General features: G+C 42.7%; 2 protein-coding genes across 4 annotated transcripts in view; both read right to left on the bottom strand.

The window, feature by feature from the left end:
* Positions 1 to 20,647: 20,647 nt before the first annotated feature.
* Positions 20,648 to 101,114, bottom strand: GUCY1B3 (guanylate cyclase 1 soluble subunit beta). 3 transcript variants are annotated; one of them, XM_019534513.1, is made up of 14 exons: positions 101,033 to 101,114; positions 100,761 to 100,834; positions 69,015 to 69,115; positions 67,890 to 68,008; positions 56,143 to 56,340; positions 41,764 to 41,994; positions 40,453 to 40,569; positions 39,356 to 39,489; positions 37,404 to 37,601; positions 32,268 to 32,505; positions 30,376 to 30,516; positions 27,001 to 27,155; positions 26,592 to 26,718; positions 20,648 to 21,666 (listed from the first exon to the last, which is right to left on the bottom strand). In XM_019534513.1, the coding sequence occupies exons 1-14, from the start codon at positions 101,033 to 101,035 to the stop codon at positions 21,643 to 21,645; spliced, it is 1,860 nt and encodes a 619-aa protein (XP_019390058.1). In that variant the 5' UTR covers positions 101,036 to 101,114; the 3' UTR covers positions 20,648 to 21,642. The 3 variants fall into 3 exon arrangements, with proteins under 3 accessions (XP_019390058.1, XP_019390056.1, XP_019390057.1); XM_019534511.1 differs by lacking the exon at positions 20,648 to 21,666 and adding an exon at positions 25,182 to 25,493; XM_019534512.1 differs by lacking the exons at positions 20,648 to 21,666; positions 101,033 to 101,114 and adding exons at positions 25,182 to 25,493; positions 82,545 to 82,585.
* A 13,653-nt stretch (positions 101,115 to 114,767) lies between these two features.
* The window catches only part of GUCY1A3 (guanylate cyclase 1 soluble subunit alpha), a 23,578-nt gene continuing 10,860 nt past the window's right edge, over positions 114,768 to 127,485 (bottom strand). The window contains exons 5-8 of the mRNA XM_019534510.1: positions 126,029 to 126,514; positions 125,155 to 125,298; positions 117,575 to 117,729; positions 114,768 to 115,817 (exon numbers count right to left, since the gene is read on the bottom strand). Of these exons, the coding sequence (XP_019390055.1) occupies positions 115,616 to 115,817; positions 117,575 to 117,729; positions 125,155 to 125,298; positions 126,029 to 126,514 (987 nt within the window). The 3' untranslated portion in view covers positions 114,768 to 115,615. The remainder of the gene's footprint in view (positions 115,818 to 117,574; positions 117,730 to 125,154; positions 125,299 to 126,028; positions 126,515 to 127,485) is intronic.

The following is a 127,485-nucleotide window of genomic DNA, read 5'->3' as shown; positions in this document are numbered from 1 at the left end:
GTTATCCCAATGACATCATATTTCTTTGCACTGAGCAGGAGGACGAGCTCGTCCTGCTTGTTGCCCAGGAGTACAACTCCTGACAGTATTGCTGTTAGGGTTATTGGTCCATGCAAGCCTCTTCCTACCCCCAACCCCCTCCTATCAAGGTGGCAGTTCATGGAGAGGTCTGGTTTGGCATGCTTATGGGAGATGGGGGTTCAAGCCCTTTGAGACAGAGGACATTAACTTCCACATGCTGAACAAGAGCTATAACCATCACCAGCAGTTTAACAACTGTAGCTCTTAATTTCTCTTCCACATTTTAGGAACATCTGTAAACATGAAGTGTTAAATCTTGGGTTAAATGAAACATTAATTTAGAAAAAAGAGTTTTGATTAAAATAGCTTTGTTTGTGGGGTAAGGGGTTGAGTGGGCAGGTAAACAAGTGAGCAAGCAAGCATTCATACGACCTTAGTTAAGACATAGCTTGCAAGTCTTGTGTGAGCTCATTATCCAAGTAGCTTCTGGATTTAGGTTCTGCAATATCGCACTCATTCGATTGTCATTCAACATTCATAATAAATGCCACTATAATAGATGTGTGGATCTTAATCTGTTTGCTGACTCTTGAGTAGCAGTGTCATCACCATAACTTCCATTATATATTTTCAAATAGAAAAGATTTAAGTTATTTCAGTCTTAGAACCGGTTAGCATTCCAAAGGAAAGGGGAGCTCAGAGAACAAAGAATCAGTATACCAAACAGTATAAAATATACCAGTAGAAATCACAAAGTACATCTATTAAAGTATTGCATAGCAAGAGGGAGTTGGAAAAAGGAATAAAATCATATCAAATAAAATTAAGAGGCAGCCATTCTGCTGCTCTTCCTCAGTTGCCTGACTAGTGGCTAGCTTGTGTTAGATGGTTTTATGCCATCATTACTAAACATAAGTTTCTCCCTTATGGGATAGAAAGGTACATGCCTGGAGTATATCCTATTGACGTAAGCAACAGTTTTACCTGAAAAGGGAGTTTCAGAGACACTGAATCACTTCTCAAGAGTCTTACTCAGAGCTAGGCCCTGCCCCTGCTCCACAAGCAGAGTTCCTATGCTCCAGACAAAAAAAAGAGAGAGCAGGGGGCAGTTACCACTGTGTGCCATACTTCTCCCAGATGCTGCGTGTATTCCCATTACTGGTCCTATAGAAACTAGCAAATAGAAGCAGCACATCCCAAGACTGCAGGAGTTTCCATAAGAAAGGTCCTAACTGCTGTGGAGCTAGCTTCCTTAAAGAGGGAATCAGCTACCTATTTACATATTTGATTTCTGTGCTGTCCTTCACAAAAAAGACTCAGAGCAGTTTCCAGTAAAAGACAAAAATAGACACAGGAATTTGATTTTAAATTTAGAAAGTACAAGAACTGCCCCCCCAAAACCCAAAACCACCCCATCTCCTCTACTCCCCCAAGTGAGAATGTCCCCTTCCCAACATCCAGAACTTGTTTTCCAATTTTGCTTCATTCCCTTTGTAAAAGGGGATGCAAATTCCAACCCTGTGCTACTTCACATTCCCTCCCATCCCTACCGAGCTCCCACCCTCCTGCTTCACACACAAAGAAGTTCTCCCAACTCTCTTAATGTCCTCCCAAGCCATGCCTCCCTCGCCCTGAAGAAGGCTGTGGCTCTTCCCAAGACCTACTCATCATCCACTTCTCCACAAGGAAAGGGATTGTTCAATTTAAAAAACAGCATTTTTCCTATCTCTATCCCCTGAAACAACCACAAAGCAGCCCACAGTGCCTTTTAAACCTCACAGGCCCTTTTATTTTTCATTTGCTAGGTTTCTTTTTAAACCTCACAGGTCCTTTTAAACCTCACAGGCCCACAGTAGGCCCTTTTATTTTTACCTTGACTGGCTATATGGTACGTCTAGCCTCCCAGCTCTTCCTCCACTTTGTGTTCTGCCCTAGTAGGAGGGAGGGGGTACAGGAATACTGATAGCAGCCCATGCAGTGACTTCAGCCCCAGGCACACTTTGACAACAGAACAACACAGTTACTGTATTGCTGAGCCTACAACTGGTGCAGAACCAGGGAATACCTGAACAGATGCCCCAAGCAGTGTTACCAAGTCTCATGAGAAAAAGAAAAAGCGGCGCTGCCTTTAAAAACAATCCCAACCCATTTCAAAGAGAGGGGAGTGAGGGTACTTATCAACCCATGACTCTCAAAAAATTAAAGCAACTTAAAAAAACCAAAACACTCAATTCTACTTATTGTAAGTGGACTTGGCAACACTGGCCCCAAGGCTGAGGGAGAAAACTGTAAGCTGATGAGCTACACCTCTCATGGAGATTGAGTCCCTTCAGTTGCATCCACATTTGGGTTTTTTTTATTCCCCCTCCTCCTTTTCTCAGTCAACTGAGTCCTAAGTCTTTATCTTAAACTTTTCAATGTAACTGTGTTACTGAGGGCAGCAAATATCAGCAAAACAATGCATGCTGGAAAGAGCACCTGTGCATAGTTAAGAGGAATGCAATCCCCACTGTCAATACATCCGTAAGTCAGTCAGAAGAACAAAGTAAAACCATAAAAAATAAGCAGGTATATAATGTTGTAAAACAACTCAGCACCAAAATCCCTGAATCACTCAGCTCTCGTCTTTCAGAGGAAGCTTTCTCCTGACAATACATAAAAAAATAGCAAATATTAAATCTTAAGAGAGAAAAAAAAATTCTCCAATGCAGACTTCCTTACCCAAACCTAAATTCAGAGAACACTTTTTCCTCGGCTAGTTGTTCTCCTTTTTTTTTCCTGGAAGAGCTGCTTCTAATTCCACTGTGTGACACACCTGAGTGCGCCGACTCACTCTGTGTGCTAGGAACAGGCTCAACACACTTTTGTTAAAAGCACCAGCCAGGAAAAAAAAAAAAGGCTCCTTTCTGATAAAACAGATAACATTCTACAAACATAATGATAGGTTTTGGTTTAGTCAGTCACAACTGGAGCAAATTCTTCAGCCAAACATTTGCTAGCTTTAATCATAATGTTGTTTTGACCCATGCTTTTCCCCCTCACTCACTGACACTTCTGGGTAGGCATCTATTAAGTGCCTTGGGTGATATCTTTAGAACAACCCAAAAACTATAATGTAATACAAGTTATGGATAGTAGAACAGTGGAATATCAATTCCACCATTATTTTGACATTTGCTTTATTCTCAATCAGGATGGAAAATTGAAACATCAACATTTGCACAGAATGGAAAGTTCAGAGAAAAAAAAACCTATCGAGAAATACAAAATATTTTGTTCTGGCTTAGTTCAACACTGAACTGCATCTGCCTGAACTGGCATAGTACCTTATGGGAACTGTAGTTCAGAGCCTAACCTGAACATACTTGTGAACTGGTACCTATTGCACTGCAAAAGGAAAACAACCTATTTATACCTTACTCCTTAAAAAAAATACAAAATAAAATAACATTAAGCTCCAAAGATGGGAAGTTAACTTGACATACGTAGTTTAATATGATCCAGAAAAAGAGTACAAATGGCACTAGAGGCAAAGAAATCCCTCCCTTTGTAAGCATAAGATCCATCTTCCTCATTATGCCCCTGTCCATTTGTTGGGCTCTCTTCTTCCAGGTCCCATGCTCTTTCAATCGCTCTCTATTCTTCAAGGTTTCTTTCATTCTCATTTTAAGATGTTTTTCTTCCCTTTTATCCACCTCCTTTTGTATGTTAAATCCTTACATACCGCATCATTTTTCTAAACAATCCATTCAGTCTTTCTTGCTACAAGTCTATCCTAGAATGTCTATTGTCAGCTTCGACAGGTCTTTTGATATTATTCTAAATGCTGTCTTAAACCCACATTTTTTCAGTCAGGTGATCATATGAAAAACTCAGCTTTCAATTAAGGAAAAAAGAGTAATATTCTAGTTGTGGTTACAGAGAAAAGCCTGTTAACATGAAATAAGTGCATCCCAAAGGCTCAGAAAACAAATAGCAAAGAATATTATTTTAAAAAGTAGTAAGGTTGAAAAAATCTTATGGTTTTGAACCAATGTCATGGGCCTTGGCTGGGGGGTGAGCATCTTCATTATACTAGGATTCACAGCAGGGGAAATACCTAAAATTCTTCTCATAGGCACTAGTCATTGGCCTAACACCAGCCTCCTTCGCCTCTTCCCTCTCATCAAAGTCATTTTTATCATAAATGAATTATTTGGTGTGAAAGATGCCACAAAGCTATAAGAAAAACCTAACAAAAAAAGGGCAAAAATTAACTAGCTCCTGACTAGGTTCTGATTGGAACCTCACCAATCACTATTCCTATCTTTAGAAAATTAAGTCTTCTTTTATCATGGAAGATAATATACACAGTGAAGAAACACAAGCCTACTATTTGCTCCTTTTACATCAGCAAAACTTCATAGTTATATGCATAGAGGCTGAGCTACTCAGATGTCTGTCCTGTTTATGTTTCCACGATAATGCTGTGGCAATTCAGTAGATGGCACTCTTTCCTCTGGCTCAGTGTGGAACCAATATCACACTGCAGTACTAGAAATATTATGAGACTGGACAGTCAGACTTTTGGAGAAAATGATAAAACACTGCACTTCCTAAGACAGTAAACTTATTAAAACATCCAGTTTCCTGGCTAATCTTCCTATCCTGTCTAATAAGCAAACCTAGTCCCCCTGCAAATTTTATTTGGAAAGGTATGCTTCACTTACTGTCCTAAATGGGTACAGGCTTACTAGGACACATTTCATTCCAGATGTGGTTGGATTTTCCTCATATACAAAAAAAACCCATGACATTCTTTCTGAGCGGGATTTTTTTTTCATTGCAGGGTCTTGATTATCCTCTCTCTCTTTTATGTCAAAGGGCTTTTTTTTGCATCAGGAAATACATTCCCAATCTCAGGATTTTGAGAAATACTGAAAAGTATTAAAAATATACAGTTATATGTCTCACCTGAGTCTGACCTCACACTGTTCCAGAGGTTTCAAAGTTGTTACTACATAAGTAAGTAGGATCAAAATCAAACTTTATGCTGAGAGGCACAGGCAAAAGCATAACAAGCAGAGCAATAACTATAGCTCTTGGCTAGCAAGAGGGACTTGGAGCCAACAAACCTAGCATGACAATCTAGTATGATACTGATTTTGTTTTTCTTCTATGACTGTCATGCTGTTTTGCATAGATTGCCTGGTATTATAGCAATGGGGGGGGGCGGGGGGAAATTGGCACATTGATGTATTTAATGAGAAAACATTAAATCATCAAACACTGAATGCGCTCTTCCATTAGTCTGAAAGTTGCATAATATTTCTAGATCTGTAAGCTGTGCCAGTGAGGAACTGGTCAGGCAGATTTTTTGGTTCACCATTGCCTGATCTCAAGGGCTAGGAATAGAAAATTACACATAAATGAATTGGTATAAGTGATTGGAAACCAGCTCAAATCTATGACATGACACAGAAGTTCAGTGCACATAAACCACTTTGAAAATGGCTGAAACTAATTTAAGATAAACCTGGATGGATGCAGTTGGGAAGCAGAAGCAGAGGGAGCAGGGTGCACATGTGCCACACATGTACCCACCTTACCTCGGCAGCAAAGGCAGCAGCTGCAGAGGAGACAGCAGCGGGGGCAACAACAGCTGATCTCCCCCTAAGGTAAGTGGGGCAGAGGGTACAGCACAGCTGAGGTGGATCCAGAGGGGAAGCCCTTCAGAGCCCTTTTAGCTCGCCCAACAGGGAGCCGCGCACAAACAGGCGCGCTCTGTAAGGGGGCGCCAGCGTTTGCGTAAGATGGATGCGAGGTAGCTGCCCAGAGCGGCACCTCCAGTGAGCAAAAGCAGCAGGTGGAGCTCTATAGACATGGTGCAGACATGGGGAACAGGTTCGATGCCCTGGCAGCTGTGATGGATAAAAGACAGTGAAATTGCCTCCTGCAGGGATGACACTACTCCCCACATGGTAAAGAATGGGCAGAGAGCAAACACCAGCAGGAAGAAACACTAGGTACTCATCATCGGAGATTCCATCCTACGAGGACTGGAAAGTCCCATCTGTCAGCCTGGCCCCATGACGCAAGAGGTCTGCTTCATGCCTGGGGTTTAGGTCGGAGACATCATGGAGAGGATCCCAGCCTACATCTGACCTGCAGACCAGTACCCCATGGATGTCATCCACGTGGGGACACATGATGCGGCCAGGGGCAACTCTGACCGCATTATGAAGGATTTCAAGGTTCTGGGGGACAAGCTTAAGGAGACAGGCGTGTAGGTAGTATTCTCCTCTCTTCTTCCTGTAAGTAGGCGGGGACAGTGACACGAGGTCTGCATCGGCGAGGTCAACCAGCGCTTACGCAGTTGGTGCCACCAGGCAGGCCTTGGGGTCCTAGATAATGACCCATGCTTTCAGGCGGGGAACTTGCTGGGGTGAGATGGGCTTCACCTCTCTCCTAAAGGCAAGCATGTCTTCTCTTCCAGGTTGGCTGATCTCATATGGTGAGCTTTAAACTAGCCTCGCCGGGGGAGGGGGCCACAGGAAGACGAGGAGATACCACCTGAGCAAGACAGGTAACAAATGCAAGGAGTGCCCGGGTAAGAAACAGGGGTCCGAACAGTTTCCCAAATCAGGGGGTGGCACAAGCAGCTAGGCTAGGCCTTAAATGCCTATATACCTATGCTCGTAGTATGGGGAATAAGCAGGAGGAACTCGCCCTCAGAATAGCCAGTTCAGACCCAGACATAATAGGGTTTACAGAAACTTGGTGGGATTCATCCCACGACTGGGCAGTTAGCATTAGGGGCTATAGACTTTACAGGCGGGATAGAGAAGGAAGGAAAGGCGGGGGTGTGGCGCTCTATGTCAAGGAGCAATACACACCCTCTGCCAGCAAAATGGGGTCAGAGGGGCAAGCAGAATTGCTCTGGGTCAAGATACAAGGGAGCCATGGGGAGAGGGATCTAACGGTGGGGGTCTACTACAGACCCCCCAACCAAGTGGAAGAGCTGGACCGGGAATTTTCAGGCCAGCTTGCAGAGGCACTTAAGGCAAGTGATGTAGTTGTCATGGGCGATTTAAATTACCTGGACATCTGCTGGGAGGAACAGTCAGCCAGGTTGGACCATTCCTGGAGGTTCCTGGCCGAGATACAGGACCTCCACTTAATTCAGGAGGTGCACAGTCCCACCAGAGGAAATGCCCTAGGAAAGGCCTCCAGGTCCTTGACCACCTGGGTGATATTAATCATCGCTTGCTAGAATTCACCATCCAGCACAGGGTGTCAAGGGCCTGCAGCAAGGCGGTAGCCCTAGATTTCAAGAGGGCCAACTTTAACGAGTTGAGATTAGTGGGAGAGGCGCTGGGGTTCTCAAGAGCAGGGGATCTCAGTGCCCAAGATGAGTGGTTGTTCCTTAAGGAGACGATACTCCAGGCCCAAGGGGTGACCATCCCAACAAGAAGCAAGGGGGGCAGGAGTTCCTGAAAGCCCCCCGGCTCACCAAGGGCATCCGGGAATGCCTGATTGCCAAAAAGGCAGAGTACAACCAGTGGAAGAGGGGTGCTATCTCCTCTGCTCGGGCCTATAGGGGGGCTGTCAGGAAAGCTAAGGTGGGCAGAGCTAGGACTTGCGTCCGAAATCAAAGATAACAAAAAGTCCTTTTTCAAATATAAGGAGGATGAAGAAAGCACTGGGAAATGTGGGGCCCCTGCAAGATCCTCTGGGCAATCTGGTGGTTGCACCAGAGGAGAAAGCACACCTCTTTAACCAACTCTTCACCTCTGTTTTCTTGGGCAGAGATTGGGACTTCCTCACCGTGATGCAAGACGGACTTGAGGGGAACATCTCCAGACCTCAGGTTGGGAAGGACCAGGTTAGAGAGCTTCTGAAGGGGCTGGATGTGTTCAAATCAGTAGGTCCAGATGCTCTCCACCCCAGGAGGTTGGGGGAGCTAGCTGGGGTTATTGCAGGGCCCTTGGCACAGCTTTACGAGTGCTCATGGTGCTTGGCCCAGGTGCCAGATGATTGGAAGATAGCTAACGTGGTCCCCATCTTTAAAAAAGGGAGGAAGGAGGACCCAGGCAACTATAGGCCTGTCAGTCTTACCTCAATCCTAGGGAAACTCTTTGACAAGATCATCATGGAACACATCTGCAATGGGCCAGCCTCAGGGATGATGCTCAAGGGCAACCAGCACAGTTTCATTAGGGGCAGGTCATGTCAGACCAACCTGATTGCCTTTTATGATCGGGTCACAAAAGCATTGGATGCAAGTGTTGCCATGGATGTAGTCTTTCTGGACTTCAGCAAGGCCTTTGACATCGTCTCCCACCCCATCCTCATTAAAAACTTGGGCTACTGCGGCATTGATGCCTACAGTCAGATGGACTGCAGATTGGCTGAAGGGTTGCTTTCAGCAGGTGGTGGTGGATGGGCCATATTTGACCTGGGGAGAAGTGGGCAGCAGAGTCCCCCAGGGCTCGGTCCTTGAGCCTGCGCTGTTCAATTTCTTTATCAGCAATTTGGACGACAGGGTGAAAAGCACCCTGTTTAAATTCTGATGATACCCAAATTTGGGGTGAGGTAAGCACGCTAGTAGGGAGGGAAAAACTGCAGCAAGACTTGGATAGGTTACAGGGGTGGGCTAACAAAAACAGGATGCGTTTCAATAATGACAAGTGCAGGGTGCTGCAGTTGGGGAGTAGTAATCAGCAGCACACTTATAAGATGGGAAACTCCCTTCTTGAGAGCACAGAGGCAGAAAGGGATCTTGGAGTCATTACTAACTCCAAGATGAACATGAGCCGACAATGCGAGGTCACGGTTGGCAGAACTAACCGGACCTTGTCGTGCATCCACAGGTGCATCTCTAGCAGGGACAAGGAAGTGATCCTCCCCCTCTATGCAACACCGGTCAGGCCACAGCTGGAGTATTGTGTCCAGTTCTGTGTGCCTCACTTCAGGAGGGATGTGGACAACATTGACAGAGTCCAGAGGAGGGCCACCCACATGATCCAGGGACAACAGGGCAGACCCTACAATGAGAGACTGCAGGACCTGAACCTGTTCAGCCTTCACAAGGGAAGGCTGTTTCCACCAATTGTGTCCCCTGGCATAACAAGGAATAACGGCCACAAGTTGTTGGAGAATAGGTTTAGATTAGACATCCGTAAGAACTACTTCACAGTTAGGGCGGCTAGGATCTGGAACCAACTTGCAAGGAAAGTGGTGCTGGCTCCTACCCTGAGGGTCTTTAAGAGGAGGCTTGATGCCTACCTAGCTGGGATCATTTGAGCCCAGTTTTTATTCCTGCCCAGGCAGGGGGTCGGACTTGAAGATCTACAAGGTCCCTTCCAACCCTACTTCTTTGATTCTATGATTTTGGTTAAATTGTTGTATTGAATTCTTTCCCAGATCCTCTCAAGATTCAAGTTAACTCACAGTCCAGAAGCATCTCAGGGTGCTTTTCACCTTTCCCACAATCATCACCCCCACTTGCAGCGTGGGTAGGCTAGCCTTGGCCCAAGCTATCTGCCCCAGCTGAGCAGGGATGCATACTCTAGCACCCCGCTCCCCAGCTTCTGGCCTGATCCACTGCAGGCAAGTGGCTGCATTTCCAGAATCAAAAATGAATGTCTGTTCACTTGCTCATCGGTTTAATCTATGCAGCTTAGACTAACCTGCAAAGATTGAATAAATAAAGCCTCAGGCTTTTTGACTGTCTGCACTTAGCCAATGTGACAATGATTCTTCATTGAGCAGCTTCATTTAAGAAAATTTACTGGAGTACTTTGTTGGGGCAACTGAGAGATATTAGAAATGAACAAAAAATGCACAGCTTTTTAAAATGTCAGGTTCAATTGTGGCTCAGTCTTATTTAAAGGCACTTGTACTCAGGGAAAGCAAACTGCAGTTCCCTCTGCTCTGAATATGCCAATTAAGCATGATTTACTGCAGTGACAGATGGCCAAAACAGCACTAAGAATTACAGCGAAGATGTTATATAAACAGAACTTCAAGAGACTAAGTAGATGCCACAATGTCACATTTTCCAAATGAAAATCCAAAAAGATTTTTCGAGAAGTCACCCATAAAAAGTCAGAGTTTATCTGGAGCTACCACACTGTGGGTGCATCTACACATGCTATTAAGGCAATTGAATAAACAATTGAATTGAATAAACGGAGGAACATTTTGTGCCAGTTTATTGCTCTCAGGCACTGCTTTTACACATGCCCCCAGAACCACAGCATGTTGAAAGCCAAGTTGGAGTGGCCCCAGCTGGCAGGTGGTCTGGAGGTTCAGCCTGCCAGCTAGGGCTGCTCTAACCCAGCTCAATGTACTGCAGAGGGGCTGACTGAGGCATGGGGATGCTCCAGTGCAGGACTAGCCAACAGGCAGCCCCATCAGCATCTACACGTTGCAGCACACTAAATAGCACTGCCACAGGATAGCACTTGTATTTACAATTGCTGTGGAATTTATTAGTTTGCTGTGGCCTAATAGGGTCAGATGTATAGACGCTGAGACTTTACTGGGCACGTCTATATGTACAATGCTCCAGGGTGGGTTTAGTCTACAATAAACCCCCCCAGGGCAAGCATCTACATGTGCGAAGAAGCAGAAGCAGATTTGCTGCTCATGGCAGCAGTCTGCTCCCTCCCCCACCAGCCCTACACATGCCTCCTGCACCAGCCAGGGGGAACCTACAGCATGGGAGCATAGGGCCAGAAGACAGTGGTCTCCTGGCAGGGACTGGGAGATTGCTCCCTGATCCCCCTGGGGCTGCCTGCTGCTGGGGAGGGCTCCACTACTGGAGCCCAGGCAAGGACAATGTCCCCCTGCCCTGGCACCAGGGAGCTCCTGGCCCTGGCTCCCTGACTGGGGGGCAGAGACCTTGAAAAGAGTTGGAGGACAGATCCCAGTGGAGAAGCTAGCAGCAAGCCCCCCGCTGTATGGGAAATCTTGTCGCTAGCTGCCCCACCAGCCAGATCCAGGCAGGGGGCTGGAAGCTGCCTCTCCCCACTGCAGCTCTTTTTAGGCCCTGTGGCTGGATTACCTGATCATCAGGGATCCTAGTTTTCCCTCAGATCCGTACGGGGGGGCAGGCTGTGGGCTTGAGCTCCCTCCCTGCTTCCCTCCCGCATGGCCACTGTAGCCCCACAGGGAAGACCTGGCACAGCTGGGAACTGCAGGGCTGCACCAGGATCTCCTTGCCCCCCCATGCCTCCCACACCTGCCACTACTTTGAGTGGCGGAGCCCCATGCCGCTTCCCTCAGTCCAACCCCATGTACAGGAGGTGCATTGCTGGGCAGTGTGGAGCAAGCAGCAGCTAAGAAATCCCCTCACAGCTCCTGTCCCCAGCTGCATCAGGTCGCAGGGTGACAGATCCCCCTGCGGAAGGGGAGCATTATCAGAAAAAACACAGATTTTCTCTTCTAGCAGAGAAACCCACGGATATCCCCCTTTTCCAAAGAGCTCTGCAGGCTGGCTGAGTGCCAGCTTGCAAGAGCTGTTTGCAAAAAGGGAGGGAAAGCCCCAACCCTGCCTGGAGGGGCAGAGGGAGAGGGAGGCAGAGGAGGAAGGGCAGAGCCTGCAGCTTTTAGTCAATCACAAGGCCTAGGTCAGGCTCACTTCTCCTAAATCCTGTGAACTGGCAAGTGGGGAAATCCATTGTTTTCTCTGTTTTTCCATGGAAACGGAAAACCCAGATCCCTGCTGATCAGGGCATAGGACTCTGACCAAGACAGTTCCCAGCCTCTACTCTGCCATCACAAGGTGGGGGCTCTCTGTGATTGTGGAGCTGCAGCTGGGAACAATCTCCCCAACCTCCACTCCATGATCATACACAATCTCCCAGGAAGAGGGTCCTGGGAGCTCCCTGCTGCCAGGGCACAGAAACATTGTCCTCTCTGGGGTCTTGTGACCCAGCAGCAGGCAGCTCCCACAGGCAGGAGCAATCTCCCACCCCCTGCTGCCTGTCTGACCAGGAGAAAGTGTGCTCCCAGTTGGATGTCTACAAGTGCTGTACACTTCAGTAAGTAATCACAAGTAAATTTGCTACCTGTATTTACAGGTAGCAAATTTACTCACAATAAGAGCCAATTACTGCACAGTAAGCATCTGCACATGTAGATGGTGATGCTTACTGCACAATATGTAGCTCTAACCTCAAGTAAAGCGTTTTATGTAAATACGCATACTGACAAGCTAATTACGTTGCTCCACAGTAATATCTGTAGATGAGACCTGTGGTATCTTAAGTACTGCAGTAATTCCCAACACTCAAACTCAGAATGAAAAATAACATTGTCATTAGTAATGCCACATCTGTGGGTAAATGCTGTCTTAATTCTAAGCTAAAATACTCATGCTGAGATATAAAATTGAACCGCACAAAATATTTACATCAAACCTTACAGATGCTCAAAATGAGGCTTAAGATAGACTACTTCCTTCTTCATTTCCCACTATCATTTTTGCCCTTTGAATTCAATAAATTCTACCACTTTTCCCACAAAGACAGCTGTGCTAGAAAGGGCCATGGAGTTTTCAGGGGATGTGTAGGCAGCTATTGTGGCATTAGGATAAAGAAAAGTTCTCAGTTGAGTTAAAAAATAATATAAATTTAGAGATAAGGCTACATGCAGTGAGAGTAAGTCAGGCAGCCATTAGATCTGTTACTGTCATTCTAGTATTTGGTTTCTGCACAAGTAAAAGAGACTTTGCCACTGACATTAATGAGGTCAGTTAAGAACATCTTGAAAGTGTTGCAGGGTTGTGGCTCACTAACTTTAAAGAAATGGGCTTGTAAGAGGTATGTGCTCGGTGAAAGTTCAAGGGCTGGATATGAGACAGAAATTTTATGCAATGAGCTAACTAAGGCTGAGTTAAGAAGCGGTTGCATTTAACTATTACCCATTTAATGTAAACCATAAGACTGTGGCGATCAACTTTTTTTCAGAGACAGGGCACCCCTCCACAACATTTTTGAATGGTTGACAACCACAGTTGTTCTCAACTGATCTTGGTGCTTCTCAACCAGGTGCTGCTGCCAGGTAGAACTGCTCAGTACACCTGCTACATAGCCAGACTGGGAAGAGCTGTGGCATGTACTCAGGGCCCTTCTACATTAGGGTTCTATGATAACCCTGAAGCAGGAAGGAGTCACCTCATGCTCCAGCTCTTCCTAGTCTGACCCTTTATAGCTTCTCCTGGAAAGAGAGGCACATAGGATAGATAACCTGCATGGCTGTTTCTGGGAGGAGCATGGGGGCACCAGTCCCAGAAGAGCTGCAGCCCAAGCAAGCTCTCCTGCTTGTGTAAGGGTCATCAGAGATGCCTAATGAAGGGGCATGTGTGCCACAGCCCTGTATGCAAGACAGGTTTACTTAGCTTCCATTTTGGTGGCACCTGCATCAGAGCACCCTGAGAGGGGCTTATGGTACAACCCAGTTGAAAACTAGGCCTGTGCAAAGTGGCTAGTATTTGTGTTGGATTCAGATTCGGCCAATTTGGGGGACAGTGATTCCATTTGGTGAGTTGAATCACTGTCTCAAACCAATTCGGCAGAATCTGATTCAAAGATTTGGCCTATCCCCCACTCACTCTCCCAGCCCCACCCCACAATGGCTGCTCCACTCGGCCCCAGCTCCTGGCTCTTTAAAAAATATAAAAGAAAAAAAAGCATAAAGCCATGCATTCACTTGTTCCTGCCAGGCAGGGTTGCCATCCCCGCCATCCCACACTGCATGGGGTGGGGGGGGGGCTCTTCTACAAGCCCCTAGAAGTCCCAATGGCTGCTGCAGCACCTGGTGAGTGCATGGTTTTTCTTCTTTTTTTTTTTAAAAGAACCAGGAGCTAGGGCCAGGCGGGGCAGCTATTGACAGGGCTGGGAAAGCAGACAGGGGATGGGGGCTTGTGGCAGAGCCCCCCATGCAGCATGGGGCAGTGGAGGGCAGCATGTTTCACCCCCTCACCTGACAGGAGCTGGTGAATGTGGGGTTTTCGGGTTTTTTTAAGAGCTGGGATGCTGGGGCCAGGCGGGGCAGCCACTGACAGGGCTGGGAGAGTGGGCAGGGGTGAGGGGGTGATCAGGGGGGTTGGGGAAGCAGGCAGGGGATGAAGCCTGGTGGGGATCCCCTCCATGGTCCCCTCCCTTACCGGCATGGAGTCCAAGTCCAGCTCCCTGCAGCCATGAGTGGGGACTGCCCAAATCTTGAAAGCTCTCCGAATCTTTTCCGAATTGATTTGGAGAGCCTTGAATTGATTTGGACCTTTTTACAGATCTCCTGATTCAATTTGGATTCAGAGATTCGGCTGCTGAATTGGGCCAAATCTCCTCCAAATCAAATCAGCACCCGAAGCTTCACAAAGCCCTATTGAAAACCACTGCGATAAAGCAGGCTAGGCTTTTGAAGGGTTATCTACTGAAGTATAATTCAGAGAGCTCAAACATTAATACAAAAGGGGATAATTTGAACTTTTATTCAATATATCATTTTTAATGGCATTTAAGTGCTAGCTAGAGGATGGATTGGATGCTTCTAAGTGCTATTAATAATGCTAATGTATGCTAACTGCATGTTTTCCAAAAGGAACATGAAAAATATATTTAAAAAAAAAAATCAACTTTCTTTGTAAAATACTGAAATTTATAGGTAAGAAATGGAAAGTATTATTATGATTGCCCCCATGGAATTTACATAGAAAAATGGATCCCCAAAGACAAGGAGCGGGCAATTATTTTGGCTGGAGGGCTACTTAACAAGTTTTGGTAAGCTGTTGAGGGCCATAAAGGTAGCCACACCCCTTGATGTGCCCTGTCCCCTGGTCACCATGCTGGGACCAGAAGTTCCACTCCTAACCCCTGGCCTATACCACCAGAAGTCCCTCCCCTTGCCTTGGAAGTACTCTTTTTGGGAGGGGGAGATCATCATCTTGAAAAAACCCAAATCATATACTTAAAAACAACCCCCCCACACAAATGTCTACAATAACTTATTTTAATCTTATTTTTAAAAAATTTTGTCATGTTTTATGAGCGTTTGCATAATGTACTTAGAGGCAATTGAATAATAGCTAAAAATAGTATTACTTTTGTATATTGCATAGGGGTAAGGCGGTATGTGGGGGAAATGTGGTTGGGGAGTGGGGGGGCATGAGGTGTGAGGGTATATAAAAAGTGTGGGTATGATGGGTGGGGGAGAGTGGGAGGTGAGGTGGAATGGTGTGCGTGTGGGGTATGTGGTTGGAGTGGAGGGGTGTGGTGTGGGAAGGTGTGTGTGTGGGGACTGTGGGTGTGTTTGAAGGGTATGGTGGGGGGATGTCTGGGAGGGTGGAGGTGTGTGGGGGGATGGATTAATCCTTAGACTCTGGAGTGTGCAAGCCCCTGGAGCTGCATGTGGTGGCAACAAGTGGTGCCAGCCCTGCTCTGCCCCATAGCATGCAACTCTCCATGCCTGCATCCCTAGATGCAGGTGGCAGCAGCGTGTGGGACCAGCCCCACCTGGACCAACAGCACTCTCACCCAAGTCCCCAACCATGGGTGGTGGCAGGATGCAGGGCCAGCTGCACCCAGCCCCATAGTGCACATCTCCTGCACTCCTGAGTTCCCAGCTGCACATGGTGGGAGCATATGGGACCAGTGCCATCTGGCCCCATAGTGTGCGGCTCTCACACTCCCACCCCAATTCCCCGGCTGCACATAGTAGCAGCATGCAGGGCCACCTCTGCCCAGCCCCATAACGTGCAGCTCCTTCCAGAGTCCCTGGCTGCACATGGCAGCACTGTTTGCGCCAGCCTGACCCAGCCCCATAGCGTGCAGCTCCTGTAGTGTGAAGCCAGCCCAGCCCAGCCCCATAGCAAGTGGCTCCCCACACTCCCGTCCCTTTGTCCCAGCAGGAGTCCCTGGCCCTGGCCTGATGAGGCCCTTACTTGCATTTCCAGTCTCACAAGCAGGGAGGCTGGGAACAGCCACAGGGCAGCCAGGCACAAGCTTTGCCAGTCAGAGGCTTGACTACCTCTTACCTTTTGTCTACACTAAAGTCATTCCTGTGATTTCAATCACAGCTCCGTTGTTTAAGCATTAGAGAGGATATGACATTAATCAAAATGCAAAATCAATTTTGGAAGGCTAGAATGACCCCGGTGATCTGAAACAAAGAAAATGCTAGCATTGTGCCAAAGGTGTGTAGTACAGGAACATAGCAAAATAAAGGTATGATTGCAAGATGTGTGATTATGGCTGAGTCCCTTTCACATTAATCTAAAAAATTACTTGTCAATTGATTACAGGGATGCCATTAGCTAAATTTTTACTAGTAGCTTAACAGATACGGTAACACCTATAATCATCTCTGAGTAAGAGACTATAAAAAACATTGTCAACAGAAGAATGCTTTACATGGTAATCACTGCAGGGGGTATAATCTATTCATGGGACAAAACCTATATAAGAAAAAAATGTTTATACCAAGTGCATACAAAACTGCTTTACAACATACCACATTTTCTCACATACAACATATACCTTTTCTCCAAAAACCAGCTACTGGAAACTGGAATGTGCATTGTATATGAGAAACATTTTAAGAGCAGTTTCTACTGTTTAATTAGGCAAAAGTAAAATCTGAGCTGGGTGGGGCTCGGGGGGACCTGAGCGCGCTCCCCGGAAGAGGAACAGAAGTACTTCTGTACACTCCTGTGGCATGCTCCATCCGCCCCAGCACCGCAGCATTCACAAGCTGCACTGGTACCTCGAGGTATGCAGAAAAAGCATTTAAAGCTGTGGCTTTGCTCGAATCACTCATTCGCCAAATCAGCATCAAATCTTCAGCTTTGGATTCGGCCAAATTGAATCAGGGACAGCGATTTGAATCAACAAATTGAATCACTATCCCTGATTTGGGTTGAATCTGAATCCAGTAGGGCCCACTTTGCACACCCCTAATACTCACCTACAAATTCCAAATTCAGCCTTTAATGGGATTGTACATGGTGAAGCTCAATAAAAAGCCCTAAAGTTTATTAACAATGGGCCCCATAATTAGACTGGGACAGCAAATTTTGGAAGCCTTCATATGATAATTTGTAAGCTCTGACAGTAAATCTCTTTCACAATCCATTAAAAGCAGTAAGAATCTTACATTTCTTTGGCAATAGACCCCGTATAATAAAGTCTACACTATATAAGAAACATCACATATATATTAAGCATTTTGTTAACATATAGTTAACATAGTTATGAATAAAGAATAAGTGCTTTATTCATTGTTTGTGTTCATATTATCACAGCAAATATTTTTGCTTTTCTTCCTCACAAATAGAAACCAAACAATATTAACATCAACTTTTCCCACAGAACCTAATGATTTTTGGGGGCCCTGGTTTCAAATAGCAAATATCAGACGCTTAAGGCTGTAAGAGGGGGCACAGCTATGGAAACAAACCCTGCCAGTTATTCTTACTATGCACATGCTACTTTTCTGGTATGCAAAAGTGTGTCCAGTGCTGCTGTCAAGCTGCAGAGTACTCATTACAGTAGAGCTGGCTTTACACAGACCTGCTGTAATCATAATGAAGACACATTTTTTCAGCATGTGGTGCGTTTGGAACATGAACAAGTGGGTAGAGCTCCCTATTAGTCTGAGATGGCACAGACATGCCTCTAGGATTTAACTTGTAGTGGTTCTGAAGACCAGCTGCTCTCAATGTATATATAAATATAGTTTACACATAATGACTTTTTTTGTCAAATATCCAGCTGGAGCAGTATCAAAAAAGCATCAGTTTTGGAATAAAAATACTGGAGAACATGTTTAATTTTAACTCCTCCACTCTATTTCTGCAACATGCTGCCTGTTTCAGGATACAGCAAAGCAAAGCTGGGAAAGACATCAAAAGAAATATAAAAGCACATGGATCACAATAAGTTTAACAGTAGCCAAAGTAATCAGGTTCCCACAGTGCAAGCCAGAGACAGTGCCAACTGGAAGACAGTAGACCATATCCTTTATAAAAGCAGCCTCATTTGAGAAAAATTACACAGGGCCAAATTCATTTCCATGTGTTTTTCTTCAATAAGAGTTGTGACATTTGACCTACAGAATTTAAAAAACAACTAAGCATACAAGCATTGAAGGCATGCCATTGAAGGCATGCCCACTTTCAAATGACAACTTAAGAGAAAGACAGTACATTACATGCTGAAGGGAATGCAATGTAACCATTTTAGTGTGGCATGTGGCTCTGGGTGCCTGCCAAAAATATGCCCGAGACAACATTTATTTCAGTGTCACTCACCTAAGGCAGCTGAGCGACATGTTTTTAGTATGTAACACAGGTGCAGCAGGTGCTTTACTGTAGCATTCTCTAGCATGATCCTTGACAAGATATATACTGTTCGGATCCTTTTCTACAGCAGACTTTTTTCTTCCTTTTTCTCCTCCTACTTTTATTTTATTTTTGAATTCTAAAATAGATGATAATGTTCTTGAAACAGCCATGGCTACTTTTGCTGCTGCTTCAATGTCTTTTCAGGTGAGGGGACTTAATTCACTTTAAATTGAAAATTCTTCTATTAAAGAGGCTATTGAATACAGGGAAAGGAATCAATACCCACATAGGTTTACAATCAGATTTAACTAAAGTATTTAACTTAAGTATAGTTTTAGTAATTGAGAGAAACATTTAAGGTCTATTTTAGTAACTCAAGTAGTTTGGTGCCTAAATTTAAAAGATTCCCTTGGGATAAAAAAACCCCCTATATATACATACTATTAGCATGATGCACACAGAGTTTAGATGAGTTGCACAGTTTAATTTAACAGGACCCCTTTAATCCTTTGAAATGGGTAAACAACAAAATCCTAAACTTTGAGCACTAACTGCTCAGTATCCCAACTTCATCCAACTTGCACTCTAATGAAAACACTTCGATAACATTATTTTCTTTTAGATTATACTGATATATCTGTGCATCTGACACAAACAGCAGCCTTTCAGAAGACATTTCACCTTAATATTGTTGAGGTTACGATTAAGGTTTGTGGCTTGAGTGCAATTCTAATGAAGCTGGGGTGCATACTGCATTTGGATGTCTGCTGGGGATGCAAACAATGGCACTGGTATGTGTTACTGACAGTGTTAACAGTGTTACAGACCAGCAACGTCCAAATCATGACCTCATGGACTGGATGAGTGATGTGGGACTGGTCTGCATCCTGGATCCAGCATGTTAAGCTCTGACATCTGGCCTGCTGGCTTCGAATTTGGCATTGTCAGTGTTAATTCCTGCTGCTGCATCCCCAAATTTGGGGCCCAGAAGGCCAGATATGACTCCACACTTCAGACATGGTTCACAGGCTTCCTCACAGGTCTGAAAATTTGGCAGCAGGATGGAGTAGTAGCAATATTAACTGGCCCTCGAACTGCAATAATTAACCCTGTCACTGCTCACCACTCCAAATTTCCAGACCTGTGGGGAGGCCCAGGGCCCTTGATAACATTGTTCCATGGCCTGTTTCTCTGTAACGCAAATTGTATCCAATTTGAAGTTGGAAAGCAATGCATCTCCACCTACTTAACTTCATCATTTGCATCATTTTAGGTGGATGGGTTTTGATTCATAACGAAATTAACTGCCCCTAAATGTAGTTTTTGTTCGCTATTTTTTGTTTCAATGTGTCAAAAGCAATACTGTGCATGAAATTTTGTATCTTCATCTACTTTTTGTTACCATGTTGAGTAAAAATACAGCATATCCATTTTGAGGCCTATATTACCCTAAGGCCCTGATCTTGTAACTAGTTGCACATGGGCAAATTTCTGAACATACAACTGAAGGAAGGCAACTTGTGCAGCACTATCTTTGGAAAGGGCCCCCAAAATAGCTGCTGCCAGTGTCAGCAAAGCAACTGGTGCTGCCCAGTGAGCTGCTGCTACCTAGAGCACAGAGATGCTGTTACACCTCTGCCTGCACTCACGAAAATCACAGGGTGACTATACACATGTTCAGGAGTAGGGAGGGGTCATTTTAATTAGAATAGTTCCCTGAGAGCTGCTGTAATTAAAACAGCTCACTGTCACATGTATTAAGCCACCCATGTTTTAAAATGGATGTGGGAGCACTTTAACTAACTCTCATTCAACAAGCTTTAGTTAAAGCACCCCTGCAGCCATTTTAAAATGTGGGGGTGCTTAATACACATGATAAGGTGATACTGGAGCATTCTAATTAGAACGTGTTCTAATTAAAACACAAATCATCATGTCTATAGGTAGCCACAGTCTTGAGGATCAGAACCACAGTTCAAAAAATAAATTTAAGCATCTATTCAGTATGAGAGAATTAAGAGTCCTCCTATTATGCTAGTTGCAATATCCAGATATATTTTTATTGAAAAAGCAAATTTTCTAAAGACTGGTGGAAAAAATAATTTATTGAAATTCTTCTACATGTTAACATGAAACATTTATACATATATATTTTGTGCTGGTAAGACAGATATACTAGATATAGACAAACTTCTTTATACACAAAAGTAATTGCACTGTACTATCTTAGTTTTATACAGCTAATATTCAGAAAATGTTGGTGGGCTCAAAATGGATGTATACAGGAATTCAATGTATTTTGAAGATGATTTAATAATTCTTCACAGGTTGTCCAGAACATTAAAATATTCAGTAAAGAATAATACATCATTTCTGAAAATTAACAAGACCATACCAAAAGGCTTTGCCCAACAGCTATGTCTCAGCAAGAAGCCTTTCATTTTCAGAGGGGTTCTACTGAAAAAGAACCAAAACAATACAGATGGCACAAAACTGTCCAGTAATCTATTTGCACAAGTTAGCTGCATGTAATTAATATGGAAAAATAAGAAATACATTGCAAGTGAACAGCATTTGAGTAAGAGTACCTTTACACATAATTCAAATTGCAATGTTAGACAAAGACCTCTTATTTTCAATATACAAAATGTAAATGTATTATCTACAGAAGGAAACTGTATAACAACATCAAAGGAGACACTGTTTTTTGATGAGCAACTGGCACAGTGCAACAAGTATTATTCCCAGAAGCAACTGGAATGCACTATGAGGGCAGACTGAAAAAATAATGGACATTAACAGAATATTTCTCATAAATTAGTGACCTGGATTCATCATTCGTTCTATTAAATGAAACTTTTGCCTTTCCAGATATGGTGTGTATTCACACAAATAGTCAAAATATAGAAAACTACCACTACACTGCAGAGATGAAGATGAAGACAGCAGGTGAGGCAGATTAATATGGTTAGCTAGAGCACAAACAATGCTAAATGCCATTAAGTATTATTCAATATTTGGAATATGAGAAGGGTCACATGATCCACCAAAAAAAAAAAAAAAAAAAAAAGAGGCTTGACATGCACTCACAGCAGAAAGACAACAATAACAAAAGCAGAAGCAAAAAAACTGAATGAGAATTTGAAGGAAAGTGAATATGATTCTGGGTTTGGATAGATGGCCAAATGAGAAATGCAAAGTGAAGTAATACCTACAAACCATCATTACTGCCAGACCAGCTGGTTGGAAACAGTATTGCACCCTATTCAGTGTCTTCTTCTTCTTCCCCCAGTTCAGTAAGCATCTTGCTTTATTTCCTTGAGTGCATGTAAGGAAAGTTTAAGAAGTGAGGAATTTTCTTTGAAGCAATAAGACTGCAAAGCAATGTCGTAACAAAATAGGTTTGATATTTGTTGCTGTAACTTTGGTATTGAAAATGAAAAGACAGCTTGGTATCAGCCCCTTTGTATGCAGAAGATAATCCTTTATTAAAAGATGTCCCAATGCTCCCCTGATCGCTATCCAGCTCTGGCTCCAACTAGAACCTGACTATGGGAGGCTCCTCTTAAGCCTGGGTCAGCCACAAAATAAACAAAGCGCAAACCAATCCCAGAATGCCCCTTTATGCAGAACAGTCAGGAACGTATCATCTGACAACCTTAAACCAATGATGGTGGATGCCAGAGAGGGTATGGACAGGGGACAGATCACTTTAGATATATATACACACCCTGTTGATCTATTCTCCCTCTAAATCATCTCTTACTGCCTCTGTTGGAAACAGCAAAAAAGGACTAGATCAGTGGTGCTCAACCTTTCTGGCTGGCAAACCAGATGAACAGTGCCCAAGCTGTCTGTGGGCTCAATCCAACTGGCGGTCTCAATCTGCCATGGGGAGGTCACAACAGGGCCCAATCCAGCTGTGCAGAGTGGGGCAGGGGCAGCTTGGCTCCAACATAGCCCTGCAGGGGAAACAAGCATGGCCCAGCCCAAATCTGGCCCCACAGGGTGAAGGGTGTGGCCAAGACTAAGCCAGCCCTGCAGGTGGGGAGAGGACATGGCCCAGACCACTCCAACCCAGTAGGAAGGCCCTGGCCTGGCCCCATCCAGCTGTAGTAGAGGAGGGGAGGTGGTGTGACCTGGTCCCAACCTACTACCTGGTTTGGGGTTTGTGAATTTGGCAGCAGGGGTGGTTAGCTATATTTACTGCTACCACTCCCGCCACTGCCACATTTCCTGATTTATGGGGAGCCCCACAGGCTGGATACCTATGACCCCCGCAAGCCACATTTGGTCCACGGGCTAGAGGCTGACTATACCTGGACTAGATGGACCACTGGTCTAATTCAGTATGGCATTTTTTTACGTTACGTCCTTATGGAAACATCTGTAGTCAGAGAAAATGCTAAAGCAAGGGGGAGTCCATATTACTACCATGCACGTGAGTAAGTTATGCTCTTGCTGGGTGGGTACATGGCCCCATATGTGCATACATGGGAGAGTATAGGTCCTGAAATTGTAGCTGGGTAAAACCCCATAGCTAGTTGGTCTGAGAAGGAAGGAGGAGGGCCCTGCAGTGTTTTAGCTTAATAGCCTCCTGGTCAGAGTACGCATGCAGGAAGTGGGACACAGGTCCTAGGCTCCTCTCAGCCAGAGCTTCACCAGTGAGCAATCAGTATTCAGGGCAGAGCAGTGGGGTAATTTCTACCCCACTGGGAGCAAGGGTCCAGACTAGAACCGAAGAGCGTCTCCCTTCCAGGGATGCAACTCTCACTGAGCCATACACACTCTATCTTGCTGTCTTTTTCTTGGTCCCTCATATATCCATCTTTCAGCTGCCTAGGGGGCCAGCTTCAAGAGGAGGACTGGAGTGGGCTTAATGCCCAACTTGAAGCCTGGTTGGGGCACTGTGCTGGGAAGTCAGAAACATGTAGATTCAGACCCTCTGTGAGTGAAAGGGGGTTAAAACCCTGAGGCAAGTGCCAGTAGACATGAGAGAGGCTCTGGTCATACGTTTTTGTTGGGTACAATTTCCTGATTTAAACTGGCCCAGGGCAGACACTTACACTTAGCACTTCTATTCCATGTGGACTTGCAAGTGCCAAAAACAGCAGTTATGTAGGAGTTATACTGTCCATAGGCTCTAAATCTTCTCTCTGACTCTCCCTCTAGCTCTAAGTAACTTGACATATTGTCAAAGGCAGCCTTTAATTTTTGGTGCCTTAATGTTTGGGAACCAGGCCTGAAACATTTTAGATATCACATTCAGAATATTTTCAGAGCAGATATAACTTTGGATAAGTATATTTTATTAGGCTGAGTATATTTTTTGCCCTCTGGAAAACAGGATTAGAATATACTGATGTTTGTAAAATACCTTGTAAATTATAATAGTTATATAAATGCTAAATATTATTAATATTAATCAGAAGACTTGTTCTGTGAACCTTTTAAAAATTTAAAAAGCTTTTAAATACATGCGTAGGCTACAAGTACAGTACCAATCTAACTATGCACTGCGCTCTAACATTACAATTAAAAATAGCATGTGCCCTTTTAAAAAGAGGTGTTCTATTGTTTATGCTGTAATAATACATTTTTACCATTTCCTAAGGCACCTTTAAAATCTGACTATGGCTCTCAAAGTGAAAGCAAGCTATGTAAAAATATACAATGACTTTGTATTTCGTTAAAAATATAATTAGAAAATTATTATCCAAAGATGGCGCACACAATATTCATGAAGTAACAATATCTGTTACAGAATATACATATAAATATTTCTGAGATAAAACATAACATCCCCTGATTTTAATATACTAGGCTAAGAAATAGCCACATGTAGTAGCTACCATCAAAAAGTCAATATTCACTTATTCATATACCTGCAATAATAGTTGTGGTTAAAATTTTCTAAACTGCCTGAATTGGGCTCTCAGGAGTTTGTATGCCTGTACACTTACACAAGTTACTGAGAGGCAAACTAGGATGTGAACTTAAAGCGTTTCAATTGTTCATAGTAACACCACATGTGCATGTTTTTACTCCCACAATAAGAGTAAGTTAGCTTACCCCATTCGCACTGAGTGCTAACCTATCTCGCACTTTCAATGGCATACATAAGAACATACACACAGGCAGTTATCTTGTAGTTGCTGACATACGTACATTGACACCCAAGCTTACCTCATAGTAACTTGTTTGTGTATCCATACACTTCAGACTCCTGAGAGCCTGACTCACTTGGGGGGGGGGAAAAAAAAAAAAAAAAAAAAGTTTATGTTGCTAAGCCCCATACACATTTTAGAAAAATTTAAACCACAATTATAGCTGCAGGTATGTGAATAAGTGAGTCTGGATTTTTTTTTTTTTTTTATAGTTATTTGGGCCACAAAAAAGCTTTTGCTGTATATGTATATCTGGCACCCATGGGGAATGGTGGGTGCTGAATAACAAAACATGCCAGTTAATCGAGAGGCCCGAACAAGTGTCTCACTGTTTGGGCCACTGCTTCTCCCGCCGCATCGTTGACCCTCCCACAGGCCCCAAGGGACAGGAAGGTGGGCCCCACGCAGCTGGGCCATAGGGGCTCAGCAGTGCAGGCTGCTTTGCCCCAGACTGTGGGGGTTGGCAAAACTGGAAGTGCCACAGTGGGCACTTCCAGTTTCGCTTTTACCTTACAAGCCAGCATGCCAGTTAATAGAGCATGCCAGCTTGTAAGGTGCTGGTTAAGGCAGCTTTTACTGTATTCACTTTCTCTTGGGAGACTTGCTGCTCCCTGTGAAAAAACATGAGTGTACAGATGTTCAGGATTTTTCTCCCAGAGCAAAAATGGCTGCTCTGGAAGAAAAATGACCTGGGAACACCCAGGAAGAGTTTCTCCTGGAACAGCAAATGTCTATATACATTCTCTTCTGAGAGAATCAACACCACAGTCCACCAGCATCTCAGGGTGCTTTGCTTTCCCCCTCTTCCACCATGCACTGTTGCCATTCCATCTCCAGGCAGACTGAGAGAGCAGGCAGAGCACGTTGTGATGTGTACACAGGCCGCCCTCCTGGCTGTGCAGAGTCAGCACTGCAAGCTCTTTGCTCCTCAGGGGCATAGCATTCAATGTCTCTTCAAGAGCTTCTGGTAAGCTTTTCTATCAGGAAAAAAAACTGGAAGAATTCTCTCAGATCATCTGAACATGTGTATGCAGCCTTATTGGTATACTCAGACTCTTAGAACCATAGGCACAGAATGAGCCTTTGGCTGCAAAGAGCCTAAGTCACTTTTGAAAACTAAAATTAAGCTGAGATCCTAAATTATTTCCTTTGAAAGTTTTACCCCATCATTTTTTAAAATGGGACTCAGGTTCCCAAGTCATATAAGACATGTCTTCATTGCCTCTGTACTGAACCCAGGACTGTCATGACAAAGCAGAGTACACATGCTCACTCTTGCTCCACTTGTTCCAGATTCCAGAAATCACACTATGTAGCCAATATAGAGCTGCCCCAAGAGTATGCCAATAAGCTTCTTTGAGACAGAGATCTTAGCATTGGACATGCACTTGGGGACCTTGTAAGCAGCTACATTGCCTCATTTTTGGGAGCTGGCCTATATGGATTGGAAGTAAGCTCTCCTGGGCAATGAATGGAGAGAAGTATAGATGGTTCGTTAGGTTCTTTTACATAATTTGACCCTGTATTTCCCTTAGCTAAGGCATCTATCATGAAACAGCCTCCATGACAGCAGATCCCTGTGCTAGCACAGAGTCCCACTCACATCAGCAGGGAGCCTCTGCAGAGGCATAGGCATAACTGGTGACTAAGAACTGGAAGACTGCAATATTTTACTCACTGCAGGGAAACAAATAGTAAGTTTTCAAATGGCACTAACTTTCCACATCAGTTAAACAGAGATGTACTGTGTATTACAAAGTCTAATATAGCAGAAAAATTTGTAGACAGAGAAATAAATATTTAAACACTTGGCAAGCCCCTCAAGAACTTTTTATAATACAAAAGTATTTTTTTTTTTTTAGGAAAGGCATAAACCCTGAAGACCAATAATCAAGCCCTTTAATCTGCTGTCAAGATAGTAAATACATTAATGTAATAAAAGTTTTACAAAAGGGTTTATTTCTTGTAGGGAAGATTCAGTTTTGCAAAACCAAATAGTCCTTTGTGGTTTAGATTGAAAACTTGTTTTATTTATGCCTTGGTTTAAAAAAGAGTTACACTTTGGTTAGTCATACCTCTGTCTCTGTACTCTTTCTGGACAGAAACCAAACCTGCATTGGTTCTTTCTTCCCCTTCATGGAAACTGGACCTCTGTGTTCCAGGTGAAATTGAGGATCTGAATTTTCTGGTGTCATAAGACACCTAGAATTAAAAACAAAAATATTATACACTGAAGACACTGATAGCTTGCATCTCAAGGCTATTATCATGTCTCCATGCAAATTCCTGAGCTTGCATTTCATTCTTTCCTATGGAAATAGTGACTTATGATACAGTCTATCACAACAATTCTCAAAAATCATGTGACATAACGTGCTGACAGGGGCCTGACATTATCACCTATATTTTTTTTCTTAAAGTATATTGAAAATATTTTTCCTTTGAAATTTTTTAATCATCCATAAGGATTTCTCAACATCTCACCTGTAGGTATACTCAGAGACATTGATCTTTCCCTTTTCTCCAGTGGTTTCTGTTCTGCTCGTCAGATTAACAGTGTTTCCAAAGAGACAGTAACGTGGCATCCTTTGGCCAATGACACCAGTAACCACCTCCCCAGTATGAATGCCTATTGTTATCTTTAAAAAGAAAGAGACAATATTTTGTTAGTTCTTTATCAATTTATTATCTTGAAGATTCAGACACAGTAGATGTAACACCCATTTTATACTACAATTTTGAGATATCAGCCTCGATTGTTCAATACCCTGTACCATGTGTTATTTACACCTATGCTCAGTAATTGCAAAGTACTATCGATTCTGAACAGCTGAATTGGTCAATTCACAATTCTAATATTATAAAAGCCTCACTCTGTCTGTCTGTCATTCCATAATCCTTTATTCACTCTCTGATTGGCTGACGGAAGCAGCCAATGTCCTATCTGTTTTTACAACAAGTTATCTCTGAGATCGTTTTACTTCAATCTTATTTAGAACTACCTCTGTCTTTAGTAACTATGGGTATGATGTAGGGGTGTGCAAAATAGGCCTTATTCAATTTGGATTCGGCCCGAATAAGGAATAGTGATTCGATTAATTGATTCAGATCACTGCGCGATTCGGTTCAGCCAAATCTGAATCTGAAGATCCAATGCTGATTCAGAGAATCAGCGATTCGGCCACACACAGAGCTTTAAATATTTTTTGTATATATGTCAAGGTACCAGGTGCAGCCTGTGAACATTGAGATGGTAGGGTGGATGGAGTGTCCCAAAGGAGAGAGGGGGCATCTCTGGATGCTTGGCAGCAGACCTGGAAGTGGAACGAAAGTGCTCCTGGTCCACTTCCAGGTCTGCTGCCGAGCACGTTGGAGACAGGGCGCTCTATCTGCCCCACCATCGCGGCATTCACAAGCAGCCTGGTACCCTGAAGTATGTAGAAAAAACATTTAAAGCTGTGTCTATGTCTAAATCATTGAATCTCTCTGAATCGACTCAGAGGGTTCCAATTTGATTTGGAGAGATTAAAGGGTCTCCAGATTTGATTTGGATTCAGCCACCGAATTGGGCCAAATCTCCACCAAAGCAAATCAGCAACCAAAGTTTTGCACAGCCCTAGTGTGATGCTGTTTATGGATTGACAGGTGTAAGTCATTAGCAGCTTTAGTAAAGTCAACGGAAACCTGGGCAAACAGTCACTTTCTATAACCGATGGCTGAATTATTCACCAATTCCTTCTTAAAGTAATCCAAATTAATCACACTAGATAATATAACTAGTTCCTACTTTGATCAAATTAAGGTATTATTAAATTAAGCAGAACACATTATGTCAAATTTTTCACTACAGTACACTGTATTACAGAAAAAATGAACATGTGATTTTGATTAAAATGCCATAAAATAAATAAGAGGGGGGTTTTTTTCATTCCACTTTCAAATTGTTTATTGTACCTCAACTAGCTCAAACTGCACATTTACACAATTTGAAAATGAGCCAGCAGGAGTTCCTGTTTATGGAACATCTGAACCTTTAATTTTACTATATGGTGCAAAATATAATGATTTCCTTCAGTACTAGGAAAGGCTGAAAGTGATCTGAGTTATACACACTTGAAAGCCTACCAGCATTGTTTTTCCTTTTAAGGCTCAGCTCCTACACAGATGTCTTTATAAACAAAGATGCCTCTCACTAGTGCTATGAAGAAAGGTGTACAATGAGGCTTAGGTATTATGCCTAGGTACAGACATTCAAAGAACCTGAGGCAGATGCAATCTAAATTATGTGGTTTTCTGTAAGTGATGTACTGTAGTTTATATCAACAGTGAACAAAACACATATTCAGCATTTGATTTGGGGGGGGGGGGCAACAAATCTTAACTCAGGTCTTGCTATTTTTAAACTAGTCCATGTATGTCAAACATCTGTTCCGTTATGGGTACAGATCAGTTTTATGTGTTGAACCTCTGTCCTGCTACAGATATAAAGACCAGTTTCCAATTACTTACACCAGTAAAAGTGTTATATCTGTATCTGACCTAAGAAGCTGAGTGTTACAACACCTAACTTCTAAGTGCCAGTGGAATCTACAGCTTTTCATATAGGAAGAGTTGGATACCTTGGAACAGAATTCATAGACAATCAGAAAGGCACCTCAGGAAACCAACTGGGAGTGCTGATGAAAAGTTGCATTTAGAATCCCATTTTTGCCTGGGGCTCAGATGCAGGTGGTAGGGTGGTGTCTATGTCATACTGGGAATCTGATATAGGCCAGATGATTTTCTGATCTGAACTGTGGGTGGCACGATGGTACCCATGTCAGACAGGGAATCACAATTACGAATCTTTTCTTAAAGATAAGCATAAAAGTCATCCCTTTCAAAAATGGAACAGGAGTGACTCTTCTTTCAAAAACAATAGCATAAGTGATACATTTTCTCTGGCTGTGGCATTTAACTGAAGTCACTATGGCTGCAGTATTTTATGGATGAAGTAGTTTGACCACCCGAACCTGACTGAGTCTCTCATAGGACTTTGGCAGAGAAATATTTGGTCTGCGGTTTCCTGGTGGATTTTATAATGTAGACAAGCTCATCAGCCCAGCCAGATGTAAGAAGTAAGGCATTCAGGGAACTTTTTCTACAGAAAATGTAAGCACATAACGACTTAGGCTGGGGTTTTGAGGATCTCTCTCTTGGATTTAAATACGTAAATTCAGCGAAAGTCTTTTTTATAGTTTATACGAGTCAATTACTGAACAGCATCAAATCAGACATCCTCCAATTCTGTGCCCCAAAGTACAGTGAAACACAAAGGTAAGGCCAAAAACAAAGCTGTTCACTTATCAGGTGGTTATTTTGTCCTCAAAGTTTTTTTGCTCTCCAATTCTGTAAAAATATACTAAACAACATCATGCAGGTAACTAACTTCTAGTACTGCAGAAAGTTGTCATTATCCATTTCCAAAAATGACTACAGAAATACATGTTCCCCTAGAACGAAATAATTTCCCATAATGCTTAACAGATATGATTCACAATCAAATTGATTTATTCAATCCACTGCAACACAGGATGATGCAAAATTGGCATTCAGATGGGCGGGGGGGCATGCACTAAAATCAATGGCAAACACAAATTTAAGGACCTGACATTAATATCAGGAATTATAATTTGCCTTGGGAGTTGGGGAGCTACACACCCTCTCTCATATGGCCATGGCTCTTCATTGCACTTCTCAAAATGTCCATGGCTCTTTACAGCACTGCAAAGATGTGCAAAGAACAATAAAAACTTGCCGAGGCTGAGTTTTGAATATTGCAGCAGCAGGTTCTTTATTCAAACGAAGACAATTACTAACCTGTACTGGCTCTCCATCTACCTGAACCTGGCCTGCTATTTCCATCATATCCAGTGCCAGGTGGCAAATAGATCGTGCATGGTGAATGCACGGCTCTGGTAGACCACTCACTGTCATGTATTTGTCTCCAACAGTCTCCACCTATCAAAACAAATATTTCTAAATTATTTTATTGTCTTGCGTTTCAGAAAGCAAGCCCTGATGAGCTTCTTTCTAGCTTGAATATTTTCTTCCTCAATTTGCATTTATTTTATTTGCCTTGTTCCACTGTTTGCGATTAAAAAATAGAGTATATGCTGAAAAGGAGGTACATGAAAACCTTATTATGGTTATGCGCACATGAACCACGTTTTCTGGGTTTTCAATAAAAATGCAGCTTTGTGTGTACAATGTTGATTCTTTTTTTTACTTGAGGACATAAAAATATCTTCCGGTTATTGCTCAGAAAAAAATGATACATCTTTCACTTGACTGGTCCAGAACCAGTACTTGTAGAATTTTTCTAACTCAGAAAATATTTGGATTGGTTCATCAAAGTACTTCTAGACTTGATAAAGGTGGGAGATGGTGTTAGACACTGGGTGTATCTACACATCACCATATAGCACACTACAGCAACATGGTGATCACATGGGTCTACACGTGATCACCAGCTACATCGCTGCAGTGGTGTGCTCCTCCCCGTATAGCATGCCTCTGTGGCAATGTGGCTGGGAAATTTACCCATGCATAGCATGCAGGGCACAGTACCAGCCCATACTGTGCCATGCTTTAGTACTTCCAAAAGGAAGTAGTAAAGGACAGAGCTGTAGCAATGTCGTCATTCAGCAACATGTAGACGTGCCCATTATAACTGTATTCTGTCTCCAAACTTACTGATATTTTTTCACTTGGCATATACTTTGAATATTCCAATAGATGATTACTTGCCTATATGCCTTCTTACAAGAGGAGGCTATGCAGAGTCCTAGCTACAAATTCACCAGACCTCAGTGCTCACTCACAAATTCAGAAATTAAAAATTATGCTTCTTTAAATATATAACACCAAGTAATTTAACTTTTCAGTAATAACCTTTTTGACAGACGAGTGCTATATACCAGGAAAATGTAAATAAAGGTTTTCTGACTGGTTTCTCTCTTCAGGATTGCACACAGATGCAAAAACAGTGGGGATTTATGAATAGAGTCCGTAATGCATGGTTATGACAATGAACCCAACCTATATACCCCATTCTATAGTAAACATGTAAGTTCTCACTCTCATATCCTCACTGAGGCTAAAGCATCTCATTTCACAAGCAGTGCCATTTTAAGACCTTAATTAGTCAGAGAAAGGGTATCAGAGTGTGATCTATAATGGTTTTAGGGAGAGGCTGGGGAAGAATTGTGTCTCCTGCAGTTAAAATCCTTCACTGGGTATTCTCTGGACTGGTACAAGAAAACTCCAAATCCAATCCAGGCATGTGCTGTAAGGGCCATAAACTTAGCCCTCTGGTTTCTCCATGTTTCTTAAACAACCCTGACAATATATATAGACCATCTTTAAATCAGGTGGTATACCAATTACAGAACAGATGCTTCTTCTACCTTATCTCTCTAACTCTACAGTGGTTTAAGACAAACAACAGAAGACAGATTGTATCATGTGGACACAGTCATTTCAATGTGCAGGAATATAAATAAACCTCTGCAGCCCTGTATGTTGCTAAAACAAGTCTGTGTTCTTTCCCTCCCCAAGAACAAACTCCAAATCACGTTTCCAAAACTATCCAAAACACAAAGGATGACAGAGAAATTATGTTAATTTATGGCATTAAATCACCACAACATAATAGCAAAGACCAAATTCCATACTAAGGTAATAAAAAAAAACAAAAAACTCATGTTTACCTTATAAACAAATGGATTCCTTCGTGAATCAGTCAGAATATCAAATCTGGTATACAGATCATTTAAAAGATTAACAATTTTCATGGCTCCTTCTCCAGAGGCATGTTTACTGCAGAATGCATTAAATCCAACAATGCCACTAAACAGAATGGTCACATTATCATACCGCTTAGCAGGGACAGGGCGCTTGTGTCTCAGCTCATTTGCCACAGATGGTGGAAGGACAGAATACAACAAGCTAGATATGTAAAAAAAAAAAAAGATATACAAAAAATAAGTATATCATTAAAATATTATCTTATCTCCATGCACAATTATATCTTAGTGACTTTTAACAGCAAGTCAGCAAGTGACATAAGCAACTTATACAGAAGTACCTACTCCTTTAAGAATTGGAGCTGGTCTACCCCAGTGTGGTTAAAGCAATTACATTAACAAGAATATGCAGTGGCAGCATACAGGAGTTAAGCACTATGAAATGTGTTATTAATCTTTAGATGTAATCTATTAAAGTTGTACAAGGCTACTTTTCCTTATGCTGGAAATGTTTTGGCCACTTAATGTAAATTTATACCTATAAATTGATTTTGTTCTACTGATTTCCATGGTTCTAAACCCATTTACACAAGATGTGCATCTGGGCCTTAAGGTTTACTACATTATTTTCAACAAACAGAATGATCCATATCATGAAAACTAAAAAGCTCATATTGTAAATCACCATGCAAATTGTCATCTAATTCCCTTAGTTTTTCCATCTATCATTGTATAGAACTCTAATTCGAACTTTAGTGACCAAAGTCTGTGGTGATAAATAGTATGTGCTTGGCAAACCCACCCCCACCAAAACCAGGATGTGCCCACTGTCTGCTGTCCACCTGACTGTGACCATTTACACATGACCATACAGCACCTTTGGTGCTACATAGTCATCTAGTACTTCCTTTTGGAAGTACTAGAAGACAGCACGGTAACAGCCCATACTGCACCATGCTGGCCACACATGGTTATTTTTGGCCATTACATCACCGTAGCAACACACTATAATGAGGGAGTACGCTGCTACAGCAATGTAGAGGTGACATCATGGTTTTTGCCAACAGATGCTATGGTGCCATATCATCTTGTGTAGACGCACCCAGTATTTTGCAGATTAACATAATGAATTTTAGAGTCCCGATTGATCTCATCAGTTATAACATTTCAAATAAATAGTACAGCCTAAAACTGAAACATGAAAACTAAGGAGAAAAACACAAGGCAAAAACATGAGATGGATGAGAATAATGGATAGATGCTCTTCCCCTAAATACATGGAATTTCCTAAAGTTTTTCATTTTAAACACATAAATGCTCAGCATCAAGCACTGGAATTACTCGTGATGGTTTTAATCACATCCTCGATTTCCCTATACCAGTGGTTAGCAACCTCTTAAGGCTGCAGACCCACTTCATTTTGGGCCACAGGTAGACTGGCACTAGGACCCAATTGCTGCTGCTTTTTAGAACACCTACTACTGCCACTTTTTCTTGTTACTGGCACAGAGAAAGTGCCAACCACCGCCACTTTTCCCCATTCCCACCACCATCATTTCTCCTTGCCCCAGTACAGAGAAAGCACCTGTCACCAGCACAGGAAAGGCATACACCACTAGCACAGGTAAGGCACCTGCTGCTGACATGGGGAAAGTGTCTGCTGCCACTGCTTTTCCCTTTGATGGCACAAGGAAAGCAACTGCTGCTGAATCCCCTCACCACCCACTGCTTCTGAAGCCCAGGTCCACAGGTTAAATCAAAAGGATCCACTGGCCAGGTGTATGATCCCTGTCCTAAAAAATTCTAAACTGCTTCCTAGTCTCAAGATAATACTGGGGCCAGTCCTGCACAGGTGCACAACTATGGAAAGACCCTGCAGGGACTGCCTCCTCAGTTACGCATCTTGGATTCTGCCATCTCTGAAGACAGGAAATAATAGTGATGATGTCAAAGAATCATAGAAAATTAAGGTTGGGAGGGACCTCAGGAGGTCACTTAGTCCAACCTCTGCTCAAAGCAGGTTCATCCCCAACTATATGTCAATGATAGCAAACCCAGAAGAATGTGTCTACTTGTAAGAGCAAATCTACTTGCCTGAGGACAAGGCTACATGACTGGGTCTGTTTAACTTCATTCATATTTTTTTGAAAGCTGTGGTTGGAACTCATTTGCTGTCTATGATACTGACATCAATGGAATTTAAAATCAGGCAACCATGGACTAACCATGTAAGCAAAAATAGACAAATTGGATCCATAGTCCTTAGTAAAGAATATATGCTCTGCTAGGTTTTATAAGCTTATAAACAAAAGTTAAAAACAACTGAAAAGTCCTGTTTGAGTATAATACAGTCTTTGTTTGACATAACCATAGATTTTCTTTCTTCAATCATCCAGGCACAGAAGCTAAAGTTTTCACACAGCTCTGCTGAGACAGATCCCAACCTTGCAGCAGCTTTGTGCACATTACCACCTTCTTTTCTATGAAATCTCATTAATTATTCTGAGACTGTCAGAATTGGGGATTACCAATGCAGATCAGTACACAAAACATGAAACTGTTATTGATGGTCAAAGTAAATTTTAAAAGCCAAATAAAACTTGCTAAACAGAAAAAAAAAATATTAAGGCTTCCTATGACTGAGTTCCTTAACCTATGATTTTTCCCCTAGTCATATTTAGAAAAACTGTCACTCCTCCACAGGCTAAGCAATATGATAAACTATACTATGATATTTAGGATATGCCAAAGGTCCTTTAATACAGTAAAACCCATTAAAAACTTTTACTACTACACAGTTGGTATGATTTTTTCCAATATGACAGTTTGCTATTAATCACATGTTGCTTATCACATAACTAGTTACTTATAATCAAATATAAGATGGCCCTGAATATAAGATGCTCCTGTAAAAATTAGATTCTATATATAGAAAACTTGTAAATTTGTTATAATGTTGTATGTATCTAATTATTGAAGGTTTCCCTTGAATTGGTCCCCTTTCCCACTGCTACAACAGGGAAAATAAATCTGGTGGGTCAGGTAGTCCCCTTTGTCCCCCAACTTCATTCCTTACAGTCAGACCCTGAGCACACAGAAGTCACAAGCAAATTTGAAAACAGTAACCTTGAAATTAAACATGGCTGTAGCAAGTTCCATGTACGACCCATATACTTAGTTCATCCAGGATTAATACGTTACCTTTTTTGAAACTGCTGCAAGTTTTAGCACAGGTACTCTATAAACACTTTAAGCAGCACTTTGCACCTACTTATATGTAGTACAAACTGTGCATTAGTTCAAAGCCAAAGGCTTGTGAATTACCAACGATTAGGTTCATCTTGGGGTCTACCTACCAGAGTCAATAGCATGTCAAGCCATGGTGACCGCACAGTTCAGCACTGCTCAGGTATAGGTGTGTGCTCCAGATACCACCCCCAAAAAGGATTCATGTGCTAATTAGCTCCCACTCACAACTGGAACTAGGTGTTCTTGTCATGAATCCTGGGATCCTCCAAAAGCGTATATGTGTATGAGATGCAGAGCAACCTGGTCCAGCTCTACCTCAAGGAGGGCAAAACCATACTAATCATATGTGACAGGGTTTCAGAAGGATTCTGAGTGAACTGTTTGGGGCCCCATTTTGTGATGTTTGCCAGACATTTACGGCTGGTGAAGAAACAAGGATCACTGGAAATGGAAAGAAAGGAAGAGGAAGTTGAAACGTATGCAATGTAGTAGCTCAACATGATGTGAAAAAGTGCTGAGGAGGACTGGTACTCAAAGGCCACTAGCATATATCTTATTCCAATGGGCTGAACAAACCTATCCTTGTGGTAGATTCCTGGCAGGGGAAGCAGCGTGACCACGTAGGCGAGCTCCCCAGGGTATGACCACGTAGGCGAGCTCCCCAGGGTAATTGTCTCTGATATGTCCTCCATAGGAGGTCTATATTGAGCAGATTCTTTTTGGTATTGGGTGGTGGAACCGGAGCGTGCTCCATCCACTCCATGCATTGACCTGGTATTGCAGAGATGCTTCCAGGACCGGTGCAAAAAAATGGGAAAAAAAAAAAAAAAGGTTCCTATCAGCATGTTTGCCTAATATGGCCATGTGTTTTATAGTTATGCTCAGTTTTGGCTGCATTTAAATCAGCTTCATAGGTGGTTTCTTTTACTGAAGACATGCTACTTTTGGCAGCAGTTTAATGACATACAATGTATAAGCTTTCCTTGTATACAAATGAAAGACAAGGGGCTTTTTTACTTGTGCCAGTTGAGGGGGGTACTTCATCTTGTATTCAAGTAAATATGGTAATGTATCTGTTACTAGCTTTTGTTCTCAGACTTCTTCAGACACCTTTATGTAATACTAAAATTAACATACACAAATTATTATATACTAGATCACCTCTCACAAGGCCCATAATATCTAGATTAATAGCATTCTCTAAGAAGCCTTCCTTCTATATATCATCTTTGTTAGGGGTTGCATGTAGGAGAGGGTGTTGTCTGACAATCTTCAGTGAAGGAAATCAGATTTCTTGTAGTCTGATTATGCTTCCTGTCATACTGAAATGCAAGTTTTTCATAATTAAATACTATTCACAGTAGAGAAAGACTTCCTTAATAGTTTATTTTCCTCTATATAATTTCAAACTGTCTGTTCCCCAAGAATCATCTTCTTTATCAACAGGGCACATACTAAATTATAGCATGATTTCTGCAGCATTGGCACTTTGTCAGTGGCTCAAACTAGCACAGCTTCAGCAAGATGTTTTCCTGGAACATTATTTCTTCCAGCCATTTCTAAAGCAAAGAGGACTGTTGGTTCACTTTAGTTCCTAAATATGTTCAGCAAGGAAGAGAAGCCCTCCATTAATTTGTGTTTAAACATATGCATTGCAGATGAGGTTTGAAAATTATTAGAATATACAAAACTGTAAAGGGTAGCAAAATTGTCCTTTTTTGGCTCCACGCATCCTAGCCTTGAGGCCCTGCCTCTCTCTTCATCTATTACTTCTAGATTTATTTTATAGTAAATTGAGTATAAATAATTAGCCAAATTTATTCCACTTTAACACTGGGAGTTAATTCTTACGTGTCTGTCTTTTTCTTCTCATCTTCCAATGCTCTTAAGGTGTGCTGAAGTCTATCTGTAAGGATCTCCAGTTCCTGAGTCAACTTATATTCCTCTCTGAACTGTTCTCCCAAAAGGACTAGATCACGGGTAGCATCATGTAATGGAATATCACTCAGATATAAACCTCTTCTGGTTAAGTCATCTAAGTTCATCACACTATAATGTGGAGAAAGATAGTACAATTTATATAAGATAGTACAGTATATGTAGCATATATAATATATGTAATACTTACTAAACTTGTTTAAGCAATATTTAAACTATGAGGCACAGTTTGGGGTCTCACTAGCAAAATGATCAAGTAATACACACAATGCATTTTGGGGTACCCTTTACAACATAATGCATTTACTTGAATCCAAGATGAGTTTCTCCCCCTCCCCCACCCTGGGGATGAAGGCAATTGCAGTAACAGGTGGGAGTCAGAAAGGGCAGGTACCAGGGAGGCAAGCAGCTGGGGTGGCAGGCACCAGGGGGAGGCAAATGGCAAGGGAGCATACGGCAGGCAGGGAGGGCAAGGGGCAGGCTGCCTGCCTCGTACCCCGCCCAACCACTGCTTTACCCCCACAGCAGTGGATAATTTTCCATATATAGATTATAATTATTGAGGAGTCATCTTAAATTCAAAGTCATCTTGGATTCAGGTAAATATGGTATATCTTACATCAACTGTCTGAATAGATATCTTTTTAAAAATTCATGGAATAATAATCAAATAGCAGCATTGCTGAAACCTGCTGTACAGCTGGTGTTACTTGTCTCCAGACCCTGTGTCTCTTCAATTACAATATAAAAATATTAGAGGTGACAGCTGTGAAGCCTATTCCTTTACCTCAAATTAAGTTCTATGCTTTTTGGATAGATCAAAGAAAAGTAAGGCTGGAAGGGGCCTCTTGTCTAACCCAACTCAAGGCAAAATCTTCCCCTACTAAACCACCGGTGTCAAATGTCTACCTAAACTGCTCTTGAAAATTTCTTCTTAATCTACATCATGAACTTCCTCTGCTGTAGTTTGAGGCCATTCCTCCTAGAACAGTCTTCTACACACATAGAGAAAAGTCTATCTTCAGCCTCTTTACTAATCACCCTTAAGGTATCTGAAGACAGTTATGACATCCCCTTCAAGGCTTTTCTTTAATGGAATAAACAACCCTAGTTATTTCAGCCTCTCGTAAGTCTGTTTCCCAGGTCTCCAACAATTTGTCACTGTCTGCTGGACTCCTTCCAATCTGTCTGCATCTTTCTTGAAGCATGAGGCCCAAAACTGAAAATGATACTCCCAGTGTGGCTTCACCAGTGCTGAAGGAAGAGGGGAAAAAATCACTTCCCTTGATTTTGCAAATGATGCTCCTATTAACACAGTCCAGTATATATGCCTTTATCAAGAACACACTGTTGGCTCATATTCAGCAGTCCATGTAATCCCCAGGTTCATCTCTGCAGTACTGCAGCTTAGCCAATCATTCCCCAAGTTGTATCTATGCATGCAATTATTCCATCCCAAGTACAGGACTTTTCACTTGCCCTTGTTGTATTTCATATGATTAATTTTGGACCTATTCATCAGTTTATCCATGTCATTGTGGATCCTACCCTTACTGTCTGGGCTATGGGCAGCCTCACTTCAGTCTTGTGTAACAGTGTGATGATCACTACCTGGATTATGTGAGAATATATTTTCCAGAACTATTTTTCTTGTTGATACTGAAAAATCAGTGCGTCTTGTCCAAGCACATGGAATCAGCTGAAAACCTGTTTTACAGTTCTTTTTAGTGTTATTTCACCACTATAGCAGAGATCAGCATTTGGTCCAGTAAGCTTCCCTAGTCATACTTTCAAAGGCAACTCGCCAGTGGTTAAGCACGGTCAGAAAGAAACCAGTATTACAGACCTCTTACTGCTTAAAGTACCTTGGAGAACAAAGAAAAAGAATACTATCCGCTTCAGGTAAGTAGATCATTTGACCTTTGAGACGTAAACAGCTGATTTCTCTGCCAGTTAGTTCATCTTCACACTCCAACTTCTCTACATCCAGCAACCCTTCCTTGTAATGAAAAAGGCATAGTTATTACACAACAACATTGATATCGGTGTTACTCTACTAGAAACAGGAGCACTCACATGCATGCATGCACTCCTCCCCCCCCTCTACTCCCCTTCAGTAGGGGATTGCTGCTTATAGAATGAATTACAATCAGAACTATATGAACTGGTCACATGAATATGTCAAAATACCTTATGTTTAGCTCTTCTATGGTAGCCTGTGTTCCTTTGGTATCCTTCTTTACTTACATGACTACTGCTTTCCATTTTCTTCTAATTTCTTCACAAAGACTTGGCATGTACACTGCTCTTTCCTTTTTTTCCCCCCCCACCATGCTTGTTGTTAGCAGTATGATGCTGATGCTTTGAGTTTGTGGCCACACATTTTGTTGGCTCTGGCCTCCTCATTTGTGAGTTGTTACCTCCTGCATACAGAATCTCCTTGCCCCCTCCTTACCCAGATGCAATGTCCAGTGAATTAATCAGGCTACCTTATATAACTGTTGATATTTCACATGCTGCATCTGGTTTACACAGAACTAGCATTACTGCTATACTACCCTGTCTACAGAGTAGGAAGTAGGGCCAAGCTGTGGTTGAGGAGGACACATCTAATGGCAAAAGCAGCAGCATATCACATCTGGTTTGCAAATTATTATGCAGCAATTCTTTGTCCTTTCACTAATACTCTTGAAGGAAGGCTGTCGCTGAGCAAGATCTTAGCACAGGAAATCATTGTATAAGTAAGGCACCTCCCCGTGCCTGCAGAATGTTCCACTGTTATGAGTATGTATATATTCATGAATTCATTTTCTTAATCCAAGATTCAAAATGAATTTGGGGCTTACTATTGTGTAAAGGATTTTTCCTGCATTTTCCCACAGGGCCCCAAGGTTTTCAGGCCCTTAGATGTATGCTCTACAGAGATAATGCTATAAAAGCCAAACAAAAATGAATTGGTTACCTTGGTTCTCAGTACAAAGACAGTGTTGATATGCGAAAGGATTCCGTGGAAGCTAATATCAATGTGAGGCCGAACCAAGGAGAAAACTGACAACAGATTGCAATTTCCAGGTTGAAGCTAGGACATAAATAAGACACAGATTTTTCTACAACCAGAAGGTATTCATACAGTGATTATAGCTCTTCCCCGTTTATATACAATACAAAATGGAAGCGATTTATAGGAATTTATCTGGAGACTATGTGGGCACATGCCTCATGTAAAGTATCTGACTCATTTAACGTTTTCATATCATGAATGCAGTGCCCGTATAGAATCCTACCTCAGTAAGTGACTTGAAAAAACAGCACTGCAGGTGCATATTTGCTGGCCCTCAAAATTACTTTACAAATATAAAAAGACTGTTTTTTTCTAATCATCATCTCTGCAAGCTCACCATGGAATCATAACATCAGGCTGCGCTCTTTCATGTCACATCTCCAGCAACAAACACTTTGTGGGCTAAACCCCACTATTCCTTAGCTACACGTGTTCAATGAAAGCCACTGGGAAAAATCTGTAAAACCTCTGATCTGTTCTCAAATCCTTCTGAAAGTCCGTCCCAGTTTTAAGGTATCACCAAAGCACAATGATTATTTTGTAACATCAGCAAAGTATGCTCATGTATTCTTAGCCAACATAATATCATTAATACTATTCTTATTCTCCCTCTCCTTTCCCATATATAATTAACTGCATTTATTAGTTGTATTTGGTCTAATGTTTCATATTGCTGTATGTATACATACACAATACATAGTACAATAGGGCTGTAACCTTAACTGCAGCTTGTGGGTACTACTGTAATATAAAAAACAACAGGAAAGAACAATTGTGTTGAATCAGGTATATAGACATACATCGAACTTAAGAGTCTGGTTCTCTAATCAGAACGTAGTAAGAATCAGTGCTGATTTACAAGTCAAAGGAATATTCAATTGGCAGCTATGTTGGCTTTGTAGGCCTTAAATTAGGGAAATAGTTCTTCTTTTGAAAATAATAACCCCTGAATACGTAGAGAGAACGATGTGTCAGGGAACAAGGTGTAATTTGTGTACCGTTTCAGAGTAGAACAGCGCTGTTAGATGAAGATTAAACACTCTGAAGGACAAAAACAAACCCAGGTGTTATTTAAAATGTCTTCAGAATTAGTCTGCAGAATCTATTATCATACTGTAATATATAAGCATATATGAAACCAAACCAGCGTTTGTATTGTTTAAAAAATATAATATTCATTTTTAAACTGCTCATTAAAGATAATGGCCTGACCTGAGGAAGGACTCTGTATATAGCATTGCCACACTGTGTGACCACCAGATCTCTGTCAAATATTATGTGGAAAGGAAAAGCCTTGCAGAAAGTATATGGACTGATACGAGATTCCTGGGTACCATTCTCTTCAAATCTGTCAAGGTCTTCATAAAAATCCTCTTCCTTAGATTCTTTCTCTTCAATCAAAAACTGAATGTGGTCACATTCTTCACTTCTCTGCTGAATTACCTGGACAAAAAAGAAGAAACATTGCAGGTGGCAAAAGTCTTTTCCCCATATTTATAAAAGGAATCTTATTTCAAGGACAAAAAACACATTTAGACATTATATAAATAAACGTCAAAGGATGACTTCTGCTCTTCCAAAAACAAGGTACTCTAGTTGCATCCCTAGTTATAAAAAAAACTTCTGTAATTTGAGGGGAATGATCATTTCTTTGTTTAAGCATCTGCTCTTAGTATTAAACAAATAATTAAAATTAAATTGATTAAATTGGATAATTACATTATTTAAATAAATTATATTTAATGAATAGCTCTATACTAACTCCAGGTCTTCTAAGTAGGGGATTCAGTCTTAGGTAAGATTGGTTTCTGTTGGCATAGGATCTGTTGTGAGGGAAACCCAGTCCAGAAGGCTTTGTGTTGCTCAAGTCACCTGCATCTGCATCTCTACCTACGTATGGAACCTATACTTGGTCAATGGAGCTAAAAAAAAAAAAAATAAGCAATGCTGACTGCAGAGAGGGCATGGTATGGGCAGGCTGTTCTGCCCATTTCTGGACTCATCTCTGCAAGCTCACCATGGAATCAACTGCAGTACAAAGCTGCCCTACTCTCATGAACTTCCAAGGGTAAGCAGTCATTTGTCCTCTTTGTGAGCAAAAGACTGCTTCCTCATTGGAGTAGCTTCTACTTATTCTAGAAGCAATTTGCACCACCCTATACCCATGAACCTGAATCAAACCTAAAATGCATGTGAAACAGGAAACATCTTCTGTATGGCCTAGGAACAAAGAAATGATCCCAAAGCCCACACTTGTAGAAATAAACTGAAGACGAGCGAGTGGTTTTTCCCATTCTCTGCAGCTTTAGTATAAATAGATGGTCGCATTTTAAATAAACCAGATGTTTTCTTCTTGAAAAAAAATTATTCCACTCATGTTAATGTGTCTGCTTTCACACAGCTGGGTTGATAAACTGATTATTAGGAGTGGTCCTTACTAATATCACAAGCTTTATGGATAGGGACTTACCTAAATTGCAGCAAGCTTGAAGTATTTCATGGGCCACTTGTGGCAGGCAGAGCCGATTTCACAGTGTCCCCCCACTCACTGCTGATTGGACAAGAAGCCAATCACTCATCTTCAGACTGCAGTGTCGCTACAGCAGTGTATCAGGTTTCTTGCTGAAAGTGCCCCCCCACCCGTGCCCCGCCACCTCGATCCCGGATTGAGGCCGAGCGGGAGTTCCAGGAGGCCGGCCACTATTCCGGCTTCGCCCCAGTGACCCGTGCTTTTTGCTTCCTTGAGACTGGTGCCTACATCACTAGCTCAGCCTCTCACCAATTCTCTCTCAAACCACATGGTCTATGGCTGCAGGGATTGCCATGCTTTCTTTGTATTCCGGTAAGCTTTTATTTAGGGGGAAGGGGAAGGGTGGGTCCATGCAAAAAAAAAAAAAAAAAAATTAATCACAGGAAACACTGTTTTTTGTGATCACTCCTGTTTTTCATGGTTTCTGTGAAAATTGAGAAACTGCAATTTATGTAGGTCCCTAATTATGGATCATAGGAAAAGAAAATGAACAAAGTCTTCTGCCTAGTGTAGTAGGGAGGGCTGTGTGGAAATGAGGGGTCTGAATCTGTAATCCTTATTCAGAAAGGCAGTAATGGCTGCATTATCTGGCCCCATAATTACAACTAATAAAATAAAAAAGTTTTTGCCAAATCATATTTGCTAGTGTTTCATATTAAAAACATAATTTTACATGTTATATTAACTAACTTGCAGTGTAATTTCTTGAGCTCAGGATACCAGTTCAACAATGTTGCTCAAAATTCATTAGAATAATGAAATGAATAGGGATAATTTTGTTTCCATGAAGAGTCATATATCATGATAAAATTAAAACAGATGCCTAACAGAATATCATAATTTATGTAGTGAGGCCAAATTCACCTCCTTTCCAAACCTAATTAAATGTAATAGATGGAATAATTCTATTTGTGCAGTACTGTTTAGCAGCAATTTATTGTAACATATCAGTACTGGTTCTGTTCTCAATTAAGGCCTGATCTAAAGCTCAGTGAAATCAATGAGATGCTTTCTATAGATGTTAGAGAATTTTATATCAGGCCTTCACATAGTGAGCAAATCTACAGGCTTCAACAAGGTGTAAAGTAGGCCTGATACAGCAAAATCCCTATTCAAGTGTTTAATAAATCCTGTTGATGATATAAAGCATGGATTCAAGAATGACTTAAATGTTTTTTTGTTTTGGTTTGTTTTTTTAATCCCAGACCAAAATGTTAAAATCACCAGACAGGATCAAAAAGAAGGGGAACAAAGGCCTGTATGAGCCCTAAAATGGCAAATCTCTTAGGCTTAATCTACTTTTGACAGTTTCAAAATGAAAACATAAGTACACATGGCTTCAAACACTGAAATGTAATCACTAATATTTGCAGCATATTACAGGGTCTTTCCCTTTCTATGCCTGGTTGTAACTGCTGTTTGGTAATATCAGTTACATACACACAGACAGAGGCATTACCAAAAATCCTTTCATCTGTGCAAGGTAAAACTATGTTGTGCTTTTACAGCACCAGGAGGTTTAACTATCCAAACGACTTTGTAGGCATCAAAGGATTAGGACCTAAAATGTAATAATGATACTAGTGTTTACAAATATTTCTATGTTATACAGAAGAACGCTGTGTGGCACAGCGGCAAAGAGAGCAGTTCTACAACAGAGCAGAAGCCAGGACTTGTGACTTGCAATCACGTGTTAAATAACAGGAACAGCTCTTCCACTTGCATGTCTTTTGTCCTGCTCCTCATTTCTATTGGGCTGAGGCTGTTTTTATTTGCACTAGCCAAGTGGGACTACATTAAGCACAAAAATACAGCTGAGATACAAACCGCAGAATCCCATTTCGCTTTATGTGCCCAAATGGCAATTACCTAGCCATGCAACTGCCATTTTTGGTCCTTATGCACAGTTTGCAATCTTCCTACATGCACAGCATGGTACACATCCACACAGCTACTGACCACACACATTAGGCTACACCCTGGTCAGGCAAATACATAACTGCATATACATCTGACCTAGGGAATGGCAAGACAAACTATGCTGGCAAAATACCATGACCTAGCAGATGGAGGAGGAGGTCTTTCCCATGTCTGAACCCAGTATTCCCTAGCTTCATAAATGAATGCATGAAAGCAAAGGATGTTACTTAAACAAATCATTCATATGTTATTTTCAAAACTCCTGTCAGACAAGGCAAGGAATGAATGCTACTAAAAATAAATAGATTAATCTGAAAATGTCTAGCAAGGCTTGAGATTTGATCCTACAAAGATACATTAAGCTTCCTCAATTGATAAGGCCAGCCACCTATTGTGTATGAGTGCTGGCAAGTTTCCCTATCTTTACAGAATGCAAAATGTGTCACAATCGCATAAGGCTGCCATCAGAATGCATAATCCTGGCTTTGAAGTGAGCACTCAAACAAACAGCACTGTAAAGGGCAATTGTGACGATAGAAAAAGTGACACACAAACAAACATTCCTGTACTCAATAAGACAACAATGCCACTAAACGTGTGGAAAACAGAGAAGTGGTTAGCCTGAAATCAGGCAGAAAGTTAGATGGGGGCCACCTTAGAGACTAACTAGTTCAAAGAGGCATGATTTTTTTTTTTTTTTTTTTTTTTTTGGGTGACAGACTATTTTATCATCATCTACAAACCCCCCCCACAAAAACCGCATGTCTCTCTGAACCAGTCTCTAAGGGTACCTATGCACAAGTGCAGAGGCTCCTCTGACGTGGTATAATTACAGCACATCAAAGCAGACTCCATTAATTGAGTCTGCTGGAGCATGACAATTACCACAATCCAGCTAGCCTCCATGTCTCGCATATCATCATCCCCACAAACAAGCTTTAGTTTAAGTGCCCTCGCAGCCATTTTGAAGAGCAGGGATGTGAAACATGAGTTGCTGTGGAGCTTTAATTAAAGTGGCTCTTGGAGCCGCTCTAATTAAAGCGCTTCCCCCCACTCCCTGGAACATGTGTAAAAAAGTGCCCTTAAGGTACCACCCTGGCCTGCCTTCTGCCTGTGTAGAAAAAGAAGCAAAGAAAGCAACTAAAGGCCTGAGCCAAAGCCATCAATGAGAACCTTTGCATTAATTTGAATGGAATTTGGACCAAACCCTAGAGGAAAGCAAATTCATCTGCACCTGTTAAAAGCAGTAACCAAGTTAAATTATTATGGACTCTCTGTATATAATGTACCTATAAATTGGATTCCTGCAGTTGATTTTCTAAAAACTACCCTGTAACAAGGGGCCTGCTCCAGGCCAATCTCACTGTAGTCCACCCACCTGTTTCTGGGCTAACCAGCCGTTTTCTCACGTGCCACACCTTGTTGTTAATTAGTTCATTGATGCAATTATGTCGGAGGCTGCCCATTTTCTGCCCCGATGCCAGGGGGTGCTATCTGCAGCTCCATTCCTCCTCTACACTGCAGCCAAGCCTTGCTGATGGCATCTAGATGTTATCATCATCACTGGCCCCCCACACTGGGCCCCAGAATACTCCTAATTGAACCCTGCCTGGATTCGTCTCTTCAGGCAGTCTCATCTGCCTTCATACTAGGCAGCATAGCTCCCTGAGCCACTTCCCCTTCAGGTGTGGTCCCCCGGGACCTTTGGCTACTAGCCCCGACCCACCTCCAGGCCAGTTGGGACCCCAAGCATGCAGCTCTTGGGCATTCCTTGCAGTGGGCCCCCAGCCCTTTGACCCTTCCAGTCCTGGCCCTAGCATGGACCAGTCAGGGGAAGTTCAGACAGGCATGAGTCTATGGCCTTTTCTCTCTCTCTCTAGGGGTCCACCCTCCAGGCCCTCCAAACAAGAGGTAAACCACCTGGTTGTAGGAGCTAGGGGTTAAGGCACCCCAACCCACCTTTCACCAGGGTGGTAACTGGCCTGGCATTTCCTGGGGGCTCCCATGCCACTGAGAGCCCCACCAGGCCACCCACTCCCAGCAGGGAGCAGTTTTAGGTCATGCCCAGGACCAGGAGCCTCCTGACCATCCCCTACAGCTCCTCCCTTACCTCTAGATGATACCAGCAGCCCCCCAGCCAGGCAGTGTTGTTGCCTGGCCTCCAGCAGCAGAACTGCCCTGTTTACATGAGCAGCCCTAGGTTCAAAATGGCTGCCCCCATCAGGCACCTGGCAGCTGACAGCTCCAGGCCCTTAAAGTGGCAGGCATAAACAGTGCCCTGCCATATACCCTAAAAGACTGAATATAGAAAATCATAGAAAATTAGGGTTGGAAGGGACCTCAGGCGGTCATCTAATCCAACCCCCTTCTCAAAGCAGGACCATCCCCACCTAGATCATCCCAGCCAAAGCTTGGTCTAGCCAGGTCTTAAAAACCTCTAAGGATGGAGATTTTACCACCCTCTGGGTAACTTGTTCCAGTGCTTTACTACCCTCCTAGTGAGAACAGAATGTTACGTTTCCACTACAGTTTCCCTAATCTGCAACATTATTAAGTAACACGACTGGGAACTATCTGGCATTTACTGATCCAGTATAGGCTATCCTTCCTATAGTTATCTGTTCTGTTTGGTGCAGGGCTGCCATCAACCTTCCATCCTATCAACCTGGTTCCAAGCCCAATGCCAAAATTCACACACCTCCCTCATACGACAGTGAAGGGGTCGAAGAAGAAATTGTCTCTCGGTTGCAACACCTATTAAGAGACTCATTCCCATTCCACATCATTAGGAGATGCCTTCCAATCTGCCTCACTCTGAACAAATATCTGCAGTCAGCATCTGTCTTCCAGAGGTACCAACACCCCTCTCTTTCCTCCTTGCCAAACTGTTCTTTCCCTGATAGTGGCCATAATCATATCAATTCCCAGAGAAAGAGTTTTAGCACATCTTCTGTGAATAACTCAGATAATGGATACACAATTTATGATAGGTAATCTTGAGCCGTTCGTTCAGCTAACATTATTTACTTCTCTCATAATTTTCACCACTTATAAAGTCTGGCAGGTCTTCTACCAAACTCTCTACTAAAGAATCTCAAAACAGGTTAAAATTGTCCCTGAAGAAAAAATCCAACACTACCTAATAGGGATCAAAAAGATTTTAAAAAATGCATCTTTTCTCTTGACTTTTTCAAAGCATTTATATTAAAGAATTTAATAGAATATAAATGTTATGCAGAATGTTTTAGAATGATTCAAAATGCACAGCAAGGATCACATTATGCACAATATTTTTGTAGATGTTTATAAAAATATCTATACAATCCTACCGGTTTCATACCAAGTACATTCTATTCCCTTTTTCCTGCAGTACCTTAATCCTTTACTTGCACGTCTATTTAAATAAGGACTTCCAAGTATTTAAAAATCTGGCTAAATTCTGCACTCAGTTTCATTTGTGTAAATTCAAATGAAACCTACAGAGCTATTTTTCATTTGGTGTAAACTGAAATTGAGGATGTGGCCCAAAGTGATTCTGACCAAGTAACAATAGGGTATATCTTGAATAGATGAGAGCAAAACTTAGCCTACCGTATTATAAATGAAAATCACAGAATTCCAACGATATGCAAATAGCACTGGAGAACATGCTGTCAAATGCTTGATAAATGACAGAGCAACATCAACAGTGACAAAGCCAAGAATCAAGTTTAATTCTTCTGCTTCCTCCAGTGGTTCTAGCTGGTTAGTGACGTCAACCTACAACGTCTAGGAGCTCAATCACCATGGCAACTGCAGTTAAAATCAAGACAAATCACCGTTCAGGTTTCAAAGAGAATATACAGCATCTACCCAGTTCCCTCTCCTGTGCTTCACAACAAAATATATCTTCAGTATCTTCAGTTCCTGCTCAGATAAATGTAAAGTTACATCAATACTAAAGACGCAGACCATTTTGAAAAACCCCTTGTTCTGGTACAAACAATAGTAAATATCTCCCAAGACACTTGAGAGCACACCTGTTTTAGGCACAACATGAAGCATTTTGAAATTACTGGCATATTCTAAGAATCTCACAGAAAAAGATGAGTTTCACCTTTTAAAAAAGCAAATAGCATTGCAACTTATTTACATATTGTACACAGCGGCATTCTATGCTAAATATATATCAGAGTTGTTCAACTGATGGCCCAAGGGTTGCAAGGGAACTGTAACAGGCTCAACTGCAGTCCTTGTGCTCCCACCTGGTTACTGCTCCCCCCACTCCCATCACTTCGGCTGCAACAACAGAAGGGATGTCCAGGCTCTGTCTCCCTCTGGCTTCCATTCCCCAGCCCCAGCGGGTGGGCCAGTGCATTATAGCACACTACAATCTGCAGTACCAGAGAAGCCCATGGATCAGGGTGCCTGAGGAGTGCAGCGCAGCAGGGAAGGCAGTGGCCAAGAAGCTTAGAGTGTGATGGGGTGCCCAGGAGCATGGTGCAGCAGATGGGACACCAGAGCACGTGGGGAAGATAGGGCAACATGGGTCCCATGGTACCTTCTTGTGCAGCTTCTGGATACTGAGAAGTTGCATATTATCCACTAAACTTCATACGATGCAACGTACTTGAAGAGAAATGAAGGCCAGGATAAAATAGATTTATCAATATATTCAATCTTCATCTTATTGATTTCACTTTCATTTATTTCTCAGAAGGAAGAAGTATCACTGCACAAGGATCCTGTTTTTCAGTGTATTATTTCTATATAGTCAGACTTCAGCTATCCATGATTTAATACAGGATGGGATCCTTGGCTTTGTATTAGCAATCCTCGTTGAATGACGCTACTTGACAAGTTCTGATTTAGCTATTTCCAAGTGGCTGTTACTTGGGGAGTAATAGCAAGTATTTGGTGCATCATAATACAAAGCAAATGTTAAGAAAATGCTATGGTCAAACAGTTTCAAACCCCAGAGTTAGAACTAGGAGAATACCTTTATCTGGCAATGAACTGCAGTTCCCACTGAACTGCAAATTCTCTGTATGAGCCTGGGAAGTTCTTGACTTACAGTGTCAGCAATCACCCAGTCTGATCATCCTTACACAACTAATTGGATCATCGGCTCAGTTCTGTGGCATCAAAATTCTATTACAATCAGTAGCAAGATGATCTTGAACAACATTATGGATTTACAAATCCTAGGAAATCTGTGAAGCAACAATTCTATTTGGCTGGTCATCCTCATGATATAATGGTCTCAGATGAATAAAAACAAAACAATGTACTCGTCTCAATATTTCTTTTTCCCCTCATGTGGTCGGGAAGTTTCTGTGCAGCCTGGAGGGTTAAAATCTTAACCCCTTTTGGAAAAATATTAAAACTCAGATTTTGCATCAGGAGCCAGTGACAGACTCTTACAAATTCCATTGTGGTGTGGAAAGCCTCTAGGGCAAGAAGAGGAACAGGAATAGGCAAGTAACACTCGCACCAATTAATTTGGGGTGGGGAAAAAATTATAATGCTACTGAAGGCACCTAACAGACAAAAACTCATCAACATTAATGTCCAATCTTCCTCTTTCAGCAGAAGATCACAAAGAAATGCAAGTAAAAGAAAACACATGCAATTTTATCTCTGATTCATGAAACTCCACTCAGGAGAAGTGGGAACATGAATGTTTTATAGAGCCAAATATCAGCTGAGATATGAATGCCACTGATCACACATGGCAAGGCTGGGAATTCACCAGCGGCAGACCCTGGCACATTAGAGAGGTCTCTTACCACATACAATGCTGTGAAAGTCAGCCTGCTCTGCTCTGAAAATGGTCTCAGTCAATACAAGTGGGGTGGCCGGCAGCCTTATTTTGTAAAAATTGGACTTAAAATACCTGTTTCAGAGCATAATATTCATCCTGTATGGAGGCCTGGCTGCAATGACGTCACAGTCAAAATTTTAGGTAGGGCTGTCTAAACTCCCTCTCAAACATTTGTCTTTTTTATTAAATTCACTTGTGATTATACTGCTCTACCCCTAAAATCCACCAGATGCTAAGGAGTATTTAATGAAATATGTGCTTTGAAGTACCAGGAATTGCAGCATAGTTCCTAGGCCAGGCTTCAATATGGGGATTGTGCTACTTAGGTCTTTTGGTGATGGAAAAACAGACATCCATGTTGACATCATTAGATCTATCAGTTGCATGCAGTTCCACTGACCAGGAGGTTTTGATGACACTCCAGTAAACAGACGTTACTTTTGAGTAGTTCTGGTTTTTTCTTTTGAGAAAGTACAGAGCAGTAGTGGGCAATTGCTCATCTTCCGTCCGAGCTCTCAGGCAGGATTCAGACTCTCCAGTTCCATCTATAACAAGTCTGTGAGCAGTCACACTGTAGTGGACTCAGGTTATGGTGGAGTCCTACTCTACACTTTCATTTCATATGACCAGGACAGTGTAACTAACTTATGCAACACATGGCAGAGCCTGGGGTTTTTCAGAGGCAGTGCCCGAGTTTCATTTTAGATAATACTGGATGTGTCTGTACATCCAATACTTGTGCATGCAATTCAGTACAACTATTCATGTATTGTTCTTATTATAAAGTTGACCCTGCATATAATTCAACCCCACATTTTGATGTTCAATTTAAGGAAAAAACTGTTCACCCCCCCACTATAAGTTGATAAACAGATAGAGACCTTGGAATGCTAGTGTCCTTACAAAAATCAGAGAATCAAATAAATAAGGAAATGACCCAAAGGGTTAAACACACTGAAAATACTAAAATGAGAACTGCGCTGAAATTCAGACCTAGTATTTTTATAACAGGCATAAATATGCTGCAAGTACGAAAGTCAGGAGTGTAGAGGAACCAATTACAGGTCAACCCTGCATGTAAGTCAAGTGCTATGTTGTGGTTCTTCTGGAGGAAAACGTGCTAGACTTACAATCTGACCAATACAGCATTTATTACCTCAAAATCGAATCACTATAATACACTTAATCTACACTACACCTGGAAGCCTCAGCTATTGCATAATCCAAACACTTATTTGGTTTTGCAGTGCTTCTAAAATGGCCACATTACATTTGTTCATAAAACGTATACCAATTCCTATTTGTTTCAAGGTATCATTTTTAACCTAAAAGCCCTAAACACTGTGGCTCCTTCCTATTTTAGGTCCAACAGATCCAAATTGCATTGACCCTCAGGGCAAAGTGAATTCTCAAAGCTTTTGAAAATGGAGCCGGTTGAAGAATATGTGGAGAGGGGAAAAGGTATGTTGGAGTAGGGACTGTTGGGTGGGTGAAGAAGAGTGGATGATGGCCTTTAGTGTTTTTCCTATTTCGATTTGTTTCTAGAGCACAGATTTTTAACTAGGGTGCCATGACATCCCTTTATGGATGTTGTATCTCTGTTTCTGGGAGATACTGTGTGATGCAGTACCAAGAAGCATCTGCAGCAGGAAGGGGGTGCCCCACTACGGCCCAGCTTGACAAGAGAAGCTGCCATGGGGCTGTTGCTGCTAGCCTGCCTGAGAGCCCACTCCAGCAATGCCACCACCATGGACAAGATATAATAAGTGCTAATCCAGGCAGTGCACTTCTTGGGGGCGATGGGTATCCTCAAGCTTTGTACAGAGGCAAAGGTGCACAGAATATATCTTCCCCGCACATGAAAAATGAGGGGCACCCTCTGCCCACAATCCAGACGGTGCTGCTAAATTCAGAAGTGTTATAGCAGATGGCTTGGGTCTAGAAGGGTTGAGAACCAGTAATGTGGAGCATGGAGCATATTATGAATTTCTTAAAAATGTTACTCGAAAATCTGGAAGATGGAAACACTAAAATGCTAAATAACCCAGAATACAAGGTTCACAGAATTAGAATGAAAGAAAATCATCTCTTAACATTTTTTCAGATCCTGCTTTTCTGAGTATTTTACATACCCCAATATCAGACCAGCCACTTTGTCTAGCTTTAAACTGCTCATTCTGAGAACAGTTTGTATTAATGTCTGACCTCAGCATGAAGAGAAAATTACTGGTTTTTTGCATTAATAAAACTGTGACTGTAATGCTAATGGGCAGATTTTAACCCTATACACAGACTAAGTAGTATCTTATTCCATGAAAAATGCCACTGAAGTCATTGAGAGCATTTGGGAAACAGTGATATTTAAAGCAATTAAGGGTCACAGAGCATAGCCCTTCTTAGCTAACAGTGGTAGAGAAATGTTTATTTCAGGATAAATTGCACATCCCAACCTTTGAGTGGGACTTAATATTTGTGGTAATTAGGGATGATGTTCCATTAGCAAAACATCACACAGAAATGTAATTAATGTAACTTGTAAAACATAATGTAAGCAATGGGTACTATACAGAGCACAGCAGTACAGATGTGCCAGTTACATTTAAGGGGATGCTATGCCTCTGGCTCATAAACCACATCTGTGTTAAATTAAATTCTGCTCAGTTACAGTAGCTTAGATTGATGTTAAGTTTCTCTTTAAATGGCAATATAGTAATGAAAAACTCTAGAAAAGCCCATGGAGATGACACAGAAGTGAAAAGTATATTGATAATCAATATTTAATTATCCTTAATGCATTTAATGTGCATAAAAAGTACTAGACTGATTTCAGCAGAATCTAAACAGCAACCCTACCCTTGCCAATCTACAGGGCTGGAGGAACTGTCAAGAGAGTTATTTTGACACTCATTCAGTCTGTGCCTATAAGCAGAGTCATGACTACTGTATTGTAGGGCTGTGCAAAATTTCACCGGCTGTTTCAACCTCGAAACAGCAAAATCAAAACGAAATGAAGGGCTTTCAAACAGCCTTGAAATGAAACAAGGGCAGTCAAAATGTTCCGAGTTTTGATGCTCAAGCTGGGGTTGCCTGCAGGGAACCAGAAAGTAAGGAGAAGGAGGTGGAAAGAGGGTGGAAGGACTGCTCTCATATTGACTGTGTAGCTGGTCAGCAACCGTGATCCTTCCCCAAGGTCCACTCCAATCCCAGTGCTCTGGGGGAAGGACAGAAAACATACACACACACAAACACACATCACGAGTTCTGCTCTGACCAATTTGAAGTGTAGTTTCCAAGAAACCTCTGCACCTATCTCCTTGAAAGCTAGCAGGCTTCATGGCCTCAGCAGGGGCCACCATGCCTGCACATTTCATCCAAATCAGACAAGAAATGACAAAGTTACAGGCAGTTTTGTGCTTCCCCATTCTATCCTGTGGGTGAAACATAAAAACAGTGGAACAGTCTCGACAAAACAAAATGGAACAGTGCTTTCAAAACTAAACGAAACTTGAAACAAAACACTGTCCCGTAGAAGCAAAAGTTGAAACGAAATGGTGCTGTTTTGCACAGCCCTACTGTGTTGGTGGTTTTGCAGTATGAACACCAAACAGGTAGAATCTAAACATACTGAGGCATCACCAACTTTCAGGCACAAATTTGACCTGGATTCTAAGAAGAAACCTGAAAATAAAAAAAGTTAAGTGTCTCATTACCAAACTCTTAGTCATCCAGTCTCCCAAAATACATCACTTAAGCCGTGTAATTGTTTTGTTGTACAATCCCTAAATATGAGATGATTAACTAAGTAAACAAACACACAAATGTGTTTTTGAAGTAGTGTTTACATTCATAGTTAAATGTTACACTGCAAGTACAGTATACTTCAGATCTCCCTTGCTTTCAAGCTTTAACTAGGTTGGGGTAGGCAATTATTTGGTCACTTAGGAAGTTAGTGAGAGTTGTTGCAGGCTGGGGGTGGCAGGGTGCTAACCCAGGCTGGCCTGGCTTAGTGGGAGCAGGGAGGGGTAAAAGAAGGGCAACTAATCCTATTCAGCCCCAGGCCTGTTTGCCCCACACCTACCACTGGGGGCACCAAATGGAGCAGGCAGATGGTGCGCTCAGCCAGGTGGATGGAATGGGGCCACGGGTAGGCGGGAAGCAGCATCCAGGATCATGGAGCAGCGACAGTACAGAGCCAGGGTGCATAGCAGAGCCACAATCCACTTTCTACAAGTCCCTGTCTGTGGAACTGGCAGCTGTCACAGGGATCTGTGGGGAGCAGATTGCAGTGCTGCCCTGGGCTCTGGCCCCATGCTGTCACTGCCCTGAGATCCCAGACCTACCCACCTGTCCCACACCCTGACTGCCCACAGCCCCATCCCATCTGACCAGCCAAGCACACCCTGCCCACAAGGTTCCTGGGCTGGTCTTCACAGAAACTCCGCCTACCCATCTACATGGTGCCCCAGCAGTGGGTTCAGGGTGGACTGGCAGCAGCAGCTGGGCAGAGCAAGCTGCTGCTTGGGGAGCTGCTGAGAAGCCAAGTCATGTGTCTGGGGGTGGTGGGATCGGCCACACGTGCCATGGCCCAGGCTGCCCCCTGTGCCTGAGCCAGGTAGGGCAATGCAGGCTGGACAGAATCCATTGGTGAGCCACATGCAGCCCACAGGCCATATTTTTCACACTCCTGAGTTAGATTCAAAGTAGAACAAAGTATTATTTTTTAGTTTAAAGCAATATACATTTCTTTCATTAGTACTAGACCGGTAATCCATAGTAATCAGAAAGAGGAACTGTGCTCTTATAGTTGCAATCTATCAGATAAGCAAGAAAAGTAAATAAATGTTCCTAATCACTTAATTTAATTAAAGATTTCATGACACCCTATAGAAAAAGATGCATTTCCCCATATATCTTGACTAAATTACACTGTGAGGAATTTAAAATCTACTATCCAGTTTCAATGGGACATGGTAATGTTGTTCACTTCTTGGCCCAGACCTGTGGTGCATTATGGCCATTTTGTAGTGGCATAAAGCAGCCTGAAAGTTGTCCCATACAGCTATCCTACTAGTGTAAGAAGATGTGAGCTTTTATGTCCTTTCCTTTTTGTGCAGCCATCATAGATGTATGACCAAGGAAAAGCTGGTGATTACAGCACAAGGCCTTTGGATTAATGGAGAGATAGGTGGACCTGGAGAGCTTTTTGAGAACACTGACAGAATAAGTTTTGCGGAGAGGATGACAGAATAACGAAATACTGTCTTGTAGTATATCTTACAGCTCTTTCAATAATACGAAAGACGCTAACTTTCAATCTACATAAGCCATTAAGTTTTACCTTCATATCTATTTCTGTACCATGGATCTGCTGAGCTACTGTTTTGATGATCCCAATGACAATATCCTGGAGTCCTTCTCTCTCCGAATAATAATGCAGAATAAGTCCTTTCCCTTTTTCTGCATCAGTGCACCTGAAGGAAGGGGCTCGCATACCTGGGTAAATAGTGGCAAGATGGTCATGCAGAGCATCCAAGTTCTATAAAGAGAATTAAAAAAAACAAACACACACATGAGAAAAGGGTTCTTGCACATGGCAAACTGTCAAGGTGAGAATACAAGTCATTCAAATAATAGTTTATAGCATACTGATTCCTGGCTGGTCTAGTTCTATCATTTCTCAAACCAGCTGAAGTCACCTGTGAGGTTTCATCAGCCATTTCCAAGACTTCCCACAGCAGGGCTTTCAGGTGCTTGTATGCTGACTCTCAACACTAGCTAGTGTTACCATTACTAACCACCATGGAGAATGACTCTATTAATGGCATCAAAAGCAATACCAGTAAAAAATGCTCGCAAAAGGGAGTTCCTGGTCCATGCTGTTAGCACAAATTACAATAATATTTGAATTTTTCATCCACAGTGGATTGGAAATGCGTATGGTATCCCTTTGCCTGGTTTACCACCATCTTTCTCCTTCTGTTTTCCTCACCAAAATGAGGAGGCCAGCAGCCTCTTCCTTAGAGAGAAGCTGACCAAGGTAGTTAGCTGTGTTGGTCTGAAGTCAGGCAAAAAGAAGGGCAGGATGCCACCCTGTCCTGCCTCGTTAGAGAAAAGGTATAACTACCAAGTCAACTGCTTGTATATGGATTTAGGGACCTAACTTTACATGTTTATATCTGAGAAACAGATTGACCTTACTGGTTTCAAAAAAAGGCTGACATTTTGAAAACTAAGAAAAATGACTAAAAAAATTTTCCTGGATCTGACAAAATGTTTGTAATTTCAAGTGGCATAGTAAGTCTTCCAAGTTAACTGAGCAAACTTCTCAAAAGCTGCTAAGAATACATGCAGTCATTGAGAACAATTGCATAAATCCAATGCACGGTGTCTTAAAAAGGACATGGTTAATATAAGACATAAGTTAGACATTTCCAAAAAACAAAAAGCCTCATTTTTTCCAACTTGCCATATGTTCCAGATATCTTGTCTAATTAAAACTTTGGCAAAAAAGCAACCCTTCTCTGGATAGAAACCTTAATTGAGAAATTGGAACACAGATTTATGAGGAGGTTAAAAGGGGACAGTGAGATTAAAAGCAGATTTTAGAATAAAATGCTAGGTACAGCCTTAATTATAGAGTCATTACCATGGCTCCATTTTTTCCCATTTGCCATGTAATGGCTTAGATGAAAGGGGCAATCTGGTTGGCCAAATAAATTGTCCAACCTACATAATAGTATACCTATCTTTTAAAGATTATGCAGATTCTTCACTTAGCAGGCCTTCAACATTGAGACACATCTCTAAATATTTTTTTCCTTTAGACTTTTCAACATCAATTTTTATTTAGTGTTTTTTGCCAGGTCCAGGAAAGGTAAAATGAAGATGTTTTAAACATGTAGGTTGGATCACCACCATGTCTTTACTTAACATCTGTAGATCCTCAAAGTTGTGGAGATGGACTGAACCTGCTTTTTCATGGGTTATGAAAGGTTCCAACAGCTGTCTTTTCTCCTGGGAAGCCTCCGGAGGAAATGAGTTTCTCACAAATGAATTCTGTAGGATGTACTCAGCCATGAACTTCCTCCTTCACTTTCTTAGTTTGCCTCAAATTTATGTTTATACTAAGTTGCTATATCACGGTCGCCAAAATTAAAACTTCAGAGGTTAAACCTGCGATAGCACAGCCCAGCTCTTAGTGAGTATGCTAGGGAAAAGAGCACACATGCAGTCAGCACCTTGCTGATCTTTGCAGAGGCTAGGTATGATCATTCTGATACATGGAGCCCATGTCTACAGTGGCCACAAAGGTGTGAGAGTTAAAAAAAAAAAAAAAAACTATGGGAGCTGGCCACCTCCACAGGCAAGTGAACCATGAATGCTTTAAAACAGTTCAGAGCTACTGGCCCAACATGTGTTCCCCAGAAGCTTGATATGCAGCCTTCTTGGAAGAAGTCTTTTAAGGAGATATGCAAAATAGGATAGGTCTCAAAAGGAGCTGGTATTCAATACAATGGAAACAGACTCTGTATGCCAAATACTGCTTTTCTATTAAATGAATGTATAGATTAGTAATTAAGGCCACATTCCAATACAATTACTTCAAATGAACTTTATCCATCATGATAATAAAGACAATGATCCAGGTCCCGTTTTGCCATTGACAACCCCAGCTTAGATCAAGCAAAGGCTAAGTTCATGCAACTGGGCTCACGTTGGTGATCCTATCTTGCCCGTGGAAGCTCTCAACAAAGACTCTTAGCACAAGCTTGAGTGTAAAGTAAATGCTTCCTTCAATGATCTAGTGCTTAAATAACTTGTATAGCACATGAGATGGCTAGATTCTAGGTACCCCTCAACTCAGGGGAAGACCACATCTTTTATATTCCAGCAGAATGCCCTGACCACAAAGCTACTGCCAAGGCTAGGCAATAAGGAAAGAAGGAAAGACTTCAGAACAACAGTAAACATGTGAGAGCCTAACTCTATGGTCAAACAACTTGGGCACTGCTCTTGGAGGGGACCCTGGGTTCTGATACCTACCTCTACTTCCAATCTTTATATATGTTTTAGCCAATAATTCTGTACTGCCATTTGCTAAAGTTACAAATAGGAATATGTAGCAAATGTGGGCCATGGCTATGACACTCTCTGGGTATCCCTCTCTTCCCTTTCGACTGCCACATCTTGATGTAATTACTTAAACTGGAAAAAAGGAGCTCATCCCAGGCTCCCACAATGAGCTCTCACTTGCTGCCAATCTGTGCATTAGAGCACTAATTGGCTTACGGTCCAATTTCGTGGCCTCCATCCCCCCCTACGGCCACACCCATCTTCATTGGTGTTATGGTTTTATCACTTTCCCCGGTTGGGGCCTCAGCCTGCATGGCCACCTCCCTTTTCCTTCTCACTGAGTCTTCTTAGCCTAAGCCCATTGTACCAGACCTGGCTTTCAGGTTCCATCTCTCATCTTATCCTTCACAAACTTGGGCCCTGGTCCTAGTCTCACCCCTCAGGCTCTGGTCCCACTCAAGGCTACAGGCCTCCAGACCACAGTTCCAACCCCTAGTGCTCTGATTTTGACCCTCACGAGATGAGGGCCCCAGGCCCCCGCCTGCACCCTGCTCAGACATGGGGCTCTCTGGCTCCATCTCCACCCTGCTTGGGCACTAAGCTTTAGCTCTCCTGGCTTCAGGCCATCACCAGTACTCAGTTTTGGCTGTCTTGGCCACCGCCTACCTGCAGTTTGAGCCCAACCCTTGGCAGGGGCTCAACCACTGCTGGGTGCCGCTCCGGCATAAGTGGGACCTCTGACCTTCCCTGACAGGACAACCGAAACCACGGGCATAAACTGTAATAAAAAACGTAAGGCCTCAGGCTAAAACTAACTAGAACCAGAAGCACACTGGATGCATAACTTTGGCTCTTAGTAAGGCCCTCAGTTCCTTACTTTTAGTCTGCATTGTAGCAGGGTCTCCAGCAGTCTCAGCCAGGGTCACCACAGGGCAAAGTTCCTTCTCTGGCCATTTGCAGGGCCAGACTGATCGCAGAGCTCAAGACCTAAGCTTATATGCTGCATAAGTCCCACCCCTCCTGGTCATGTGGCTCTGCAGAATCACAGAGGTGTTCCCCTTCTGTGCCTGATGATGACCTTCGTACTCTCCCTGTTAAGGCTCAGCCCAGCTGTCCAGAGCCCTTTACTCAGAAGCTGCCTCCCTGTCTGCCTTGGCACAGTTTGCTGCTCTGTCTCCACTCCCTGGGTGAGTTACCCTCCTGGAGTTGACCTCCACCTGTATCTAGCAGTCTGTCTGCTTGCTGGCAGCTCATTAGCAGCTAGCTTGCTTCTTAGCTGGCAGCCCTCCTTGATCCAGAACAGTCTGCTACTGTCTCCTCTTAAAGTAACAGGAATTTTCTGGCTCCCTGTTACAGGCTATCAGGACAAAGCTTTCCAATACTACAATATGGGTATGTATTACAGGCCTTTTAGAAGGCCTCAAACAAGTAAAGTACCAGATGAAGAACCCTATTCTTTGCTCCCAATGCTATTTATGCAGTTTTTCCAAAGGTTATTTAATGCATAATTCATAAAGAGCTTTGGAAACAAGGACCTTTACACTTCCAGGGCAGTATCTACCTCCCAGGACCAGTCAGGCTTTTCTTTTGCGTTCTCCTTCTGGAACCAGGAATCTCTCTCTCCTGGCTGATGGGCTGTTTGCCTTGTGCATTCCTAACACAAGTACAAGTTTCAGAAACTGGCCCAATATAGTATTATAACAGTTATATTAAGTTTTAAGTTAAGCTTTGCAGTTCTTTTGGAAAATATTTAGTATAGGTTTTGTGTGTTCTCTTTCATCAAAATTCCATGTGCTAATTTATGATTTGCACGGTCAGTTAATTACTCTGGGTGAGACAGCTGGTAGTCTGCAATTATTGCTTATTGTATTAAATACGATGACTTCGCTTTTATCATCTTCTCTTCCACTGCCAGACCTGTTGGTTGGTCAAATGGTGTTTACTCAACATAAACAAAGTCTTTAAGACACAAAATATTTGCATGTTTACATGTGTGTGTACTGTGCATAGCACAAAAGATGTCTTGATCATTGGCTAGGAACCCCAAGAGTTTCACAAAGAAAAATAATAGTAGATTAGACTCTCCACCCCAGTCACTGGCTCTGGCTGCTCTAGTTTATGCGAAGTCTTGCACAAGGAGAACTCATAACTTCAAATACTGTCCCCAGTTCCTTGGTGAGCCTTTCACCCCCATTTTTTTTGATAAACAAATCCTACAAGAGAGCACAGTCATAAAATTAAACATGCTAAAAAGCTATCTGAGGTGACTGATCTTAAAACTCAGAGCTGTTCTGTTCAGGTATTCAGGTGTTATTATCCTTTATTTGGATACGTTTGGAAACAAAAGGGGTGGGGAGGATTTACTGTGCAGGACTGGTTTTCTAATTAATTAAATAGACAAGTAAATGATTCCCTGCAGGATCTGGTATTAACCACTACTTATGGTGTTTGATTGATTTTCTTTTGACCGTTTTAGCATAACACACACTTGGGATTTCTCAGGTTGCAGTGCCTTTATATTGCCTCTCTTCGGCACACTGTCTTTCAGCTACGACTACCAGTGATTTTTTTCAGGCTTGTGTCTTTCCATGAGAGAAAGAATACTCTCTCAAAAGCCTAAATAATAAATATAATTGTATTGCCTCTTTGCAGTTGCATTAACTGAGTGCTGCTGTATGTTTAAATTATACATGACTTCCCTATCAACAAAGAAACTTCTTGAAGGGTATTCCAAAGAATATAAAGAGGATTACTTCCACAGTCTGGAAAAAAAAACAAAGGCTCTCATTTATTTGTTGCATCATGGGCTTGCAGTATCTGATTTTAGATATAGATATTGTGTCTGGCTTTTATCATTCATGATATAGATTCACACAGAGCCCAGAACAAGTCCTGATCTGCACTGGAGCTTATGAAGACTTTTGTAACATGCATAATGACTCACTATCATCCACTACTGTGACATTAGGAAGAATAAACCATAGCTGTGCCTCATAACTGCAATTTTCAAAAACAAATCAACCTCATTCTGTCAGTGAAAAAACTTAGAAATAACCCGTTTGCATTTACAGTAGTGCATAATGACCAATGTCATCTGTTCAAACTGAGGCTGAAACAAAGCTAATCTAAAGTTTTGTAGTAAGAATATCAGTCACTATTTTAGGAGACTTTCCTGTAATACAACTTACTTTCAATTTCCTTATCTAGGAATCAAATAAAAGTGGAGTGGAGGAGAGTATACTCCGTTCCCAAATTGAGAACGAGTCAACTATGAATTTTAGTTTGGTCTGAGCAGTCAATTAATGCAGAATAGCAGTATATCATATTATACAGCAGGCTGCACACAGGAAAATGAACAGCAAAATATGCCCACCACTTTTTTCACTGCCATCTTTTACATAGATAACAACTGGAGGATACTGGAAGTCTCCCCAGCTATGTTAAAAAGCCAGTTTTAAGCATAATAGAGTACATTATTAAATACAGGCTCGCTAGCTTAGTGAGGAGGGCTTTAAACTAGCTTCACCAAGGGATAGAGACCACCAAAGCCCTGAAGTAACTGGAGAAGTGTGTGACCTGGAGGAAGCAAAAGCAGGAGGAGGCAACAGGGGAGGCCTTCTCATTCTTCCTGAGAAAGTAGGGAAAGATCAGCTAGCAACCTCACAAATGCAGATCCTGGGAAACAAGCAGAAAAAAGTCCTCACACTAGTCAAGGAACTATGATGCAACTGGAATAACAAAAATGTAGTGGGATAGCTTGTCTGACTGAAACACTGCCATGGATAGGTATAAACTGCTCAGGAAGGACAGGCAAGGGAGAAGGGGAAGAGGAGTTACGCTGTATGTAAAAGACCTACATGATTGCTCAGAGCTCCAGTATGAAACTGGAGACAGGACTCTTGAAAGTCTCTGGATTAGGGTCGGGGAAGAGCAACAAGGATGATGTTGTGGTGGGAGTCTGCTATAGACCACCAGACCAGGAGGATGAGACTTTCCTCAAACAGCTAGAATAAGTTTCCCAATCACAGACCCTGGTTCACCCTGACATCTACTGAGAGGGCAATACAGCAGTGTGCAGGCAATCCAGGAGTTTTTTGGAGAGCGTTGGGGACAACTTCCTGGTGCAAATGCTGGAGAGGCCAATTAGGGACTGTGCTTTTCTTGACCTGCTGCTCACAAACAGGGAAGAATTGGTGGGGAATGTAGTAGTGGATGGCAACTTGGACAGCAGTGACCACAAGATAACTGAGTTCAAGATCCTGAGGAAAGGAAGGAAGGAGAGCATCAGAGTAAGGACCCTGGACTTCAGAAAACCAGATGGCAACTCACTTAGGGAACTGATGGGAAGGATCCTCTGGGAGGCCAGTCTGATGGGGGAGAGGAGTCCAGGAGAGCTGGTTGTATTTTAAAGAAACTGAGGGTTCAGGAATGAACCATCCCAATGTGCGGGAAGACTATCAAGTATGGCAGAAGACCAGCTTGGCTTACCAGGGAGCTCTTCAGTGAGGTAAAATACAAAGACAAAGTTTACAAGAAGTGGAAGATTAGACAAACAACTACAGAGGAGTATAAGAGTACTGCTCAGGTAAGCAGGGATGACATCAGGAAGACCAAAGGAAAAGTGGATTTGCAGGTAGCAAGGGATGTGAAGTATGTCAGCAACAAAAGGAAGGTCAGGCAGAGTGGTGGGTCCCTTACTGAATGGAGGAGGCAACCTAGTGACAGATAACACAGAAAAGGCTGAAGTAACTCAATGTCTTTTTTACCTCAGTCAGCTCCCAGACTACTGCACCTGGCACAACTGTTTGGGAAGGACGTGAGCAGCCATCAGTGGCAAAAGAACAGGTTAGGGACCATTTGAAAAGCTGGATGTGTACAAGTCCATGGGTACGAAAGTGATGCACCCAAGGGTGCTGAAGGAGTTGGCCAATGTGACTACAGAACCACTGGCCATTATCTTTGAAAACTCATGGCGATTAGGAAAGGTTCCAGATGACTGGAAAAGGGCAAATATAGTGCCCATAATTAAGAAAGGGAAAAAGGAGGATCCAGGGAACTACAGACCAGTCAGTCTTACCTCAGATCCTGGAAAAAACAAACAAACAAACCAAAGCAAGGAGCAGATTGTCAAGGAATCCATCTCTAAGCACTTGGAGGAGAAGAAGGTGATTAGGAACAGTCAGCATGGATGACCGACCCGATTGCCTTCTACAATGAGATGACCGGTTCTGCGGATGTGGAAAGAGCAGCAGGCATGATATACCTTGACTTTAGCAAGGCTTTTGATACGACCTCCAACAACATTCTTGCAGGCAAGCAAAGGAAGTACTGGTTGGATGGACTGTAAGGTAGACAGAAAACTGGCCAAATCATCAGGCTCAGAGAGTAGTAATCAATGGCTCAATATCTAGTTGAAAGCCAGGATCAAAGTTGAGTGTCCCAGGGGTCAGCCCTAGGGCCAGTTTTATTCAATCTTTTCATCAACCACCTAAAAGATGGCATGGAGTGCATCCTCAGCAAGTTAGCAGATGACATCAAACTGGGGAGTAGCTGATATGCTGGAGGGTAGGGCTAGGATTCAGAGAAACCTCAACAAATTGAAGGACTGGACCAAAAGAAATCTCATGAAGGAAGTCCTGCACTTAGGATGGAATAATCCCATGCACTGAGGTGTACAAGCTTGGAATCAACTGGCTAACCAGCAACTACTTCACAGTCAGGTCGGCTAGGATCTGGAACCAACTTCCAAGGGAAGTGGTCCTTGCTCCTACCCCAGGGGTCTTTAAAAGGAGGCTAAATAGACACCTAGCTGGGGTCATTTGACCTCAGCATTCTTTCCTGTCCATGGCAGGGAGTCAGACTTGATGATCTGCTCAGGTCCCTTCTGACCCTACCAACTATGAAACTATGAAAAGGACATGGGGGTTACAGTGGACAATAAAAGCTGAAGGGAGCCAGCAGTGTGCCCTTGTTGTGAAGAAAGCTGACGACATACAGGGCTTCATTAGTAGGAGCGCTGCCAGCAGATTGAGGGAAGTGATTCTTCCCCTCTATTCAGCACTGGTGAGGCTATATCTGGAGTACTGTGTCCAGTTTTGGTCCCCCACTACAGAAAGGATGTGGATAAATTGGAGACAGCCCAGCCAAGGGCAGCAAAAATGGTTATGAGGGATAGAGCACGTGACTTCTGAGGAGAGGCTGAGGGAACTGAGCTTATTCAGTCTGGAGGAGAAGAGGCTGAGAGGGGATTTAATAGCAGCTTTTAACTACTTAACTACCAGAAGGATGGTTAAGTTAAGAAAAGAGGATGAAGCTAGACTGTTCTCAGGGGTAACAGAACAAGAAGTAAGGGTCTCAAGTTGCAACAAGGGAAGTTTGTTAGATATCAGGAAAAACTTGCACGAAGAGGGTGTTAAAACATTGGAACAGGCTACCCAGAGAGTTGTAGAATCTGCATCCTTAGAGGTTTTTAAGACCAAGCTGGACACAGCTTTGGCTGGGAAGATCTAATTGGGAATGATGCTTTGAGCAGGGGGTTGGACTAGAGGTGAACTCCTGAGATTCCTTTCAACCCTAATTTTCTATGATTCCATGATACATGTTTCTCATTATGTTCTCTGTACATTCAAACCCCAGGTATAGACACTACTAGGGATAATTTTCATGGCAAGGTTGTGGCATGAAGAGCCAATTCCATGGGCATTTCCTGGTGGGCCCACCCTTCACCCTGATTACTGAAGCAGCAGGATGGGGAAGAAGGGGAAGGAGGGATAAGGGGGATGGCTGCTACCTTGGCGGCCCTTCATGCAGACCTGTCAGCCACTGCCTTCTCCTCCCAGGCAGGCTACAAGGTAATGAGGGCCACCGGCTCCCACTGGGGAGTCAGCATTTTATTTTAATCAAGCTTTTTTTTTAAAGTTGATTTTGCAGACAATTGTGGATTTGGCAGTTGTTTCCACAAAATCTGCAAAATCGCAAGTTCCTAGACAATTCACTTTTACCAGTATAAGTGACTGGAAACTGGTTATACCCTTAACAAAACAGAAGTTCAGCACCCAAAACCCATCTATGCCCAAAACAGAACAAAAGTCAGACACACAAACTGGTTTAAAAATGGTGAAACAGTCTAAGATTTGCCTCACCACCAACAGGCAAACACGTTTCTTTGCTACTGATCTAAACTACACCATTTACATAAAACTGCGTAACTTAAATTGATTCCACCTTGGGCTTTTTGAATGTCCGTACCTAGCCAAAATCTGACATTTTAAATCCAAACCATTTTCAGACGTAATTTTCTGGTGACAAAAAAAAATTCATTACGCTTTCCACACACAAGTCAATTCTGACAGAAATGGATAGATTCCCTTTACATTAATGTTTCATTATTTCGTATTTCAACAAGAATAGCAGCAAAATCGACACTATCCTAAAGGCCAGGGAAGCACCAAAGTGGTGGAAAATCATCTTTTATGCATTTGTCCCTCTCTGCACATGCACAAAAACCGAATGCCTTAATTTGAAGATGTTACTAGGGAAAAGTATAAGAGTATCACATGGGCATAGAGAAAAAAAAAAAAATCAGAAGAAAATCAGGAAGGTCAAGAAAAATAAGGAAGCATGATCTGAGGTGCAGCTAACAATAAAAAAGGATTCTATTAGTACATCCGACATAAGAGACAGAGCAAAGAAAATGTAAGTTCCTTACTGAATGCAAAAGGCAATCTAGTAATGGATGATACAGAAAAGGCTGAAGTATGCGATGCTTTTTATTCAGTCTTGATGAATCAAGTCAGCTACCCAATGACAAGTGTAGCTGTCAGCAAGGACAGGCAACCTAAAGTAGTGGAAACACAGGTTGGGTACCCCTTCAAGAACCTATATAGCTTCAAAACAGGAGGTGGAGATGGGATACACTGGATTACTAAAGGAACTGGCTGAGGTAATTTCAGAGCTACTGGCTGTCATCTTTGGGATGGCATAGAGGTAAGATACAGGCTGTCCAGGGAGCTTGTGAAATCTCCATGCTTAGAATTTTTAAAAGCAGGTTAGACAAACACTTGATTGGGATGGTTTAGACGGGAATGATTTTGCCTTCAACTGGAGGTTGGAGGTGCCCTCTTGAGATTGCTTGCCACCCTACTTTTCTATGATTCTCATATCTTACAATAGAGAAATAACAGCTATGTATTATTCACATAGAAATAAAAAGTACCTATGGTATTTGATTAAAGAGAGCTCTGGAGAAAAAAAACATACCAAGAGTTTTTTCTAGTATAAATTACTAAGCTGCATTCATTAACACCAACAAAAAAATGTAGGTGAGCCTGATAGTTCCTTTCCCAACAGACATGAAATGTGGTTTCTGATTACCAGTACAATCTTAATTTTGCCCTTTAAGGTTGTCTACAACACCTCTGTGCCAAGCACAGGAGCATCACCACAAAGCATGCCGGACCCACTTGTTTCACATGCACCATATCTGGAAATAAGGCTGTGTAATGCCTTAGATTATCTGTAAGCACGTGACAGTAAGTGTACCCAAGACAGTATCTAGGAGCAGAACTGAGCAAACACACATTCAAGAATGCTCTCACATACAGGTACACTGGCTCATTTCCAAAAACTGGCATGGCAGGGAGAATGGGAGCAGGCAGGCAGGCAGGCTTATTGATGGCACTCCCTGTTCATGAATTCTCCATGAACAAAGTTTCTCTGTCCTATGCAATGAAAGATGTGGTTACATGCTATTTTCTCCACATAATTAAAGACTTTATCAGAATGTATATGAAACAGAGTCATATAGCCAACGTCTTTTTGAGTAACGAAATCCTACAGAAAGGAGATAGCAAGGAAGCTGGTTTGCCTACAGACATAAAATGGGTCACCTGCATGGCCCAGAACAGAAACCAAGTTTCCTAAAGTCCAGTTCTGAACCCTATTTAGAAGAGGAGGCAGATGTAGGCAGATTTCTAGAACCATGTTTTAAATTATTTTGCATAAAATTCTTACCTGCAAAAATTCTCTGACATTTGAGCCCAAGACGCGAAGAATTGTGTCATAACCAGATTCCTGACAGAACACGAAAAACATCTTTCCAAACATCTGAAGGATTTCCCCGGCATTTAGGTCTTTTTGAAATAAAAGAAAAATGGACCCATGTCAATTGCTTGTTCTCTGCAAACCACTTTATCTTTAATTCACATATAGGACAGTATGTAAACTCTGTCTAGACTAAGGAAGCCAAGAAAACATGGGGCATAAGGTAGGACTCAACAATCAGGTGAATGCCTGGCATTGAGTCTTCATCAGGCCACTCTAAGTCACATTTTCCACTTTGTATTTACATAAATGACCGTTTTGTGCAGATACAAGTCACTACACAAAAGGTGAAAGAAACTACAGACCCAGATTTATTTACCTCAATGAAGTTACTCCTCATTTACCACACTGTAAGTGAAGCTAAAGTTATGCACTCTGCAGCAACCCAACTTCTGCAAAAGTCATCGGCTTACATGAGACTGCTGGGTGAAAATAATGTCAAGTAAAATAAAATACATGCAGTAGGAATAATTCTCCTTTTCCAATTCCAGTTCAGAGCTTTAATAAATAAAGTCAATGGACTCCACGTGAAATGAGGTGAGGCGTCACAAAAATCAATGCCACATCTAAGCACCCCATTTACTAGTCTCAGCAGGGAGATCAATGACTGCATGATTCTAAAGACTGAGCTACCCTGAGAAGTGGGCAGGGTGGGAAGATGGTGGGAAATGGTAGTGTATGTAACAGTGTTCATGTTCTGAAGATAAAATAGATGATTTCAATTTAAAGAGCTGGTAATCTGAAATGTTTAAGGAATACAAAATTTGCTCTCAAGAAATAAAAGGCATAAACTGATTTTAAATAAACACAAAATACAAACTTCTTCTCTGAGCAAGTCTTTTTTTCTCTCACCATAGCCATCCTTATACTTCCTCTCCAGAATCTCATCATTTTATTTCACAATTTGGTGTTTTTATTAATCTCATATACATAATCTATACTTAATGCATTAAAAAGGATGAATAAATTAGTAACCATGCTACAAAGACATCAGCCTTTGAAAGTAGGTATAATTTCAAAATATATGTTACTCACTAAGGACCTTGCTTGCTGCTGCAACCAGATCATATGTTTTGGAATCATCATAAATTATTCTGACTAGAAACTGTCCTTCTTCATCCAGCTGAGCCTCCTTCCTATAAAGAAACAGAACAGAAATATTTGCATCAAGAGATAATTACGTTGTATGCATTGGATATACAAATCAGTAACTTATATTTTAAAATAACATGTTTGTAATACAATATGTTGTTAGATAAAATACGTTTTTGAGCTCCGTGTTTAAGAAGCTAATTAATGTTCAAATAAACTAGAAAAAAATCTCTTCCATATTTCACTGTAATTAAGGCTCAGTACAAAACATTTACTCTTACTCTTATTGTGAAAGCTATAAAAAAGAAATCCCTTTCAACAATGCAAAAATCCCACAGGACTCACTCAAATAATACAGGCAAAGTCTGACATTTTAGAATATATTATTATTATTAGCCAATAACTACAAAAGTTTAAGAAATAAAAAGAACCAAAAAAAACCAGACAATACATTTCTTCAGAAGATGTTTTTAATTTTATTTCATAGTTCCCAATCTCCTATTACAGTTTATTTGTAGGTGATATGGAGATTTTTACAGGGCAACATTTTCCAAGATAGATAGCTAAAAGGTATGCTTCGTAAACTTGATTTTCATAAATTTATCAAAAAGTGTTGACTGAAAAAGGTAATTAAGACTTTTTGCACTACACATCTTCAGAATAGGGATAACACTTTGCTGTATTTCGTGAGTACTGTGCCTAACATAATGGGGTCATGGCCTCTGCTTTAACAAAAATAATAAAGGAATGACAATAACTGGAAAAACAAAGCTGTGCTGCTGTTTTATTCTGAGAGCACTCCCTGGATAATACAGCAAAATTTAAATTAACACTGCAAATGTTATTCATTTCTATATACGAGGCATTTATATGAAAACTTGGGGTCAGTGGTTCTCAACTTTTTTTAGATGCAAGGCATTGTTTGTTAGACTCAAGGCTCCCCTGGGAAAATGCCAGCTCTTAGTTTTCACTTGTTTTTTGATTAGAGAAAAATAATACAGTAATTCTTCTATGGCAAAGAACTCAAAAAACTGCAATAGGTCAGAATGTTTTTCACACTATAGATTCCTTTTTTCAATCTCTGTGTTTCTCTTGTGAACCATGTTTGCACATATAATAATGCCAACATTGCACAGCACACCACAGCACCCTTGAAAGAATCTCAAGGCACCGCAGGGTGCCATGTTATGCTGGTTGAGGATCACTACTCCAGGTACACTGGACTCGCATTACATAACCCAAAAATTAACCTGGTCAATAACCCTTTCCACACATTATCAGAAACCGTCAATAAATAATAAACATAGCCATCACTGCACCCATGCAACAAAAAAATCAGGACACCTTACACTACAAAAGAAAAGGAAATATTGCCTCCATCAAGCCTCTACCTTGCTACCAGCATGGTCACACTAGCAAAAGTATGTGTCAAGTAATATGGCAATTAACATTCAGTATAATCTTTTGATAACAAAGAAAGTTTTCCCTTCCACAGGGTTTGGCAGGTCATGCTACATACTAGGAGAGTGGTGGTGGTGTCCTACTATGTAGCATGAGTATGAGTGGTGGTGAACAGGTCATTTTCGACCTGGAGGAATATAAGCAATGGAGTCCCCCAGGGCTCAGTCCTGGGGCCTGTACTGTTCAACATCTTTATCAGCTATCTGGATGTGGATGTGGAATGCACGCTGTCCAAATCTGCTGACGATACCAAGTTGTGGGGCGAGGTGGGCATGCTGGAGGGGAGGGACAGAATCCAACTAGAACTAGGCAGGTTACAGAGGTGGGTGGATGAGAATAGGATAGAAGTCAATGCAGACAAGTGCAGGGTACTGCATCAAGGGAGAAGGAACCAGCAACATACCTATAGGCTGGGGAACACCCTTCCTGGCAACATGGTGGCAGAATGGGATCTTGGAGTCATTGTCGACTCCAAGATGGACACGAGTCGCCAATGTGAGGAAGCAGTCAGTAAGGCTAACTGCACCTTGTCATGCATCTACAGATGCATCACAAGCAGGTCCAGGGAGGTGATCCTTCCCCTCTACGAGGCATTGGTCAGGCCATAGTTGGAATACTGTGTCCAGGTCTGGGTGCCGCACTTCAAGAGGGATATGGCTAGCATTGAGATGGTCCACAGGAGGGCCACTTGCGTGGTCAAGGGGCAGCAGGGTAGGCCCTACTAAGAGAGGCTAAAGGGCCTGAACCTATTCAGCCTCCACAAGAGAAGGCTGAGAGGGGATTTGGTGGCCATTTACAAACTCACCAAGGGGGATCAGTGGGAACTGGGGGAGGCTCTGTTGCCCCAGGCACCACCCCGGTGGTTATTCCTACTAGGAATAACAGCCACAAATTATCAGAGAGAAGGTTCAGGCTGGACATCAGGAGACATTACTTTACAGTTAGGGCTGCCAGGCTCTGGAATGGGCTCCTAAGAGAGGTGGTGCCCCCTCCTACCTTGGGGGTCTTCAAGAGAAGGCTGGACAGATATTTGGCTGAGGCGATGTGATCCCGACACCCATTCCTGCCTGGGGTAGGGGGTCAGACCTGATGATTTGTTTAGGTCCCTTCCGACCCTAAGTACGATGATACTATGACAGTCTATGGTTTGCTTCAACTGGTTAACATGCGGGAAAACTACAAAGCACTGGCAACACATAGGGGGTTCACGCGCACTCCCTGAGCTTGGCAGTACACCCCCTGTAAAAAGGTGCTTCCAACACTGCTGACACCACCTGTGGGCAGTTGCTGCTCACCACCCACCATGACCGTCCCCAGTCGCTGCTGCTGCCAGCGGCATCTGCAGGTGACTGCTGGTTGGCCTTCACCTTCCCCTCTCCCCGCTGCTGACAGTGCCATGGCTGCCTATGGGAGCTCACCACTCGCTGCCGCCACACACCCACCACCAACAGCACCACTGCTGCCTGCGGGAGCTCACCGTGCCCCCCGGCCTCTGGGGGCACATAGCATTCATGCTACAAAGGGCCCTGTCCTCCCTAGGATTTAAGCCTTAGTCACCACATTAGCCAACACCAAGAACCTACAGATTTTCATAGTGAAAACAGGATCTTTTTCAAAGCAAGGCTCTTGTCAATGCATATACCACACAGTCAGCTATCCAGGTTGTAGCTGTATTGGTCTAGAGGCAAAAGGAATCAGAACTCATGGTAGAAGTGATATCTTTCATTAGACCAACTAGATTTTTGCAAACCCCCCCCCAAAAACCCCAAAAATCTTTATTTGCACATTATGATTTTTTTTTTGCAAAAATCTAGTTGGTCTAATACCTCTACCATAAATTTTGATTCCTATATCACATAAAAAAAACCAAAAAAAACCCTCCTTATTGATACCAACATGGGAAAACATGGAAAGGGAAATAGACAAGAAAGGAGACTTCCACTTCAGCCCGGGGCTGCTGTGACCCAGCTCAATGTGCTGCAAGGGATCTCCAGTGCAGGGCTAGCCAGCAGGCAGCCCCCACGCTGAAGCACTCTCATAACCAAAGCCAGCCGGGTCAGTGTCTACATGCGTGTTCCTGCCACAAAAAGCTCCACAGCAGTATACTACTTGTATTTACAAATACTAACCTGCTGTGGAGTTTATTAGTTTCCCGAGGCCTAGTAGATCTGCTTTGCAGCTAATTAGCCTACTCCTCAATGAACATCTCATTTAGTCATGCTCACTGTGTGGGTTCAACTGTGTTTTTAAAGCACAGGCTGTTTGAACAACGGGAGTCATGGGAGGCTGACAGGTTCTTCGCTCCCTGAGCGCCTCCTGTTTGCTTCAATTGTGCATAAGGCCACATCCCCTCAGGCTAGTGCAGATGAGTACGACAGGATCATGCTCCTATTGCATGGCAACAAATACCAACCTGAGAGTACAGAAGGGGCAGACACAGACTAAGGCCCTGCCATGGATATGCAAAGTTAGGAAAGATTTCTTGCACACTCCCTCCATACGTACATGGAAGAGCCAGTCAAAACTTGGCCCATGTTAGATCCCCATTCCTGGGCACTGCTTCTTTGCATATCCACCTCTTCTTATTCAGCTGGGTGAGTTCTGTCCCTGGCTGTAGCTATATATCGGAAGTTGAATTTCTAGCATGTTTCATCTAGATTTGATTTCCCTGCTCTGAGAAGTCAAAAGTGATTTGGGTTTGTATTTCTTAGTCTGCAGTTATCCACACTTCCTTTGGGGGTATACTTATTTTTCTCACTTGTTTCTTTTATGTGGTCTCTCCCAAGGTGAGTAACAAAGGAACCTCAAAGTATCTTGTAAGAAGTGTGACAAAGGAAAAAAAAATTGTAAAAGTCCTTATTGTGCTCTGATTTGTCTGCACCTCCTCATGCCACCAAAACAAAATATTTTTCAGTGCGAAGGGCCACAACTACCTTCGTAAAATATATTTTTTTTTAAATGTCGTTTATGCAAACACAGCTCAGTATTATAGAGCACTTCAGAAAGATACAAAAGAACCAGGAAGGCAGAAAAGCATAAAAGGGGATGAGTGAAACACAGCTTTTCAATGATGAGGAAAAAAAATATCTAGGGGAGGTATTGTTCAGGAAAAGCCTAAGATTTGGACAAAAGCATAAACATGCAAATAAATTAGTTTTTAAAACAGTTTTGTAGGTATCATGTGTACCTCCTGAAATACGGGGAGAAAAGAGATATTTGTCATCTCAAAGCTTGAGCCATTATCCCTGTAGCCTACAAACAAAAGGGAGTCATTATTAGGAATGAACTGTAGTAGTCTTGGTACGAATGAAAGGTCTTTATCTTGTATCTAGTACAGTTGTAGGAAAGTTTTAAACCAGCTTACTCTTTAATGGCCAGATCTTCTAAGTGTTCTAAGTTTCTGTTAGACTTTATGCTACATTTTAGTACTTTTTCTTCCTAAAGTTATTATATAAAACCCTGCAACTCCTTTCCCAGGAAAAGTATAATGCATCTTTGTAGCTAACAAAATTATAGTCTACTAATCAAAATAAAATTATGCTTGCCTGCATCTAAGACACTAATTTTCTAGACTCTGTCCCCACAGCAGCCAGTCCTTCAGCACATCACTGCCTATCCAGAAGAGCTATGGGGAAGGGGCCCAGGGTCTCTTCCCCCGACTCACCAACTGCTGCTGACAGTTGCCAACTGGTGGAGGATGGGGAAAGGACCCAGTTCGGCAGCCTCCTGAGAGGTATGCAGGAGCAAGCCCAGGACATTTCTACACAAACAAGTGCTGCAGCAGTGGGCACCTGAAAAGCACCTGGCACCGAGACATTTGCAGTCATACAAGCCGCAAAATGCGCATCAGTGCTGAGAAAATGATGGTGGCGTGCTTTTGAACTAACACACATTGGAGGAGCATTAGTTAAAAAGCACACTGCCACCATTTTCTGCATGCTGATTTGTATTTTGCTGCTTATACAACTGCATGCAGCGTATCACAGTTCACCTTAACTGTTGTGCGGAACAGAGTCAATTAACTGAGTCTGCTCCGAAGTGGTGGATCTCCAGCACATCGCGAGACAAAGTATGTCCCCCACCACCAAAGTCAATGTCTATTTGGTTCGCTCACACTCTAACTCAGGGGTGGGCAATTATGTCAGTCCTCAGGCCAGAAACGGATTTTTGGTGATCTGTCACAGGCTGGATCAGCACCCCCGCCCACGTACGCAACAGCTCACCAAAGCTCCCTACACAGTGCCTGTGGCGGGCCAGTAGGGGGCACTCCTGCATTGAGCCCCCCACCTCCCTGCGCCCGACCACCTTCCAGACTCCGAATGCCTCCCTAAGGGCACCTTATGCTTGGCCGACCCCTCTCCCGGAGCACACTCGCTAATCTGGGGGTAACATCACCGCCACCACCCCGAGAAGGGACTGCCTCGGCCCTGTGTCCTCAGGGAAACACAGACCTAATAGTCCGACGGGTACTCAACCCGGTACAGGCGCTTGGGGCACTTCCCCAAGTCAAGGGGGCAAAAAGTAAAGTCTCCCTTAGTCCGCAGACCTAAGGGGTCTCTTAGGCATAATTTAGACCCACCCCTCAATAAGTCTCCCACACCAGTCAAAAAGGAGAACTTTATTGATTACAAGGGGTAGGGTAAACTAGGGTACAGGGTTGAGTAATATCTTAGAAATCCTAGAGAGCAAACAGTGTGGCTGAGGTAGCCTTTTGATTACGCATCTGTGTTACTGCCCGCTAAATATCTAATTCGATTGAGTAGCTTACCTCACAAGCATCTTCCAGAGTTCTCCAGTTTCCCCTCTGGAGTCTTGGGGTGAGAGAGAGAGCTAAGTCCAGATAGTAAGGCTTCTATGTCTCCCCTGCTTTGCTGCTGCTTCACCTCATGGCCGAAGAGAGAGCCTCCTTCCCCCCATAACCTATATAGCCCCTGTGACCTCATTCACTTGGTCCAGTGGAGGTCAGCCCCAGTTGGCTGTCAGCCAACCAATTTGAAATACATCACCTGTTACCAGGCAGATTCCAGCTCCCCAGGTAGAAACCCCCCACCCAGGTAATTGATGCAAGTCAAGTAGGCAGAGGGAGCAGGTTTCCCCCCTCCCTCAGGAATGCAGCCAGCTCAAGTTACCTAAATACCTGGGTGCTGTGCCCATCCTAATCAAATGGTTGCAGCTCAGAGATTTTAGTCAGTGTCACAGGGCAGAGATTTTGGGGAGAAACAAGGTGGCTTTCTGCCACAGTGCCATCCCGTCCACCTGGCCCTGCCGACACTGTTCCCAGCTAGTCTCCATGAAGACCCCAGGACTGCAGGGCAATGAGAGCACTGGGCCAGGGCCCAGGTCAAAGCCACAATCTACTGTCCACACGCCCCTGCCCACAGAATCAACACCCGTCACATGGGTTTGCAGGCAGCAGATCACGGCTCTGCGCTCAGCCAGGACTGGGCCGCAGACAGGCAGGAAGCAGCATCTGGGAGTGGGACAGGGGCTGTGATCATGAGGCAGTATCAGCCAGGGCCCATGGCTGGGGCTGAGGCCAAGGGCAAAGTCATGATCTGCTCCCCACACACCCCTGGCAACAGAATCTGCACCCATCACAGGGGCGTGCAGGGAGTAGATAACAGCTCTGCCTAGGCCCCAACCCCACACCGACACCACCTGATGAACCCAGCTTTGCCCACCAAATCCACTCCTGAATGCTGCTCACCGCCTGCCTGTGGCTATCCCAACTGCTGGCTGCATGCCCTATCCACATGGGTCCCACTCCTGGTGGTGGGCATGGGGAGAATTTGCTGGAATATACAGGCAGCAGGAGCAGGGCTGGGTCTGGTGGTGGCAGGAGCAAGAGGAGCCACTGCCACCACTGGGGCTGCCAGGAAGCAAGTCCAGCAGCCGCATCACCTCAGCCCTGCTGTACACCCAGGGGCAGTGGGACCAGCCATATACGCCACTGCCTGGACTGCCCCCTGCACCTGGGCTGGACAGAACCAAGGGACCCACCATAGGTCAGATAAAATTCCTTGGTGAGCCAGATGCAGCTCACGGGCCATATTTTGCCCACTCCTTCTCTAACTTAAAGCGCTTTAAGTAAAACGCGATACAGCACTTCCACCAGGAGTTTTTTGAGCATCTGTATTTAACCAATATGAATACCTCTGGATATCTTACACAATCTAGTAGTCATGAGCTGGATTTTTTTAAAAAGTTTTTTGGCACATCTTCATTCCAAGACCATTTCTTGTCTTTGTTTCATTTCGATCACTTTGGTCGATTTCAAAACTTCCTATATTCACCAGTGCTATATTAATAGCATTAAATATGTGGTGATTTTCCTGACTGGTAATGAACCAAGAGCCACAATCTCTGGCAACTCCAAAGACACAGCTGTGGTTGATTTGTTAGTGAGCTAGCACCAGTATAATAGCAAACTTAACTTTAATATGTGCTTTTCTTTGAAAACAATTTCCAAGTCAAACAGAAAAAGAACAGCAACGTGATTTATGATTTGTGTCACCTTTGCATTTTCAGAAACAAAAGAAGGGTGTGATGCATTCCTCATTAGGTTTATGTCCAAAACTTTGAAAACTCCAGTAGACAGATGCTCTGTTCTTGTCCAACCTGACCACCAAAAAAGAGCCATGGGACCCTATTTTCCATTGCTCAGAACTTGTATAGCAATTTCTACATAAATTTTAGTACAAAATGTAAACAGCAGTTTATCTACATGGTCCAGTGAAGAGTCACCCTTTGATTTTCACTGCATTTCTGTAAATGTGGAAAACAAATACTTAGACCCAGAATCTTCTGAAGTACATAATCCTCCCAGAAGCATAACAATCAACCAGGCTACCACAATCAACAAAAGGATATGCTAAGGAGTGTTCTACCTGTTCCACAGTGGGAGAGGGGAAAGTTACTCAAAAAAACAAGGAAATTGCATAAGAATGAGATCCAAGAATGACCCTTGTCAAGTCAATGAAAAAACTCCACCAGCTAGAAAGGTGTAGGATCAAGCTCTTAATAAGCTTTTACTCAAATTGATCTAGTGAAAGGAAGTCAAGGATCATCCAAACGTGGCAGAAAACAAAGTCATTTCAGAAGCACACACTTGCAGGTGATATTGGGCACATACAATGGATCCTTTGAAATGTCCCAATGGAAGGAAAGAGTTTAGTGCTTGAAAATATTCCATTAGTGTCAAGGGCAATGTTAATAATTTACAGAGATGGATGAAAACTTAACACTAACAAATACTAAGATAAATCTATCTTTAAATAATACGGGGTATTGTATCAGACTTATCTGATGCATATATAAAAATACATATAATCAGACAGATTATATGTATTTTTTATTTCATTTCTAGACTTTAAACAGCAAAGCATAGTAAGACGTGACCTCGAACTGCACCATTTAATACAAAGATCCCTAGTTAGCATTCATGGCAAGAGACTTGCTATTAATGTGGAGCTTTAGGTTCCTGAAAACAAAGGAATTATTTACTTTTTCTGGCAGGAGGACAAGAACACTGCCATCCATGAGAGACCTTAGAAGCAGCCTAGTTTGCCAAGCTACCAGGCCAAACTGTTCCTATATACAAGTCTCTTTTACGTACACAATATTACATATACAAGGTACATTTTTATGTGTATTTTTTGCTTTGGGATTGCTGAATATAGAGGTACCGCATTTACTCAAATAGAACCCGATTCATCTTATAATTCAGATTATAAAACAACCCCCCAATCAGATTCTATATATTGAAAAAGTATACTGTTTCCAGATACAGACTCTAACTATTGGAGGTTTGCCTTGTCTTCCTCCCACTGTCACCTGAAAAAATAAATCCAGTGATCAGGTACTATTGCAAGTTTTAGCACAAGTACTCCACAAACACACTTAAGTAGGCATCAAAATCCTGCTCACATACAAGTACAAACTCTGCTTTGTTTTTGTTTTTTTTTTTTTAAAGGAACATTTTTCATGTCCCAGGTCAAATGCACCAGATCAGGTCCAGATCCATTTGAATCATCCAAGTACCACATGTGGCCCTGCTACTGGCAAGTATCTTCCACCCCTGCCTGAGGCTTCAGATACTTCCAAATCTTTTAGCGAGCATCCTATGTGCAGGCCCAAGCCTGGAGATTTGGGTTTCAGATGTCCCCGAGTTTCACTTGCCCTCAGCAGTATGGCTGCAGGAGCAAGCTAGGGAGGAGTTTTCCATTTCCATAAAGTCAGCATCTAGCCAAGATCCTCTCACTGGAAGCAGGCCAGTGGGAAGCTAACAATGAGGATCTCATAAGGAGTCCTGTCTGCAAGCAGACAAAGGAGCAACCCTCCACTACACAGTGCCATTTTAATTGCATTACCTCGGTCAAGGTACTTCCTATGCCACCACTGTGATCATGGTATTTCCTATGCATTAGTCCAAAGTCAAAGGCTTGTGATTTATCTCCTAGTTCACTGGGCTAGGCCCCACCCACCAGAGTCCATAGCATTTCAAGCCATGGTGACCCTACAGCTCAGCACTGCTCGCTATGGGTGTGTATTCCAGATACCCCCTCCCCAAAGAGCCATGTGCTAATTAGCCCCCACTCATGACTCGAACCAGGTGTTGTCATGAGTCCTCAGATCCTCCAAAAATATATATGCAGATGACACAGGCAACCTGGTCCTGCTCTACCTCATGGACGGCATGGCCATGCTAATCATATACAACAAGCTCAGAGGAAGCAACAGAGGTATGCTAGATGAACTGTTTGGGACCCCATTTCATGATGTCTGCCAGGCATTTAAGGTTGGTGAAAAAAACAGGGATCACTGGGAATGGGAAAGAAAGGCACAGCTCAGCTGTGGGGGTGAAGAAGAAGCTAAAATGTATACAGTGGATCCCACCATGACTTGGAAGGGGGAAATAAATAAATAAATTTAAAAACTAAATAAATCAGTAGAGGGAGATTGCGCTCAATGGACACTACCATAAGACCCCTTGCAAATAGGCTGCACTAACCTGTCCTGTGGTAGATTCCCATCATAAGCATGTTTGCCCAATATGGGCCATATGTTTTATAATCATGGTCAGTGTTGACTCCATTTTATCAGCTTCATAATTGGTTTCCACTGCTGAGTACGTGCTGCTTCTGGCATCAGTTTAAAGACAGGAAATGTATTACTGAGATTTCTTTGTATAAGGTTACAAGACGAGGGGCCTTTTCCCCCTTGCCAATGGGGTGGGGGGAACTCATCTTGTATTCAAGTAATTATGGTAATTAGTGTAAGGCAGTCAAGTGAAGGTGTTGATCTTAGGCCCCCTCTCATGTTACTAAGGCATAATTAACAAGTTAATCGTATCTTAAGTTGTGACCCAGCTCCACGCTTACCCAAGCAATAAAACAAGCAATAAGCTACAACAGGGGTTGGTAACTCGTGGCATGCACGCCAGAACATGGCACACAAGGCGGCCTTACTCAGCACGCCATAGCTAGCCCAGGGCTCTGGACATCTGACACCAGCCATGGAGCCCAGGCTGCACACAGCAGGCAGCGGGGAGGCTGCAAACCCTGCTGTGAGCAGCCCAGCTCTGTGACAGGCAGCAGCTGCTCAAAGCCTGAACAGGTTCACTGGGGTCCAAAGCCCCAGCCATGCTCTGTGGCAGCAGCAGCTGCATGTGTGCCTCAGGACATAGAGTCAAGAAGAGGCTAGGAGCAGTGAAACCCCAGCTCCTCCCCCACTGTCTGCCCAGAGGCATGTGTGCACCAGCCATCTGCCTCTGGCATACCAAGTCAAAGTGTGGATCAAGTTTGGGGTATTTTTGGCACTTCAACTCCTGAGCTACGAAGTTGTTTCATAAAAAACATGTACCAACTCTGTAATTTGTTCTAATCAAGCCATTAACTGAACATTTAGCCAGGTGTTTCCCTGTGGCTGGAAGCTCCATTAACCGATGGGTGGGGCTCCCAGCAGCAGCAGTGGAATGCTCACAAGGCCCCACTGCAAGCCCCACATCTGCCGTCCCCACTGCCAGCCCTGCAGTAGTGGCCATGTTCCCAGAACTGCCCTGTTGAGAGCCCTGCAGCCTATGTTGTGATCCCAGGCTCCTCCTGCTTTGGAAATAAGGCACAATGAGATCTAATGTGAGATCCCACAATCTTACCTCCTGCTATGCAGATGCAGCATGGCAGGAGGCAGGATTGTGTAGATCTCATGTTACATCCCATTGCATCTTTACCTGAACATGTGGGGGGGGCTCTTAGAAACTTTTTATTTTGCATTTATCATGCATCATCATAATATTAACATTTTATTTAAAAAATCTTTGTTTAAATAATGAACTTTTTTGTAAAACAACTCCTAAAAAATATTATTGTTTAGAAGGCTCTCACCTTCCTTTTCAGAGATCTCGTGTATTAAAATAGTTGTATGCCTCCTGAGGTAAACTGTTCTTGAGTGCATTGTGTATATCCCCTTAAAGTATACTGTATAGCTTCATATTTCCAAGATCACTCCTAGGACTTCTAGTACCACACATAATGTTTCCACTGGTATTTTTGTCACTGTTGTGCTCAACTATCTCTGCTACCCCAAGAATGCTGGGAAGGAGTTGCTAAGGAAGTGGAAAATGCTCATCAGAATGAATGCACGAGGCAAAACACCTTTAATGGTATAATTATACAGCTGCACTTAAGTCACTAGGCATGATACTGATCTAACTGACAGTGTGGTAAATCAAGAGTAATCTAAACTCCATTGATGTTAACTGATTTGCACAAATGTCAAACTAAAGCTGACATAAGTGATACCAAAAAATCAGGACTTCTGCTTCTCACCTAATGTATAACATAGGGATATCAAACTTATTAGGCCCCATAGGGCAGATGAGTGGACCACCACAGGTCGGACCCAGCTCAGAAACTGGCCCTATGCACTGGATCCAGCACACAGGGCCAGTCCAGAGTGAGCTCAAGTCTCAGACCAGACATGTGCTCCCCATGCAGCCTGTGCCAGACAAGTCTCACACATCACGTGCAGTGTGTGGGGCTGGGGCCAGGGTGCACTGAATGCAGTACACAGACTGCTCTGGAGCACACCACATGCAGCATGTGGATCTGGTTCAAGTATCACAGGCTGGAGGATACGGCTCCATGGGCCTGATCTGGCCTGCGAGCCACATCTTTGACATCCCTGCTCTAACATTTCAAAGATACAATCAATACTCAATATGCTGTTTTACAAATGATATATCTTTCTAACCTTAACTATCATACAAGTCACTAGGATGCATTGTCAAGATATATGAAACATATTGATCTACTTAATAAGAAGAAAAAGAAAGAAAGAAGTGCTATATGGATTGTAAATTGTCTGAAGATATTTTAAACATTCAGCTGGGAAAAAGCATAAATTACCATGAGTCATAAGATTAAATAAAATGGGATTCTGTCCAGGAAACTGACTTTCTGGGTAAAGTAAATAGGTGTATTTATAGACTTCAGAACTCAGAGCTGGTTCCCAGCTGTATGGGCTGGGGATAAGAGTGTTTAATGTAGGTTTTCAAAATAAGATAATTCTAGAAGATACAGTCAACTGTAACAAATGTGCAAGCAATTTGTTACTACTCCAAGAGCTAAAAATATTATAAAAATGCAAAGCCAACATTATTTTCCTTCCTTTACATAAGTAGTCTAAAATGAATGCCATTTCAAAAAGGCTTTTTAAACATTTCATGTATAATAATTGATGTGTTTACAGCAGTTTTTATCCTGATAGTTCTCAAGTTATTTCAGGAACTGTGGACAGCAAAACACCTGAAACGGGTATGAACACACACAAATCTTACCATGCCACCATTTATTTTTAGTGAACCTGCCCCCACTTCTCCAACTAAATAAAAAAAACAGATCTGGCCCTTCATGAGGTTCATCTCATGAAGCTCCCCTCAGTTTTTTCCTTCAGTTGTAAGGAACTGAAGTGACAGAGGAGATGGCCTCCCAACTATACCAATCCCACGTTTACCACCCTTAAAATAATGAAGAATCAGTTATTCCAATACGGTTCTGGAAAAAAAAAAATGTTTTCTCTTAAAATTCTTATACCTTGGAATAGTACTAACTGAAGATTTAGGAATTTAAAACAAATCAGTGCCCTTTAAGTCACTGTTCAAAAGAAATCTAAGAAAATTCATTAAGTATTAAAAGGGATAACAGAATCAATAAATTCCATGCTGAAAGGCCAGTAGTGTAAAATATCCTTTCAACCACAGATTAAGTCATTCTGGTGGCATCTTCCTTACACACACGTGGCTTTTTCAGAATTACTATAAGCTTGATTGAGCAGCTAATATATCTGCCTTCTCCTCTATGGAAAAGCACACAATGCTATGGAAGCCATGAAAACCAATTTTCCACACCTTTGCAGAGACCAGTGCAGTTAATTATATTAAGACTGGACATATTTTGTTTTATAATTAGATCCCACCTAATCCAAGATAAATAAGGACTGTTGACCTCAGCTATAGATTTGGCTGGGGGAGTGCTATTCTTTCACCAAAGTGCAACAGCAGGGGAGAATTTACTGCTTTGGATCTTGAAGGATCTCAGTGTTTTAAGAAACAACCTTTCTTCCACTAAGTAGGCATGTAGACAAAACAGCCTGGGGACAGGAAAGTGCAGAGCAACTTTTATAGGCTTCTACAGAACACAAGGGGCAAGATTCACAACTTAGGTTCAGTACTACAGGCTGCTTGTACAAGCAACAAGGGTTAATTCAGTTTAGTTCTCCCTAAATTGAAATAGCGGGTTTTTAAAAAAACAACACTTCAATTTAGGGAGAATTAAACCAAACTAAACCCACGTGGCATGTACACAAGGGTGGGAGCCTGATCCTCACCTGCCTCTTCAGCTTCCAGAGCCCCATACACTGTTGCACTTTTTCAGGTAGTAAACTGAAACACCTTGCAGTTGTTTTATCTTATTAGGTACCAAAGTCATTTAAAGTGGAAGACAACACCAAGTGTGCAAACAGCAATGCCATTAAAGCGGAATGCGCCGCCAAACATGCAAACAACAATGCCATTAAAACAGTGTAAAAGGGCATTTAAGCTGCTTTAAAGGCCAATTTTGTGGCATGTAGAAAGGTCCTCAATGACTAATTTTTAGACCCTCTGCTATTAGAATTTATGACCTTAGATTACACGTCTAGGTCCACATCCTACTCCAAGGGTCAGCATCCTATGGCCTGTAAGCCAGATCCAGCCCACGGAACCAGTGGATTTGGTCAGTGAGTCTAAAAAGGTTAAGAACCATTGCTTTAAAGTATAATATTTACTTACACGATCACAGACTATTTCTTCCACAAGACTCATGTGTCGTTCAATAAAAACATGCCAGTGGTGTGAGAAAAGGGTTAGTATTATCTCCATTTTAAACTAAGAACATTTTAAGGCACAGAGATGTTAGAGCCAATAGAGGCTCCCTTCAATGATTAGATTAATTTCACTTGTCCCACCCCTGCTCAGAGAAATGCATCTATTTTTGATATAGTCAAAGCTTCTTTTAACATAGGTTTGGTGGATGATTTCTTATGCTTCTATAAAAGCAACCACAGGCTTTCAGGCCACCACTACACAATGTATGTGTACTTTGCTGAATAACCATATCTTGCTGGGGCTTGATTCTTACAAGATTTGCCAACACAGCTAGTTGTGCTTTTCCCTAAAACTCAGCAGAGAGACCTGCAGCTGACAAGGTGACATTCCAAAATGAGCACATGTATGCAAAAAGACAGACCAGCTGATTTATTTTGTAAGCTGTCACATCTCAAACATTACAAAAGTATTTTTGAACTTGCCTTCCTTATTGGAGGCAAAAAAGGAAGCTTCTGCTCCACTAGAAATCCACAGGGAAGAATATTATTTTACTGTAATTCTTACAGTGCAATAGGGGGGTGATTGGATTTTTTAACTAGAAAGCCAAAAGAAACTGTAAAATTAACTCATTTAACGACAAAATAAATTTAAAACACAGAAAACTGATACGATTCTTATATCCATACTAAAAATTAAGGGTGTGATTTTAAGTACCTAAGTCCTAATGAGAGATGAATTGGGATTTCATAGTTAAGGAGGCTGTTGTTCATAAGAACTTTGACCCATTTATTGCAGAAACTGGGAAGTGCTCCCTAGGTGTTGCAGAAACAGTGAATGAGACAGATGACCGCAGAGTGGGAAAGACTGGTATCTTGGCTAAACCAGTTGAATGCTACCCTGGAGAAATGGATTCTATCCATATTTCTGTCACTGAGCTTCTTTTCAGCCAAGTAAATCTCTTAAGCCAAAGATCACACAGGAGGGTGCCTAACACTGTGCTCCTCATTTTGGAGTGCCTGATTTGAAACAGTGGAATCCGATCTGTAGAAGTTCTGAGGTTGGTCTGAATGTAACATGGGACCCATTGTAGCTGTGATCATAGAATCATAAAATTGCAGAACCACAGAAAACGAGGGGTGGAAGGGGCCTCAGGAAGTCATCTATTCTAACTCCCTGCTCAAAGCAGGACCATCCCCAACAACATCCCCGCAGCCAAGACTCTGTCTAGCCAGGTCTTAAAAACCTCCAAGGATGGTAATTCAACAACCTCTCTGGGTAACCTGTTCCAGTGTTTTACTACCCTCCTAGTGAGAAAGCTTTTTCTAATATCCAACCTAAACTTCCCTTGCCGCAATTTGAAACCATTGCTCCTTGTTCTGTCATCTGTCACCACTAAGATTAGTCTAGCACCATCCTCTTTGGAACTACCCTTCAGGAAGCTGAAGACTGCTATTAAATCCCCACTCAGTCTTCTCCTCTGCAGACTAAATAAACTCAGTTCCCTCAGCCTCTCCTCATAAGTCATGTGCTCCAGCCCCCTAACCACTTCCACTAGCCTCTGCTGAACTTTCTCCAATTTGTCATCTTTTCTGTAATGAGGGGCCCAAAATTGGACATAGTACTCCAGGCGTGACCTCACCAGCAAACGAGAAGGGGATAAGCACTTTCCTCAATCTGCTGGCAACATTTTTAATCATGCAGCCCAGCATGTCATTAGCCTTCTTGGCAACAAGGGCACACTGTTGGGTCATTTTTGGCTGACTGTCTACTGTGCCCCCAGTTCTTTTCTGCAAAGCTGCTGGTTAGCCAGTCAGCTCTCAGCCTGTACGGTGCATGGGACTGTTCTACCCTAAGCGCAGGACTTTGCACTTGTCCTTGATGAACTTCATGAGATTTCTTTCGGTCCAATCCTCCAATTTGTTGAGGTCTCTATGAATCCTAGCCCTACCCTCCAGTACAGAGGTAGGCAACGTTTTTTGGCTGGAGTGCCAAAAAACACCATAATGCCTACCTCGGAAGGTGCCAGAGTACCAGCATGGCAGAAAAACAAAATGAGGGCAAGAGGTACATAGCAGAATGCCCTGCTTGTGCCCCTTGCCCCCTACCCAAAGCCTATGCTCCCCAACCCTGCTGCCCCCTTGCCTCCCACCCAAAGCCCCTGGCCTCGAGCCCTGCTGCCCCTTGCCCCCACCCAAAGCCCCTGCCCCCCAGGCCAGGCTCTGTGGCTGCCAGCAGCTACCCCAGCTCTGGGTAGCTGCTGGAACCCAGGCTGCTCCAAGCAGGGCTTGCAGCATCCCAGCTGCCTGCTGGGAGCAGCCTGGGACCCCACCTGGCAGCAGCTCCCCACAGCTGGGGCCAGCTGCAGCCAGGAGGCACCAAACAGGCTCCAGCACCAGCTCCGCACTGGTGCGCCTCAAAGCAGACGGTAGGGATGCTGCTCGGGCTGGCTACAAACAGCTGCACTGGGCTCATCATCTCCATGCCAGGAGCAAGGGAGAGACCAGGGTTGCGCTGCCTCAGCCCCCCCCGCCGCTCCGAGGCACACCTGCACACGCCAGTGTGCAGCTGGTGCTGGAGCCCAGAACAGCTGTTTGGAGCCTCCCAGCTGCAGCCGGCCCCAGCTGGGGTCCTGGGCTGCACTTAGCAAGCAGCTGGGGTGCTGCAAGCCCTGCTCGGAGCAGCCCGGGCTCTGTCGTTGGCAGCAGCTTCCTGGAACCAGGGCTGGCCACGGCGTGTCAAGCAAATGGCCTTGCATGCCATGCTGGGCATGCGTGCCAGGGGTTGCTGACCTCTGCTCCAATATATCTACTACTCCCCAGAGCTTGGTGTCACCTGTTAACTTCCTGGGGTTGCACTCCACCCCATCTTCCAGGTCATTGATGAAGATGCTGAATAAAACTGTTCCCAGGACTGATCCTTAGGGTACTCCACTTGATGCTGTCTGCCAACTAGACATTGAGCCACTGATCATCACCTTTTGAGCTTAACGATACAGCTAGTTTTCTATCCACCTTATAGGCCATTCATCCAATCCATAGTTCCTTAGCTTGCTTGCAAAAATTGTTCAGGGAATATGAGAAATAAGGTTTGTTTGGCCAAATCTTTACGTCCATACACCACTTGAATTAATTTCACAAAGCTAGACTTTGCTAAATATACCCTGTGAAAACATACTCACTTATACATAAGTATCCCTTAGAATGGATGCTGAATATCACTCTCATGAGGAAGTCTCTCTTTCTCTGTTGCACACAATATTTTTTGTCAGTCTTACTCACTAATATATCATAGCTTGAGAGCCAATCCTGGCCAAAGCACACATAAAGGAGTCCATGTGGACACCTAATCCAGCTCAAGGCCAGACTGAATTTGTGGAAATTCAAGATAAAACATCACTTACATACTGCCTACTGGGAACATTGGCCCTAACTCTCACATATGGCCTTAGGGCAGCTGAAACTCATGTTCACCTATTTCAAGGATGCATCCCTGATCATTGGTTGAGCCTGCTAAGTCATTAAATCCTGAATACTGAAGAGAGATGTCAGGAGGGTTTCATACATATTAGTTATGCAACTCATCTGTGTATGTAACATCTGTTCTGAAGGAAACCTCATATTGTATCTTCACTACAATATGTATTTTTAATATGTAGCCACAAGTATTAAAGGGTATGTGCCAACAAAAATCCCTCTTTATTCTATGTTTAAGGATGACAGATTTGGGGAGTATTTGTTATGTCATTTTCACAGTTCGTGTTTCTGCACACAGTAATATCATTATTAAGAAGTATATCATTCTCTTTCCAATGACAAACATATAAAAAGTTGTTAAAACTGACCACCACAGACATGTGTTAGTAAAGGCTCAGTATAATCACTAGGAATGCTCATCAGCATAGAGTCTTATGAAAAAGAGCAACTGTGCAAACCTCTTGTAGGCCACGATAAATCTACACATCCAAATACAAAGCTGATTCCATAATACATAGCTGAGGAGTAAATAAATCCTGATGAGCCTGCTATTTTTAAAAGGTGTTAACTATTAAAAAAAGCCACAAAAGTTCTAAAATAACCTTCTATATGTGACAACTGCAAAATTAAGGAGAGGAACACATCCTATTCATCTAAGGGAAACTATTTGTAGAATTAAAAGGATGTTGGTCTACAGAATTAATCATTTGTCCCATATCTAAAGTCATTCATTCAGAAAAATGTTAACTGAAAGTGAAATTATGAGGGCAAACAGGGATGCACTTATAAAGTTTTTCTTATCCAATACTAACAGCTGATTATTAACCAGGCATAAATCGGCCAATACCAATCCCATAACCAATGTACAGAAATGCAGCGTGGAGAGAAGCTCCCTGCAGGTAAGTCTGTTGAGGAGAAGGGGTTTGGAGGAGAGAAAAGGCATGAGGGGGGTGCAGATAGAGGCCCCCATGGTGAGGGAGGGAGTGGGGCAGGGGCTGAAGGTGCTGCCCAGCTAGGGCAGTGAATGGGACCTGGGGCTAGGGTGAGGAGCGGGACAGAGCCACAGGCAATTTGTCTGGGGGATCAGATCAGCATCCCAGCACTTAAAAATAATAGTGGGGGTTCTTGAACTAAAGCTTGGCAAATGAGTTTTAGTTCAATGTTGCCACCACCATTTTTAAGCATAGGGACACTTAACCAGAGCAGGGCCAAGTGGGGTGAGGGTAGATGCAGGCTGCCCGCTGCGGGGCTCGGGGCTCTCTACCCTGCTGCCTTTGCCCCGGGATCTCACGCTGACTGCACATCCCTTGCCCATCCGGCAGTGGGAGGCACAACTTGCCACCCCCACCACTGCTGAGCAGTCAGGGAACATGCAGCCAGAGCATAGCTCCCAAGGGAAAGGCAGCAGGGTGGAAAGCCCTGAGCCCACAGTGAGCAGACCACATCTGCCCCATACACAGATCTGGGGGACACATGCCCCCTCTCCAATTCCTGCCCTGGGGGAAGGGCAGGCTGTACACAGCAGCGGGGAGCCACTCCCCCCAGCCCTTCCCCTGGATGAGCCACCCGTGGCTGTCCCACTCTCCACCCTGGGTCCCATTCACTGACCTCGTTGGGCAGCAGCCCCAGCCCTTCCCCCTACCCCACTCCTTCCCTCACCATTGGAACCCTGATTTGCGCCCCCCCACCACCTAATGCCCCTTACTTCCCCCACAGATTTACCTGCAGGGCGCTGCTTTCCATGCAGCTCTCCAAAGAAAGCCGATAGCTGATGATGTTAATTTTCCTTTTACTGGTGCCCATCCAATATAGCACTGATATATAGCAAGCATGACAGGGGAGTTCTAACTACTAGAAAAACAGGGCATAGGAACAGCCTTATTTTATGCTAAAGATAATCTGTTTCAACATTGCCAGCCAACCTCAGAGATTTTCCCTCATGTGGATCTCTTTCTTCAATTTCAGCTCAGCTGAATCCATAAAGTATTATCAGTCATGCAATGATAAACAAAGGTGGCATTACTTCTGTGCAAGGAAACTATTGACAAACCCCAAATTCTCAATTTTGAGTCCTGGACACATTTTAGAATTGTTCCTGTGAATCCTAGCCTAAGGAAAATAATGGAAACTCCGTAACTCAAGATTACGTTCCTATGGTCTTCTTTCAACTTTTTCTTATTGTTAAATGTTAAAAACCGAGGTTTGTTTTATTTGGAACTGCCACGTTGGTTCAGTAACATAAAGTTCCATAGTTCCACTGATTTTATTTTGGTTTGGCTTTGTTCTTTCATGATTTCAGCTCTGTATTAAAAAGCAAGTCATATTTCCACCAAGACTGATGACAGGCTTGTAACCTGTCAAGTTGCCTTATAAATGTAATGCCTTTCTATAAATTCTCTTGTTGGATAAAGTGTATGCTGTATTTTGAGAATGTAGTATTCCAAGGGCAATGATATATGTAAAGATCCAAGTCCCCCTGGGTGCATCTACACATGTGCTTTAGTGCAGAGTTGACCAATTGGTTCCACAGTAAAATGTCACTATCTACATAAGTGCTGGTATTAGGGTGCAGTAAATTAATGAACTCTGCCATAAGATAGTACTGTCTTATGGAGGAGTCATTTACTGTGCTGCAGCACATGTGTGGATGGTGACCAGGACAACAGCACTTTGAGCCAAGGTGGAATAGTTCCTAGCTAGCAGCAGGCTTCAGTGGGTCAGCCACACAGCTCTGCAGTTTCAGCACTCGTGGCCCAGCCAGCCTCTGCACTGCCCATTGCCACCACCAAGAGCCCCGGACTGACCCCCTCGAAGCACTGCTGTCCCAGGCAAAGGTGTACACTGCTCTTGGGCACGTTGTCTACTCTGGTGCAAAATGCTCCAGAGGTTATCACATTGCATTAATTTCATGGGTAGATGCACCCACTGCGTATCATTTGAAAAGTGACGATGCATCGTTCTCCTGTTTTCAAGCTGTTGACAATTCCAAAAGAATATTAAAAAGTTGTAAGAAGGTCAGGAATAGACTCAAAATGGTCAGCTCAGCCTTCTTCACTTATGAGCTTTGATTGTGATAACTAGTTATTGGGAGGGATTGAGATGTCAAACACTAAGGTTCCCTTCTCATTATCTCCTGTAGTAAAGAGCAACACCCCATTAGCCTCACTACATTATCCTAAGAAGGTACAAACACCCATGGTAGACCTGAACCTATAAGTTATCTAGTTAGTGAGTTGCCAGAGGGAATAGAATTGTCTTATGCTCATGTAGTTCAGTCAAGCTACATAAAGTTTATATTCCTTTTATGTTATCTTGTTTGTCTGTTATTATTTTAGTGCAACCTCCCCACCACTGCGGAGCCATTATATATAGGGATGCTGAAGGACATTCACTTACAGACATGATGGGATCTGATCTGATAATGGTAGGATACACAATTAGATCCATATTGTACCTTACTTGCCAGTGCAAGGGAAGCCCTGGCTCTCCCTGCACTAGCAAGTTGAAAGCTGGGTGCCCACAAAGAGCTGATCATCAGCTGCGGCTAGGGACTGAGCTAGGATCTGAAACCAGGCCTTGTCTGGTCCCCAGACCCAACAGACAATCAGCTATGGTCAAAACCACAGCTGGACAGAACACATGGTTTTTACTCATCCTGGTACACAGAGACCCCAGGATCAGGCTGCTGAGACACTCAGGAAACCCAGGATTAGGGAAAGACTCCCCAATCCCAGGGTCCTGTCATGCCAGGACCTACAAGAGCTATGTGTGCAGCTGAGTATGGGGTTCATGAAAACTTCAGAATCAGGGACTGGCTCCTAGGTCCTGGCTTCCCTGTGTGCTGGGGATGTCAGAAAAAATTATAGAAGCAGCTGCCCCATGCTAGATCCTGACACTCAGCTGAGCATCAGGAACAGTCTTGGGGCAGCCCCAATGAGCCATATATAAGTTCAATTTAAGACACAACACAAATGAGCCACAAAATTCTTCTATGTTACATGTGGAACAACTTTTCAGCTTGTTAATTGTATTGTCATCCCTTAAATCAAGTTGAACATGTGGCCAGGTAAACCTGTGCTCATTACATTTAAGATGGGATTAACAAGGGGCCTTACAGATGGAAGAATGGGAAGTGCAATGGGAGACTAACCTGGCTACCCATGGAATTGAAACTCAAAAAAGAATCCTATTAAAAATGGAAACTCAGTCATAGTACTTAGGAAAGAGGACAAGCTTCCCTTCAATTTACACTGCTCACACATTCCCAGAGAATGGCTCATAACTCGAATTTACACAAAGGGAATCCAGTTTACAATGTACAAAATGGGATACATCCCCACAACAGTGAGGGAGGAAGTAAAGCTGGCAATAGGGATGGGGTGCAGTGCAGCTCATCAGCTGCTCCCAGAGCTGCAGCAGAGAGCAAAGTAGAAGGAACTGCCAGTGGGTGAGGTTCTTGCTGCTATATGCACCCTGGGAGGGCTGCGGGCCTGTGCTTCTTCCCAGGGGCCGTGTGCCCCCAGATCCACATGGGACAAGAGCGGCTGTCGCTGCAGGCCGGGGCCAGTGGTGGCACCAGGCTCTTCCCGGTGCTCAGGGCGGGCAGTAGCACTGGGAGGCAGGCTGCTGCTACCCCAAAATTTGCTACAGCCCCCACAACCTGCCCTTCCAGAGTTGCCGGCAAGTGCTGGAAAGAGCGCCATGCTGCCAAAGGCCGCAGCCTGCATCAGCAGACTGCTCATCCCGCGCGCAGATCCGGGGGCACACGTCTCCTGGGAAAAGCCCAGCAGCCCCCCAGCCCACAGCCCTCCTGGGGTGCATCTAGCAAAAAGACCTGCACCTCCCCATCCTGTGCCCCACACCCATTGACAGTTTCATCTACTTTGCTCCCTGCTGCAGCCCCAGGCCTCCACTTGACCCATTCACCCCAGCCCCTGCTGCATCAGCCCAAGGAGCAGCTAACACCACCACAGCACAGTGCAGCCCAGGAACTGGGGCGAGTAGAGACAAGAGGAGCCCCAGGGGGCTCAGGGCATAGTACAGCCCAGCGGCTTCAGGCAGCTAGAGCTAGCTGCTCCCAGAGCAGCTACAGCAGGGGCTGGGGTGAGTGGTGCCCCAGTCCCACAGCCCTTTCCACTCCCTCCACATACTTACCTGCTGGGGGGGCACCTATGCCGATTGCATAAGAGTGAATTTACCTCGCATATAATGAATTTTGGGTATAAAAAGGGTCACTGCATAAGAGCGAATTCACATATACACTACCCACATAAATAGAGGGAAACCTGTATAAGAGTATCTCATAGGCAGGCAGGGAGAAAATTAGGAAGGCCAAAGCACAATTTGAGATGCATCTGGCAAGAGACATAAAAGACAATAGAGATTCTAAAATTATGTCAAAAGTAGGAGGAAGACCAAAGGCTCCATAGGTTCCCTACATAAGGCAAAAGGCAATCTAGTTATGGATGATGCAGAGAAGGCTGAAGTATTTAAATACTTTTTTACTTCAGTCTTTAGAAACAGGAAGAGCTACAAGATGAGTGCAGTTGGCAGCAAAGATAGGGAAGGAGACAGACAACTTAAAATAGCACAAGAACAGGTTAGGGGCTACTTAGGGAAACGAGATGGTTTCAGGTTGGCAGGACTGGTGGGATGCTCCCTTAGGGTACCAAATGAACTGGCTGAGGTAATATCAGAGCCATTGGCTAGCCTTTTTGAGAACTCAAAGATTGGGTTCCCATACAACTGGAAAAAGCCAACTATAATGCCCATCTTTAAGAAAGAGAAAAAGGAAAGTCCAGGAAACTACAGACCAGTCAGCCTGGCCACTGTACCTGGAAGACTGTGGAGTAGATTTGCAAGAAATCTGTTTTGAAGCACCTAGAGGAGAATAAGGTGATCAGGAACAGGCAGCATGGATTCACCAAAACCAAGTCATGCCTGACCAACCTGATTTTCTGCTATGATAAGGTCACAGGCCTCATACAAGTCCAAAATTAAATGTGCAATAAGCATTGTGCATTAATGAAGGAAGTACTATCAGGTGGATACATAACTGGTTGGATCATTGTGTTCACAGGATGCATCTATACATTCATTAATGCACAATGGTTACTGCACATTTAATTTTGTACTTGTATAATTAAGTACTAAATAAATTTGCAGACTGTAATTACTGCACAGGAGCGGTGGTGAATGCCTTTTTAGTGCCGCTACTGTGCAGTACCCTAATAATACAGTGAAGTAGCATATTAGCACTGGTGAAGTACTGTGTCCAATTTTGGGTCCCACACTTCAAGAGTGGTGTGGAAACCTTGGAAAGAGGCCAGGGGAGAGCAATAAAAATGACTGGAGAACTGGGAGGCAAGACTTATGAGGAAAGACTGAAAGAACTAAGTTTAGTTAGTCTGGAGAAGAGAAGACTGATAGGGATTAAAAAAAAAAATCAGAAAGATGTTTACAGAAAGGATGGAGATGGGCTTTTCTTTGTAGCCAAAGGGGACAGGACTAGGAACAATGGCCTCAAACATCAGGAGGGGAAATTAAGTTGGAGATTAGGGGGAATGTTCTGACCCTGAGGGTGGTCAAACACTGAAACAGGCTACCTACACAAACTGTAAAATCTCCACTTCTGAAAGTTTTCAAGGGTAAGCTACACAAGACACTTAGTTTCATAGTTGGTAGGGTCGGAAGGGACATGAGCAGATCATTAAGTCCGACCCCCTGCCACAGGCAGGAAAGAATGCTGCAGTCAAACGACCCCAGCTAGATTATTATCTAGCCTTCTTTTGAAGACCCCCAGGGTAGGGGTGAGCACCACTTGCCTTGGAAGTTGGTTCCAGATCCTAGCCGCCCTGACTGTAAAGTAATGCCTCCTGATATCTAGCCTGAAACTACTCTCCATCAACTTATGGCCGCTATTCCTTGTTACTCCCGGTAGTGCTTGGGGAAACAGGGACTCTCCCATTGCCTGCCAGTCTCCTTTGGCCTACCAGATCTCCTCTCAGCCTTCTCTTGTGGAGGCTGAACAAGTTCAGGTCCCATAGCCTCTCCTCGTAGGGCCTGCCCTGCTGCCCCCTGATCATGCAAATGGGCCTCCTTTGGACCCCCTTGATGCTGGCCACATCCTTCCTGAAGTGCAACGCCCAGAACTGGACGCAGTACTCCAACTGCAGCCTGACCAATGTCACATAGAGGGGGAGTATCACCTCCTTCGACCTGCTTGTATTGCATCTGTAGAGGCATGACAAGGTGCAGTTAAGCCTTTCTAACTGTGTCCTCACATTGGCAGCCTATGTTCATCTTGGAATCAGTAATGACTCCAAGATCCCTTTCTGCTTCTGTGCTGACAAGGGAGTTCCCCAGCCTGTAGGTATGCTGCTGGTTCTTCCTCCTCAGGTTCAGTACCTTGCACTTGTCAGTATTGAAACCCATCCTATTCTTATCCGCCCACTCCTGCAACCTGTCCAGATCTAGCTGTAGCCTGTCCCTCTCCTCTAGCATGCCCACTTCTCCCCACATCTTAGTGTCATCCATAAATTTGAACAAGGTGCTTTTCACCCCCTCGTCCAAGTCGCTGATGAAGATGTTGAACAGTGTGGGCCCAAGGACTGAGCACTGGGGAACCCCAAAGCCCACATCCCTGCAGGTAGAAAACTTGGCTTGGATAGTTTAGTTAAGAATAATCCTGCTGGGGGCTGTACTAGATGACCTTATGAGGTCCCTCCCAGGCCTACTTCCCTTCATACCTGCTCTGATAATGACAATGGAAGAAAAAAAAAAAAAAAATGCCACTTGCAAGAGCATCGAACTCAGCAGTTATCTGCTCTTCCACTTCTATGGATATCATTCATTCCTGAAGAATCTAAAGAAAATCATGGCTTGTGCTTCCATGGTGAGCATATATTCTTTCAATTCATTACATAACTCTTCAGAATGTACACAGCCAATGTACAGTTCAGAGTCAACATCTTTCCAACCTGTCCATCAATATTCTTTATGAATTAATACAATGACATTTGATAGTCATCAACATTGACCCAGTTTGCAGGACTGGACTGGCAGGTTCCACAGTGCCTACAGTGAGAGTAATAATAATAAAAAAAAGACTCTGTAATCAATTTAACATTAAGAAAACCAGAGACTAAAGTGTAAGATGAACTGGCCAGTTTGATATAGAACCACGTTATCAGGTTTTCTTTCCAACTTGCAGCAGCTGGTCTCTAGAGCTGCTGGCAGATGTTAATATGATCACCCGAATGGGATGAGGAATTGGTATAGGGCAGGGGTGCCCAAGCTTTTTGAATGTGGGGCCGGATCATGAACTTTTTTTATCACCCAGTGGGCCGGCGAGTCACAGCCAAAGACCTCACAGGAAGTGGTGAAATTCAGCAGGTGAAATTCTATGGCCTGTGTTACAGTCTGACGTCAGACTGGAGACAGAATCTTACAAGGGTGCCACAGAACTTCCCATCACTTCTACCTTTAATGGGGTCCTTTCAAGTTATAAGAACAAAGCTTCTTATGGATGCACAAAGCTTCTAATGGATAAACAGGAGGAGCCAGGTAAGGGCCATGGTGCTGCAGCCTGCACATGCCATCCTCTACAGGTGGAGTAGCCATGGGGCAGGGACCCGGGCCACCCAAGCCCCCCACCCCAGGCCCTGCCGCACCTTGCAAGCCCACCCAGCAGCTCCCAGCCTGAAGCCACCAAAAAGAAAAAAAGAGGGGTTTCCTCTGCCGGGGAGGGAGGAAAAGGCAGCAGGGAGGCAGAGGCGGTGCAGCGAGCCCGAGCCGGTGCCACGCACTCACACAGGGACCTGCGAGCCAGGCACTGAGCAGAGCTCAGGCAGTCCCTGGCCACAATTTCTCTACCAGCCACCGGGAAGATGAGTCACGCAGGTGAGCGCAGAGCGAGGCAGGCACGGGGGCCCTGGGATGATGCCTCCTTCTCCCCCACCACAGCCCTGAGGGGCAGAGCCAGGTGCAAGCGGCATTTTGTGCGGGGAAGTTGACTGGGGAGGGTCTGGAGGGGTTTCATCCCTGCTTCCCTCACCCTGTGTGTGCCTGGCCGGGTTCCACTCGCCGCCCACAGTGCTGCGAGTTCCGCCTGGGACCGCTCCGTGCCGCACTGATGACCCACGCTTTCACTGCCAGCTACTTCTCTTCCCACATGCACTGCGTCTGCAACGTCAAGCTGATGCAGTGCATGTGGGAACCTTGTCCCTTCCCCAGCCCTTCAGCAGCTATTAGGAAGCTGCTGAGAGGCTGGGGGAGGGACAAGGGGTGGGAACAAAAGTAAACAGTGTTTACTTCTGTTTCCTGTAACAGCACCTTGGGCCTCAGAAAACGGCTTGGTGGACTGTACGCTGGACAAACCAGGTATAGGCAATTTAGGGAATTAGGGGCAAAATTCCTCAGATGCAACTGCTGAAGCACGCAGCCAGGCATCAGGAGTTCTGTGACTCCCAGCTGCCTGTGTCACAGCACGGCTTTCAGCAGTCTGGAGCATAGGGAGTTAGCAGGCTCCCTCCACAGGGGGACACGTGAAATCCTATACTATGGCCTAGCATTGGCTGCAACACAGGGTTTTAAAATGTTCCCAAGCAGAGGGATCCCACTGGTATTTAAAGTCCTGTGATGCAGGACAAGGGACAGCCCCAAGTCCCAGGTCTGGGACCCGGGGCTACCCCTGCAGTATCTAGCACAGGGCAGCCCTGTGGCCCAAGTCCAGAATTCAAAGCTGCCTCCTGACTAATCTCTAGCATCAGGCACAGGGTGGCTACATGCCCTGGGGCTGCCCCTGCCCCGTGATGAGAATCAGCTAATCGCTAACATGAGGCAGCCCTGGATCCTGATTTGGGACCCAAACTGCCCCCAACTCTATTCCCAGGATTAGGGACAGTGCAGCTGTGCCCCAGGGCTGCCCCTTGCCTGATGCCAGCAATGAACTGATTATCAGCATCCAACAGGGGGCAACAATGGGTATAGAACATATGCCACACATTCAATTTAAAGCTGGATACAATGCAATCACAAGGATGTGAAACATCCTTCTGGCTGATTTGTCATTTTATCCCACCATAAATTCCCCAAACATGTTCACTGCATGATAAATGTAATGCCCAGGTGCTGGCCCAGGTTTTAGCAAGTCAAGCCTCATTAACAGTTAGCAAATACATTCACACCATTTTCTTCCATACCTATTGAATCTCTCAGAGTTCCATAGTTAGCCACTAGCTAAATCACCAGCCACTGGTGATTCTAGTTTATAGCCTCTAACCTGTTTTATCTCTGTGTTCAGTATCTGTATTCTGTGTTATTTTCTAAGACAAACTATAATGTTTGTACTGTTCCAGTGGTATATACAACTATTCAGTAGTTAGTGCTGTTTGGGCCTGCAATAATTTTTAGTATCAATCATGTTGTATTTTATGCTAGCATTCCATTCCACTAAGCTATTTTATCATTAGGCCTGTTCAGTGCAACTTGTTGTGCTGACTTAAGAGGGGTGGATGAGATCTGTTGGCTGCAGAACAGGGATTCTGAGCTAGGAACTCCTGCATTTTAGAGGCAAGCTCTGCCACTGACCCCTTATGTGATCTTGGACAAAGTGTTTAATCTTGTATCAGTTCTAAATGTAAATTGAATCACACAATCATCATCCATCTAGTTTATAAATGGTGCCAAGAAGAATGAATGGTATCGGCATTCAATGTAAAGATATAATGCACACTATATACATGGGATATTATGAAGAGGCTCCTGCTTGCAGCATGTTCCCGCGTTAGGGTAGTAGGCTACATGACTTCCCAGATGAACCAGTCTCAAGTACTAGTTCTTTTCAGTAGTTATGCTAGACAAAAGGAACAGACTTCCAAAGTGATTATGCAAGAAGAGCTAAAGGGAGGATAGGCCTAGGAACCCTGAACACCCCTTGTAATTTTTTCATCAAGATAGATTCAGATCTCATTAATTCCTGTTTCACACTAGTGTAATCTTTTTTTACTTCACTGGTGCTACTCCTGCTTTCAGCACGTGTAAGTAAAATCAGAACCAGCCCCTAAAAGTGCAAACATGTTGCATCTCTTTGAGGCCCTCTGCTTGCAAAAGAAAAACATTTGAGAACTCACTTAAAGCCAAAAGACTTCCCAACACAGTAAAATGCAGCTACTAGAGTTTCTATTGGTTACATATCACTTGTATAATATTGCTCTAATAGCATATAAATTAAAGTTGGGCAAAAAAACCACAGCTATCTGCTGCAGGGTAATGAAATGAATCGACAAGTAATATTTTAAAATAACACAAAGAAAGTTTGACTGACAACTAAATGCCTAAGTATCTAGTGTGAATGAGATTCTACTGTACCTGGAAAACACCCCACTCCACCGCACATTATATTATATCATCTAATAAGATTTAGCATTACCTGTGGCCCTAGAGTTAGAGGAAAAGATTTCTAACTGGGTAAACTTACCAATCTGCCATGTTTTTATTCATGAAAAATGTGTCACAGTTTATATATTTTTCTTATGAATTTGGTTAAATACAAGAGCTAGTGTACTTATGTTAAACAGCAGGTTGTTCTTCACAACCCACTTTACATTTTGTGAAACAAAACAGTGAAATCAATCTAAACTTTTGACATCATAATAATTGCTTCTGGAACACACTGTACTGTCAAACAAACTAGATTTGGACTCTCCTGGCAGACCAAGCTAGAGAAGTTTGTTTAAGAGAAGAAAGCCAAAAATCTCCCTGATAACACGCAAAAAAGATACAAAAAAAATATCAGCCATGGTATAAACACACATCTTTTGTATATATATTTTTTTAATTTCAAGTTTAACCAAATGTGATAGCCTCCTGTTAATACGAGGTTTCTGTAATATTGTGTGGTTACAACACGTAAACTACAAATTCCTTCAGTAGTATACAAAATATATTTAGTAGATGCAACCACTTATGAGGAGAGGCTGAGGGAACTGGGTTTATTTAGTCTGGAGAAGAGAAGACTGAGAGGGAATTTAATAACAGCCTTCAACTACCTGAAAGGGGGGCTGAAAGAGGATGGAGCTAGACTTCTCAGTGGGGGCAGAGGACAGAACAAGGAGCAACAGTCTCAAGTTGCAGCAAGGAAAGTTTAAATTAGATATTAGGAAGAATTGTCTCACTAGAAGGGTAGAAAAGCACTGGAACAGGTTACCCAGAGAGGTGGTGGAATTTCCATCCTTGGAGGTTTTTAAGACCAAGATAGACAAAACCTTGGTTGGGATTATCCAGTTAACCTCCTGAAGTCCTTTCCAGCCTTTACTTTCTATGATTAGTGAATTAGAGTACACCTAACCAGTTAGTGCTATTTGAACAAATTGGGTGCAACCTTTCTGTTATTTTTCTTACCAAGATTCAAAATGAGCTATTAAGGGTTCAAGAGTTACAGAGACCAATGTCAGCCCTGTGGGTCGTCCAATGACATTAACAGAGGGAGAATGAGTCAGAGCCCAGGGAAGCTAAAAAGGAGCTTATCAGGAGTGCAATGGAAGGCACCATGTTAACCTTGTAACAGCCAAGTTATTTTCCTGAAGATTTTCATCATCTCCTGACAAAAGCATAAACCTATGTATGCATCTAATCAAAAAATGATATATTGCAAGCCAAAATGCAATATATACAAGTCCACATGCAAGTGTGCAGATATGTGATGTGCAGACTAAATCCCCAGGGCCAAGTTCTAGTCCACATATTAGGCACTTAACAGACATAGGTGCTTAAGTGCAAGTCTGTTTTCACCTTGATGATCCACTGATGACCACATCCTCACCCTTCAGATCAAGTCCCAAAGCAGCAGCGGCAAGGAGAACAACTCCCACTTTTGATAGTATGGGGGTTTAGATAGTACCAGCCATTTCCAAATAAAATCATCTTGCTTGTGGTGAGTGGGTAAACCGTGCAGTGGTGAGGATGGCAGCGCTACCACAACGCACCCACCCTTTACAACTCCACAGAGAAGCATAAACCATCACTGTGCACACAACGGCTGTACCTCAGAACTGTCATTGCTTTCTGAAACCCCCGCCCACAAGCAAGTTTCTACCAGGATGACCGGGGGGTCACAGTTGGGCATCTAAGTCCAGCTTGGTGCCCGACAGGTGGAACAGGAAATGGCCTGGCGAGGCCAAGCAGGATTGTATGACAGGGTTTGCCCATTCTCAAGAGCCCCTACAGACACCTGCGTGGCACGACCCCCACCCGTGACCCTTGGGGCACGGGGCCTCGCATCCCGGCGCAGGGCTATTGAAATGTGGGGTAGCTCAAGGGCTGCGCCGCTCGGACAGCGAGGAGGAGCACGGGCAGGCGGCGGGGCGCGTTCCCACGGGCAGGGGCACTCACTTGATATCCTCCCAGACCTCGGGGCCGTAGTTGCGGATGACCAGCAGCTCCAGGGCGTGATTCACGAAGCCGTACTGCGGGAGGACGGCAGGGACAGCGCGGTCAGCGCCCGGCTCCCGGCCTCCCCCCGCGCCCTTCACCTGCGGCCTCCCAACCCCGGGGTAGGCTCCTGCACAGCCCGCCCGCATGCACCCCGCGCCGTGTAGCAGGCAGGCGCCACCCCCGTCCTCCCGCTCCCCATGGCCAGGATAGGGGCCGCTGCCGCTGCTCACCATGCTGCTGCAGCTGCTGCAGCCCCACTCCCGCCTTTGCCTCGCCTAGCCTAGTCGCGCTGAGCCGCCGGTTGCCTTCAGCCACCGCCCCCGCGCAGCCCTGATTGCCACCGCGCCACGACCAATCGCGAGCGCGGCCCCGGGGCCGGCGCCCAATGGGAAGCAGAGGAGGGGATTCGGATGCCCCTTAAGGTGCAGCTCCAGTGCCCTGCGGGGTGGGGGTAGGAGTGGTTGGTGGTTTTTGTTGGTGTGGTTGTTTCGGTTTTCCTCGTGTGAGAAATAATCAGGCTTTCACATTCATTTGGCTGTTTTAAAGGATCCGGGAGGGGGATAAGTGAGAGATTTGGCCCCCCTCAGCCCTCTCCATAGAGGTCAGGGTCATTAGTGCCCCCTCGCTGCCTGCATGTGAGAGAAGAAAGGGGGCCACCTGGTTCAAAGAGTTGGAAAGATGGTGTCCCCCTCAGGTGCTCTGCGTGCTTCATCCCCAGCAAGAGCTAGCGCACCTCTGACCTCAACCCATTTTGTAGATGCAGAAGGATGGTGTTGATCTAGAGATCTGTATCTCTGAAGAGGGCTGAGGGGAGACAAGTCACCCTATCTATCCATCTGTCTGTCTAGATGTGGAGATCTATATCAACACCATCCTTCTGCAGCATTATCTATAGATAATATATCTCCATAGATAGATAGAGACAGATATGGCTCTATAGATAAATATCTTGTTTAGGTAGTCTCTAAAGCTGGGGCCAGATGTGCAGACCCATATGGTTTGTGGCACCACAAAGCACATGCCCAGCATGCAAAACCATGCCATGCACTACAAATTTGCAGTGTGGAGGCAAAATTTGCCATCGAGCACCATGGAAAAAAAGCAGCACAGTGCATGCTGCAAGAGTGTGCACTGGCAGACATAGGGCTTGGGCCTTCTGAGAAGATGCTCCAGTTGCTGGCCAGAGTGTCTCCCCTCTAGTTCCACCCTGGCTCCTTCAGCATGCTGGGAGCCAGGAGGAGTAGGGAAACAGCAGTTTTCCCAAAGTAGGGTATGTTACCCTGCACCAAAGCACACATGCAGAGGTGGGCACAGCAGCAAAAAGTGACACAAACTTGTGCACTACTCTTTTTGCTACTGCAAGTGCATGCCTCTGCATGTGGGGGCACACTCTTAGGCTGCATCCACAAGAGCACAGATGTTTGGTTCCCTGGGAACAACTAACAGTGAGATATCTTGTGCCACCACTACTTGTCCCTGGGGAACACCTGTGCCATGTGTCCTCTAGCATGTGACAAGTTACAGTGGGTAGGGGAGGCTGGGACCAACACTGGACTGGCCTCAGCAGCCTTACCTGGGGTCCTAGGGCCCTTCTTGGGTTGTAGCAGCAGCGATCCTGCTGCTCAGAGCCTGGCTGGCAGCTGGAATATGGCTCCAGCCATCCAGGCTTTGGTTTTGAGCAATGCATGCTACCCCTATGTGCACTGCTTTTTATTTTTTTTTGCGCATTTTTTTGATCTCTGGATATCTGAACGTTCAGTATGTGGCGCCTCAAACGTGGCTGCGATGCCACATACCGCATGCTACACTCATCTGAACGTGGCCTAAGGGGTAAATCTACCCTGCTTTCTGTCTGACTTCAGACTAATATGGATGACAGTATCTCATTGGGCATATCTACAAGGCAAAGCAATAAACTCCTGCACAGGGTGGGCAGTCTGCCAGCCCCAGACTGCTCCAACCTGGCTCAGCGCACTACGGAGGGGCCGGCTACAGCACGAGGTTGCTCCAGTCTGGGCCTGGCCAGAAGGCAACACCCACACTGACGCATCCTTGCGCCCCAGCCAGCTCCATCAACATCTACACATGCGTTGGTAAGCACAAAAGGATCCTGCAGTAGAAAAGTACTTGTTTTTACAAATACTAACCTACAGCAAAGTTAATTAGTTTTCTGCGACCTAATAGGGCCACACATGTGGACACTGAGAATTTACTGCAGAGCTAATTAGTCAGTTCTCCAATAAACAAGTCATGTAGATGCACCCATTGTTACGTAAAACACCCATAACCACAAACTCCAAGCTAGATTTGTCTTAATTCTCTCCTCACTCCTCTTGTCTCCTTTGGCTCAGGGATCTCCTAAATTCTTGAAGACCTGTCTGCCTGGGTGCGTAAGAGCAGTCTCATGTTCTCACTGTCTTACCCTCTGGCAAGGTTTGCACTTTGCTTATGGCCTTTGTAACCGCCAAGAGGGTCATTTTAAAGGAAATAAGTTGACTTTTTTTTTAAACCAGGCTTTTAAAGAAAGCCTCAGACAAACAGAAATGCATCCACAGTTGTTTCAAATCCCAATAAAAAACAAGTGGTGTTTAAACTTATAAAAATCCTCTGCAACAAAAGACCCTGAATGAGAAATTATCCATAAGCACTAAGTTTTTGGAATTATAAACTTCATTGCTAAACAAGAAAGAAAGATTTCTATACCTCCCTGCCTTTCTGCCATCTGACACCACCAGGGAAGAGAAACTGCCTTATCTGCACATTAAAGAGCAACTCACACAAAGGGACTGTCAGGGATCCAGAGGAACATACATCCACCTTCAGCTTTCTCTGGTGCAAAATGAAGTTTATTTTCTACCTAAGGGGACTTTTAACATCTTAATTTCCCCTCAGCCTGAGGAAGGGTTCACGTGTCTGAAAGCTTGCAAAGAAAGATAATGTTTTGCTATTTTTTAGTTGCTCTAATAGAAGGTATCATTTTTTAACCAAGAGTTTTGTATTCTTCCATAAGCACTAACTAATTAGACAAGTAAAAAAACCCCATAAAGACAAGGATGTTGGATTTTTAAAAACCTAAGGTGCCATTTATTAGTGTTTAAGAAAAATAATTGGTTTATAATACATGCTTTAATAAGTTAACAATGTCATTTTAAACAGCACCCTGAAAATTTATACCATAGTAGTCATTCAGCCTGCTGAATAAATGATATTCACAAATGGAAAAAACAATGAGGCATCACTCTTAAAATGGACTTTTAGATAAGGAAGACAATATGTAAGGCAGAGTTTTTAGAAGCAACAAATTATCATGATTTAGAATTAATAAAAGAATTATTGTTGTTGGTAGTTTTAATGTCATTACATCGTTTTACATTCCAGAATTCTTTGCCCTGGACCAAGATCTTATTGTGTTGGTCAATAAACAGAGAACAAAAGGGATGAGATAATGCAGCACACAAACAAGTGAGTGTCAAATTAGATTAAAAGATGCACGGAATTAAAAGTTTTAAAGACACAAAATACATTTCTTATACACGCAACCCCTACTTAATGCAGTTGCACTTAGTGCTATTTCACTATAGCACTCATTTTAAATACATACCTGATTTCACTTAGTGCTCAGTGAATTTCATTATAATGCTGAGTGAGTGGGCGGAGGGGTGGGGAAAAGCAACAGTGGTGGGTGAGAAAGTGGAAAAATGGCAGCAGCAGGCAGGAAGGTAGGTGGGTGCAAACGTGAGGCCTGTGCTGGTACCCTGGGGCCCACGCCAGTGACTGCAGCTGTGGCCATGATTGCCCCCTGATACACACGCACACCTTCTGCCTGGCATCGAGAGGACCAACAGCACTACCACTGCGGCACAGGCCCAAGCAGGTGGCAATGACCCCCTGGTAATGAATTATATTTATTTACATTAATTCCTATGGTACAATGGGTGTCACAACACAGTTCCGCTTAAAGTTTGTTTTTTCCGGAACCAATTAAGAGCGCTAAGTAGGGGATGCATGTATATTTGGCTGCTCTTAGTAAAGTACAGAATAAAAAAAGTACACAAAGGTTAGGAAAAAAGAAGAACCTAGAAGAAAAAGAAAGCCTACTGCTCTAGAGTCTTTTTGACAAAGGAGATCATTAAAGATCTGTGAAGTTATGAGACAACAGAGATGGGTTCCCAAATGATACTTCTCAGAAAGATCGTTCACACAAAGGGAAAATATGTTATGAATTGGAAAGGCTTTTTAAAACACTGAGCATATAGAAATTAGAATGATAGAAATGGGACAGGGAACACATCTACACAAGATGCTACTGCAAAGTGGTTACTACACATTTATTTAGAGTACTTGTATAACCAGTACTAAATACTTTATTACAAGCATTTAGTACTTGGTTATACAAGAACTAAATAAATGCGCAGTAACTGAAGTTACTGCACAGTAGCACCGGTGAACACCTTTTGAGTGACGCTACTGTACTGTAGCCTAATAATACTGCACAGTAGCGTATTAGCACTGTTGGTGCTGTGACTGGCTACTCTGCAGTATTATTTGGTTACTGCATAGTCAGCGTCTTGTGTATACACACCCAGTGAGAAGCAGGATATTCCTTAATCCAGGGAGGTTGCTTCTTCAAAGGAATAATTGCTATTTTCTTATTCCATTTACTCACAAGCCCTAGAGACTCTTATGATTGCCGTCAAATTAAAGCTAAATAGACTCTTCTCTTGGCAGAAAGATACCATTTGGGAAGGAATCCAAACAAAAGGTCATGGGAGCAGGGCTGTTAAATATAATCATAGAGGCCCAGACGGAAAAGCTAAGGGAACCAAATCCCTTGTGGTTGATATTGGAGAGGGAAAAATTCAAGCATGGAACTTACACATGTATTCCTTTCTCATTTCAGCCCTAATTAGACTAATAAAGGGACACGGGAGCAGAAGATGTAACTCATCATAATTCCACTGATTTCAGTGGAGCTATGAAGTCACACCAGATCTGTCCTTCACTATTTGAAAGAGATTTTGGGAATGGGGTGCTTGCTTGCTTCTGCTTTTTTTCTCTCTTTCTTTTTTCTTTTAAATAAAATATTAGAAATATATTTGAATCAGACCAGGCTTATTATACTTGTATATGTGACATATCAAATTATACTGATGCATATGCTGACCTGCTGTTTTCATCGCTCAACTTCTAAGCTGCCCCAGGTTTCATTCCTAGTTTTTTCCAGTGTAAATATACTGGACACAGTTTAAAAGTCCATTAAATAAAATGATACAATGCATAAACTTTTATCCTCAGAGACATGTGTCTGAATGCTCTATATGTGGGACTTGTATGTAGAGTATCATAAATAATACCAAGGACTACTGTTCTACAAAATACAGAGAAAGCAAAACAGATAGGGATGATTTCTTTCTTTAACAGGAAATGCAAAATATTGTTCATAACATTTATGTTTGATGCATACATAATATTTAAATTATAGGGATAATTGTATGTTCTGTTTGCTGGATATTTGGCATCAGGAATAATATACAATATTAATATGCTTATGCACAAGATAGGTTTTTTATTTTTGCTTTTTATCATTGCTGGCTCAAGTGTCAGCAACTCCACTTATGTTCACTAAACTGAATCATTGAAAGTGGTGAATTTAGCCATGGGATCATTTATTTTTTTAAAACTTCCAACTCTCAATTTTAGATGCCAGATCTTGGGCACATCTGCACATGCTATTAATGCACTTTAAGCTTACTGCACAGTAAAATAAGGTACAATAAGCTTTCCCTCAGAGCACATCTGCACGTGCGCCCATTGGGAACAAACTTGCACCCAACAGGAACAGTTCATTACAGGGCTACTCCTGCCCTGCTGTGCCCTCTTACAGCAGCCAGGGGGAGCTCTAGGCTGCCCTGGGCATCAGCCCTGGGCCCCATGGGGTCAGCCCTGGGCCTGCGGGGTGAGGGGAGCTGTCCTGCCTCTGGGGAAGCAGTCCCCCAGCCCTGCACCCTGATTGGCAGATCAGGTTGGGTGCTGGGAAACTGTCCTCTGCTCCTTGTAGCTGCCTGCCTCCTAGCCCTGCACCCTGATCTGCAGGATGCAGGGCTGGGAAGCAGGCATCAGGCTGGAGGAGATGACAGTTCCCCCATCCCCTGCTGCTTGTGCTGACTGGGAGCAATTTGCTCCCAGCTGTCTACACATGTGATACTGCACAGTAGCTACTCTATCTACACGTGCTAGCCAACCTCACAATAGTCTAATTTACTGTGCAGTAAAGGCGGTGCATGTGCAGATGGTCTACTGAGCAGTAAAGCATCTCATGTAGACATGCCCCCTAGTTCCTAAGTACTAGATGCTTCAGAAAAGATTCAGGAAGTCTGATAGTAGGATAGTTATGGGATCATCTTCCCTTAAGGGAAGTTTCTTTTCAAGCAAAGAGAGTTTGAGGTTAATTGATGAAGGCTGATCTACTCTTTTCAAATGTATTTCCTTCCTATTAAATTATAAATGTTCGTATTATCTATATAATGATTCATTCTAGGCACATATAACTTGTGAGAATAAACATGACAGATAACAAAAAACAATCCACATACAGCTCTTCATACAGATTCTTTTTATGCCATGTAGACAAGGAATTGATGGCATAATTACAAATAAATAAAATATGCTGGAGGTCCTGCAGTAAGGCTAGAAATAAGCATACTGGAAGAGCAGGAAACATTAGGCAGGTCTGCCTCCTGGAGCAACGCAAGGACAGGACACTGCTACAAGAGGAGGTATTACTGCCACAAACCAGGTTAATCCTTCCCTCGCCCTGCCACCACACCAGTTTTATATGGCCAGAGTTCATCCAAAGCAGTGAATTCAGCAGATACATCCTCTCACAGTAGGGACCAGCCAGCCCGTCCACAGCCCCTGCACAAACCACTGTGGTCTCTGCCTCCATTCCAGTGCCTCCCTTTACTGAGTGCTTGGGGCTCATGTGTCACACCCAGTAGCCACTGGTGGCATATGTACTGTGTTGGCCACCCCTGATCTAAGGGAATGTTTAAAGACTTCTGCCCTTCTTCCCCAAAAAACAGACTAGATGTTGCTAAGCAGATCTTCTAAAGCCTCCTAAAAAATGTTACCAGACAGTTTACCAATATCAAGCAGCAGCTGTGTTTGAAATCTTTTAGGACAATAACAAACATTAAAATATAAAATATGCAAATATTTGAGAAGGTAATTATTACAAATGGTTTATTTTAAAAGTTGTATGATTAAGACAATATGTCAACCACAGTTTTTAAAGATACTGGTGGATCCTGAGTTTCATTATTCCAAATATCTGTCTTTTGTTTTGGGAATCATAATAATGATGAACAACTCCACATGTCCCAGAATATCAAGAAATCAGAAATCTTGTAGAAGAGAGATGTTCTTTTAGGCCCCTGGCAAACATTCTTTTAATGGGAGGATGGGATCTGATAACCAATCCCAACAATCTTTTCTCTTGCCATGTCATATGTGCATGGCAGAAAGCACGGTTGTGGAAACAGGGATCAGATCCCAATCACACCATTACTATATGCAAGGGGGGCCTGGGATCATAACCATTGTCAGGGGGTCCCCAGGACACTACTGAGGACAGGAATTGGTTCTGAATAGGAATCAGCTGTCAGCCCCAGATCACACTGGAACTGGTTTGAGTTCCCAGTGAGGTCTGAGGGCTGGAGTTGATAACTGCCTGATTCTTGGCTTCAGCTGGGACAGCCCCAGGTCAGCTTTAGATCCAGGCTGTCCTGGTGGGGTGGAGAAGCAGCTGATTGTCAAAACCCCCTGTCTTGCAGCTCTAGATGGCCAGCCAGTAGCAGGGGATCAGAGGCTTCCAATGAGGTAGAGGAGAGCCAACAGGGAGTTTAAACCTGGTCCAGAGCTTCTAATCCCACAAGGCTGGGCATAGGATTCAAAGTCCCCAGCAGGGAAGCCACCGCAGCAGCACTCTAATCTCCCCATGCACCAGGACTCAGTGTGGGGTATGGGCAGCTGGGGAACCAGGAGCTCCCAGCTCCGTGGCTGCCACTTCCCTAGGCATCCCAGGAACTTTAAAAAACTGGGTGTAAAGCTAGGATTTATAATTGTGTTCCCACTTTGTAAAGGTCCAGGGCACAGTGAACCCAAGAGCAGGGAAGACACTTTCTGATATTAGGCTCACAGTAGCTCCACCCTCCCGACTCCCCATCTGCCTCTAGGGATTAGACAGGGATGCCAGACCTAGGACCTGGTGCTGCCACCAGCTGAATCCCACTGATCAGGTAGGTAATGGCTGTGGCTCAGACCCTGAGGTTGCCCCATGCTGGATCCCTAAGCTTAGGGAACATAGGGATCTGTCATGGCTAAGCCACAACATGCAACATGTTCAATTTAAGGCTTGATACAAATGAGCCATGGCATATATTACCGTGCCATAAACTAGCTTTAATGGGTGTCCAAGTTACAACTTAAGAAGCAATTCACATGCTAATCTTATTTTAAATGAAAAGTATGCCACATCCCTTAGTGTTCTATTGTTGCTGAACTAGTTAAGTGACTGACGAATGATTAGAGGTAAGAGTTTTTGTAGATTATATCTTTTATTGGACCTACTACATTGTTGGGATAGATTTAGGCAAGCTTTTGGGTATCGTAGTACCCCATCTCAGGTATTCCTCTTGTCTCAGGTATTCCTCTTGTCTGTGATACCCAAAAGCTTGTTTAAATCTATCCCAAACATGCAGCTGGTCCAATAAAAGCTTATCTCTCACAAAAACTTGCCTCTCACGTATTTCCTAGATCATCATGACTATAACATCATGACAACACTACTGAAGAATGGTTAATGTTTTGGGACTCCACTTTGCAAAATCTAATATTACCATGGGGAGATGTATAATTCTGGAAAGGGAGTGAAAATGGTGAAGTGCATCATCACATATAAAACAACATATATTTTTTCCAGGTTAAAAATAAACTAGAAGCTATGTTAATAGGCTAGCGGCCCAGGACAGTATTATTCAGTTTAAGTTTGAAGCAAAAACAAATATTGCTTCATTGGAATGAGTTAAAGACAATCTGTAGGGCTGTGAAATTGGAGCTTCATTACAAGGGGAAGCTAACAGACTGCAGAACAAAGGATAGCCTGATTGGTGGAACATCAAAACTATTAAAAGAAGAGAGTGTTGATAACACCCACAAAATGAAGAGTTTGGAAGGTATCAGGTTGATTAAAATGAAGTCAATTGACTCAGTCAGCACTACCTGACTAGAAATGCTGCTGCCACTGCTGGTAGTCAGTTCTAAACTTTGGGTTGACCACAACTCAAAGCGGGGGGCGTGCAACTGCACCCCTCCTAGATCTGCTCCTGAACATTAGTGCCTTTGCTTTCCAAGGGATTTAACTGCACTAGCAAGTCAGGGACTAAAAGAAAAGAATAAATAATGAAAAATTATATTTAAAAAATAGATCTGTTAACTGTAACCTTTAAAATGCACAGTTTAAGGAAGTATAGTTAAATCCATAATAAAAGTTTTTACTTTCTCACTGTTGGAGACACTGGAGAATTTGGCAGCTTCTCTGAAATTTGCTTTTGTCTACAGTGAAAGTTCCCAGCATTGTCACTAGTTGCTTTGACATGATTTTGTTGCTAGGGGGCCCCCAAAAGTCACTAGAAATAGTGAAAAATATTGTTAAATGCTGAACTCCCTGGATTATGTATGGCCCTGTGCAGTATGCAAATAGGTTTCCTGATCCACTAACTCAGGGAGAGTCTGCTTTGGGTTGTTTTCTGTTCAACTGTTTCAAATCACAGTGGTCAGAGGCATGACATTTTCATCATTATAATATACATGTAAGGATGTACAAATATGAATGCATTTTCTTAAGGTTATTTCAGAAACATTCAGCGATGTCTTAGAGCAAAACACACCACTTAAATTCTAATTCTGACACTGTCAGACCGCAGTCCAAGATGAATTTAACAGTTTAGATAATGCTCAAGGGGTGCATATACATGAGATGTTTACTGCACAGTTGACTAATTAACTGTGCAGTAAACATTTCTGTATCTACACGTGCATCCTTATTAGGGTTCACAAAGCTAATAAACTTTGCGGCAGGGTAGTACTTTTAAAATACACATACTGCCCTGCTTTGGAATTTTTTCATATGCAGCAGCGCGCATGTAGACACTACCCCAGATGGCTGGGGCAGAAGGTGCTTGTGTGGGGCTAGCCAGCAGACAGCCCCAGCGCTGAAGCACCCTCGTGCCTCATCCAGCTGCTCTGCTGCATTTGAAGCTCAGTCAGAGCAGCCCTGGGCTGGTAGGCTGACCCCCACGGTTCCCTGCCAGCCCAGGCTGCTCCAACCAGGCTCCACATGCTGTGCACGAATAAACTCCAGAGCAGTATGCTCCACAGGTTTTGCTCCCAGGTGCACTTTCAAACAGCATGCCTGGGAGTAAAACAGAGTTTACTCATGTGCATTAATCACACGTGTAGATGTGCTCAGGGACTCATGCTTCTCTGAATTAGAATAACCTATGTAGAAGGCAGGAAACTTTTGTGAGCTTTGTCTTCTCTTTCTTCAAGGTTAGGTGTGATGTTGACAGACTGAAGCAGACTAATACCAACTCAGGACTTGATTTAAAGCCTACTGAAGTCAAAGTTATGTATGAACATTGAAGTGAGATCTCCAGGGTCGTTAATTTGTGCTGCAAATCCTTCTGGGTCTGGTTCAGCAAAGAAAATCTGGTTGAGTAGGTTCGTTCCCATCACTAAATTTGTTACTTTCACCTCTCCACACCTGCAAATACTGAATTTCACTGGGGAAAGGATTCCACAGGGCCAAAGGGCAATTTCTTAGCCCTGTCCCTCTCCACCCTGAAAAATCCCTTTTTGGAGCATTCCTCTACAAGCATTCTTAAAATAAACTTAATACTTAAGTTTGAAAAAAAGACTACTGAACAAAAGTGAAAATCTGTGTAGTAACTTTGATTGGGAACCTTGTAACTTCTCAAGGTTCAGATGACAGAACAATTTCAGTTTAAGTCTATGATGTGCAGCAGAGATGGAAGCAAATCATGGAGGTTATTTCCATTTACAATAGGTAACTGCTGACTTAACTAGAAGCATTACTTTATGTTCAGGATCAAAAGGCATGTGAGACACGCAGCTTGTTGTTTGATTTTGCGATTCTTTCAAGTTTATTATTTCTTTGCCTGACTATCCAGCTTCATGTTCCAGCATAACTCCATATTTAACATTCAGCTCCTACCATTTAAGCTCAGAGAATGCATATCTTAAGCACTGCTGAGTTTCTTAAAATAATGGGTCATTTTCTCCCCTTTGTTTTGCAGTCAAGAGGAGAGGAAAAACACAATAATATCAGACCAATAAACCAGGAAATAAAGAAAGGCAAGGTGCCTGACACTTCTCCCTGTTGTCCAAATTGTTTTTTCAGTTTCTGGGAGTTTGGGTTTTTTTTGCTTTGTTTTCACATGATGGTTTGAAAAAAGAACCTCAGACTAATTGCACTTCCTCTGGCACCAGAGATGAGAAAAAATCTTCCAAACATCTCCTTGACACTGTATCAGACCTTGATGGAATGAATCATTGTCAATAGAACTATTTGTTTTATCTTTAACATTATGTGACAAAATTTTTAGGTTGATAGATCCTGGTTCACATTTATGCTATAAAGCCCCTTTGCACCACTTTGACAGAGCAAGGGACTGTAAACATAGATGTAAATTGTATCAGAACAGTGTAAAGTGTAAATGAGGACCATGCTCAATGAATCACCTTAATCTACTACAATTTGCATATCTGATGCAAGTGTTTCACCTTCTAATCTACCTTTGCATTTATATTGTTGTCACCAAATGGTAACCGAGCTCCAGCATACTATATGGCTGAATGCAAGAGAACATATAGGACAACAGATTGGAAACAACCGTATTATATTGATCTGCTTGCAAAAAATATTATGTCAGTTAAACTTCATCTTTCTTTTGTAATTTTCAAAAGAGCGTACTTGTTGGCTTTTTGATGTTTTTGCCTTAGTTCATGTTTAAATAACAATATTTGGTTTTAAACAAAGGTATTTTTGCATTAGTACTTAGGTGCTGACTCAGTGAAGAAATTGAGCAGGAGCTTGATATCGTTGAGACTTAAGCACATACTTAAAGCCTTGATTCAGGAAAAGACCCCAGCAGCACATTCTTATGCTGAGTCCTCTTCAGAAAGAAACTCAAGCTCATATCTAATTTTAAGAAGGTGCTTAAATCTCATTGACTTGAATGAGCTCAAATGTAGTTGCTTAAGGCTAAGCATTTGCTAAAGCACCTAGTCTGAATGCTTCCAGGCACATCTACATGTGTGTTAATCTGCCATAGTTACTGCACATTATTTAGTGCCTGTAATAACAAATACTAACTCAATGTGAAGTAACTGGTGCTACTGTGCAGTAGTGCCGGTGCACACATTTTAAGTGGCACAAATGCACAGTAGACTAATTGTCTTGTGCATTAGTTCATTAGCACAGGTTTCGCTGTGATGTGCTAATAATGCTCAGCAGAATTAGTCTACTGTGTATTTAGCTTCTTGTGTAGATGTGTCCTCTCTGAAGTGCAGTATCAGTGGATAAGGAATATTTGGGCATTTTGAGACATAAAGTTATTGAAGACAATGATATCACAGAAATTTGCACTAGCTGATGTTCTGGCTCAAAATATCTCAGACTAAATGAGGCAGTCAGATGTTTGGGAGAAGAAACCTCTTTCTGTAAGGCCAAATTACACTCACTTCAAATGATTCCCTTTAAAAGAAGTGGGAGCAGTCAAAAAAATGCATGATGCATAGAGTCATGAATTTATATTAAATCAGTCCTTGAGAAAGGCCATCTATCCAATACAAAAATAATGTTCTCTCAATCAAAGTGGAACTCACACTATGGTGTCTTTTCCATACGGTAGAAGAGGAGTCATATTGGAGAAGAAAAGTGTTTTTATTAAAAAGTCCAGTTTATTTTTTCCATTTGCACTAAATGAGGGATGGACTGATGCTCAGACTTCAGTAGTTATTGAATCGTGTCCCTTTTGTGGGTCTTCCAAGGAGTTCCCCTATAATGCTTAACTCTACAGGCATTCTCTCAGGACTTCTAAATCTTCTATGGCTATAACATAATAATATCTGTCAATAAAAACAATGCTGTTTTGACCCTATTACCAGCAAGATGTTCAAAATTGCTATGTCTCTGCAATGTTGTTGTTTCTCTGTTTTAAACAGAGCATAGTTTTACTCTCCTAGTTTCTAAGTCCTCTCGGGAAATGATTCAGTATCTCCACTGCTATTCAGATGGTGCTTGTGGAAAATTTGTTTTAAGATACACTATTTTTTAAATTTGTTCCTAGGCATTTTACCATTAGCTCTGCTGGTGAAAATAGCAACTGGGATCTAATAGAAATAAATACATTAAGTACTGTGTGGTGTTCAGATACAATGGTAAATAAAGCCATGTAAGTACCACTGACATGGTCAGAAATGCTTGTTTCACTAACAAAACATTTTTTCTTATCTTCTATAATGCTGCAGAGTAAACAAAGCTAAGGGAAATCCAAACTGGCTCACATGTGCCAAGAATTGTTAAACAGGTTCCAGTAGCATAATCTAAAATTCTGTTATGCACAGACCACAGAAGCATGGTTTGCAGCATGGCTGCAATAGCTAAAAAAGCTTCTCAATTTCCTGGTAATAATGCTGCATGTATATACTTAAAGCCTTTCTCTTCACCTTAATTGCTAAATGACAATTTTTAAATGAATGAATAATATATATATTCAGAGTCTATTTCACCTCTGTATTATTTTAGTTTAACATCATATGTTCATATCAATGTGTTTCTGTGTTACATGCTGTGCAATCTGGTTGGAATTCATTTTCTATGTAAATACTTCCCAATATATTTTATTACAATCTTTGAAACAGTTAAAATTAAATGGCAACAAAGAGAAAACATATATTGCTACAACACATAATATAAGGGTGAAATAATTTTTAAATTGCATTTAAAACTCCATGAACTAAATATTGTTGCTGATTACAAAGGCTTTAGTATGTGATAATACATTTTTTGATCTATAAATATTTATTTTATGCACAATAATAAATTCAGAAAGAGTAAGCAGCATATTATGCTATATATACTGTTATTAGTTACCACTGACAACCTGATTCAACAAAATGCTGAGTGCCAACTATTCTCATTTACTTCAGCGCATGATAGGAGATGGTCCATATCTCATAAGACTCACCCAAAGGGCATAATGATGCAACAGAAGATTATGATGTCAGTTATAATTGTTTATGGATACTTCTCTGATCAAGCAACTAAATAGACTGTTTTTAATAAGCATTGGTGTGCGCAACTCACAATACTGCATGTGGCTGCATCATTTGTGCATCACGTTTCCTGCAACAGTATATGTACAACACTTCTAGAATTTGCAAAACAAGTAGGATTGAAATGGTTATGTAATACTTACAAATTATCACAGGCAAAACAAAATACTATAAAACAACATTTTAAAACAGTGAAGTTGAAATATTTAGTGACTGTATTTCTTATAGAAAACAAAAATAAAAAGTAATCTGTGACATACTTCCTGAAATTTTAATACTGGTTTTCAGGTGTTAACGATCTAAAGTGCTTTCATATTTCATATACTTTTTATTCTCAGTGTATACAAAACTGAAAATATTTATAAAATTATTTTGTAAATGTGTGTATGTGCTATTTAGTCTATTCCTGTTGCCTTGCCTAAGAAATTTGCATTACCATCTTCAAAATCTCTCTTTTGAAACCAGGCCTTTGAATTTGTTCCTTGAATATAAGCATCCAGAAAATAACAAATCCCAGGGATATCACTGGGAAAGTTTGGAGGAAGTTCTTCTCTTGAACGGGGTGTGAACACAAAACCTGGGTATTCCTTAAGCAGCCTATGAGAAAATTAAAATGATTTGATTAAATATTAAATCAAACATTAAATTGTTGTAACTAGTGAAAACATTCTATCATTCTTCTTCATACATGATTTGTAAATCAGGACAGGTTCTGTTTCAACACCTCTCTGTTATCCAATGAAGAGATAAATTATCCTGTTTAGCTGGCATTCCCTTTGCTTACTGAGTGATTTAGTAGTCTGTAAGCTATTCAAACCAAAACATAGTCTCTCTTTCTATTACAACAAGGCAATATATTTGTTGTAAATACTTTTAAAAATCTATTTAACATTAGCTAGTAGATCAAATTAGTTTATAAGCCTGGCACCCGAATTAACCTTTCAATCAGAGAAATACGAAAAGGGTCTTAATACAGTGCTTAAGCCACCAAGCCTGGAACCAAAGGGACTTCATGCTCTAACCAGGACCTTTGTCTCAGTGGATCAGAAACTTGCCTAGTCCTCTTTCCTTTTAAGCCAATAAATACTAAATACAAAGTACAGTGGCTTATCTTGATATACTGAAACCAGGAAGAAGTACTCTGACTAGCTGACATTTCCAAGCGGTCTTCAGGTGTAACATTAAATGAAATACATTGCAATAATTCAATCCAAATGTGACAGACTTGGGGAATAATGGTGTTGAAGACTACATTTGACATCACTTACCATTGACTTGATATATGCATATAGAAAAAAAAAGCATTCTTGGCCCCCATTCTTGACACCCAGAAATAACTGGGACTATAACAGGGATTTCTATATTGTGAACCAGAGGCACAAATATATGAATCTGTTATTTCTTCTTAATAGGAAGAAAAATCATTTCCACCTGTCTCTCAATTCCACCCAATAATGACACCTATTTCTTTATCTGAATTATTTCCCTATATTACAAAGGTATCGGGAAAAGGAACAGAGTTGTGCTCTGTTTCACGAGGGAGTCTTTTCATGTTCCAAATAATGATCAAACACATTGGTCACTGAAAATAACAATAGAGCAACTTAACTGCAACCCTATTCACTTCCAGTAGTCTTCATAGCAGAGTCAACAATACCTTCTGGTCATTTATATCAAGGACTGCTGACTAAAAAAATCAGCATGGTCATCTCTTTCTTACTCCTTATTAGAAGGCCATTGACCAGACTAGTCTAGGTGTCATATGAAAGTTAAAATTTCACTGAACTAGGGCCCAGAAAACTGAATAAACCAGGTACTGGCACAGTTGCTTCATCACAATTTTCTTATTTATCCTCCCTAAACAAAATTAAAAGATCTGGCAACAGTTGATGAGTTTATCAATCACTAGAAATGGTTTCTTAAGGAGATATCTGTTGTTCAGTTTTATTATTATTTTCAAAGGAGCCTAAGTCAGTTAGGTGCCCAACTCACACTGAAAATTATTTAGTTCAGCATGGATCAGACTTCAGAAGAGGAAGAAAAAGCCAGACATGTAAAACTTCAAGGTCAATAGCAAAATGTATTCTATTTATTCTGAGTTGTTACTTGTAATAAATATGACACGGGAAAAATACATATTCTCTCTCACTCTTTCCTTTGCTGTTGCTACTGGCTGGATGTTTCTGGCTAAATGATGCAATCATGAGCTATACCATCAAAAAAAAAATCTCAGGAAAACAAAACTGAATTTTGTTCAGCATTTTGTTCTGAACTTTGTTAAAAAAAATGAAGACAACAATTGAGAAAGTACTGCAGAAACTGTCATAAGTTTGGATTCATTTTAAGTACTGTACCTGTAAGTTGTTGGACTGACATTTATTTTCCTAGGTACACTGCAAGACTCGAACTTGTTGGCAAGAGTTACATTATTTCCAAAGAGACAATAACGTGGCATTTTAACTCCAACAACTCCAGCAAAGACGGACCCAGAATGGAGACCAATACGCATCTTTAAATGAAAGACATAGAGCAGCTTTTATTAGGTATAGTAATAATATTCTTACAGCAAGTTAGCTTTAGTACTTCACCTTTGAATGAGAATATTTTAGAGGTACTTATATTTAGTGGTGGGCCTGTAATTTTTTAAGATATGTTCTATTATCATTAGAGGGCCATAAGCTTGCTTAAGGAAAGACTAAACTGCTTAAATTTTCAGTCCATTAAAATTGAATCACCACTCATGGTCTTACTGACACCATCCAGCCCTAAACTGATCAAGGAATGACATCATACTATTATTATCAGGAATTATTGTCATAAATCTGAAATGCTTTTCTAAATATTTAGAGCAACGGGTGCTGCACAGTAAAGAGGTGAGCTGGTAGAAAGGTAAGATGTAAGCAGTTCTGTTTTTTGGGTTTTTTTGTTTTGTTTTGGACTCCCTCTATACATTACAGATATCACACAATTAACTGATGAACTGTGCAGTTACCCTGAGACCAGTTACATGTGGAAAATACCTATCAAGCCATAACAAGGTTCAACCAGCTATAAAGTTAGACCTTGAAAATGTGTACTGAGTTTACAGCTGGTTGCTATCAAGCTTTAATTTGTACGTGTAGCAGGGTCTCCCTTGGGGCAGGTTGCCCCCACGTCTGACAGGGCTCCCAGAAGCAGAGGTGCACCAAGGACTGCTGCGGCTTATGAGTCTCATAACTGAGGGGACTCTCAGCCCCAGCAGCTTCCAACTCTGTAAGAAACCCCCCAGGCCTGAGGGATCACAACTGCCATGATCACCCAGCCTTGAGGGTCCATAAAATCCCCAAGGTTCCAGGATCACATACGATTCCATTCATCTGGTGTGTGGGGTGCCCCCACAGCTGGGAGCCCCTCAACTAAAAGGCTCCTGGACATAGGGCCTTGATTCTTGCTGGTGCAGGGGGAATCCAAGATCAGGTTCTCCCCGAATCAGCAAGAGGACACAACAGGATCCAATGCACAATCTCACAAACACGCCTCCTGCCATGGATGGATCTCATATTAGATCCCTGCATGTGTACAGGGGGCCTCAGGGATGTAAAATAAGCTCTAAGGAAAGCAAATGGCAATGCATGGACCACACTCCCAGCTGAGCTCTGTTGAGATGGGCCTTCCTAGAACACAACCTACTGTATTTACTTTTATCCAATATGAGGTTTCTTTCTCCAGCCTCAGGGCCAGAGCTCCTGGTACTGCAGTCATTGCTACCTGGCCAGGCTAGAGCCAGAGTAAACATGTGCTCCAAGTTTGAGCCAGAGACAGGAAGGATAAGTAGCAGCTGGAGATGCAGGGAGAGCATGGCGCAGTGACTGCAGGGGCAGGCCTATATGTAGAGTGGCCAGGTACCAGGGGGCAGAGGGCAGGAGTGCAGGGAGGAAACTGATGGGTGGGCGGGGTGCAGGCAGCAGGGGAAGGCAAGTGATGGGGAGCACTGGTGGCAGGAGGCAAGAGACAAAGGTCAGGCTCTGACCCCCCAACTGCCTGCCCCTGTTGCCAATTGCCTTGATACAGTGGGGCCAGGAATGAATTTAAGACAACCCTCCAACAGTTAGATTCTATACATGGAAAATTATAACACATGTATACATTTTCCATGTATATAATAATTACTTGGGAGGCCTTCTTAAATTCAAAGTAGTCTTGGCTTTGGGTAACTATGGTTCGCAACTGGGGCGATCCACAGGAAGGTCCCAGCTCGTGTCCAGAGTTGTTGCTGCCGCTGGCTCGCGTCCAGCCCCACTTTGCCCCCCAGCCCGACCAACCCAGCCCTTAGAGCCAATCCTTATCCTGAATGGTTACTAAAATGAGGGATTTGTATAACTGATGAAATAGTCACAGTACCAAAGGTACAGATTGCAGGAGTATGTGAGAGTTGCTCTGTCTTCTGAAATATATCTTAGGATTTGCATATTTTGCTTCTTTGATGCTGTCCTTTGTTTCATCTATTTAATTTTTCTCCCTTTTTAGAACCTATTATCTGGCCTTTTCAGAACAGGATTGAGAGTTAGCAGCAGGGCGGTACTGGAAAGTTTGCATTGTTACTGCCTGTGCTGTTCCATCTCTTTGCATCAACAGAACTCTCAATTCCATACCTCCAATAAGGGCTAAATTCATAATCTGTATAATTTTAAATAGAAAATCATCTCTCTCTGAAACAAAAGCAACATCCACCCACATAGAAGAGCCAGCCAATGATTAAGGTATGCACATTAAATATTAATCTGGTTTAAAATAAGTAATTTGCAGTTAGGCTTTTTTCTCAGAAAATTCATTACAGAAAGCAGACTGTGTCTTAGATTTTTTGTTCTACAAAACCACTAATGTTTCCATGAAGAGACAAAAAATACAGGCAACTTCAGTTGCATTCAAAGTTTGTATCATCTAATGCAATGCAAATTATATTTTGTATATTAAATCCTTTTAAAATTAATTTTAAAAGTGTAATAGCATTTCTGAACTCAAACTATGGCAGTTTATGATATAAAGTATAAATCTGTTAATTAAATATCATCAAATGTTTTCTGCATCCTGATTATATATTTTTTTTTACTTTCAAGGAATGTGAATTACAATAAGCACTGGTTGATTCTATGGCATGGCTTTTTCTCTGATAAAATAAAGATCATGCCATCATCTTAATAAACATAATAAACATTTATTTAGCCTTAGACAGTAATTTGCTTTAAATTAAAATTGTGAGGAGGGGCATGAATTTAAAAATGAATTAATAAACAAAAACTGGAAAATGTGGTTGAAAAGGAAAAAAACATTGAAGAGGAAGTCAGAGGCCTGGAGGAAGTCAGAGGCCTGTGTACCTATTTAAAATGGGGTCCCACCCAAAACATACTGAATTCAATACAAAGCTACACATCCATGTTTTGGAGCAGGGCCAAATGTTGCAGATCTTTGTGAAAATAACAAAATAATTGACCATTCCCTTTACTGTCATCATTCACAGGAGTACATTTATTCCCCCTAATCTCATTCATTTCATTCAATGAGATGTAAAACCATGTTTAAAGTGTAACGTGCTTTTGAACTGAGGCTTTGTATGTTATAAATCTACTGATTCATAACACAATTGAAGTATTGACTTCACACAGACTGTAATTTTATTTTAATTGTTTAATACATGACTGAAAAAACCTGTCAATAAGAACATAGGAATGCCTTTTACTGGGTCAGACCATAGGTCTATCTTGCCCAGTGTCCTGTGTCACACAGTAGCAAAGAGTGGATGCTAAAAGAGAAAGTGAACTGGGTATGACCAGACAAGGTTCTTTGGGTGAATCTGATATCTTTTATTAGACCAACATAACTAGTTGGAAAAAAGAATTTCTCAGCAAGCTTTTGGATTTAAAAACCCATCATCAGGCGAGGAAGCATCTGTAGTTAGCGTGTACTCTTCCTGGATGGAATGAATAGTAAAGAAGCCAGAGGCTGATATGCATGCAAGAAAGCCAGTCAGTGAAGATGTAAATTGCTTGCATATTATACTTGTATCATGCAGACTATCTTGCATACCATGTTGCATGCATATCAGCCTCTGGCTTCTTTACTATCCATTCCATCCAGGAAGAGCACACGCTAACTGCAGATGCTACCTCAGCCTGATGAAGAGTTTTTAAACCTGAAAGCTTGTTAACAATTTTTTTTCCCCAACTGTTTAAAGTTGGTCTAATAAAAGGTATCAGATTCACCCAAAGAACCTTGGCCTATGTCCTTAGACCAACACGGCTACAGCCTATACCCCTTGGTATGACCAAGCTTTTTTCCACCGTTCCTCTCTCATTTGCAGCCTCCAGCATTTATGATGTAGAAAGCTCTAATTCAGAGGTTGTGACACTACTTGTCATGCTCAATAGCTACTGATGCCCCTTTCTTCCAAGAATTTTTCTAACTCCATTTTGAATCTGGCTAAACTGTTAACTTACACAACACCTGGTGGCAATGAGTCCCACACTTTAATTACATGCTGTGTTAAAAAGAACTTCCTTTTGTTAGTTTTACATGAGTCACTTTACTGTGCATTAGACTAATATAATATGCAGTAAAGCGTCGCTGTCTATATGTGCGCAGGACTTACTGAGCATTAAATTAGTCTAATGCACCATTTGCCAGTACCAACACATAGAGGTACTAGATAAACAGTGCATTAGCTAATGTGCTGTAGTGCACATGTAGATGCTGACTGGGAGTAATGTGCTCCAGGTCAGCGCAGGCAGCAAGAGGCCCGCTGCTGTCTGGCTAAGCCCTGATGCAGGGGAGCTGTGCCAACTGCAGGGGCAGCTGTCTCCCTGCCACGTGGGAATTGGGATGGGTCCCAATCCCCACATGTCTGGGTGAGCTGTGCCAGCTGCAGAGGCAGCTATCTTCCTGTTTGTATAGGGATCGGGATGGGTCCTGATCCCATGGCCAAGAGAGCTGTGCTGGCTGCAAGGGCACTGTCTTCTGTATTTCCTCACAGTCTACCTTGGTCTTTACCACTTTGAATAATTTTGTGTCATTAGCAAGTTTGTCCATTTCAATACTCACTCCCCTTTCCAGCTCATTTATGAATTTGTTAAACAGCACTGGGCCCAAAACAGATCCCTGTGGGACCCTGCTGTTTACTTCTTTCCATCCTGAAAGCTTACCATTTATACTCTGTCTTTGGTTTCTCATTTGAGCCAATTTTTAAGCTACAAGTGGATATTCCTTGTAATCCTACGACAGCCTAACTTAGTTAAGAGCCTCTGATGGGAGACCTTGTCAAGGCTTTTTGGAAGTCCAAATGTACTATGTCAACTGGATCACCCTGCTCCACCTGCTTACTGACACTCTCAAGGAACTCTAGTAGGTTGGTGAGGCATGATTTCCCTTTGACAAATCCAGCAATGTGCTGAATAAATCTTTTTCATTATTATTTTTTCTGTCAGTTTTCCAGGAACAGAAGTTAGGCTCGCTAGCCTATAATTCCCTGAATCCCCTCTAGGGGCTTTGTTGAATATTGGAGTCTTATAGGCAACCCTCCAGTCCTCTGGTACTGAGGCTGGTTTTAGTGATAGTTTGCATACTATAGTTAGGAGCTGGACAATTTCCAACCTGGGTTCTTTCAGGCCCCTAGGATGAGTGCCATCAGGTCCTGGTGATTTGCTGTTTAGTTTATTACTTTCTTCTGTAACCTCATCTATTGAAACCTCAGTTTGGGTCAGCTCCACTGACTTGTCCCTACAGGGTGTGTCTACACATGCATTTAAGGAGGCAAAAATTTAATGCACATTAGCTTAATGCACATTAAGGTGATTTAGGTTCGCATCTACGCATGCATGTGTTAAATCCATTAATACCATGTGCATGGACTAATGTGGGACTAAAGTTAGTCAGTTCATACACAACATGAATGTGCCTCAGTGCATCTACATATGCGTTAATGTGTTTTAGCTATTCATGCCTCAATTTGATACCTGCTTTTGCAAGTATCAAATTTAGGCAAAAATAGCCTAAAATCACCATTTTTAAGATCCATTAAGGGCAAGCACATATAGAAGTGTGCCCTTAATGTGCCTTAAATTGAGCTAACATACCTTAAATTAGCACATGTAGACGTACCCAGAGAGGAGTAGATTTGGAGAGGGTATTTCCCTAACATCTTCCAAAGTGAAGGCAGATGCAAAGAATGCATTTAGTTTCTTAGCAATGGCCCTGTCATCCTTTCGTGCCCCTTTTACACCTTGATCATCCAAAGGCCCAACTGACTTCCTTGCAGGTGTTTAGCTTCTAATGTACTTAAAGACTTTTTTATTGTTACCTTTCATATCTTTAGAACAGGGGTGGGCAAAATGCTGCCCAGGGGCCAGATGTGGCCCACCAGGACCAGGCCATCTATCCGGCCCTCAGGGCCCCTAAAAAATTTAGAAAATTAATATTTATCTGCCCCTGGCTGCCTGTCATGTGGCCCTCAATGGCTTGCCAAAACTCAGTAAGTGGCCCTCTGCCCAAAATAATTGCCCACCCCTGCTTTAGAAAATTTCTCCTTAAATTCTTTCTTAGCTTGTCTTACAATTTTACATTTGATTTGCCAGAATTTATGCTCTTTATTTTCCTCATTAGTATTTGACTTCAACTTTCTGAAAAAAAGACTTCTTCCTGCTTATTGTCTCTGCACCTCTGCCATTAAACCATGCTGGTTTTCTTTTGGTTTGCATTCCATTTCTTTTTATTTGTGGTATGCATTTGCTTTCTGCCTCCAATACGGTATTCTGAAGCAGTTCCTATGCTTTTTCCATGTACTTCACCTCCTACAGGGCCCCTTTTAACTTCTATCTAGCTTCCTTATTTTGGTGTAGGCTACCTTTTTAAAATTAAAGGCTACTGCGGCAGATTTCCTTATCCCTCGTACATGGATGTGAAACCCAACTGCATTGCAGTCACTATGGCAGAGTGGCTCAGTAACACTTACCATTTGCACCAAATCCTGTGTTCTACTAAGGACCAAGTCAAGAACAACCTTTCCTTTTGTAGGTTTCAGAATTAACTGCTCCAGGAAGCAGTCTTTTATGACTTTGAGATATTTGGTCTCTGCATCTTATCCTGATGTTAAATTGACCCAGTCTGTTTGAGGATAGCTGAAGTCCCCCATTATTACTGTGTTTTCCACTGTTGCGGCCATTTATTTCCCTTACCATTTCTAGCTTTCTGCTGTTATCCTGATCTGGGAGTTGATAGTATAGCCCCAGATGTACTTTTTGTCTACTGAAATATGGAATTTCTATCCATAAAGATTCTATGGTACCTCTCATATCAGTTGAAAAATCTACCCTATTTGATTCTATGCAGTCTTTGGTGTAAGGTGCCACGTCCCCACCTACTGTATCTTTCCTGTATAACTTGTATCCTGATATTGCAGCATTCCATTGATTTCCTCATTCCACGTTTCAGAGATACCTCTTATGTCAATAACATTTTTTCAATATCATGTCAAAATTTATATATTGCTGCAATCGGGATTATAGTTGTTCTTTTGGTGATTCATATTCATCTGTTGCTCTCAAGGAGACCCTTCTAAATATCATTTTCTCAGTTTTTAATAGGGACAGGGGTTTACTCTTCTAATTAAAATATTTTAATAGAATATTGCAAGTCTTGGTAACTTTATTGCTCCTGAAATAATGACAGTATATCAATGTCCTGCTATCGACTTCTGTACATTTAGGTCCTCCAAATTGATTCTCAGATTTCTGGTTTTGTTTTCTTCACAAAACCTTAACTCATTAAAATACACCATCAAGCAATTGTGAAATTAATCATACTTATTTCCCAGTTTGTCCCAATGTATTAAATATTATATAAGATGGCAGTTCATTGATGACAGACAGAAACAAAAAATGTATAGATGTATGATAAAATGTACAACCTTAATAGGCTCTCCATGGGGAGACATCACCTCATCTGAAAGCTCCATCATCTTCAGAGCCATTAAGGCTACTTGCACAGCGTGTGTCTCACTTTCTTTGTGTAAACCACCAGCCACACAATAGGCATCTCCAATGGTCTCCACCTGAACAAACACATTTGGTTCTTACTGTACACACAGCTTTAAATAAAGAAAACACACAGCGTGGGCTTAAGTACTGTCAGTGGACCGCACCCTGAAGCCAAAATCCTGTTGGCTTTAGCTAGAATTCTACTAACTGGGCCAAGTGATGCAAAGATCATTTTGCAAGTAAGCCTACAAAGAGTGATATATGTTGGTGATCTGTGATGGTGGCAATGCATTTATTACATTAAAATATTTTTGTTCCTCACCTGCTGTGGGACTTTGGGCTTGCTCTGATCAGTTGTCTACTCCACATTCACATCAATATAAGTGACAGCAGGATTTTAACCCATGGTTTCTAACTTCCATTAAGTTTCCCATGTGGCTACACAATCAGCTGATTGTTTGTTATCAATCTCTGTGTTACTTTGTAACTTATTATACTATAGAAGATGTTGAAAAATGGGCTGCATGCAGCTCCTGGGCAGTTCTGGTGTAACCCCTGATGAAAAGCAGGGTAACATGGGTAGTACAGGAGTATTTGTCACCTCTTTGCCATATGAAGACTTTGAAAGGCCACTCCTAGAAGACTGTAGCTTGGCCACCTCCTCACCCTCTCTCCATGTTATGATCCTACTATAATTAAGGTCAGTATTCAAATAATTTTTCAAGTCCTATCATTCTCTGTACCATTGTAGTCTCCCTTCCCCCCCTGCCCCAAAATGACATAAAAATGCAATACGTTCTCTACCTTGTAGATATCTAGTTCTCCACACTGGTAATCAAAGCGAGTATAGAGTTCATTAAGCATGGTGATAACCTGCATAGGTGAGCACTGTGCACAGATGGCAGTGAATCCGACAATGTCAGAGAACAGCATTGTGACATTACTAAATTTCTTGGCTTGCACAACTTGTCCCTGCCAGAGCTGCTGAGCGACTTCACCAGGAAAAATTGAGAACAAAAGATCTACCGTCTTCTTCTTCTCCTCTTCAAGAGCTTGGTGGGCCTGCTCCAAAGTAGCTTTCAGTTTTCCTAACCTCTTCTTCAGTTCATCTTGAGCTCTGGCTTGTTCTCCTATCAAAACAACATCCCTCAGTGCATTATGAATTGGAATATCTGAAAGGTACAGTCCACGACCTGTAAAATCTTCTAATCTATCCACACAAGGAGATCCCAAAAACAAGATAGCATTGGATTCAAAAATATAGATCATTTGGCCTTTAAGATCCATGACCTAAAATAAGTAAAGAAAGAAGAGTTGAAGCATGTCATCCACTGTCCTAGTTTGAAATGGGAGGACTCAGGGAAGGCACAGCATGCTGTATGATTCAAGAAACAGTCTTGTTCTCAGTTGTTCTGTTTCAAATAATTCACTAAATAGAAAATGTGGTTCTGTGCCATTGGAAGCCATTAAATGGGTTTAGCGAATTATTAAAGCTATGGAAGTGCTTCTGGCACTAGAGTTAAACCAATAATGATTGAAAAAATATAGACGTATATGGTATCCACAGATATTTGTTTTTACTAGGGAAAAAACAATCATCAAGAGCAGTTTTGTCCATTATTATATATATACACATTGGTATGCAATCTTTGAATTTGATTATATTGACTACACTGCCTGTTTTATGCACAGTTGTTTTGTATATGAGGAAAAATAGAGAAATCTTTTTGTATTTTAAGACAGTAACTTTGCAAACTAATGCAATTTAAAATTGAAGAGGCCTAAGTATAAAGAACAGTATATGTTAGACTAATAAGGCAGTAGAATACCCTGCTTGAGGAAGCTGTAGAATCCTTAGTAGAGGTTTCCAAGAGGTAGGAGAATGATTTGACAGCATTCCTGCATTTGTGTAGTGCTTTGGACCACATGATCCTTGCAGTCCTTTCATAACTCCCTCCCAATTTAGAGATAGCACCAGAATGGCACCCCTCGCCACTGTCAGTCTTTGATGAAGCAATGCTGCATCACCCAGACAAAGGAGCTGGGCTGTAGCAACTCTGTCCTGTCCAACTGTGCAGCTAGACAAGCCATGTGCTGGGCACCCTGCTCAAGTAAAACCACTCTCCTTCTCCCCACAGCCCCATGGAAGTTTTGCCCAGGACACAACACTTATTAGTTATGTTTCTGCTTTCCAACCCTACGAATCTATTATTCTGCATTTTAATTACCTACTGAAGTAAAGAAAATGTATTTTATTAACT

This window comes from Crocodylus porosus, unplaced genomic scaffold, assembly GCF_001723895.1.
Source record: "Crocodylus porosus isolate Cpor-Errol unplaced genomic scaffold, CroPor_comp1, whole genome shotgun sequence".
In the NCBI taxonomy this organism is placed as follows: Eukaryota; Metazoa; Chordata; order Crocodylia; family Crocodylidae; genus Crocodylus; species Crocodylus porosus.
This window is presented reverse-complemented; position numbering and strand designations above follow the sequence as displayed.

Coding starts and splice junctions, on each gene's coding strand:
- GUCY1B3 (XM_019534511.1), bottom strand. Junction 30,517..32,267: donor GGAATCCATTTGTTTATAAG/GTAAACATGAGT, acceptor TTGTTTTGATAG/GTGGAGACTGTTGGAGACAA. Junction 25,494..26,591: donor GAAAGAGTACAGAGACAGAG/GTATGACTAACC, acceptor TTTTCCTGATAG/AAAAGCTTACCAGAAGCTCT.